General features: G+C 36.6%; 2 long non-coding RNA genes across 2 annotated transcripts; one reads left to right on the top strand and one right to left on the bottom strand.

Annotated features, from left to right (window-relative positions):
* Positions 1–41,065: 41,065 nt before the first annotated feature.
* LOC112447543 (uncharacterized) lies at positions 41,066–87,540 on the top strand. The gene is made up of 4 exons (XR_003035744.2): positions 41,066–41,197; positions 45,427–45,564; positions 62,169–62,233; positions 87,400–87,540. It is a non-coding gene; the product is annotated as an uncharacterized lncRNA (long non-coding RNA).
* On the bottom strand, positions 44,660–140,625 carry LOC132345726 (uncharacterized). The gene is made up of 5 exons (XR_009495225.1): positions 139,986–140,625; positions 127,760–127,921; positions 51,625–51,711; positions 47,691–47,763; positions 44,660–44,984 (listed from the first exon to the last, which is right to left on the bottom strand). It is a non-coding gene; the product is annotated as an uncharacterized lncRNA (long non-coding RNA).
* Between the last annotated feature and the right edge of the window lie 3,554 nt (positions 140,626–144,179).

Below are 144,179 nucleotides of genomic sequence, written 5' to 3'. Positions count from 1 at the left end.
TAACCTCCTTCAGCCCTGCTAGCAATTCTGAGGCTTTCTTCAGTTCAGTTCAGTCATTCAGTCATGTCCGACTCTTTCCCACCCCATTTCAGTTTCAGTTCAGTCTCTCAGTCATGTCCGACTCCATGGACTGCAGCATACCAGGCTTCCCTGTCCATCACCAACTTCCAGAACTTACTCAAAGTCATGTCCCTTGAATTGGTAATGCCATCCAACCATCTCATCCCTTGTCATCCCCCTTCTCCTCCCACCTTCAATCTTTCCCAGCATCAGAGTCTTTTCCAGTGAGTTAGTTCTTTGCATAAGGTGGCCAAAGTATTGCAATTTCAGCTTCAGCATCAGTCCTTCCAATGAATATTCAAGACTGATTTCCTTTAGGATTGACTGGTTGGATCTCCTTGCAGTCCAAAGGAATCTTCAAGAGTCTTCTCCAACACCACAGTTCAAAAGCACCAATTCCTCAGCTTTCAGCTTTCTTTATAGTTCAACTCTCAGATGTATACATGACTACTGGAAAAATCATAGCTTTGACTAGACAGACTTTTTTAGACCTTCTACAGATACAACTGCTCCACACCTCTTGCTTTTTCTTGTTTCAAGATTCATAAGCTCATATCCTGCAATATACCAGGCTGAGGGCTGACAGCCTCTCTTCTTGTTTTCCCAAAACTCAAGTTTGTGATCTCTCCTTAGCCTGCAGATTTGGCCAGCTTTTTACATGCATTCACTAGCTGTCTTCCAAAGTTTACTGTTACAACTGCCATCTGAAGCAAACACAGGGAGCTAGCTATAGGGTGGGATGTGAGTAGGTGAGGAACTTGGAGCACTGGTGGTACTCATAAGCCAGTTGAGGGGATTAATGGGTAAGGCATTCTCAGTGCCTCATGAACAGGTTTATTCTTGATAGAATCAGTGACAAAAAGTATCTACATTCTTTTAATATTCCCTGAGAATTCTATCTTCTCTTCCCCCTTTTATTTCTTGCACACTACTCATTTAGCTCATGATCAGTGCTCTGAATGGGACTAGAGAGAAATAAGCCCATTTGGCAATCTGCAATGCAGCTAGGGAAGCTGGGCACTTACTTGCTCTTTCTCCTTTCCACCTGTAGGATAAACCATGAGCCAAAGATAATTTCTCCTGGTACTAAACTGTGCAACCTTGGGGGAGATATGATCTAGCAAAGTCAGACTCTCCCTTACCTACTCCAACACATGCAATTTTATTTATTTATTTATTTTTGACCCAAGAGAGTGCTGATACTTCTCCTCCAGAAATATGGACTCCCTCAAAAGCTGTGTTACCTGTGGGTAATTAAATTAGTTGTCTCCAGAGATTCCTAGACCACAGCTTGCAGTAACTGAAGTTGGCTCATGGGCTACTACAAGATCCATAGCCAGGACCAAATCCTGTCTGCTTATTTCCCAATGCACTGTTGGGCAAGATTTCTGCTGGGTCCCTTGGCAAATGGTGCTGGATCCCCCTGTCCCCTCAAAGGCACTTTTGTTTTTAGATAGATGCTGAATTTTTGTTTTTGAGATAAGGGATATATTTTGCTACGTGATGCTCTTGTCACTCTGAAAAGCTTTTTCTGAGTGTTAAAAACTTCATTGGTTATGAAAGTAATTATTAAAGTGTTATAAAAGATGTTATAAAAGCAAACATATTCTTTGTTCATTCAACAGCAGTAATTGTTGTAACATTTGAGTCAACAGCAGAACTCGGAATGCTTAGACACCAGTTTATAAGATTTATTCCCTAGAGCTCCTAAAGTCTCAGTTTGATTTTAATTCTTGAATTCTCTAATCATCATCTTGTAAATCCCTTAAGTAGTTAATACTCTAATAGTCACAATCCCTTGTTTTCCTGTCTTATATGAAAGGGATTACTTAGAATACTGTACTTTCTCACATAATTTACATACTCAGATGCCTTCTAATTGAATCTTTAAAACTGCTTCTTTAAAGCTTAATTATATTCCATAATATAGTATATCTGAATTGTTTTTAAATTGTTCTGGGTCAATTTTAAGGTACTAAAGTTTGTAATGGAACACAACTAAGCTATATTCTTGACTTAAAAGCATAATTTCAACTATTTCAATTTGTCGGTTATACACATCCAAAATCTTTAACTGTGTTCATGTTTGTTTAGCCTATCATCATGGATTTAATTGTACGTTAAATTTGTAGATCTCTGTTGTTTAATTAAGGGCTACCATTAAGTGCACTGTTTTCATTTAAATTGTAAGAATAATATTTATCTTTACATTGCCTTGAGCTATCCCTCCATTTGCTTGTTTTTTATTAATAGGCATTATGTTTTAGAATACTTTAATATTTATAGGGCTTCCCTGGTAGCTCAGCTGGTAAAGAATATACCTGCAATGTGGGAGACTTGAGTTTGAATCCTGGGTTGGGAAGATCCCCTGGAGAAGGGAAAGGCTACCCACTCCAGTATTATGACCTGGATATTCCATTACATGCATTGTTTTCATTTAAATTGTAAGAAAAATATTTATCTTTACATTGCCTTGAGCTATTCCTCATTCATTTATTTATTAATAGACATTATTTTTTAGAATAGTCTAATATTTAGAGAGAAATTAAGTAATGATAAAATTCCCATATATTACCCTCTTACAGTCTTCACTTCTATTGTCTTACATTGGTAAAATTATAACAGTTAAAAAATATTGATACATTATTGCTAGCTGAAGTCTGTAGATGATTCAGTCCTTAATTTTTACCTAATACCCATTTGTATTCCAGAATTCTATCCATGATATCACACTGCAGTTAATGATAATCTTCCCTTAGATTCCTTTTGGGTATAACAGCTTTTCAGATTTCCTTGTTTTTGAAAACCTTGACAATTTTGAGGAGTATCAATCAAGTATGTTGTAGGATATCCTTTCATTGGAATCTGTTTGATACTTTTTCACATTAGACTGAGATTATGGATTTTGGGAAGCAAAGTCACCAGGGTAAAGTGCCATTTTCAGCATATATCAACATAATTTATGACCTTTGACATTGACTTTGATCACATGGCTAAAGTATTGATGGTTTTGTCAGGTTTATGCACTATAGAGTTACACTTTTATTTTCTCCTTTTTATACTGCACTCTTTAGAAAGAAGTCACTTTTAGAGTGAAATATCTATATAATTTACTTGAAATTCTTCTACACAGAAAACTTTTTCTTCTCATTTGTTATTATTTCTATATATCAGCATGGATGTGTAACATTTTTTTATATATAGGATTATAATGCCTAAGTGAGTGAAGTCACTCAGTCGTGTCCAACTCTTTGCGACCCCATGGACTGTAGCCTACCAGGCTCCTCCCACCATGGGATTCTCCAGGCAAGAGTACTGGAATGGGTTGCCATTTCCTTCTCTAGGGGATCTTCCCAACCCAGGGATCCAACCCAGATCTCCCGCATTCCAGGCAGACGCTTTAACCTCTGAGCCACCAGGGAAGCCCCCAATATATAATGCCTACTTTATTAATACTATTGCTCAATGTTTCCCATCTGGGCTATTGGGAATCTTTCAGTTGTCTCTTATTCCCCTTTGACATACTTCACTTTTTTGTGTATGGGTGCATATTTGATTACTTCATTGTTTTATGACATTATTGGCTTTATAAAATGCTCCAGGCTCTTGAATATTTTTAGGCCTAGTTCTAGAATCAGACAGTTCTCAAGGATCTCTTATTTTGTTATTTATAAGGATTTATTAAAATTAGAGAATGGTATCAGGCACCAAGATCTGGATACTACATATGTTTGTTACTATTGGGTGTCATTTCTTCTAAACTCTTTCAGCTCAGCAGATAGAGCAAAGAAAGATGTTTGTGTGTTAACCCATGTATATATTTACATATATCAGTGAATATTTCTACATGTAAAGCCATTCTTAACTATATTAAGATAAATATGAAGTTTGCTGGGGCTTCCCTGGTGGTCAAGTGGTTAAGACTCTGCATTTCCACTATAGGAAGTGCAGGGTTGATCCCTGGATGAGGAACTAAGATCCCACATGCCACACGATGTGGCCAAAATAAAAATAAACACTAAAACAATCTAAAATAAAATATCTTCAACAAATGGATATGAAGTCTGCTGATATTCCCAATTCTAGTATGTTACCATATTGTTATTATGGCCTCATTTCTTGCTTATCTGTAAATTCCCACTCCAACAATGAGAAACTTGGATCCTGTTATCTGTCATCTATTTTCTTAATTGTTCAATTCCAGTGTTTATGAATAACAATATCAGAATTTTTCATCTGTACTTCTGTAGTAAACAACCTTTTGAAAAGAGTACAGTGCTTATACACAGTTCCTTTTGCCTTTGGTCTTATATACTCTACACATTTCCAAATTTACTCAGGTTACCACCTTTCCTATATTGCCTTCAGTGAGATTGTACTAGTATATTGATTCTTTTGTTGCATTCTGCATGCTTTGCTAGTATTTATCAAACATCCCAAGTGGCTTTTTAATATTTGCATAAGCTAAGGTTCATTCTGCTATTAAAGTTCCATGTGTTTCGACAAATGCATAAGGTCTGTGTTCACTACAAAACACACAGAACAGTTTCATTGCCCTAAAAATAACTGTGCTTTGCCTGTTCTCCCTCTCTCTTCTCTCTGAACCCATGACAATCACTGATCTTTGCACTATCTTTATGGTTTTATCTTTTCCACAATATTATGTAATTTGAATCATAAATAAGGTAGCTTTTCAGAGATTTCTTTCATTTTGTTGTTCAGTCACAACTGAATTTTTTGCGATCTTGTGGGCTGCAGCATGACAGGCTTCCCTGTCCTTCAACATCTGCTAGAGCTTGCTCAACCTTGTGTCTGTTGAGTCGGTGAAGCCATCCAACCATCTTGTTCTCTGTCATCCCCTTCTAATCCTGCCTTCAATCTTTCCCAGCATCAGGGTGTTTTCTAATGAGTCAGCTCTTCACATCAGGTAGCCAAAGTATTGGAGCTTCAGCATCAGTCCTTCCTATTCAGGACTATTGACTGGTTGGATCTCCCTGCAGTCTAAGGGACTCTTCAAGAATCTTCTCCAACACAACAGGTCAAATGCAACAATTCTTCAGTGCTCAGCTTTCTTTATGGTCCAGCTCTCACATCCATACATGATTATGGGAAAAATCATAGCTTTGACTAGACAAACTTTGGTGGAAAAGTAATGTCTCTGCTTTTCAATATTCTGTCTAGGTTGGTCATAGCTTTTCTTCCAAGGAGCAAGTGTCCTTTTTTTTTTTTTTTTTTAGCTTCCATTAAGTATGTTTTTTCTTCTTTTTTTGAGCAAGTGTCTTTTAATTTCATGGCTGCAGTCACCATCTGCAGTGATTTTGGAGCCCAAGAAAACAAAATCTGTCACTATTCCAACTGTTTCCCCATCTATTTGCCATGAAGTGATGGGACTGGATGCCATGATCTTTGTTTTTTTGAATGTTGGGTTTTAAGCCAGATTTTTTTCTCTCCTCTTTCACTTTCATCAAGAGGCTCTTTAGTTTCTCTTCACTTTCTGCCATCAGGGTGGTGTCATCTGCATATCTGAGGTTACTAATATTTCTCTTGCAATCTTGATTCCAGCTTGTGCTTCATCTAACCTGTAATTTCATATGATGTACCCTGCATATAAGTTAAATAAGCAGGGTGCAAAATATACAGCCTTGACATGCTCCATTTCCAACTTGGAACCAGTCCATTGTTTCATGTCTAGTTCTAACACTTGCTTCTTGACCTGCATACAGATTTCTCAGGAGGCAGGTCAGGTGGTCTGGTATTCCCATCTCTTTAAGAATTTTCCACAGTTTGTTCTGATCCACACAGTCAAAGGCTTTAGCGTGGTCAATGAAGCAGAAGTAGAGGATTTTCTGGAACTTTCTTGCTTTTTCTATGATCCAACGGATGTTAGCATTTTGATCTCTGGTTTCTCTGGCTTGTCTAAATCCAGCTTCAACAATGCAAGTTCTCCATTTACATAATGTTGAAGCCTGGTTTAGAGAATTTTGAGCATTACTTTGAAAGTGGACATTTTGAGTGTAGCACTTTCACAGCATCATCTTTTAGGATTTGAAATAGTTCAACTGGAATTCCATCACCTCTACTAGCTTTGTTCCTAGTGCTGCTTCCTAAGGCCCACTGACTTCACATTCCAGGATGTCTGGCTCTAGGTGAGTGTGAGTGGTCACACCTTTGTGATTATCTGGGTTGTGAAGATCTTTTTTGTACAGTTCTTCTGTGTATTCTTGCCACCTCTTTGATTAATATCTTCTGCTTCTGTTAAGTCCATACCATTTCTGTCCTTTATTGAGCTGATCTTTACATGAAATGTTCCCTTGGTATCTCTAATTTTCTTGAAGAGATCTCTAGTCTTTCCCATTATGTTGTTTTCCTCTATTTCTTTGCAATGATCTCTGAGGAATGCTTTCTTATCTCTCCTTGCTATTCTTTGGAACTCTGCATTCAAATGGGTATATCTTTCTTTTTCTCTTTTGCCTTTTGCCTCTCTTCTTTTCACAGCTATATGTAAAGGCCTCCTCAGACAGCCATTTTTCCTTTTTGCATGTCTTTTTCTTGGGGATTGTGTTGCTACCTGTCACCTGTACAATGTCACGAACCTGCGGCTATAGTTCATCAGGCACTCTATCAGATCTAGTCCCTTAAATCTATTTATCACTTCCACTGTATAGTCATAAGGGATTTGATTTAAGTCATACCTGAATGGTATAGTGGTTTTCTCCACTTTCTTCAATTTAAGTCTGAATTTGCCAATAAAGAGTTCATGATCTGAGCCACAGTCAACTCCCAGTCTTGTTTTTGCTGAGCATCTAGAGCATCTCCATCTTTGGCTGCAAAGGATATAATCAATCTGATTTTGGTGTTGACTATCTGGTGATGCCCAAGTGTGGAGTCTTCTCTTGTGTTATTGGAAGAGGGTGTTTGCTATGACCAGTGCGTTCTCTTGGCAGAACTCTATTAGCCTTTGCCCTGCTTCATTCTGTACTTCAAGGCCAAATTTGCCTGTTACTCCAGGTGTTTCTTGACTTCCTACTTTTGCATTCCAGTTCCCTATAATGAAAAGGACATCTTTTGGGGTGTTAGTTCTAGAAGATCTTGTAGGTCTTCAAAGAACCATCAAATTTCAGCTTCTTCAGCATTACTAGTTGGGGCATTGACTTGGATTACCGTGACATTGAATGGTTTGCCATGGAAACGAACAGAGATCATTCTCTCATTTTTGAGATTGCATCCAAGTACTGTATTTCGGACTCTTTTGTTGACTATGATGGCTACTCCTTTTCTTCTAAGGGATTCCTGCCCACAGTAGTAGATATAATGGTTATCTGAGTTAAATTCACCCATTCCAGTTCATCTTAGTTCGCTGTTTCCTAGAATGTCGATGCTCACTCTTGCCATCTCCTGTTTGACCACTTCCAATTTGCTTTGATTCATGGACCTAACGTTCCAGGTTCCAATGCAATATGGCTCTTTACAGCATTGAATCATGCTTCTATCATGAGTCCCATCCACAACTGGATGTTGTTTTTGCTTTGACTCTATCCCTTCATTCTTTCTGGAGTTATTTCTCCACTGGTCTCCAGTAGCATATTCGGCACCTACCAAACTGGGGAGTTCACCTTTCAGTGTTCTATTTTTTGCCTTTTCATGCTCTTCATGGGGTTCTCGAGGCAAGAATACTGATGTGGTTTGCCATTCCCTTCTCCAGTGGACCACATTCTGTCAGACCTCTCCACCATCACCTGTCTGTCTTGGGTGGCCCCACAGGGCATGGCTTAGTTTCACTGAGTTAGACAAGGCTGTGGTCTGTGTGATCAGATTGGCTGGTTGTCTGTGATTGTGATTTCAGTATAAGATTCATACTATAATACATACAGATAAGTTCACATATATATATACATACAGATAAGTATCATACTAGATCAAAATTAGAAAAGGTCAGTTTCCAGAAAAAACCTGGAAAAGGTCAATTTTCATTCCAATCCCAAAGAAAGGCAATGCCAAAGAATGCTCAAACTACTGCACAATTGCACTCATCTCACACGCTAGTGAAGTAATGCTCAAAATTCTCCAAGCCAGGCTTCAGAAATATGTGTACCGTGAACTTCCAGATATTCAAGCTGGTTTTAGAAAAGGCAGAGGAACCAGAGAGCAAATTGCCAACATCCGCTGGATCATGGAAAAAGCAAGAGTGTTCCAGATAAACATCTATTTCTGCTTTATTGACTATGCCAAAGTCTTTGACTATGTGGATCACAATAAACTGTGGAAAATTCTGAAAGAGATGGGAATACCAGACCTTCTAACCTGCCTCTTGAGAAACCTGTATGCAAGTCAGGAAGCAATAGTTAGAACTGGACATGGATTAATAGATTCATTCCAAATAGGAAAAGGAGTATGTCAAGGCTGTATATTGTTACCATGCTTATTTAATTTATATGCAGAGTACATCATGAGAAATACTGGGCTGCAGGAAGCACAAGCTGGAATCAAGATTGCCGGGAGAAATATCAGTAACCTCAGATATGCAGATGACACCTTATGGCAGAAAGTGAAAAACTAAAAAGCCTCTTGATGAAAGTGAAAGACGAGACTGAAAAGTTGGCTTAAAGCTCAACATTCAGAAAACGAAGATCATGGCATCTGGTCCCATCACTTCATGTCAAATATATGGGGAAACAGTAGAAACAGTGTCAGACTTTATTTTTTTGGGTTCCAAAATCACTGCAGATGGTGACTGCAGCCATGAAATTAAAAGACGCTTACTCCTTGGAAGGAAAGTTATGACCAACCTAGACAGCATATTAAAGAGCAGAGACATTACTTTGCCAACAAAGGTCTGTCTCATTAAGGCTATGTTAGTCATCTATGGATGTGAGAGTTTGACTATAAAGAAAGCTGAATGCTGAAGATTTGATGCTTTTGAACTGTGGTGTTGGAGAAGACTCTTGAGAGTCCCTTGGACTGCAAGGAGATCTAACCAGTCCATTCTAAATGAGATAAGTCCTGGGTATTGATTGGAAGGACTGATGTTGAAGCTGAAATGCCAATACTTTGGCCACCTGATGCGAAGAGCTGACTCATTTGAAAAGACCCTGATGCTGGGAAAGATTGAGGGCAGCAGGAGAAGAGGCCAACGAAGGATGAAATGGTTGGATGGCATCACTGACACAATGGACATGGCTTTGGGTGGACTCCGGGAGTTGGTGATGGACAGGGAGGCATGACGTGCTGCGGTTCATGGGGTTACAAAGAGTCAGATAAGACTGAGCGACTGAACTGATCTGAACTTTGCTAGCATGCTGTCATCTTCATATCTGAGGTTATTAACATTTCTCCCAGCAATCTTGATTACAACTTGTGTTTCGTCCAGCTCAGCATTTCTCATGATATAGTCTGCATAGAAATTAAATAAGCAAAGTGACAATACACAGCCTTGACATATTCCTTTCCCTATTTGGAACCAGTCTTTTGTTCCATGTCCACTTCTAATTGTTGCTTCCTGACCTGCATACAGATTTCTCAAGAAGAAGGTCAGGTGGAATGGTATTCCCATCCCTTTAAGAATTTTCCAGTTTTTTTCTGACCCACACAGTCAAAGGCTTTGGCATAGTCAATAATGCTGAAGTAGATGTTCTTCTGGAACTCTCTTGCATTTTTGATGATTCAATGGATGTTGCCAATTTCATTTCTGGTTCCTCTGCCTTTTCTAAATCCATCTTGGACATCTGGAAATTCACAGTTCATGTACTGTTGAAGCCTGGCTTGGAGAATTTTGATCATTATTTTACTAGTGTGTGAGATGAGTGTGACTGTGCGGTAGTTTGAGCATTCTTTGGCATTGCCTTTCTTTGGGATTGGAATGAAAGATGACCTTTTCCAGCCCTGTGGCCACTGCTGAGTTTTCCAAATTTGCTGACATATTGAGTGCAGTACTTTCATAGCATCATCTTTCAGGATCTGAAATAGCTCCACTGGAATTCCATCACCTCCACTAGCTTTGTTCATAGAGATGCTTCCTAAGGCCCAGTTGATTTCGCATTCCAGGATGTCTGTCTATAGGTGAGTGATCACACCATAGTGATTATCTGGGTTGTGAAGATCTTTTTTGGATAGTTCTTCTGTGTGTTCTTGCCACCTCTTCTTAATATCTTCTGTTAGGTCCATACCATTTCTGTCCTTTATTGTGCCCATCTTTCCATGAAATGTTCCTTTGGTATCTCTAACTTTCTTGAAGAGATCTCTAGTCTTTGCCATTTCTATTGTTTTCTCTATTTCTTTGCACTGATCACTGAGGTAGGGTTTCTTACCTCTCTTATTCTTTGGAACTATGCATTCAAATGGGTATATCTTTCCACTTCTCCTTTGCCTTTTGCTTCTCTTCTCTTCACAGCTATTTGAAGACCTCCTCAGACAACCATTTTGCCTTGTTGCATTTCTTTTTCTTGGGGATGGTCTTGATCCCAGCCTCCTGTGCAATGTCATGAACCTCCATCTGTAGTTCTTCAGGCACTCTCTATCAGATCTAATCCCCTGAATCTATTTCTCACTTCCACTGTATAATCATAAGGGATTTGATTTAGGTCATAACTAAATGGTCTAATGGTTTTCCTTACTTGCCTCAGTTTAAGTCTGAATTTGGCAATAAGGCATTCATGATCTGACCCTTATGGCAGAAAGTGAAGAACTAAAGAGTCTCTTGATGAAAGTGAAAGAGGAGAGTGAAAAAGTTGGCTTAAACTCAACATTCAGAAAACTGAGATCATGGCATCTGGTCCCATCACTTCATGGCAAATAGATGGGGAAACAATGGAAACCATGACAGACTTTATTTTCTTGGGCTCCAAAATCACTGCAGATGGTGACTGCAGCCATGAAATTAAAAGACACTTGCTCCTTGGAAGAAAAGCTACGACCAACCTAGACAGCATGTTAAAAAGCAGAGACATTACTTTGCCAACAAGGTCCATCTAGTCAAAGCTATGGTTTTTCCAGTAGTCATGTATGAGATGTGAGTGTTGGACTATAAAGAAAGCTGAGCTGAAGAATTGATGGTCTTTTGAACTGTGGTGTTGGAGAAGAGTCTTGAGAGTCCCTTGGACTTCAAGGAGATCCAACCAGTCCATCTTAAAGGAAATCAGTCCTGAATATTCATTAGAAGGACTGATGATGAAGTTGAAATTCCAATACTTAGGCCACCTGATTCGAAGAAGTGACTCATTGGAAAAGACCCTGATGCTGGGAAAGATTGAAGCCAGGCTGAGAAGGGGATCACAGATGCAATGGTTGGATGGCATCACTGACTCAATGGACATGATTTTGAGTAAACCCTGGGAGTTGGTGATAGGGAAGCCTGGCATGCTGTAGTGCATGGGGTTGCAGAGAGTCAGATACAACTGAGCGACTGAAATGAACTTGCTAGCATGTGAGATGAGTGCAATTGTGTGATAGTTTGGACATTCTTTGACATTGCCTTTCTTTGGGATTGGAATGAAAACTGACTTTTGCAGTCCTGTGGCCACTGCTGAGTTTTCCAAATTTGCTGGCATATTGAGTGCAGCACTTTCACTGAATCATCTTTTAGGATTTGGAATAGCTCAGCTGGAATTCCATCACCTCCTTCTTTTACTTAGATATGTTTAAGTTTCTATTATTATCATTTTTTTTGTAATCTGATAGATCGTTTCTTTATTTACAGTGTAATATTTCATTTTCCAGATGTATTGCACGTTGTTTATCCATTCACCTATTGAAAGATATCTTGGTTCCTTCTGCTTTTTGGCCATATGAATAAAGCTGATATAAGTATTCTTGTACAGGTTATTGTATGTACATGAGTTTTAAACTCAGTTGGGTAAAAACATTGGGTCATGATTACTGAATTGTGTGGATGACTATGTTTAGTTTTCTAAGATGTTGCTAAACTATTTTGATACTTTTAGTTCAAATATAGCCTTACTGATTTTCTTTCTACTGGATCTGCTAATAACTGAAAGAGGAGTGTTAAAGTCTCTAATTATAACAGTGGAGGCCTATCCTTGTATATATTTGATATATGTTTTAAATAGGCAAGATACAATTGCATATTGGTTTTGTTTTTTTATGCGTTCTGGCAGTCTCTGACTTTTAATTGGTATATTTAGACTATTGACATTTAAAGTGATTGTTTTATGTTAATATCAACAACATTTGTGACTAATTTCTATTCACAGCATTTGTTCTCTTTATTTTTTATGTTACATTCTTTTTCTGCTTTCTCCAGTTTGATTTGAGCATTTTATGATTCTGTTTTCTCTCCTCTCTCAGCTTATCAATTAAGCTTCATTTTGGTTGTTGTAATGATGGCTTTTAGAGCTTTTAGTGTACCTTTATAACTAGCGTAATTCAGTTTCAACCAACACTATACTGTTTCACTGATAGTGCAGGTTTTTTCTAACTGAGTGTTTCCAGCTTCTCCTCCCTGTCCCTTATAATACTACAGTCAGACACTAAACCATATAACCACCCATTACTTTGGTACTATTATTCGTTTGGACAAATTGTTGTATATTAGATCAATTAATAAGAATACAAAAAAGTTTGATTTTGCCTCATTGAGCTGTTCTCTGACACTTTTCCTTTCTTTATGTAGATCTGAGTTTTGACCTATGCCATTTTCCTACTCTCTGAAAAATGTCTTCTTAACATTTATTGCAAGCTTGTTTGCTAGAGACACAACCCCTCTGTTATTTTTTATCTTAGAACATCTTTATTTCTCCTTTATTGCACTTTTGAAGTATATTTTTAGTAGGTATAGAATTCTGGGTTGGTGCATTTTTTTTCTTTCAAAAGTTTAAATATTTCACTCTCTACTTGTTTTCATGCTCTGAAATGGGAATTTTGATGTAGCTATTATTTTTGTCCCTCTATAGGTAAAGTGTTTCTCACCCCTTGGAATTCTTTCGAGATTTGCTCTTTGTCTTTGGATTGGTTTTCTGTAATTCAAATATGGTTTGATGTAAATTTTTTCAATATCCATTTGTCTGAATGTTCTCTAAGCTTCCTTGATATGTGTTTTGTATGTCATTAATTTTAGAAAATTTTCAGTTATTACTACTTCCAGTATTTCTTCTACCTCTTCCTTTATTTATCATATTATTTCTGTCACTTTGAATTTTAGTTTGAGAATTTTCTATTGACATATCTTAAAACTTAATGATTATTTCTTCAGTCATGTCCAACTTACTGATGTACCCATCCAATATGCATTCTTTAGTGCTGATTCTAACATTTAATTTTGTTTGTTTTTACTTTTTTTTTCCCTCTCCTTATACTGCCCATCTACTCTTGCATGTTGTCTAATTTTTCCATTAGAAACTTTAACATATTTAAATAACATAATCATAGTTATTTTACAATCCCTATTTGATAATTCCAAAATTGTCAGCTTCTAACACTTCCTTTGTCTCTTTACACTGTCTTTTTTTTTTAAAAAAAAAACATTTAGCCTGCTTATTATTTTGTTGCAAGCCCGGTGTTCTATCAGGTAATGAAACCTGAGACACATGGGCAATTCATGTGAGGTTTACATTAACCTCGTTTGGAATTTGCTTGTGTTTAATGTTTGCTGTAGCTGAAGGTACCAGAGGCTTCGGATTCCTCCAGCGTCCTTGTTATCCCTCTTGACTTCAGACCCACTAAGATCTAAATCTAAATAGGTTATGTTTTACATTTATTTCAGATATAAACCACTGTTGTTGCATGGATCCTGTTATGTCATGATGGTAAAGTGTGGGAGAAGGGAAAAAGTCTTTAGGTATCTTTTAGTGGGCTTGAATTACTGTGTTGTGACTTTCACAAGTGTTTCTCAGCATTTTCCACCACCTAGGTGAAGCATGAAATTAGAGGGGGCTTGAGTTGGCTAGTTGCTCATCCTCCACAGTGGATGAGGTTCTGATAAAGTCTTTTCCTTTGAAGAGTAGGCTTTTGTTTTGGAGAACATTCTGGGCATCTTTCACAATGGCTGTTTTTGCCCTCTCTTTGCCAGAAGGGCAAAGCAATTTTTCTTGACTCTTTAACATTAAGAATTTGTGAGATTTATAGAGGTAAAAACCCATGAAAGTGAGGGTTGTATGATTCTGACATGGCACAGAAGCTGCTGAATTTTTATACTGTAAAAACACTTGATGAATTACAAAGGCTGAATATGTAGTAGCTTGAGAGAGTGCAACTCCTCAACCTAATTTCTGCTTTTTAAGACTGAAGTGAAGGGAACCATAGTGTGAATTGATTTACCATCCTAGCTCAAAGAATATATCAGAGTGCTAGGAACATTGAAGATGCTTGTTAATACATGTATCTGCACATACTGTGCTTCCAATCACTGAGCACCAAGATTTAAATATTTAAAGTAATTTGTTGATCTGCATAATCTAGAGATAGATATATACCGTAGAATGGCTCTACTGGGATTTCACAGTGGGAAAAACAGTTAGATTGAGAAAACTTGTTTCCAGTAGTCTCAATGCATTTCTCTTTGAGAAGAAATGAAGTATTGGTGGTCATACAGACACCTGGTGTTTTGGGTCAAGGCAACTGACAGATGTATTCGGGAATCTCAGTCAAACATATAACAGGAAGGTGGCACTAGATGTCAGAGTCCATGTCAATAGAGTGGGAGAATTTCAAGGAGAAAGTTCATAAGGAGAGTATTATAGATTGAGAAACCCTGAAGCAGTTATATACTATGAGAAGTTGGAGATTAGAGACAGGGGATTTTTATTCTGGGGGTCTTTGAATATATCAACACATGCAGTCTGGTCCACATGAGCATCTGGCCTATATTTGGCTTACAAAAAGAAGTAGAAGGATCAAAAAATTTTGCCTGCATGTGGCATAGTAGAATAAATAAGCACAAATAAAAATATATCCTATGAAATATTTTAAATCAAAAAGTATGAAAAAATACATTTTAAGAACACCTGGAGCTGTTATCAAGATATTAAAATACCAAAATTTTAATGTTAAAAATAGATTTCAAAATGTTTATAATAATATAGTTGCCCCTAGAGTTTCTATAATCATCCATCAGATGAGCAATCACTTGCAGAAACATCATTATCTATCATTATCATGGAAAATTATGTTAAGTTGTATTATAACCAGCTCTTTGGTCAAATATACTGATTTCTAGGTTTGGAAAATTGAAAAAAATTAAATAACTGTGCAAAGAGTAATATTCATAGTTTGTAGATATACATATTCAGATAATCTTTAGACATCACTTCATTAGTTTATTCTATCTTGAGCTTTAAAAAAATTTCTGTGTAAAGAATAAGACCAACTTTTCAAGAATATCACAATGTTTGTCAATAGACTCTAGGGTCTGAAAGAGAAAATATTTACTCTCTGACTTTTTAGAGACCTAAATGCCAATCTTCAAAATTTGGTGTTGTGATGTGGTACCACAGTTTATTGGATCTTAATATTTTTATTACATGTTTGAAAAGCTTACATTTTAAAAGTTATCAGCAATTTTTGCCTTTAAAGTAGAAAATTAAATAGTAAATTCCTTTAGGGGCATACTCTGTTTCTTAGTGTAGAAAGGAATTTCAATTTTGAAGTGATAGACTTCTTAGGTTTGTCTATCAACAAATTGGTCTTAATAGGATAAGAGAATTGTCACTGGGGTCAAAAGCAATGTGGGCCTCTAGTTCTAGGGATTCTGAAGCTGAGTGTACTAAACTCTGAATAACTGTTTCTAATAATATTTGGTGAATCTATCCATCTCTCAGGTAAGAGAATTGACAGAAACCATCCTGAAAGGACAGCTCCATATAACAGAACAGAGAGCCAATAACTAAGACAGTGGCCGAGTAGCAGATGATGCCATACAATCTTAGACAAAGAGTCATCTGCTCATGAATCAAGGTACCTGATGAACTGTAGTATAAAGGAGTTTCTTACTGTTATTCATAAAATATTTACCAGTGACCAGCTTCACAATCCTCATCATCTCTGGCTGTCATCCACAGCTCACAGCAGTGCATCATACACCCAAAGGCTAGAGAAACCTCTAAAGTCGTGATTGTTTCATGTAGACATTTGAGGTTGACATTTTTTTCTATATTTGGCCCTCTCTTCATTCAGTGATACAGCAACAGTTTTCATTATAATTACAGAACATTATTATCATAGGTAAAAACACCTTGCAATCTACTGTCATACTTACATATCAATCCAAGCTCCCATTTTTCTACCTCCTCTCCATGTATGCCAGTTCAGAGTATGGGACCTCAGCAAAATTGCTTAAATTCAGTTGTACCTACCACATGGGATTCTTATGAGTATCGTAAGAAACATCATTTCCTTTCATCCTGCTAGGTCCACCAAGTCAAGTACTATCATCTCCATTTAAATTCTACCAAATTCTTTGCCTCTGGGTAGAATTTATGCTTCATATTTGAATTCCCTAGTACTTTTGGAAACCACCATAGCTTATCATACATAATTACTTACTTCCTCATCTTGTTCAATTAACTATGATTTAATTACTTGCCAACGTGCCTTGGATCATAGAAAAGGCAAGAGAATTCCAGAAAAACACCTACTTCCGCTTCATTAGCTACACTAAAGCCTTTGACTGTGTGGATCACAACAAACTGGAAAATTTTAAGGAGGTGGGAATATGAGGCCACCTTTCCTGCCTCTTGAGAAACCTGTATGCAGGTCAAGAAGCAACTGTTAGAACCAGACATGGAACAATGGACTGGTTCCCAATTAGGAAAGGAGAACATCAAGGGTGTATATTGTCATCCTGCTTATTTAACTTATATGCAGAGTACATCATGCAAAATGTCAGGCTGGATGAAGCATAAGCTGGAATCAAGATTGCCAGGAGAAATATCATAACCACATATATGCAGATTACACTACCCTTATGGCAGAAAGTGAAGAGGAAGTAAAGAGCCTCTAGATGAAAGTGAATAAATAGGCTTAAAACTCAACATTCAAAAACAAAGATCATGGCATCCGGTCCCATCACTTCATGGCAAATAGATGGCGAAACAATGAAAACAGTGACAGACTTGATTTTCTTGGGCTCCAAAATCACTGCAGATGATGACTAAAGCCATGAAATTAAAAGATGCTTGTACCTTGGAAGAAAAGCTATGACCAACCTAGACAGCATATTAAAAAGCAAAGACATTACTTTGCCCACAAAGCTCTGTCTAGTCAAAATTATAGTTTTTCCAGTAGTCATGTATGGATATGAGAGTTGGACTATAAAGAAAGCTGAGCACTGAAGAACTGATGCTTTTGAACTGTGGTGTTGGAGAAGACTCTTGAGAGTCCCTTGGACTGCAAGGAGAACCAACCAGTCCATCCTAAAGGAGATCAGTCCTGAGTGTTCATTGGAAGGACTGATGCTGAAGCTGAAGCTCCAATATTGTGGCCATCCGATACAAAGAGCTGACTCATTGGAAAAGACCCTGATGCTGGGAAAGATTGAAGGCAGGAGGAGAAGGGGATGACAGAGACTGAGATGGTTGGATGGCAACACCAACTCAATGGACATGAGTTTGAGTAAACTCTGGGAGATGGTAAAGAATAGGGAAGCCTGGTGTGCTGCAGTCCATGGGGTCGCAAAGAGTCGGACATGTCTGAACAACTGAACAACAACGGTATGACTTCCTTAAAGAGAGCAATCATAACTTTTTCATGTTTATGTGCCTAATATCTAGCACAATACATGGCATATAGGAGATTTTCTTTAACTATTTGTACCTTGAATGAATTATAATATTGGAATAGTGTTTTTCAATTTAAAGAAGCTATTTTCCTTTCATTGCCATAGCTGCTATTTCCTGATTGAAGTTCTTAATATAAAAGAAAGTTGTGGGAAATAAAGAAGTAGATGTTTTACACAAGGGATAAAATATTAACAACAGGTGATGGAGTGATGATCAGAATGTAGGTTTATGGTGTTAAAGAAAAGTGTATTAAATTTAGTTATTAAGTACATACAGTATTTCTTAAAAATACTATATATTTGGAAAAGTATATGTTAGCAGAAATAATAGATTCTAGGTTGATATAAAATGCTATAACTTGGCCCATTTAAGAAATGAAGATTATGGTGATTTGAATCAAGGAAATAGTAGGTTGTATCCATTTAAGTATCCATAAAGTCAAGGTAAATAAAAGACAAATGGTGATCAATAGATTTAGCTGGGGTTCCAGTTGAGCCTCACCCTTTTAGTCAGCATTCCTGAGATTCCATGTTATGAGTTCTCCCATCATGTTACTGTAATTTAGTAGGTACAGATCAGATCAGATCAGATCAATCATTAAGTCGTGTCCAACTCTTTGCGACCCCTCCCTGTCCATCACGAACTCCCGGAGTTCACTCAGACTCACGTCCATGGAGTCAGTGATGCCATCCAGCCATCTCATCCTCTGTTGTCCCCTTCTCCTCTTGCCCTCAATCCCTCCCAGCATCAGGGTCTTTTCCAATGTGTCAACTCTTTGCGTGAGGTGGCCAAAGTACTGGAGTTTCAGCTTTAGCATCATTCCTCCCAAAGAAATCCCAGGGCTGATCTCCTTCAGAATGGACTGGTTGGATCTCCTTGCAGTCCAAGGGACTCTCAAGAGTCTTCTCCAACACCACAGTACAAAAGCATCAATTCTTTGGCACTCAGCCTTCTTCACAGTCCAACTGTCACATCCATACATGACCACAGGAAAAACCATAGCCTTGACTAGATGAACCTTTGTTGGCAAAGTAATGTCTCTGCTTTTGAATATGCTATCTAGGTTGGTCATAACTTTCCTTCCAAGGAGTAAGCATCTTTTAATTTCATGGCTGCAGTCACCATCTGTAGTGATTTTTGAGCCCAGAAAAATAAAGTCTGGCACTGTTTCCACTGTTTCCCCATCTATTTGCCATGAAGTGATGGGACCAGATGCCATGATCTTCGTTTTCTGAATGTTGAGCTTTAAGCCAACTTTTTCACTCTCCACTTTCACTTTCATCAAGAGGCTTTTGAGTTCCTCTTCACTTTCTGCCATAAGGGTGGTGTCATCTGCATATCTGAGGTTATTGATATTTCTCCCGACAATCTTGATTCCAGCTTGTGTTTCTTCCAGTCTAGGGTTTCTCATGATGTACTCTGCATATAAGTTAAATAAACAGGGTGACAATATACAGCCTTGACGAACTCCTTTTCCTATTTAGAACCAGTCTGTTTTTCCATGTCCAGTTCTAACTGTTGCTTCCTGACCTGCATACAAATTTCTCAAGAGGCAGATCAGGTGGTCTGGTATTCCAGGTATCACATGGAATCGTAGGACTCTCATATTGGAGGAATGAGGTTCAGTTCAGTTCAGTCACTCAGTCATGTCCGACCCTTTGTGACTCCATGGACTGCAGCACACCAGGCTTCCCTCTCCATCACCAACTCCCAGAATTTACTCAAACCATGTCCATTGAGAAGGTGATGCCATCCAACCATCTCATCCTCTGTTGTCTGTTTTCCTTCCTGCCTTCAATCTTTTCCAGCATAAGGGTCTTTTCAAATGTGCCCGTTCTTCACATCAGGTGGTCAAAGTATTGGAGTTTCAGCTTCAGCATCAGTCCTTCCAATGAATATTCAGGATTGATTTCCTTTAGGATTGACTTTTTGGATCTCCTTGCAGCCTAAGGAATACTCAAGAACTTATCCATCACCACAGTTCAGAAGAGTCAATTCTTTGGTGCTCAGCTTCCTTATAGTCCAACTCTCACATTCATACATGACTACTGGAAAAACCATAGCTTTGACTAGACTGACCTTTGTTGAAAAAGTACTGTCTCTGCTTTTTAATATGCTCTCTAGGTTGGTCATAACTTTTATTCCAAGGAACAAGCATCTTTTAATTTCATGGCTGCAGTCACCATCTGCAGTGATTTCGGAGCTCTCCACCCAAAAAATGTCTGATACTTTTTCCACTGTTTCCCCATTATTTACCATGAAGTGATGGGACCAGATGCCATAATTTTAGTTTACTGAATATTGAGTTTTAAGCCAACTTTTTCACTCTCCTCTTTCACTTTCATCAAGAGGCTTTTTAGTTCTTCTTCACCTTCAGCCATATGGGTGGTGTCATCTACATATCTTAGGTTATTAATATTTCTCCCAGCAATCTTGATTCCAGCTTGTGCCTCATCCAGTCCAGCATTTCTCATGATGTATTCTGCATATAAGTTAAATAAGCATGGTGACAATATACAGACTTGACGTATGTCAACTCCTTTCCCAATTTGGTACCAGTCTATTGTTCCATGTCTGGTTCTAAGTGTTGCTTCTTTACCTGCATACAGATTTCTCAGGAGGCAGGTCGGGTGGTCTGGTATTCCCATCTCTTTCAGAATTTTCCACACTTTATTGTTTTCCACACAGTCAAAGACTTTGGCATAGTCAATAAAGCTGAAGTAGATGTTTTTCTGGAACTCTGTCACTTTTTTGATGATCCAACAGATGTTGGCAATTTGATCTCTGGTTCCTCTTCCTTTTCCAAAACCAGCTTGAACATCTGGAAGTTCATGGTTCATGTACTGTTGAAACCTGGCTTGGAGAATTTTGAGCATTACTTTGCTAGCGTGTGAGATGAGTGTAATTGTGCAGTAGTTTGAGCATTCTTTTGCATTGCCTTTCTATAGGATTAGAATGAAAACTGACCTTTTCCAGTCCTGTGGAGGAATGACATAGCACCCTCATATTTTAGGAGGGATGGAATGACTGGCAAGTTGTTCCAATAAAGTGAGAAAAAGTGAAACATCATACAGAGAGGCACTTGGATGGTTATAGGAATAAAAAGGAAGGAAATACTTGCAGGCCTTAAAACATCCTGAATATAGTTATTTGTTACGTCCAATGACATAGTTAGACAGTGGAAAGAAATCATGATTCCACATACCTTTCCCTGTCCAGCTTTACACCATCACTACTTGGAGGAAGGCCCTCAGAAGAGTGGGATAGAGAACTAAATGGACACCTATATGACCCCACACCATATTATTAACTAGTTCACAATTTTTCTTCCTACTTCTCCCCAGCTATCAGCCTCCCATAATCTACTAGTCTTTCTGAAGACTACTCTGCTTTTTAACATTTATTATTCAGATCATACACTATGCATTTGAATTATAGTCAACCTCACAAATATTTAAAAATTTTTACTACCATTTTTCAGATAGTAAAATTGAGGATGAGATATCAAGTAACTTGTCCCTTGTTAAACAGTATGTAAGTTGAGAAGTCACAATTTACAGGTCTAGGAAACTCAGCAAGCTCTGCTTCTTATAGTACTGAGTGCTATATCCCAATAAAGCACTCTCTGGTTCATTTCTCTAAATTCTTCAAATATCTAGTGTAGTATTTCAATATAATATGTTTTAAATTACTTTTTAAAATGAGACAGCAAAATGTTCTACGTTCTTTGTAAAATAACAATTGTTTGATTGGGCTTCTTTGGTGGCTCAGTGGTAAAGAATCCACTGGCCAATGCAGGAAATGCAGGTTTGATCCCTGGGTCTGGAAGATCCCTTGGAGAAGGTGATCACAACCTACTCCAGTATTCTTTCCTGGGAGATCCCATGGACAGAGAAGCTGGTGGGCTCACAAAGAATCAGACATAACTTAGTGACTGCAGTAACAATTGTTCAATCAAAATAACTCTTCTGATTTTTTAAAGGATACTATTTGTTCACTGTGCTATAATCATACTCTAATTTTTTTAACTAGTGTAAAATACAGAAGTCAGAATTGTGCTAAATTACTATTTCTGAATGTTAACATGGAAAAATTTTTGAAGTCATTAATTTAAAGGCAATTCTTTTTGGGGCCAAAACTTTCAAGGAGATTTCTGTGATTGGCATAAGAAAATATATCAATGAGATGACATATTTCTTGTCCAAATAATAGTATACTTTCATTGTCAAAAAATTAGTCACTCTGAGATCACCAGTCTATACATTGTGAAGAATGACGAAGTCTTGAGTACCATGTGGCAAACAATCCTGATATATTTGATCATCTGCACGAATATGTGTCCAAAGAGGCAATACAAACAGTAGTTGGACCTGCAAGTACCGCTGGCTTATGACCATTTAAGTGACTGATTTAACTGCTGTCTGGTTTATCACACTACTACCACTGTGCAATGGCACCCCACTCCAGTACTCTTGCCTGGAGAACCCCATGGATGGAGGAGCCTGGTAGGCTGCAGTCCATGGGGTCGCTAGAGTTGGACACGACTGAGCGACTTCACTTTCACTTTTCACTTTCACGCATTGGAGAAGGAAATGGCAACCCACTCCAGTGTTCTTGCCTGGAGAATCCCAGGGACAGGGGAGCCTGGTGGGCTGCCGTCTATAGGGTCGCACAGAGTCAGACACGACTGAAGCGACTTAGCAGCAGTAGCAGCAGAACCACTGTGTGAACTAACAATAGTTCAAATAGAAACTGGATATTTCAACCTCGACATGTATAGAAAGCCTTTCAGTACTTTATAAGTGAGTAAATGGCAAATTTGTTTTTCTTCTGCCACTATATTGATTAAGTAATTAGGAAGTTTCCTCATATATTTTTGGATATTGGCTGTTACCATGATTTGAAATAACAACATTTATGTAAATAGCATAATCTCGGAGGCTTATTTTCAATTAAGTAGGATCTAAGCTATGGGAAAATAAAGACTATTGTGGGAACTACTGATCTATTCATCACAATGTGGCATTTAAAAATGCAATCTTGTTGAAAGGATAACCTGGGGGAGCTATTTTGTGTATTTAGAGATTTGTTTGGAAATAATAAATTTCCAAAATTTACTACCTTAATTGTTCTTTTTTCTAAATTAATATTGTTTTACTTATTAAAATGACTCTGTTGCAGCTAAATACCAAAACCTTAATAATGACTCCTGTTTACAGTTTATAATACTGTGAAGTGATCATAGGGTTGCTTAAAAAGTGAAATGATACTAATTATATGATCATATCTGATATATTGCCATATCTAAACTTCTTTAGCTCAAAATGGATTTATCACTTTTATAGAAACTATAAAAGTGAGGGACAGTGTAAAGAAAAAAAGATCAGTTTTACTTCCACTAATCATTAGAATAATTAACTATAAGTGTGTTAAAATAGGGGAATTAAACACAGTTCTGCCAAAACTGGAGACAATAATGTTTTTGCATGGTTGTGTAAGGTTAATTATCTTTCAACTGTAAATACAGTAGAATTTTTTCTACATAGGACAAATTACTTTTGGGAAAGTTACTGCATTCTAAGGGGCCAATATTTTTTATGTTTAACTATAACAATTTATAATTGATTCAGATGCTTGAATAATTCATTAGAATACATGGGACAGTATGGATATTTCAAAGATTAACTTTCAGGACCCAGAATCTTATATGACTAAAGGAAAATAGATAATTTCCATTTCTGAGCCATAACAGCAATAAAATCTTTTTTAATAACTAAAGTGTAATAATGGTGGCCCATTAATGAAAATAAAATTAGATTTCATATGATTATTGGGTCCGACACAAAATGTTTCAAACGTAGATAAAAGTATTTATGGAAAAAACATTGATAATGATTGAAAGTAGATTTAAAATTAACTTAAAAATTTAAATGAGTACAGTAATTTTAGTACAAGGTTTTAAATTAAATTTTTACTAGTTTATTTTATAATTACCATGTTCATTGTAGACAGAGAAGAAAATAGGAAAAAAAATCATCATTTATTATCAGATCTCTGCCATCTTGTCCTTCCATCTCTTCCACTGCCTCCTTTAAATTGACCAACAATGGCCAATCTAGACACCCAAATTCTGCTCTCAGAATCCCAATTCTGTATATTTACCTGCTTATTGAAGAGAACTAGAACATATCCCAAATTTGCGCAGAGAATGTCAGTAAGACATACACTGGAAAGGGACAGTTTTTAAAGAAATTCAGACACGACTCCATCAACATGGAATGTACCCTATAATGTAACCAACAACTTAGATTTTTTAAAGGTACCTAACAGATTAAAAAATTTCATAAAGATTAAAAAATTTCATAAAGGTATGCAAACTTTCTTCCACTGAATTTTACCTTCTCTTATCTAGAATCAAGGTATTTCCCATTTTGAAATAAGTGACAAGATGGCAAAAGTGAAGCTAGTAAATACTTCCTGTGTGTACATGCTCTGTCGCTCAATTGCGTGTCTGACTCCTTACAACCCCATGGACTGTGCCCTCTGGGCACAACTGTCCATGGAATTTTCCAGGCAAGTATACTAGAGTAGGTTGCCATTTCCTTCTCCAGGGAAATATTTCCCAAGGAGATAGATTTGTTTCATTTTTTAATTTTTAAAGACACTGGCTTAAGGATCTCTCTCTTGGTTTATATTTAGTTACCAAATATAACTAAAAGGTAGAACTCAGATATTTTCTTTAAAAACCTGTATAGCTTAGTTTATTTCTATCAAGGACATTTTTGCTTATAGAACTTCTTATCAGATCAGATCAGATGAGTCGCTCAGTCATGTCTGACTCTTTGCGACCCCATGAATCGCAGCACGCCAGGCCTCCCTGTCCATCACCAACTCCCGGAGTTCACTCAGACTCACGTCCATCGAGTCAGTGATGCCATCCCGCCATCTCATCCTCTGTCGTCCCCTTCTCCTCCTGCCCCCAATCCCTCCCAGCATCAGAGTCTTTTCCAATGAGTCAACTCTTCGCATGAGGTGACCAAAGTACTGGAGTTTCAGCTTTAGCATCATTCCCTCAAAAGAAATCCCAGGGCTGATCTCCTTCAGAATGGACTGGTTGGATCTCCTTGCAGTCCAAGGGACTCTCAAGAGTCTTCTCCGACACCACAGTTCAAAAGCATCAATTCTTCCGCGCTCAGACTTCTTCACAGTCCAACTCTCACATCCATCCATGACCACTGGAAAAACGATAGCCTTGACTAGACGGACCTTTGTTGGCAAAGTAATGTCTCTGCTTCTGAATATGCTACCTAGGTTGGTCATAACTTTCCTTCCAAGGAGTAAGCGTCTTTTAATTTCATGGCTGCAATCACCATATGAACTTCTTATGGGTGTACTCAAAATTTTCTATCAAGTAGAAAAACTATTTTGCCCTCAGTTTTCAAGCAGTGTGATCTCCAGAGTAGAGTTTGTCAACTAGTCAAGTCCTTGAAGTACCAAAACTTATTTATTTTTATCTCATTTATAATTTTGTTTTACAATGTAGATATTACAGAAAAGTGTTAATGCCACACTGGTTAACACTTTAAAAATATATGCCTGTGATAAATTGAATATATTTTAAATAGTAGAGATAAGCATTACCAAAATTGAGTTTGATAACAGAAAAATATAGACAGAGACTATTGCATAGTGATGTCCCTGAATATGGTGGCTGCATTTTTTTTCAAGGTGTATGTTTTTAAATTTGTTTTTGTTGCTTAGAATGTTTTTTTAGAGAGGTAGTGAGACCACATACTTTCATCAGCTGTAGTGCTGAACTGCTGGTAATGTAATGGCTGCTGAGCAAGTAGGAGGAGGCACTGAATAGCTACTCAAATTAGGGTCTGAGAGAAAATACAGATTTACAAATACTGCTTCTTATTAGAATATGCTGCCAATCTGGTAATACAGATTTAAAATTTTGCTTGCTGTGCTTAATTAGTTAATTTCAATAATGAGTAATAGTGTTTATCTTCTCCAATGAGTGGCCTACAGCTTTATTCAGCTGAGGACTGAGTACAGCACAGAGCAATAGTAACATATTTTTATCTACCCAGAACAGACTAATAAGTCAGTTGGCATCATGGGATGATGAATATTACCTCCTACCATCATCAAAGCAAGTTTCCCCCCCCCTGCCCCGAGGTTTAGAGAGTAAATTTTTAAAATTTATTTATTTTTTAATTGAAGGATAATTGCTTTACAGAATTTTGTTTTTTTTTTTTTTTTCTGTCAAATCTCAGCAAGAATCAGCCATAGGTATACATATATCCCCCTCCCTTTTGAAACTCCCTCCTATCTCCCTCCCCATCCCACGCCTCTAATCCAATACAGAGCCCCTGTTTGAGTTTCCTGAGCCATAGAGCAAATTCCCTTTGGCTATCTATTTTACATATGGTAATATAAGTTTCCATGTTCCTCTTTCCATACATCTCACCCTCTCCTCCCACCTCCCCATGCCCATAAGTCTATTCTCTATGTCTGTTTTTCCACTGCTGCCCTGTAAATAAATTCTCCAGTACCATTTTTATAGATTCTGTATATATTCATTAGAATATGATATTTATCTTCCTCTTTCTGACTTACTTCACTCTGTATAATAGGTTCTATGTTCATCCACCTTGTTAGAACTGACTCATATACATTCCTTTTGTGGCTGAGTAATATTTGTGTATATATACCACAATTTCTTTAGCCATTCATCTGTCGATGTACATCTAGGTTGCTTCCAGGTCCTAGCTATTGTAAATAGTGCTGCAATAAACAATGGAATACATGTGTCTTTTTCATTTTGGTTTCCTCAGAGTATATGCCTAGGAGTGGGATTTCTGGGTCAAATGGTGGTTTTCTTCTTAGTTTTTTAAGGAATCACCATACTGTCTTCCATAGTGACTGAATCAATTTACATTCCCATTAACAGTGCAAAAGCATTCCCTTTTTTCCACACCCTCTCCAGCATTTATTGTTTGTAGACTTTTTGATGATGGCCATTCTGACTGGTGTGAGGTGATATCTCATTGTAGTTTTGATTTGCATTTCTCTAAAAATGAGCAATATTGAGTATCTTTTCATGTGTTTGTTGCCCATCTGTATGTCTTCTTTGAAGAAATGTCTGTTTGAGTCTTTTTCCAACCTTTTTATTGAGTTGTTTATTTTTCTGGTATTGAGTTGTATGAACTGCTTGTACATCTTGGAAATCGATCCTTTGTCAGTTGTTTCATTTGATATTATTTTCTCCCATTCTGAGGGCTGTCTTTTCACCTTGCTTATAGTTTCCTTTGCTGTGCAAAAGCTTTTAAATTTAATTAGGTCCTACTTGCTTACTTTTGTTTTTATTTCCATTACTCTAGGAGGTGGGTCATAGAGGATCTTGCTTTGATTTATGTCGAGTGTTCTACCTATGTTTCTACCTAAGAGTTTTATGTTCTGCCTAAGAGTTTTATAGTTTCTGGTCTTACATTTAGGTCTTTAATCCATTTTGAGTTTATCTTTGTGTATGGTGTTAGGAAGCGTTCTAATTTCATTCTTTTACATGTAGCTGTCCAGTTTTCCCAGCATCATTTATTGAAGAGGTTGTCTTTGCCCCATTGTATATTCTTGCCTCCTTTGTAAAAAAATAAGGTACCCATAGGTACATGGGTTTATCTCTGGGCTTTCTATCTTGTTTCATTGGTCTATGTTTCTGTTTTTGTGCCAGTACCATACTGTCTTGATGACTATAGCTTTGTAGTATAATCTGAAGTCGGGAAGGTTGATTCCTCCAGCTCCATTCTTTTATCAAGACAGCTTTGGCTATTTGGGGTCTTTTGCATTTCCATATGGATTGTGAAATTTTTTCTAGTTCTGTGAAAAATGCCATTGGTAATTTGATAGGGATTGCATTGAATGTAGTTTGCATTTTGTAGTATAGTCATTTTCACAATAGTGATTCTTCCTACTCAGGAAGATGGACTATCTTCCATCTGTTTATGTCATCTTCAGTTTCTTTCATCGGAGTCTTATAATTTTCTGTGTACATTTCTTTAGTCTCCTTAGGTAAGTTTTGTTAGATATTTAATTCTTTTTGTTGCAATGGTGAATGGGATTGATACCTTAATTTCTCTCTCTGATTTTTCATTGTAAGTATATAGAAATGGAAGTGATTTCTGTGTATTGATTTTGTATCCTGCAACAAGGCTAAATTCACTGGTTAGCTGTAGTTATTTTCTGACACTATCTTTAGTGTTTTCTACGTACAGTATCATGTCATCTGCAAACAGTGAGAGCTTTAATTCTTTTCCAATCTGGATTCCTTTTATTTCTTTTTCTTCTCTGATTGCTGTAGCTAGGACTTCCAAAACTATGTTGAATAATAGTGGTGAAAGTGAACACCCTTGTCTTGTTCCTGATCTTAGGGGGAATGCTTTAAGTTTTTCACCACTGAGAATAATGTTTGCTGTAGGCTTATCATATGTGGTCTTTACTATGTTGAGGTAGGTTCCTTCTATACCTATTTTTGGGAGAGTTTTAATCATAAATGGGTGCTGAATTTTGTCAAAGGCTTTTTCTGCATGTGTTGAGATGATCATATAGTTTTTATCTTTCAATTTATTAATATGGTATATCACATTGATTTGTGTATATTGAAGAATCCTTGCCTCCTTGGAATAAACTCAACTTGATCATGGTGTATGAGCTTTTTGATGTGTTGCTGAATTCTGTTTGCTACAATTGTGTTGAGGATTTTTGCATCTGTGTTCATTAGTGATATTGGCCTGTAGTTTTTTGTGTTGTCTTTGTCTGGTTTTGGTGTCAGGGTGATGGTGGCCTCGTAGAATGAGTTTGGAAGTGTTCCTTCCTCTGTAATTTTTGGAAAGAGTTTTAGAAGGATAGGCATTAGCTCTTCTCTAATTGTTAGACAGATTTCTCCTATGAACCCATGGTCCTGGGCTTTTTTGGGGGGAGATTTTTGATCACAGCTTCAATTTCAGTGCTTATGATTGGGTTGTTCATAATTTCTATTTCTTTCTGGTTCACTCTTGGAAGATTGAACTTTTCTAAGAATCTGTCCATTTTTTCCAGGTTATACATTTTATTGCCATATAGTTGTTCATAATAGTCTCTTATAATCCTTTGTATTTCTACATTGTCTGTTGTAACCTCTCCTTTTTCATTTCTAATTTTGTTGATTTGATTCTTCTTTTTTTCTTGATGAGTCTGGCTAAAGGTTTATCAATTTTGTTTATCTTCTCAAAGAACCAACTTTTAGCTTTATTAAAATTTACTGAATGGATACAAAAACAAGACCCATATATATGCTGTCTACAAGAATCCCACTTCAGACCTAAAGACACGTATAGACTGAAAGTGAGAGGATGAAAAAATAAATTTGCTTCCATGCAAATGGGAAGCAAAAGAAAGCTGAAGTAGCAATCTTCATAACAGACAAAATAGACTTTAAAGTAAAGAAGATTATAAGAGATAAGGAAGGACACTACTTAATCAAGGGATCAATCCAAGAGGGAGACATAACAACTGTAAATATCTATGCACCCAGCACAGGAGCACCTCAATACATAAGACAAACACTAACAAATATAAAAGGAGAAATTGACAGTAAGACAATAATAGTAGGAGACTTTAACACCCCACTTCCACCAATGGACAGATTATCAAGACATAATATTAATAATGAAGCACAAGTCTTAAATGATCCATTAGATGAAATGGATCTCATTGATACCTTCAGGGCATTCCATCCAAATCCAGAAGAATACACCTTTTTCTCAAGTACACATGGAACATTTTCCAAAATAGACCACATCTTGGGTCACAAATCAAACCTCAATAAATTTAAGAAAATTGAAATCATATCAGGCATCTTCCCTGACCACAATGCTATGAAACTAGATATCAATTACAAGAAAAAAAAACTGTAAGAAACACAAACACGTGGAGATTAAACAGAATGTTTCTGAATAATCAACAGATGCCTGAAGAAATCAAAAGGGAAATAAAAAAATTTCTAGAAACAAATGACAATGAAAAGACAACTCAAAACCTATGGGACATAGCAAAAGCAGTTCTAAGAGGGAATTTTATAGCAATACAATCCTACCTCAAGAAACAAGAAAAACATTGAATAGACAACCTAACTTTACACCTAAAACAACTGGAAAAAGAGGAACAAAAATCCCCCAAATTACTTAAGAAATCATAAAGATTAGAGCAGAAATAAATGAAAAAGGAAGAATCAAAACAAGTTCTTTTAAAATAAATCAAGCTAGATTTGGAGTAACAATTGAGTGGCTCCTTAATCTCACATAAACACAAGTAAAACACATGTACAAGAATTATGGCCTGAGTATTTCCGATTGCCACTTTTTGCATTTCACTGTACACTTGGGTAGGATTTCTCTTGAAGAGCTACAGCTGTGGGCTCTACCTGGAATCCTGGGGGTTGTGGCTTTTACATTTGCAGTTATACTGGATACTATCTGTTTACAGGATAGACTGCTAACTGACTCTGCATTCTCAAACCAAAGCTATTGGGTAGTATGCCACCATCATTCTTCTCTTAAAAGCTCTGAGAAACTTAACAGAAAGGACCAGCAATTTTATGTTAATTAATCTATTCAAATTTTCCATTGGGGGGGATTTTCAATTTGGTAACATATTTTTATAAGGAAATCTCATTTTTTAGAACTTTTCAAATGCATTGCCATAGAGTTGCAAGTATTACTTTAATCATCTTTTCTCTATCTCTTTTCTCTTAATGTTATGTGTTACTTTCTGTCTCTCTTCCCTTCTTTCCTCCCTTTTAACTCCTTTTCATTAACAAGAAGTTTAACGATTTTATTCTTTATTACCAAACAATTCAGGTTTTAAATTTATTCTTTCTAATTTGGGTTATGAATTGCTTCATTAATTTCAGCTTTTATCTTCATTAATGTCATTTCTTTCAATGTATTACTTGTTTTGCTTATATGTAAATTAATTTGTTTTCATTTATAGTCTTTCTTCTTTAATATTGAAAGAATTAAATGTACATTTTCCAGCATAGTTTTTACTGTGTCTCATGGGTTTTCAGTATGAAGAATTCTATTTTCAATGACTTTGAGATGATCTGCAATTTTCTATTGATTTCCTCTTTGATCTGTGGGTTATCTAAGGGTCTGTTTCTTAATTTTTGATAGATTAAGATGATTTGTCACTTTATTCTTTAGTCCTAAATTTATTAGATTCTGATCAGATTATCTAGTGTATGATTTCACCTTTTCAATTTGTATAGTTTCTATATGCCAAGGAAAACGATTTCATGTTCTGTGTTTTATGAATGTAACAAAAAAATCTTTATTCTCCATTTGAGGGATTTAAAGTTTTATATTTGCATGTGTGTGCATGTTCAAGATTATAGGTTTTTAAAATTAATTTCTTACATACTCTTCTCTTCCTCTATCCCAGCTGTTATAACAAAATACTATGGACTCAGTCGCTTATTAACAGTAAAAATTTATTTCTCACATTTCTTGAGTTTGGAAGTCCTACGTCAAGGTGTCAGCATGGTCAAGTGAGGGTAATAGAGTGCAGATTGCTCTCTTCTCTCTGTATTCTTATAAAGTGGAAGAGGAGAGGGAGATCTCTTGGCCTCTTTTATAAAAACATTAATCTTATTAATACGGGCTTTGCCTTCATGACCTAATCCCACTTCAAAGCCTCCACCTCCTAGTACTACCACATTAGACGTAGGATTTCAACGTGTGATTTTCAGAGAGACATAAACACTTAGATCATAGCAATCTTTACTGATTTTTGCCTTCTAGATATGTACAAGAAAAGAAGAGGGTTATTCTAGTTTCATACTCAAATTTTAATCGAGGTTTATGTTTTTTTGTTTTTAGTTTTGTTAGCGTTTGCCTCACATATGATCTGCTATTTTGTGTGGCACAGAGTTTTGGATTGGGTTTTTTCATAAATTGTAAATTTTATTATTAAATATTTTGCAATTTCATCATCAATTCTCTGAACCTTAACTTTCACCTTGTCTGATGCTGTTTTATTACTGTTTGCATTTTCTCTTTATCTCCTTATTTTTAATGTTTCTTTCAAGCATCAAATAGCTGTGTGTTTATTTTTTTAACATAATCTGATGATCTCTATATTTTAATGAGGAATTCAAATGCTTCACTTTCAAGATAATGATTAATATGCCTTATATCCTCTTCCTTACTGTAAGTCTGCTATTTATTTTACATTGTAGTTTTTTGTTCATTTTTCTTACTATTGTTAATTTTATTATGTATTTAATTTCTTTTGTTAATTTCAAGGTTCTCCATATTTTTTAATGCAATATTTACTTTCCTTCCATTGTTCTCTAGATCTTCTGGACTTAGTCTCTCAACTATTTATCTTTTCCCTGTTGTTCATTATATCATGTGTTTTTCTCTTTGCTATAAATTATTATTTTTTACACTTGGTTATTCAAATTTTTCATTGTTATTATGCTGCTTTTTCTTAAAATTTATTGAATCATTTGGAAACCCAAGTTCTTTTAAGATCCAGAAAAATTTTCCCCCATGTTTGATATAGTATACTTGAACTTCCTTAAATGTGCTCTTCCCCAGTCTTAAATAGTAAAATTTTTGTCTGGATTGTCCAATAGCTCTATTTTGTGGTCTGATTTATCTTCCTCAAAAAGCTCCTGGGAGCCTAGATATAAAACGCTATTTTTCTTAGTTGCCTTCTTGGGACTCTGATTCACTTGTGTGAGTAGCTTAAGAGGTGGCAACCTAACCAGTGGTGAAAGATAATTTTGTCATGACCAGCTATAACTGTAGAAGCAGATAGGTTCCCAGGTGTTTGCTGAGGCACTTAGTGGAGACTTTCCTGCTTTTCCATCTATTTACATTCTTTCTGTATATAGAGAAGTCATCTTTCACTTCATTCTTGGCACCTTCTGAATAACAGAAGATCAGAAATACTGGAGGGAGAGGAGGCAGTGTTGACTTTCATTAAAGAATATCACAGATTTCTTCAGGCCACTGCTTTCTACTCCTCAGCCTAGGGCTCCCCAAAGCTGGTCTTCAGACACTCATCCAGCCACTGGGGTGGAACCACTCCTAAATCTTCTCAGCTTGAACACTGAACTTCTTTTGAACCAAAAAGTTATAGGGGAATGGTAGGGAATTTGTTCCCTTTCAGTCTCCCCACCAAAAATGATTAGATTTATTGCTAGCTTTAGGGTCTTGAACTTGGGTGAAATGTGCAGAAACATTTGTTTCATCCAGCTTTTATATGTGCAGTGAGCTGATTTTGTTTTTCCCACTAGCTTGGTGATTACCTATGCTCCAATTCTGAAGCAGAATCTGTCTGTGTTTGGCTTTATAAATGCTCAGTATTTCACAAACTCATTCTAACAGTATCAGTCACTTTATAGCAAAACCTTTACAAGTTATATATTAAGTTTGATTTTTTAAGTGAAAATATAATTTTTATACAATTTTATAGGTCATAAAGACCATCCAAAGTTTAGATCTAATTAGCTAAACTTACCTTTCATAGTGTTATAGAAAAAATTAATTTTTCTCATTAGTATTCATGATTTATAATAAATAAAAGGAGAGAAGTGGCTGCATGAAAATATAATCTCTGTCAGCTCAGTGGCTGGACTTTTAATTATGAAACATCCTCCTCTGTGTCAAAGAATATTGTCCTCCTTCACATTGTTAGACTGTTAATTATTATTATTATTATTAGATTCTCTTCATAATTTTCTTTTGACTTTCTCCCTCTAATCAAAGTTTGTCATTGTGAGAATAAGAATATGCTTTGGAATATTTATGATGATATTAAAAAAATCATCTAACTAATTTAGAACTTTGAATAGCAAGAAAGTTTAGTTATATCATTGAGAAAATAAAAGTCCACTGGAAAAAATAATATCTCAGAAACATTAATGATGTTTTTATATAGTACTTGATGTTTCTTTCCAGTACAGTATTGATATTTTAAAAATCCACCACACCCAGAATCAAAGAGAAGAAATAATCCCCTTTGTTCTTTTAACTCAAGTTTTGCTATATTTATTTCTTTAGTAAAAATGTCCTTAACCCTTTCTTCTGGAATATTCCTAGTTATTCCAAAGGGTAAACTCTGGGAGTTGTTGATGGATAGGGAGGACTGGCATGCTGCAGTCCATGGGGTCGCAAAGAGTTGGACACAACTGAGCAACTGAACTGAACTGATTCCAAAGGTACTCTCCTATTTTCAAACCTCCATCTGATTTTTCTTATGTTATTTTGTACAAGATTAATCTAAAAATAACCCTTTAATCAACTTCCCATAGAGCTCCCCTAACTTCAAGAGACAGCAATTTTAAAAAAAATTATATGAAGAAATAAAAGCATATTTAGGAGAATCTTAGAGTTTGTGGAAGCCTAAGTTTGAGTTAGGGTGGGCTACATCATGACTTGATATATGTGCTGTTGATAGAAGTATTAAAATAATTATAATAACAATAATTTGTTAATAGCTATATTATATAAAATATATAAATTATGACATCAAAAACCAAAATATCTATAGGAGTGTAAAAATATTGAGCATTTACATGTGTTCAAAGTTAAGTTGTTATAAGCTTAAAATAGATTGTTATAACTATAAGTGGTTTTACATAAGTTTTTGGATTGGCCAAAAAGTTAGTTCATTTCTTTCTATAACATCTTGTGAAGGAACCTAACCTAGTATGAGGTAACCACAAAATAAAAAATTATAGTAGATACACAAAAGATAAAGAAAATGGAATCAAAACATATTACTACAGAGAATCAAGAAAGAGATCAAGAGATGAAGACAGGAACAAAGGAACTACAAAGCAGCCAGAAAACAATTAACAAAATGACAATAATAAGTTCATACCTATCAGTAAGAGATATAGAGTGGCTTAATGAATTACAAATAAGACCCCAGTTATATACATACAACAGACTTACTCCAACCTTAAGGACACATTATGCTAAAACTGAAAAGATGGAAAAAGATATTCCAAGCAAATAGAAAACAAAAGAAAGCAGAGGTAGCTATTCTATCAGACAACAGGGATTTTAAGCCAGTTACTGTAACAAGAGACAAAGAAAGTCATTATATAATATAAAGACATCATCAATTCATCAGGAAGAATATCACTAGTATTTATGACTTCCACATAGAAACACCTACATATAATATATAAAGCAAATATTAATATACTGAAAGGGGGAAATACTGTAATAGAGTAATAGCAGAAAATTTCAATACCCCACTTTCAACAGTGGATAGATTATCCAGATAGAAAATCAATAAGAAAATATTGACAAACCATTAGGTTTGATGGACATTGGCTCAGATGGACTTAACAGACAATTACATAACATTTCATCCAACAGTAGCAGAATATATATTCTTATCAAGCACATATGGAGCATTTTCCAAGATAATTAACATGCTAGATGACAAAACAATTCTTAGCAAATATAAGAAGATTGAAATTGTATCAACTATCTTTCCAACCACTGTAGTATGAACCTAGGAATCAGTAATAGAAAAAAGAAAACCTAGAAATTGACTACTCTGTGGAAAATAACATACTCCTAAAAAACCAATGACTCAAAGAAGAAATTTAAAAAATCTTGAAACAAATGAAAATGGAGACACAACATACCCAAACTTATCGAACAGAGAAGAATCAGGATTAAGAGGGAATTTTATAGCTATAAATGTCTATAGACATTAGATTAAGAAAGAAAGAGTGAGGATTCAAATACAATTAGAAATGAAAGAAGAGACATTACTATTAATACCACAGAAATACAAAAATGCATGAGAGATTATTATGAAAAAGTTGTATACCACAGAATTGGATAATCTAGAAGGAAGAGATGTATTGTAGATACATAAAACCTACCAATACTGAATGATGAAGAAATTGAATATCGGAACAGATAAATTATAAGTAAGGAGACTGAATCAGTAATCAAATATATCCCAACAAACAAAAGCCCAGGACAAGATGGTTTCCCTGTGAACTCTAATGAACTTTTATAGAATTTATGCCAATTCTTCTCAAACTCTTCCAGAAAATTGCAAAGGAGGGAAGATTCTCAAACTCATTTTATGAGACCAGTATTACTGTAATATCAAAGCTAGATAAAGACTTCAAGAAAGAAAATGATAGGCCAATATTCCAGATAACTATAGATGCAAATTTTTTTAAGACAATAGTAACAAATCACATTTGACAGTATATTAAAAAATATCATGCACCATCATCAAGTGGCATTTATCCCTGGGTTGCCAGGGTGGTTCAGCATACACAAATCAATAAGTGTTATACATCATGTTAATAGAATGAAAGATAAAAATCACATGATCCATTTTGAGTTTATGGATTAAAGATCTCAACGTAAGACCAGAAACTATAAAACTCCTAGAGGAGAACATAGGCAAAACACTCTCTGACATACATCACAGCAGGATCCTCTATGACCCACCTCCCAGAATATTGGAAATAAAAGCAAAAATAAACAAATGGGACCTAATTAAACTTAAAAGCTTCTGCACATCAAAGGAAACTATTAGCAAGGTGAAAAGACAGCCTTCAGAATGGGAGAAAATAATAGCAAATGAAGCAACCAACAAACAACTAATCTCAAAAATATACAAGCAACTCCTACAGCTCAACTCCAGAAAAATAAATGACCCAATCAAAAAATGGGCCAAAGATCTAAATAGACATTTCTCCAAAGAAGACATACAGATGGCTAACAAACACATGAAAAGATGCTCAACATCACTCATTATCAGAGAAATGCAAATCAAAACCACTATGAGATACCATTTCACACCAGTCAGAATGGCTGCAATCCAAAAGTCTACAAATAATAAATGCTGGAGAGGGTGTGGAGAAAAGGGAACCCTCTTACACTGTTGGTGGGAATGCAAACTAGTACAGCCACTATGGAGAACAGTGTGGAGATTCCTTAAAAAACTGGAAATAGAACTGCCTTATGATCCAGCAATCCCACTGCTGGGCATACACACTGAGGAAACCAGAAGGGAAAGAGACACGTGTACCCCAATGTTCATCGCAGCACTGTTTATAATAGCCAGGACATGGAAGCAACCTAGATGTCCATCAGCAGATGAATGGATAAGAAAGCAGTGGTACATATACACAATGGAGTATTACTCAGCCATTAAAAAGAATACATTTGAATCAGTTCTAATGAGGTGGATGAAACTGGAGCCTATTATACAGAGTGAAGTAAGCCAGAAGGAAAAACACCAATACAGTATACTAACGCATATATATGGAATTTAGAAAGATGGTAACGATAACCCTGTATACAAGACAGCAAAAGAGACACTGATGTATAGAACAGGCTTATGGACTCTGTGGGAGAGGGAGAGGGTGGGAAGATTTGGGAGAATGGCATTGAAACATGTGAAATGTCATGTATGAAACGAGATGCCAGTCCAGGTTCAATGCACGATGCTGGATGCTTGGGGCTGGTGCACTGGGACGACCCAGAGGGATGGTATGGGGAGGGAGGAGGGAGGAGGGTTCAGGATGGGGAACACATGAGAAATAAAGGAATAAAAAATTAAAAAAAGAAAAAAATAATAAATTTATTTTCTGAGCAAAAAAAAAAAAAAAAGAATTCATCTAAGATTGTAAAAAAAAAAAAAAATCACATGATCATCTCATTGAAAGTGAAAGTGGAAATCGCTCTGCCGTGTCCTACTCTTTGCAGCTTTATGAACTGTAGCCTGCCAGGTTTCTTTGTCCATGGAATTCTCCAGGCAGCTCTACTGGAGTGGGTAGCCATTGCCTTCTCCAGGGGATCTTCCCAAACCAGGGATTGAACCCAGGTCTCCGGTATTGCAGGTGGATTCTTTGCCATCTGGGCCATCAGGGAAGCCCAAGAATACTGGAGGCTCTAACCTATCCCTTCTCCGGGGGATCTTCCGAACCCAGGAATTGAACCAGGGTCTCTTACATTGCAGAAAGATTATTTACCAGCTGAGCTATGAGGAAAACTTGATCTTCTCATTAGATGCAGAAATATGTATCTGAAAAAATTCAACATCCTTCCAAAATAAAAATTATCAACAAATTGGGTATTGAAGGAATGTACCTCAACATATTAAATTTATATCTTACAAGCCCATATTAAAATCATAGTAGTTAAAGGGTGAAAGCTTTCCTGCTAAAATTAGAAACAAGAAAATGAGGCCCATTGCCAGCACTCATTTTTACTAGGTACTAGAAGTTTTAGCCTGAGTAAGTAGACAAGAAAGAGAAATAAAAGGCATTGAATACAAAAAAATTAAAGCTATTAGTATTTGCAAGTGCTATGATCTTATGTAGAGAGAACCCCAGTCTCCCGCATTGGAGGCAGATGCTTTAATCTCTGAGCCACCAGGGAAGCCCTAGAGAACCTTGCTGCTGCTGCTGCTATAAGTCGCTTCAGTCGTGTCTGACTCTGTGATATCCCATAGATGGCAGCCCACCATTGCCTGGGATTCTCCAGGCAAGGACACTGGAGTGGGTTGCCATTTCCTTAGATTCCATTAAAAAAAAAAAAAAAAAACAACTCTTAGAACTAATAAATAAATTCAGTGCAGTTGCAAGATCAAAATTGAACATGCATAAGTTTGTTCTGTAAGTCTGTCAAACTGTTTCTGTTTTGTAAGTTCATTTGTATCATTTCTTTTTAGATTACACATATAAAGGATGTCACATGATATTTTTTTTTTCCTACTCTGACTTATTTCAGATTGTCAGTATGACAATATCTAGGTTCATGCATGTTGATGTAAATAGCATTATTTCATTCTTTTTAATGACTGAGTAATATTCCATTATATGTATGTTCCATATCTTCTTTATCCATTTTTCTGCTACTGGATATTTAACTTATTTCGGTGTCTTGTCTATTGTAAACAGTGTTGTGATGAACAGTGGGGTGCCTGTATCCTTTTAGATCTATGCCCAGGAGTGGGATTGCAGGGTCATTTGATAACTTTATTTCTAGTTTTTAAAGGAACTTTCATTCTGTGCTCCATAGTGACATTGTACAGGAGACAGGGATCAAGATCATCCCTATGGGAAAGAAATGCAAAAAAGCAAAATGGCTATCTGGAGAGGCCATATAAATAGCTGTGAAAAGAAGAGAAGCAAAAAGCAAAGGAGAAAAGGAAAGATATAAACATCTGAATGCAGAGTTCCAAAGAATAGCAAGAAGAGATAAGAAAGCCTTCTTTAGCGATCAATGCAAAGAAATAGACGAAAACAACAGAATGGGAAAGAGTAGGGATCTCTTCAAGAAAATCAGAGATACCAAAGGAACATTTCATGCAAAAATGGGCTCGAAAAAGGACAGAAATGATATGGACCTAACAGAAGCAGAAGATATTAAGAAGAGATGGCAAGAATACACAGAAGAACTGTACAAAAAAGATCTTCAAGACACAGATAATCACGATGATGTGATCACTGACCTAGAGCCAGACATCCTGGAATGTGAAGTCAAGTGGGCCTTAGAAAGCATCACTACAAACAACGCTAGTGGAGGTGATGGAATTCCAGTGGAGCTGTTCCAAATCCTGAAAGATGATACTGTGAAAGTGCTGCACTCAATATGCCAGCACATTTGGAAACCTCAGCAGTGGCCACAGGACTGGAAAAGGTCAGTTTTCATTCCAATCCCAAAGAAAGGCAATGCCAAAGAATGCTCAAACTACTGCACAATTGCACTCATCTCACACACTAGTAAAGTAGTGTTCAAAATTCTCCAAGCCAGGCTTCAGCGATATGTGAACCATGAACTTCCAGATGTTCAAGCTGGTTTTAGAAAAGGCAGAGGAACCAAAGATCAAATTGCCAACATCCGCTGGATCATGGAAAAAGCAAGAGAGTTCCAGATAAACATCTATTTCTGCTTTATTGACTATGCCAAAGCCTTTGACCGTGTGGATCACAATAAACTGTGGAGAATTCTTAAGGAGATGGAAATACCAGACCACCTGATCTGCCTCTTGAGAAATTTGTATGCAGGTCAGGAAGCAACAGTTAAAACTGGACATGGAACAACAGACTGGTTCCAAATAGGAAAATGAGTATGTCAAGGCTGTATATTGTCACCCTGTTTGTTTAACTTATATGCAGAGTACATCATGAGAAACGCTGGACTGGAAGAAGCACAAGCTGGAATCAAGGTTGCCGGGAGAAATATCAATAACCTCAGATATGCAGATGACACCACCCTTATGGCAGAAAGTGAAGAAGATCTAAAAAGCCTCTTGATGAAAGTGAAAGTGGAGAGTGAAAAAGCTGGCTTAAAGCTCAACATTCAGAAAATGAAGATCATGGCATCTGGTCCCATCACTTCATGGCAAATAGATGGGGAAACAGTGTCAGACTTTATTTTTTTGGGCTCCAAAATCACTACAGATGGTGACTGCAGCCATGAAATTAAAAGATGCTTACTCCTTGGAAGGAAAGTTATGACCAACCTAGATAGCATATTCAAAAGCAGAGACATTACTTTGCCAACAAAGGTTCATCTAGTCAAGGCTATGGTTTTTCCTGTGGTCATGTATGGATGTGAGAGTTGGACTGTGAAGAAGGCTGAGCACTGAAGAATTGATGCTTTTGAACTGTGGTGTTGGAGAAGACTCTTGAGAGTCCCTTGGACTGCAAGGAGATCCAACCAGTCCATTCTGAAGGAGATCAACCCTGGGACTTCTTTGGAAGGAATGATGCTAAAGCTGAAACTCCAGTACTTTGGCCACCTCATGCGAAGAGTTGACTCATTGGAGAAGACCCTGATTCCGGGAGAGATAGGGGGCAGGAGGAGAAGGGGACGATAGAGGATGAGATAGCTGGATGGCATCACTGACTCGATGGATGTGAGTCTGAGTGAACTCCGGGAGTTGGTGATGGACTGGGAGGCCTGGCATGCTGCAATTCATGGGGTCACAAAGAGTTGGACAGGACTGAGCGACTGATCTGATCTGATCTGATCTGATTGTTCATATGAATACAGACAGTCTTTGGTGCCTCAGAAAAGCCTCAAATACCTGAAAGCGAAAGTGTTAGTCTCTGAGTGGTGTCCAGATCTTTGTGACCTCATGGACTGTAGCCGGGCTCCTCTGTCCATGGAATTTACCAGGCTCAAGAATACTGAAATGGGTAGCCATTCTTGTCTCCAGGGAATCTTCCCAACCCAGGGATGGAATTCAGGTCTTCCTGCATTGTGAGCAGATTCCTCACCATGGAGATAGCAGGGTACCTAATTAATAGTTAAACCTTTTAAGCATGTCAGTCTTTTCTCTTCTCTTTATAATAATCTGTAAGTAATTAGTTTCTGTGATTAAATTATTGATTAAATTAACTAATTAAATTATTACTGACAAAGAGGAGCAATTTAGAAATTTCAGATAAACATGTTTCTATGACAAATAAAATGAGAGGTACAATTAGCCCTCATTGTTCTGACAGGTAAACTCTCTTACGTAGCTTTTTTTTTTTTAATTAACTTATTTCTTTTTTATAATATAAACCAAAATAATATCACATGCAATCTTTATAAATGTCTGTACATTACATTTTATCACTAAGATCATTGCATTTGTCTTTTAACTTTGTCTAGATTTCTCAATATATTCCAGATAAATTACTCCTTAATTTAAGATTAAATTCCTTAATAAATCCTCATTAAATGCTAGTGCTTAACTGGAATTCCTGATTTTGTGCTTGTCAAAAACTTCAGAAAAGTATATTTCTATTCTAAAGGAATTAAGTTACAGTGAGGAATGTATATTCATTTAAGAATTTTAATTCTGTGATGCAAAAATAACATTTCAATCTCTATATAATACAGGCCAAAGAATCTGAACACATTCCCTGGTAATGCAGCCACCTTGATGAATAAATTCATGGGATTGTTCTTCTGCCCTTTTGAGTAGTTCTCTAGCTCAATAAAACCCTAATCATACCATACACTCTCTATAGGCCAATCCAGAGCCCTGCTGAACTTACTATAAGCAGTTATCTGAGCTTTTGTTATCAGTAGGATCAGATAGGTGATGCATGAAAAGAACAGTGACTAGCGATGTCCATGACCTTGAGGTTTAGATTAGCTATCGATTGCCATATAAGTTTAGTCTATGCTTTGTTTTTTAGATGTTGCACCAACTGCATTGCTTCACTCATTAAAATTTATCATTTATTATAGTACATTTATCCCAAGATGACTAGGTTTATGTGAAACTTAAACACTCTCCCACAAACTTTCTATCATTTTTATGAGTACTGATTAAATTTGAATTTTTAATGTTATGCTATTTTCTAAGCATTAAATAATCTAAAATATATTGCTTCACTTCATGTTATGAGAATATCATGCAGAACAATGTGTTCTTGACTGATTAGTACTTTTTCACAGGAGCATTGTGACTTAACTAATATTTGGGGGGTTTTGCCTAATGAAATGGAAAAAAAGATTATAGTCGCAAATATAAGCAGTTATTTAACTACTTGGTACAGATTCTAAGGGGGTTTCCCTAGGGGCTCAAATGGTAAACAGTGCCCCTGCAGTTCAGGAGACCTGGGTTCTATCCCTGGTTCACAAAGATCCTCTGGAAAACAAACGGCTACCCACTCCAGTATTTTTGCCTGGGATCCTCTGTACATGCCATGACCAAAGTGACTAAGCATGCATAGATGCTAAACAGGCTTAGTACAGTCTCTTTTTAGCAAGTGATAGACAATTATAGTATTTTTCCAATAGATAAGTTCAACAAGATGAGGCAGATTTATATAAAAAACAAAATCTTTTAAGCAGTCAGAATTTTAGGAATCCCACTTTATCATACTAAAAGAACATAAATCCCCCAGATAAAGCTTGTGTTTTGATTGTCCTATTTAGAGAGAGAGAGAGAAGAGACGGGGGAGAGGAGGGAGGGATAAGGAAAGGAAGAAAGGAAAGAAGGGTGAAAGAGGAACAGAAGGAATTATAAATCAAGCGGGAAAGCTGGGGAAAATGGACTAGTTAAGAGTAGACAGTTTTTAAGGCACAGTTAATAATTGAGAATTCTGATTTTCCAATTTCACTGTAAGTTCATTGGAATACTACCATCTGAGAGATTTGAATCAAAAGGCTTCTAATATCACAATGTGACATTTTTAGACACAAAAAAATTGGAAACAAAGCAGAATTCTTACAGAGTCAAACAGTTTCACATTCTGTTGTTCCTTTTAGTTTTGCCTATTTTTGTATGGAAATTAACTCCAACAAACTAAAGCTATGTCTAGAAGGGGTCTGGGAACATCATATCAGAACCTGATAAATTCACCCAAAGTTCAGCTTTACAGTGAGGCTGTGTTTAATCAGTGCTTCCTAACTAGTCAAGGAGCTATTTCATTCCAATGTATTCCATTTTGGTAAGAAGTATATATAAAAGGAAAACCATTGTTTATTATGATGATGCATTCACATTTTAAAAAATGTTACTTTCTAGTTTATTTTTCTCTTAATGAATTGCTGTTGAATTTTGTGTCTAGGAAGGTGTAACTGCATTTAAGTGGGAAATCTATTATCTACATGGAATAACTCTTCTCTGCAAACACTGTATTTTTTACACCTTCTACATAAGAAACATCTGAAAGTTTTATACAGACACACACATATCTTATAGATTTATATGCATATGCACATATACATATATATTTATAGATGATGAAACACATCTTATGAGTTAGAGTGAATAAAATGATTAAGATTTTATAGGTAAAATATTTTCTTCACTTCTTCACTATTTGGAGTCTGAGGCAGATGTTCCATGGAAGCAGATTTTAAGCAGAATATAAGGCAGAACTTTCTAACAATAGAGGGGTGAAATTCTATTTAAACCATGCCTGGGGATAAAAAGTGTGGAGGGAAATAGAATGAAGGTGAATAGAATAATTTAGTAAAATTTACTGTTTTAACCTTAGTGAGATTTCCTCAGTTTTCACTATGGATTATGACCCTCTTTTATTTTGCCATTGGGTAAGTAATTCAGGCTATAGATGCAGACATAGCCTTTTTAATATAACTACTTGGTTTGCCTTTGAGGAAAGTGGTAATTCTCCCTGACCTGATAACCCCCTACTAAATGCTGTTTTAAATAGCCCACGTCCATGAACAAGAGAATTAGCTTCATTGGGTCAAAACACATTTAAATTCATTGAAATAGAATATCCTTTCAAGTTTATAAATGAGAAATGTTTAACTAATTAAGGGATATCATTGCCATGTCATCCTTCACTGTTTGAAAATGACAACTAGCGAAGTTAATCATAATGCAATCAGTGATGGTTGGTTTCATCTTCTATTAGTGAGATATAATGAAAATCAGTGAGGATCCAGGAGTTAATGAAAGGATTCCACTTAACAAGGAAAAGAAATGAAAGACGGCTTCTTATATTCATTCTAAAATAACTAAGCTGAAAACTACTCTTGCTACTTTAGCTCAAAATATCCATAATAATTACTATTTATTCTCAACTTCTTATGTGTTAGACAGGTGTGTGTTAGTTGCTCAGTCATGTCCAACTCTTTGCAACCCCATGGACTGTAGCCCATCAGGCTCCTCTATCCATGGAATTCTCCAGGCAAGTATACTAGAGTGGGTTGCCATTCCCTTCTCCAGGCAATCTCCCTGACTCAGGGCTCAGACTCTGGTTTCCTGCATTGTGGTCAGATTCTTTAACATCTGAACTACCAGGGAAGCCCCTTATGTTAGGCAAAGTGCAAGGCAGTGATGATGTTATTACATTTAATCCTCACAGCAATCATATAAGTTTAATATTATTATCACTATTTTCAGATGAGGAAAATAAGTCTTGAGGAGCTGAATTACTTGACCAAGATCACCAAATATAAAGTGGCAGAGAAAGAAGTGAGAATCAGATCTCTGACATTCAACAGATACCCTGTGACCTTATTGTATACTGCTCCTGTTGGTCATCTTCCTTTTGTTCTTATTCTCTCATCTCTGGCTCATTTTCCAGTTGTAGGTCCAAATATCAACAGTGTGGAAGACTTGTCCAACATGGTATTTTCTGCTAATGGCTATTACCTACAGAATTTATTTCTTAAAATACAAAGAGAGTTATAGCAATTCATTAATTTATGCAAGAATCATATGTCAGACATCTCATATGTGCTGAGTTTAAGTTCTAGTGATTAAATGATGGATAAGTTACTATAGAATAAGAAATAACAATGTTAATTCAAAAACATGTTTATATTATAAAAATAATGTTCTTGTATGCTTTTCTCTAAGTATTATTATCATGGAAATATTTGTATTTAAATATTTTAGCAGCTCTTTGAACTAAAAGATATTTCTTCAAAGTATTTTCATTCCAGTGATCTTATGTTTTAGCTATAAGATATTGTCAGATCATTTTCATTCAATGTCACCCTGTATTAATTACTTGAATTAATCACTATCCTGATCCATTAGTATTTCTCCTAAGACTGAACTTGCTAGAAATAATTACAAATGTTATTTGTCAAACTTGTGTTCTCAGATCCTTGACTTTAAGAGAAAAAAGAAAGAAATGACTGTTAGTCATTGCTCTGGTATATACTCCTGAATTGCTCTGAGAGAAAAGCACAAGACAAAGAGTGGGAAAAAAAATGCATACTCATCCAACCAGTATGCAGAGGTTAGTATACTGGTAGGATCTTAAAAATAATGATCAAATTAAAGCCTGTTAAAGAATATCATCCTTACATCATTTTCTAATTTAAAATCATTATCTAAGTGAATGGACCTTCTTTTTCAAAGTAATTCCACATTGATGGGCTATGTTCTTGCCTCTTGCCAATTTGTACTTTTCACAAACATTTTTAATGATGGATTCAGGCATATTGAACATACTTCTGATAAGAACACAATAAGATGTCTTTAGGCTATCATCAAATATGAGATATCATTGCATTAGAAGTGTGTATTCTAAATTATGTTTTCTAAGTCTGTAAAGAGGTGGGAAAAAATGTTTTGCAGCTTCTTGAGTTGAATGATACAGTTATTCAATGATAGGATGCAATGACATTTGGAAAATTTTATCACACGTTGGGTCTGTTAATCAAATAACATACTCATATATTCATCATATTATGAGCAGTTATTTTATTTGCTTTACAATCTCAGAATAATTCTTCTACATCTTAAGAATTACAAATTGGAAAATAAATTAGTTATAGTGTCTGCTTATTTTAATTATCTCCTTTTAAATTTTGTATCAAAGAAATTTTTACTTTCTACATTTTATCTATATTTCATTCATTGAAGCAAAAACATAGTCTTTCACTTACTAGTTTAGATGGTCAGAAGTATGTAATCAGCAGCAAGAGATCATTGAATAATTTTCATAATTTTAGAAAAAATTAAGAAATATCAAGAATATTCTAATTTCAAGTTTCTAGTGTTAATCTAGCCTCTAAATTAAAACTTTACAATTGATATTATCTTTTTATTTAAAAACTTGGGAAGTTTTACTCTACTATAATATTTGTTCTAGATCATCTGTGATTTTATAAAATTAGGTAGTTCTAAATCTGATGAACTTTAGATTTTAAAATTCAGTGGTCTGCCTGAATTTATACACCTTATTTTGTTGTTTTAAATTATATTAGTTTTCAATTGCTGCTGTTACTGATTATTACAAACTTAGTGATTTAAAGCAACACACATTTATTTTCTCTCAATTCTGTAGGTCAGGACTCTGGAGGGGTTTAGGCATTGTCTTTGATCTAGGACTTACATGGCCAGTCAAGGCAGTTGCTAGCCTGGACTCTTATCTAGATGCTGTGGGAGACACAGATTGTTGGACGACTTCAGATGTATGCATTTAGAAAACTGCAATCCTTAGTTCCTTGTGGGCTGTCAGCTGGAATGGATCCCTTCCCTCCCAGAGGTCTCTCTCTTATTATTGCACATAGGCTCAGTATGCCACTAATGGCACAGCAAATTTGTCTCACTGCTGTACTCTTTCCAACCTCCTTACTGCCACATATTATTATTCCCAACAAGAAAATTTCTTTTTTGCTTTTAAGGGTTAATATGATTAATTTAGGCCTGTGTTTTAAGTTCAGTAGTCTTAATTATATGTGCAAAATCCCTTTTTCCTGGTAACATAACATATTTGCAATTTCTAGGGTAAGAACCTGGTCATCTTTGAAGGTTGTCTAGCACAACAAGCACAGGTTTTCTGTTTGTTTTGCACAATTTAACATCTCTGATGAATTTTAAATTCAATTGAGTGTTATAATTTAATTATTTCTGCTATTCATATTATACATAATACAGTGTATACACTGTGATGTTGTGCTTAGTCACTCAGTCATGTATGACTCTTTGAGACCCCATGGACTGTAGCCCATCAGGCTTCTCTGTCCATGGGGATTCTCCAGGCAAGAATGCTAGAGTGGGTTTCCATGCTCTCCTCCAGGGTATATTCCAACCCAGGGATCAAACCAGAGTCTCCTGTACTGCAGGCAGATTCTTTACCAACTGAGCAAGCAGGGGATCCCATAATGTATACATTACTGCTTGTTATATATAGTATAATGATATGTGTTACCATGATATATTAGAATCTGTGAAAAAATAATTTTATGTTACCCTTAAATAACATGTAAACATATGAAGAACTGTCAGAAATTGTAAAAGACAAATGTTCCAGTAGAAAATTAGACAGCTGAAATTAACAAACAACTCACAAGAAAAATAAAAAAGAAAATATTCTGTGCAAAAACTTCATCTATACTAGAAATCAGGGAAGCATACCTTAAAAGAAGTCCAAATTTTCATCCATCAAATTGTCAAAACTTTCAGGAGATAATACCTATTGTTCATGAGACTAGAAGGTAATAAGTTGGAAACAATTTTGCAGGTCAGTTTTGCAATATGTATCATGACTTCAAAGTCTTTAAGAACATCAACTGTAGTTTTTTTCCATTGAGATATTCTAAAACTTGCATAAAGATTTATATATTTATTCCATATATATATACATATATATATTTATATATATATATAAAAAGGTGCTCAGCTTTCTTCACAGTCCAACTCTCACATCCATACATGACCACTGGAAAAACCATAGCCTTGACTAGATGAACCTTTGTTGGCAAAGTAATGTCTCTGCTTTTGAATATGCTATCTAGGGTGGTCATAACTTTCCTTCCAAGGAGTAAGTGTCTTTTAATTTCATGGCTGCAGTCACCATCTGCAGTGATTTTGGAGCCCCCAAAAATAAAGTCTGACACTGTTTCCACTGTTTCCCCATCTATTTCCCATGAAGTGATGGGACCGGATGCCATGATCTTCATTTTCTGAATGTTGAGCTTTAAGCCAACTTTTTCACCCTCCGCTTTCACTTTCATTCTTTTTAATGTCTGAGTAATACTCCATTGAGTATAGGTACCATAGCTTTCTTATCCATTCATCTGCTGATGGATATCTAGGTTTCTTCTATGTCCTGGCTATTATAAACAGTGCTGCGATGAACATTGGGGTACATGTGTCTCTTTCAATTCTGGTTTCCTCTGTGTGTATGCCCAGCAGTGGGATTGCTTGGTTGTATGGCAACCAATTTCCTTAAGAAATTCCAGTTTCTTAAGGAATCTCCACACTGTTCTCCATAGTGGCTATACTAGTTTGCATTCCCACCAACAGTGTAAGAGGGTTCGCTTTTCTCTACACCCTCTCCAGCATTTATTGCTTGTAGACTTTTGGATCGCAGCCATTCTGACTGGTGTGAAATGGTACCTCATAGTGGTTTTGATTTGCATTTCTCTGATAATGAGTGATGTTGAGTATCTTTTCATGTGTTTGTTAGCCATCTGTATGTCTTCTTTGGAGAAATGTCTATTTAGTTCTTTGGCCCATTTTTTGATTGGGTCATTTATTTTTCTGGAATTGAGCTGTAGGAGTTGCTTGTATATTTTTTGAGATTAGTTGTTTGTCAGTTGCTTCATTTGCTATTATTTTCTCCCATTCTGAAGGCTGTCTTTTCACTTTGCTTATAGTTTTTTTTGTTGTTGTTGTACAGAAGCTTTTAATTTTAATTAGATCCCATTTGTTTATTTTTGCTTTTATTTCCAATATTCTGGGAGGTGGGTCATAGAGGATCCTGCTGTGATGTATGTCGAAGAGTGTTTTGCCTATGTTCTCCTCTAAAAGTTTTATAGTTTCTGGCCTTGCGTTTAGATCTTTAATCCATTTTGAGTTTATTTTTGTGTATGGTGTTAGAAAGTGTTCTAGTTTCATTCTTTTACAAGTGGTTGACAAGTTTTCCCAGCACCACTTGTTAAAGAGATTGTCTTTTCTCCATTGTATATTCTTGCCTCCTTTGTCAAAGATAAGGTGTCCATAGGTGTGTGGATTTATCTCTGGGCTTTCTATTTTGTTCCATTGATCTATATTTCTGTCTTTGTGCGAGTACCATACTGTCTTGTCACTGAGATTTATAAAGGACAAGTTGAGTGAAATACACTGACGTGGAGGGAGAGTAGTAGAAGAGATCATCAGAGATCAAACTGTGTAGGACTTCCAGGGTATTAGGGGTAGGAGTGCTATTTTACATAGGGAAATATATACTGTGATTGCCTTAATCTTATCACATCACAAATCTGTTTATTTGTGATGTGAAAATGAATAGCAATGTGGATAAGAGTGGAGGCAGGAGACTGCTAGGAATCTTTTGTAGGATGTGGTGGTTACTGTAGTGGTATAAAAGGAAGAAATGCTGAGTTGAATCAACATAGGGCTTCCCTGGTAGCTCAGCTGGTAGATAAAGAATCCACCTGTAATGTAGGAAACCCTGGTTTGATTCCAGGGTCAGGAAGTTCCCCTGGAGAAAGGATAGGCTACCCATATAGGACATGTTCAAGAGGCAGAATTGCCTTTGTATTGACGGGAAACAGAAGTGATGGTAGGGTTGAGGAAAGGAGATAATGTGGAACACCTGGGAGGTAATAAATAGTCTTTTTGAGATGAATCTGAGTTTCTCTTTACGTTTTTGGAAATGGTTGTGATAAGGCTACTAATGCACTTTTTAATTTTAAATCCAATTAAGAATTCGCAATCCTTTTCTCCCTGGGCCCCTATGTAGCTTTTGGCACATAAAATCAATTTATTCTTTGGTTTTGTTTCTCTACTGTTTATCTCATTTTCCTTTATGGGTCTTCTGATGCTACTTGTCCCTTAAATGTTGTGCTTCTTTACCCCAGAGTCTCTTCATTATTCACTCCACAATGTCTTCTAAATATCAGTGCTGACAACTCCCAGTTTGTGTTCCCAACACAGATATAATTCTCCCAGCAGCCATATATATATATATATATATATATATATATATATACACACACACACACACACATATATATATACACACACACACACACACCAAACTGCCTGCTAAACATCAGTGATTTGAAGTGCTAGAGGCATTGCAATATGTCCAAACTCAAATTCCGTTTTTTTTTTTTTTTTCCTATGTTCAAATAATGTTCTTTCTCTTTAGTTCTTTATCATAGGAGTTACCCACCACCCACATGGGACTGGGTGGTAAATTGAATCACTGGCCTCAGTTCTTCATTTTCTTGGATTGGTGTCGTATATACACACACCCTTGCTGTGACTCCATGGTGGATACAGTTGTTTTACCACTTCTTGACTTCACACTCCACTACATGACTTTGTTTGGCCAATGCAATGTTGGTATATGTGACCTAAAGGCTTAAAAGTCCATTGGGCTGACTTTCTGCTTTTTGTGATAAGAAAATGATTTAGGTAGGTGTTAGTCTAAGGAAGATGAGAGACATGTGAAGTAGATTGGATGATTGGACCCAACCTAACATTTAGAGTCAAGTCCAGTTGCGCTCAAGCTACAGCTGCAGGTGTATAAGCAAGAAATAACTGTGTACTGTTATCCACCAGAGAGATTTAGTGGTTGTTACTTGTCAATCGTTGACTCATACAAGGCCCAAATGAGAGGCTGGCAGCCATCCTTGACTCTCCTTTCTCTGTTGACACTCACATGGAATAGTATCTACATCTTCCTGTTTTGTTTTCTCAGTATCTCTTATAATTCACTGCCTTCTATGATCTCATATCCCTTGACATCCCTTGATTGGGCTACTCCATATATTTTATTACTGATTTCCTTGGCTTTAGTTCAGTCCTTTTCCAGTTTATCGTCCTCATGCTTGGTAGAATGATCTTTCTTGAAAGGCAAACTGATCAAGTCAGTCTGGTATTTATAATCCTTCAAAGACCTCCCATAAATAAGCCGTTCATATAAAATCTGAATTATTTAGCACACACTGATCCTCAAAATCCAGCCTTCCCCTAACTGTCCACCCTTATTTTTGGCATTTATCTTCCATCCTTACCTTGAACTCCAGCATTACCATGCTCATTTTCAGTTTAAAACTATTCCAGATCTCCCTCACGTCTTTTTCACACCTACTCTCACTTCTATGCTTACTTTATCCCTACCATTCCTTCAATATTAAGTAATGCTCTCTCCACAAAGTTTCTCCTGAGTTCCTCCATGACTCTGCCCTTGCCTCTGTTTAGGAACCCTGTGGTGTGTGTGCGTCCATGGTAACCGGTGGTCACTTTTATTGGAGCACACAGAATAACTGATTAATTTCTCTTCTTAAAACTTCAAATGAACCTTTTCTGTACTTTGTTAATGTGTTTACTTGCTTACCTTCTATGCAGCAAATAATTTTAAGGCCATGACTGATTCTTTTATCTCTTGTATTTCCACATGTTACCTGAAACTTCATAAACATAACTGGGAGAAAAAGAAAGAAAAGAGAGACATATTAATTAATTTTAGGAGAGAATTCGGGGGCCCAGAAAATTTAATTTATAGTCTCATTGTTGTTCAATCAATAACTGATGAGAAGAAAGATCATCTTCTCCTTTAGTAGTACTTTTTCTTCTCTACCATGTTGACTTCTCAATAAACATTTCTAAAAGGGGACTATGTAAATTATTAGGCCTCTGTTTTAAGAAAAAGTTATTTGCAAGAGCACATTTTTTATTTAAAAAAAAAATAGAACTTATCCTGAAAGGCTATCTATTGTCGTCTCTGTGGGAGACGAGTCAATAAACTTTGAAAAACATCAGTAAAAACAAGTCATGGTTAAATAAAGAGTAAGTTGGTACTAGGAGAATCCTCTTGTAATACAAAAAACACATCCTCACTACCTTTACATATTGATAAAATTAAGTGATCAAACCTAAGTAACTTCAAAACTCCATCTCTAATTTATCCCTTTTAAGTCCTCTTTCCATTAGATAAGCTTTTGACAGTACATTCTACTCATTCGTTCACTTTTATTAATATTTTGTTGGTGTAAAACAGTTTTATGTTCATAGCAAAATTGAGAGGATGGTACAGAGATTTTCCAGAAAGCCCTGGCCCCCACACATGCATAGCCTCATGCGTTACCAATATCGCCTGCCCAAGTGGTACATTTATTGCAGCTGACGAACATTTGTTGACATATCATAATTACCCAAAGCCCATGATTTACATTATTCATTCTACTTTTTAAAATAAATTGACACATGTATACCTGTGATGGATTCATTTTGATATTTGGCAAAACTAATACAATTATGTAAAGTTTAAAAATAAAATAAACTTATGTTTTTCCTTCTGGCTTACTTCACTCTGTATAATAGGCTCCAGTTTCATCCACCTCATTAGAACTGATTCAAATGTATTCTTTTTAATGGCTGAGTAATACTCCATTGTGTATATGTACCACAGCTTTCTTATCCATTCATCTGCTGATGGACATCTAGGTTGCTTCCATGTCCTGGCTGTTATAAACAGTGCTGCGATGAACATTGGGGTACACGTGTCTCTTTCCCTTCTGGTTTCCTCAGTGTGTATGCCCAGCAGTGGGATTGCTGGATCATAAGGCAGTTCTATTTCCAGTTTTTTAAGGAATCTCCACACTGTTCTCCATACTAACGCATATATATGGAATTTAGAAAGATGGTAACAATAACCCGGTGTACGAGACAGCAAAAGAGACACTGATGTATAGAACAGTCTCATGGACTCTGTGGGAGAGGGAGAGGGTGGGAAGATTTGGGAGAATGGCATTGAAACATGTAAAATATCATGTAAGAAACGAGTTGCCAGTCCAGGTTCGATGCACGATATTGGATGCTTGGGGCTAGTGCACTGGGACGACCCAGAGGGATGGTATGGGGAGGGAGGAGGGAGGAGGGTTCAGGATGGGGAACACATGTATACCTGTGGCAGATTCATTTTGATATTTGGCAAAACTAATACAATTATGTAAAGTTTAAAAACAAAATAAAATAAAATAAAAAATAAATAAAATAAACTTAAAAATAAATAAAATAAATTGAGCCAAACTCTCCAACTTCTGCATTCCTGATTCTCTGGCATTTGTATTATACTTTCATGGATGAAAAAATGTCATCTGCCATCTTTAATCAAAGGATGTAATGACATTCAGAGCATCAGTCACTGCAGCCACACCCAACTGTATACCCTGAGGGGATTCAACATGGAAAAAAGAAAAAGACAGGATACTGGCCCTAGACAGCTAGGAAGCCCAGACTCTTGTATCTTCCCAAACATAGAAAAGTGCTAAATTTATTATCTTGAGACGTTTGTTTTTTCTTTAATAATCTTTTGATGTTTTGACTACCTAGTTTGTCACAAAAACTGTATATCCAAGCTCCTCCCTTACTTCTTTGGAACGGTGCCTCAGAGCTATCTGAGAAACTGTCTTTTGGATTTAAGCCTTCAGTTGCTGCTGCTGCTGCTGCTGCTGCTGCGTCGCTTCAGTCATGTCCGACTCTGTGCGACCCCGTAGATGGCAGCCCACTAGGCTCCTCCATCCCTGGGATTCTCCAGGCAAGAACACTGGAGTGGGTTGCCATTGCCTTCTCCAATGCACGAAAGTGAAAAGTGAAAGTGAAGTCACTCAGTCGTGCCAGACTCTTAGTGACCCCATGGACTGCAGCCTATGAGGTTCCTCCATCCATGGGATTTTCCAGGCAAGAGTACTGGAGTGGGGTGCCATTGCCTTCTCCAAAATAAAACAGAATTCTCAACTTTTAGACTGTGCAATTTTTTGAGCCAATACCTTCCCTGAGATATCATCAGTCAATAATGTTCCTAAAGCATCTTATCTGTGCTTGTACTTGAGTTTGTTTGGAGGCATATGTTTATGTGTATTTACATGTTTGTTGGATCTGTGTCCTCTTTATTCTCAGGTTCCTGGAAAGTAGAAATTATGTGTTCCTCTTTCTTTCCAGTGTTTCCACATCAGGCTTCATACATATAGATTCCTTTTCAATTAGCCATTAACTGAGAACCTTAGGCATGTTAAATACTGAAAATGATGTAAAGAAGAATGAACTGAAGGATTGAGGGAGTAAAATCCAGAAACCTTATACTGTATTAGTTAATAATCTGAAACTAAAATTTTGAGCTGCTCCCTCATGGTTCAATTCTGATTTGACTGTAAAACAGTCCCCTCTATTAATTAGTTTGAGAAATAGCTGCTATACTCTGTGAAATAGCCTAGAACTGTAAAATTGCATTAGTCTGAAACTATAAGCATTTCCCTTGAAGTTACTTTAAGGAAATCCCTCTACTGTACCTCATAATAGGAGATACATGTAGGAAATGATTAAATAGCAGTGTCTCTTGACAGTCAAATGACATTTCAGTAATAATTAATTCTTTACACTTCACTTGTCAGAGCAACTTGGTTTCTTCTGTAATATATCTGGGATTCTGATTCAGTGGTGTGGTGATGATGATGCTAATGCAACCACGATACTGTGTTCTTTAGACCCTTATGTACTTACCACTATCTTGGTCATTATCACCTTACCTCCTGATCTTTAACATGCTGTGAAAGACAAAGTGTATATTATTAATTTGTCAAATCAGAGCTTTACTTTTTTCCAGAATTTGGTTTGCTTCTACGAAATTCTATTTTTTTTTTTTTTGGCAATTTTTACATATTGGAGTGGCCACTGGGTAATAAAGATAAATTGACATTATCTTAGATTTTCAGAAATTGGTGATATAGCCAAAGAGATGGCCCAGAATAAGAAACCTAACTGTGATGAGAGATTATTTCAGAGTGAAGAGAGGAGGGAAAACTTCATAGAAAGGGCAGCTTTGGAACTGGACTCTGAAAGTCTACATGTGGCCTAGATGTGGCATGAAGATAGAAGGCTGACAACATGGAGCCCCGTTGTTGTCAACTCATCTTCTCTTGTTATTTTGCCCAGGGTAGTCCAATAAATACAATTTCTATCCAGTTATTAAAAAAAGTCTCATGTTGTCATTTTGCCTTACAAAAAAATGTTGGTGTTTTTTCCTTGGGAAGATTATTTTACAATATTGATCATAGTTTCTTTAAAACAGAACTGACCTCAGAATCTAGAATCAAACTTATAAGATTTGATAAATCAACATAAAATGGGGCTTATACTATTCCACGTTTATTTCTTTTCTGAAATATAGTGTTGGGATATGGAAAGGAAATAGATCAACATTTCCTCCTGTTTCCATTTTATAGTGACTCTCAATTTACTGATTACCTTGAAGCACCAGACTCGTATCAAAACCCCTTGTCATCTTCACCTGACCCTAAGTCACTAAACTGATCATTGCTTTTCAGAATAAGCAGGGACTTTTCAGCATCAATAACCCTCTATACCTGAAGATATTTACTCACTAAATACAGTGAGTAAAAAGATAGTGAGTGAAGTGTATACTCACTATCTTTACACTCACTTGACTGTAGCTTCAATGCATGTGAGTGTTGGTGAGCGCTTGGTGTGTTCATCTTTTTGGTTTGGTTAGTTGAGCTGTTTCTCCATAGATCTTTCCATGTAAGGATTCTGAAGTTTCAATAGGAAATACATTCAATATTATTCAATAAGCAGGTTAGCAATGAGCCAATAATTTGTATCTTTTATTCTTAAATTACTTTTTAATACTCTGCCAGCATGTAATGATACTATGAGTCAGGGAAAAATTTAGTTCCCCTATGGAAATGGTTTCTTCTTCATATAATATATCCAGGAAATAGTGAATAATCTGCTTATTTTTTTCAAAAGGATGATAGCATGGTAAACAAACAGAAAACAGAAAAACCAAACCTTGGCATTTCAACTGCAGAATTTCATTTAGAAAATGCAACTCCTAACTAGGCTAATCCAATCTTCACATTATCTGAAAAATGAGTATTTTACACTGGGCTGTTTAAGGCAAATATTTCCATGGGGTCTATTTATTGCCCTTCATTGACTTTCTGTCTTGCCAAGTCAATTTGTAGTCTAACTATCCAGAAGATGATTCTCTTCACAAGAGAAAATATGTATATTATATCACATTCTTCCTTTCATAACAATTGGCTTGTTTATAATTAGCAAGAGCAAGCTAATGACCTAAATGGGCACTGAAGTTACAATATAAAGTTTTGTTTTTAATAAATGTAGAACATAAAAATTAAACTGTTATTTCAAATGTGGAGTTTCAACGTTCTTTAAAACAGTTAGTATAGGTTCTGAAATTCCATTTTGAAAAACAAATAAAATAAGATGAATCAGCTATGATTTGTTTCCATAGTCTGAAATAATTATCTTAGCTAGAAAAATCATTATTTCTATTTAGCCAATTCAAAAGCTAATTTTTCAGTATGTTATTGTAAAGGAAACCTATAGTCTACTGATAATGAAAACTCATCTTAGAGTCATAGAATTTGGGCTCAACTCTTGGCTCAACTAATATAATCTCTGCAATCTTAAGAGTATTTAAACCATTTGAGTCTTGGTTTCTTCCATCTTAAAAAAAGTAGTGCTTCCTAATTTACAAAGGTTTCTCCTATGGCTTCAAATTTAGAGCTTTGCAACATTTATTTTCTGATTTCCTAACTGTAATTAAAAGTGTAATATTTTGCATACTCCAGGGTAAATTCCCATTGGGATATTTTTATCCATGTTTGTTGACTGAAAAACTAGGCACAGCTTAAAATTTGAGATATATTTTATTAGGCATAAATTTTTAGAACTTCAAACCTGGCAAACAGCATTTCAAGTAACCCCTGGAGAACTGCTCTGAGGAGGTGAGGAGAGAAGTCAGGTTTTACAGAAGTTTTGCAACAAAGGGCAGGTAGTCTATACATTAAGAGATTATTGTTAATTAAAGAAAACCAGACAACCCGAGTTGAGGAATTTAGTGCTTTTTTGTGTGTGGAAAGATGCAAAAGTCTGGTCTCACTAAACCATCCCTTTAATATAGACCTCAGCTATCTGGGGCCAGTATCCCGGATTTTTCACATCCTGTTTGCTTGGGGGCTCACCTTAGGAAGTGGCTGTAGTCTGATGATTGCTAGATGGCAGGTATTCTTTTCCTTCCTGTGTTCCTTCAGGGATCACCTTATCATGTTGGAGGATTGCAATCGCTGATGCCTTTGACATCCTTGTTTACTAATACGGCAGGAAATATTCCACTTCTCACGTATCAGAGGAAGATGTAAGATGAACTTATTTTTGTCAGCGAACTGTTTCCAACTATGACTTCTTGAGAGTCCATTATCTCTGCCCTGCTCAAATCCCTACAGTCAGTGTACTCATCCCCCAGGTGCCGTGGGTACTGTGGGTACTACTAATTGCTCATTGTCCTTCTTCCCTCCAAAACCCCCAGTTAAAGACCACTAACACAAGAATACAGTGTCAGTCCCCTTGCCTCAAGGTGGAACCAACTCTGACTTCATTAAAATGCTCCAAACCTGTCCAGGGGATTAGGCTGCAGGTAGAGTTCAGTTGAGAATAGAGTTCAGTTTTTTCTCCTCTCCCTGAGCCTGCTCTATGTAAATTGGGCTAGCCAGGAAGGCTGTTTGCTTCACTCAAGGTTCTCACTCCAGTCCTCAGACCTTCCTTTGTTCTATTTTCGAGGGCTTTTCTGGCCACCGCCATTCTGGACTCCTTTTTTGCTATTCTGCTGCTGCTGCTGCTAAGTCGCTTCAGTCGTGTCCAACTCTGTGCAACCCCATGGACTGCAGCCTACCAGGCTTCTCTGTCCATGGGATTCTCCAGGCAAGAACACTGGAGTGGGTTGCCATTTTACTATTCTAACTACCTAAAATTACAATGCCAGTCCTAGGGCAAGGAGCATGCTGAGGTCAGTAGTTTCTCTAAAGACTCTCAGAAGAAGGTATGGTGAATTGGAAATATCAACAGTTTTTAAAATTGTTTAATTTTATTTTGTTTTGTGTGACAAGTTCTAAAGACCCCAGTAACTTCTTCAAGTGGCCATGACTTTAGCTTTTTAATATTTTTTCTCTCAAAACCCTAATAGATAACATTAATGAAAGTTGAGAGCAAACTCTCTGCCTCTCTGCTCATTTCGGCCCTTTGCAGCTTACCTGTCTCAGTGCTGTGAGAAGCACAGAAGGCACAGATACATACACAAAGGCACAAATGGAGTATATATTGAAAAATGCAATAAATTTCCTTATGTAGTCTAGGTACTGTGTTCTGAGATTGGTGTTCATTTTCTTAGCAAGTGCTTATGTGAAATGAAATATTTCCTGCCATATTGGTGGGCAAGAAATGTCACAGCCATCAGCAGTTTCGGGCTTCCAGATGTGAATGAAGGCTCCCCAAAGAGAACACAACTCCTGCGATCCAGCAGATGCTGCCACCAGATGATAGCTGAGGAGCTCAGAAGATGGCAAGAAGCATCCGTTCACCAAATTTGCCTTAAGATGAACAAGGAATAAACAAGGAATAAACAATCAAGAAATAGGATTTGGCCCCAAAAAGCTGAGTTGCATATGAAAGGAATGAATTTAGTGAGCTCAGAAGCTTGCATCTTCCTATACATAGAAGAACACTAAATTCCTTAACTTGGTATCTGGTTTTCCTTACTAGATCATAATCTTTAATGTTCAGATTGCCTACCCGCTTTGTTGCAGACTTGTATATAGTCTGACTCCCTCTCCTGCCTCCTCAGAGCAGTTTTCTCTGGGCTACTGAGATGCTGCCTCCCAGGGTTGGCGTCCTTAACATTTCCACCAAATAAAATAGTTCTCTACTTTCAGATTGTGACTAGTTTTTTAGTCTAATTTTTTAGTCAACACTTACAAAAAAAAAAATATATATATATATATATATTAGTTTAGATTTTTCTCTAGTATTACTTATGAAGCAGTTGTGACTCAAAGTTTTGTTTAATTTTTCCAATAATATAAAATTAACAGTTGATTATGTTTCACATCGTAATGTAACTCCAAATTCTGTGTCATGGTGTGCCAAGTAAGTGGTTTGAGCATCTTTTTAACAACCCCAAAATATCTCCCTGTGCAAAGATAGGTGAATTGAGATTTTCTTAATCATCCTATCCAAAATATAAATAAAAGCAGTCTCATAAATGTTGCTATTTTTATGGATCTCTACCATACAATCTAATTAAAATATTAGTCTCCCTTCTAATTATGTGGGCTATCACCTCTAAGTTCTACTCATTCAAAAATATGACAGCTGCTGTTCAACCATTGTTTTTAGACAAACACATTTGGGGTAAACAAAGAGAATTCTATCCCTATGGAAAAACTTGAAAATTTATTATTATTGTCCTTCATTGGCTCATTTTATTTCAGAACAATATTCCTTAGGAGGAATGTCTTAAGAGGAAGGTCTCTTCTGGATTAGACATAGTCACAGTGTCTTCTAGGCTGACCTCTGGATTTTCCTGTTTTATACAAGAATGTCAATTTCAGTGTTCCTAAGTGTCATGTATTTAAATTATTGGTATTTAAAAAAGGATTAGTGAATTTTCAAACTAGGTCAGTTTTAGAACCAGTTTGAAATAATTGGTAAAAAAAAAATTTACAGTTACAAACCAAATTAGAAAATTCTTAATTTCTCTTCCACCCTAAGGGGTGGTAGTGCAGCTTATGAATATTTTAAGAGCCAGGGTCTGCAGTATCAGCTGCCTAGAGGGGCCGGAAGGTATAAATGAGTGAACTGGGATATGTGTAGAAACAAACAAACAAAAAATGTAGAATCCTAAGCTTGTCTAAAGGAAATATAAATTGTTACTCAGCATCATTTGATTACTGCCTTGAAAAATCAAGGCTACACTCTTATTTAGGACAAGCCAGAAATTCAGATTTCCTTCTGTAATGTTATGATTTGTAAACATTTCTAACTAATTTTAAAAAGTGTAAAATACAGTGTGGACTAAACAAAATAGTTCTTTCAGCCAAATTTGGCCTAAATGATACCAGTTTTCAGCTTGTTTTATTAAATGAGTAACTTCAATAGTAGGCTCTAGATTGGTGCTAATTATCTATTGCTTCTTGCTCTCACCTAATCTAATGTGTAACTACCATACATCTAGGACAAGACAATGGAAACTTTTCCTACGAAAGGCCACTAAGTGATCAGCTCTCCTATTAAGGAAAAATAAGAAACTGAATTAAGTACCTAATAGGTTTTTAAAGACTGCATAGTACAATATGGACCCACAAAATCACTTAATTTGGGGGCTAAATGCATTTGTTTTATTGTTTAATTTACTAAGTCCTGTTTGACTCTTTTGTGACCTCGTGGACTGCTGCCTGCCAGTTTCCTCTGTCCATGGGATTTCCCAGGCAAGAATACTGGAGTGGGTTGCCATTTCCTTCTTCAGGGGATCTTCTGGACTCAGGGGTGATTGAACCCATGTCTTCTGCATTGCAGGCAAATTCTTTTTACTACTGAGCCACTGGAGAAGCCTAAAATGCATTTTAGTTCCTGGTAATCACTTATAAAAGATGGAGAAGAAAGCTGGAAAGTCATCAGGATAAAAGAGTTAGAGGGATAAAGGAGAAGGCAATGGCACCCCACTCCAGTACTCTTGCCTGGAAAATCCCATGAATGGAGGAGCCTGGTAGGCTGTAGTCCACGGGGTCGCTGAGTTGGACATGACTGAGTGACTTCACTTTCACTTTTCACTTTCATGCATTGGAGAAGGAAATGGCAACCCACTCCAGTGTTCTTGCCTGGAGAATCCCAGGGACGGGGGAGCCTAGTGGGCTGCCGTCTATGGGGTCGCACAGAGTCGGACACGACTGAAGCAACTTAGCAGCAGCAGCAGCAGCGGAGGAGGAAATGGGGAGAATAAGAAAGAATGCCAAGACAATGAAAGGGTTAGATGTTCATAGACTGAGTGTAGAATGTCCTGGCTAACAGTGTTAGGAGAAAACATTTTTGCTCCCTGGTGCATCAGAGAAAATTTTCATAGTCCTGGTAGTGGTATTGAGGGAGGAAAGGAATAGGCTGAGCTGACTCCATCTTGAAAAAGAAGGAAACTCCACTGAAACTCTTGCACTTTCACTGAACTTTGGACCATGTGCCTGGTAGCCATGGGGATAATATACCTATGGCCGAGCTGGTCTCCTGGACTGATAAACACCAGATTCCATACCAAGGTTTCCCATCACCAAAAACAATGTAATAATCCCCTATGTAGTCAATCGCCTTTGTAATCTTTATGGTACCCATTGGTGTAGGCTGCAATATATAACCAGCTGACCCTTCTGATTATGAATCATGGCTGTAATCTCTTTGTATCTCCCTTTAACACTTTCCAGGCTAGGTTTAAGGAATTTGGGGATATGGATTTGAGCAGTACACTTAAGGTATATAAGGTTTTCACAAAAGTTGGTCGGGGTACTTGGCTAAGAGAAAATTCTGCCTTGGGCCTGCCGGTGTAATAAACTGCACTCCACCATCTGCATTGTTCTTCTGAGTGAGTTTGTTTTCCTGAATGTGTGGCTACAACAGTAAAAGAGTAAGCTCTAGAACTCAGTCCCTGAGTCTGACAGTTACCTACCCTGGGACCATGGGCATGTTAATTAACCTCTAAACACCTCAGTTTCCTTATCTATAAAACTGACATACAAAGAATTTCTACATTTGATGCTTTTTAAGGAATATTTATTTGTAAAGTACCTAGAATAATGTCTGACATAAATGATCAATACATATCATTCATTAATATATTGTTTTAAAATTAAGCTGTAACTATCAAATGAAGTTTTTTCTTTTTAACCTTGGTAAGTTTTTACCATGCTTCAAATTTTATTTCAATTTTTTTTCCAAATTTTATTTATCTTTTTAAATGTAAGGTTTTAGTATTATTACAATTCTTTTATTTATTCCAAATTTTATTTTTAAATACAGCTCCCTCCCTCTTATGACTCTTTGAAGATTCCTAAAGTTGACAAAGGAGTAATATATGTGCACAGGTATGTGTTTTAAGTGTGTGTGTGTGTGTGTTTTTTTTTAAATCAGATATATACCAAATAAGATCTTCATTAGTTTGCGTCTGCTTTGGACTTTGTTCTTTCTGCAGAATTACTTTATGTATTTAATTCATAATAGGAACCAAAGCATTGTAATATTACATCTTTGTCTGATAATGTTTACTTTTTCCTACCATCTCCTGTGTTGTGTAGTTTTTGCACAGCTTTCAATTCAGAATGATTAGTTCAATGGATAATTACAACTCAGCCCTGAGTGGACCATTTTATTTCCGCTGTTTACTGATCCTTACAAAGTGTAGATCACTGCTGGATGGCAACAGAGATTGAGTCTCTAAGTGGGATATATTATTAAAGAGGATTACTTGACTGAATTTGTCCACTTGATGCATTAATTAAATTTCTTGATTAATTAATTTCTCTTTAGAGAATCTATGTAAACTCACTAGAAAAACATGACCCCTAACTAATTCCTGATGAAATAATTTAATTTCCTAGGGCAAGCATGTCTTTATTTGGAAGCACTCAATTTTATTATTCTTTCATTTTTTTTTAATTAAAAGTATTTTTAGAGACTTTTAAAGAGCAGTCTTAAGTTCACAGAAAAACTGAGTGGAAGGTTCCAGAGATTTCCTGTTATACCTTTGCCCCCCCAAATAGCATCGCCTCCTTCATTATCAGCATCCCCCACCAGTGTGGTACATTCATTACAGTTTATGAATCTACATTGATACATCATAATTACCCAAAGTTCGTAGTTTACATTATGATTCACTCCTGATGTCTTACATTCTATGAAAGTGAAAGTGAAGTCGCTCAGTCGTGTCCAACTCTTTGCGACCCCATGGACTGTAACCCATCAGGCTCCTCCGTCCATGGGATTTTCCAGGCAAGAGTGCTGGAGTGGATTGCCATTTCCTTCTCCAGGGGATCTTCCCGACCCAGGACACGAACTCAGGTCTCCCGCATTGCAGGCAGATGCTTTGCCGTCTGAGCCACCAGGGAAGCCCCAGGTTTAAATAAATATATAGCGACATACACATCATTATGGTATCATATGAAGTGTTTTACTAATGTAAAAATCCTCTGTGCTTGGCCCATTTATACCTCTCCCCCAACCAACCTTGGCAATCACCAATTTTTTTTTTTGCTTTATTCATATTTTTGCCTTTTCCAGAATGTAATATGGTTGGAATCATACAATACATAGCCTTTCAGGTTGGCATCTTTCATCTAACAATATGCATTTAAATTTAAGTTTCTTCTATGTCTTTGTGACTTGATAGTTAATTTCTTCTTAGCACTGAGTTATATTCCATCATCAAGATGAACCACTGTTTGTTTATACGCTCACCTACTGAAGGACATCTTGGTTGCTTCCTAATTTACTCAATTATGAGTAATTCCTATAAACATCCATGAAGATTTTTGTGTAGACATATGTTTTCAAATCCTTTGGGTAAATTGCAAGAAACATAATTGCAAGATTGGTAAAAGTATGTTTAGTTTTGTAAAAAATTGCCAAAGCTCCTTCCAAAGATTTTTTTTTTTCATTTTTAATATGACTTCATAGAATCATTATATTTTTCTAAATAATTTTGAAGTTAATGTGCAGTGGTGAAGTAAGTGATACCTCTCTTCTTTGCTTCCATACTTTTTTCTCACTATACTGCTAAAAGGATTCACTTCTACCACCTACGCAAATCAAAGACTAGGTCAAGTCTTTGTATTTCATCATTAAACCATCCCTTTTACTTCACCATCTACATTATGAACTGATTTGGGTTTGTTTTTTTTTAGTCCTTGCCTTATGATTTATTAAGACTCACAACTCTGGTCCAGCTTCTAAAATTACCATCTTGAGTTAGAAATATGTGTCATAACAATCTATCCAAAGTATTGAAAAAGTAGAAATTCAGTGGCATAAGAACTTAAAATTGACAAAGACTGACAATGGTTGGATAGGTTCTTGGCAGTGCTAGAGATAAAAATATGTGTTATTATTATCATTTCCACTTATTTCCATTCGTGGAGGTAAAGAGAAATTTTGGAGGTAATTTTAATTTCATATGCTTTGCCATTACAGTTTGTCCATTTCTCTTAAACCAGTTATATATGTAAGTAAATTGAAAGCAAGACTTATTTAATTCATCAATAACAGAATTTTAAAGGGACAGTACTTCTGCTTATTTTATTTGTATGCCAACTTTCAAATACACCTTTTATTCCTTCTCTCTCAGAATTCAAAGACACACACGCACAAGTTCAGTTGTGTCCAACTCTTTTTGATCCTATGGACTGTAGCTGGCTAGGCTCCTCTATCCATGGGATTCTCCAGGCAAGAATCTGGGGGTGGGGTAGCCATTTCCTTCTCTAGGGGATCTTCCTGACCCAGGAGTGAAACTGCATTGCAGACAAATTCTTTACCATCTGAGCCACCAGGGAAGCCCCCTCCCTCAACCTCCACTGCCTCCACACAAACATATCATTATTTGTAGATTTTATTTTGTGAAATCACTTACTCAGTAAAGGTTATTCGTAAGCCCCAATTCAATATTCATGATGCACTTATGATCATTCATGGACATCCATCTGCACAGGGTGGAGAAAAATTTGGCATTCCCAGCTGAGACCAAACAAGGCATAACTTTGCTTTCTTCTTTTGGTTCTCATGTTGTAAATGTATTCATGTCACAGATTACATAATGACATCTTTTTCACCTTTTTTTTTTGTTTGTTTAGTTTTGTGATTTTGCTTTTTAAAATGGGTTCCAAATATAATGTTGTAGCTCTGTCTAGTATTCCCAAGTATAAGAAAACTGTGATGAGCCTTATGAAGGAAATATATGTATCAGATAAGATTCATTTAGGTATGAGCTGCAGTGCTGCTGAACTTGAGTTCAAGGTTAAAGAACCAACAATACATATGAAATAAGATGTCTTTAGACAGAAACATGGTCTTCCCTAGTGACTCAGTGGGAAAGAATCTGACTGCAGATGCAGAAGATGCAAGAAACACAGTTAGATCCCTGGTTTTGGAAAATCCCCTGTAGGAGGAAATGGCAACCCACTCGAGTATTCTTGCCTGGAAAATCCCATGGACAGAGGAGCCTGGCAGGCCATCCATGGGGTCAAAAAGAGTTGTACATAAGTGAGTGACTGAGCATGCACAAACAGAAACTCACATAAAACAAGGTTATGTATTATCAGCTCAGGAAAACATGACTGGAAGCCTACAGGAGCCAAATTCTGCATTTCCCTAGGAGTAATAATTCTATATTCGCTAATTTAGTGTTTGCTGTGCCTTTATAGAACGTGACTATCAGAAATAATGAGAATTGACTGTACATAACTTATTGTGATTTAAATTATTTTACTATCTATCTTAACTGTATAGTTACTCTATATATACCTATTCATATGCATAAGCACACACATATTCACATACATGTGTATTAATTTTTCACAAGCTCCTTTTTATGCTACCAAAATTTAAGGACCACTGGTTCCCTGGGACATGGAGTTTAAGGAAATGAGACTAAGCAGTTTAGATTCAGTTAGATAATAAAAGTTGTCTAGCATTGTATATGCTTCCCTTGTGGAATAGCAATTCTGGTAGTGGTATCACTTTATTATTTTAATAATAAATCCTTTTCTGGGAGCTAAACAGCCTCCAAAACCTTTCCCTTATATACCCAGGATCCCTTATTCTCAGTTACTGTTGTCATCTTCTTTGCCAGTTCACCTCCCATTGGTTTGCCTCAGCTGGACTTTATTTAGCAATACCAGCTCATATATGTCTTAAGCTAGGAAGTAATGATACCAGCAGGTAAAATGAAGAGTACCGTGCCACAGCATGCCACATCTAGGGCTTTCTGCCATCCTAGAAAGTAGTTAGCACTGCAGTGTGTCATGTTTAGAGGCTATTTATCTTCCTTGATGCAGTAAATGTAGCCCTTCAGTCTACCTATCCCTCATTACAGGACCACCTTTCATTCACCACGTCTAAGAGATTGCCTTCTCCATCATTTATTTTTATTATTTTCTATTTCCTAATTTGCCCCGAGTAGACTACATAAGTAGATATTCATTCAATTATTCATCCATCCAATAGCTAATGACTGCCACCTACATGTCAGATACTCCTAAGTGCAAGAATAGAATACATGGCAATCTTTTCAAAGGGCTTTCAGTTTAGAGTGGAATAAAAAGAAATTAAATAAGGAAACAAATTAAATGATTTGGATTGATAGGACTATGAGAGAAATAAGGTATGGGCATGGAATAGAAAGTAACCAGGATTGAGGTGGGAGGAGGATTGCTTTCTTAATTATGTTGGTCAGGGAAGAGGGAGAGAGATCCCCTAAGAGAGGCTTTGACCTTGCAGTATACTTGAAATAGTATTGAAAAGGCTCATCAGCACACAAAACACTTACACTTAAACTGTGCTCTAACAATAACCCTGGATATTCTGATGATACATGGTAACTGGTGATGGCAGAAATTAACCTCTCTAAAGACTCTCACAGACTACTAGAGGAAATAATGTAGTTTTAAAATTGTAATTACAGTAGAAGGGAAGATGTGCCGTAAGAGAAAAAAAAAAGGTCTTTTGAGGAGATATTACTTTCCAGTGTTGTTATTCATTCATTCATTCATGCAAACATTCATTGTGAGAAAGTTTCCTAGAAAAGGTAATATTAATTAAACAGATTTTGAACGAATGGCTGGGGGGTGACTTTCTAGACAGAGGAATTAACAGTGTTTAGAGACAGAACTCATACCTAGATTGTATAAAGACATAGATAGCAGGCAAACAGTCTGACTTTTATTCCTATTTTATGGGAGTTTTTAAGACAGGAAGTGGCATGATTGGCATTGTGCAGTAAAGCATTTTTACACTGATATTGAAAGAATCATTGGAGGAGGCAAGGAGCTGAGGAAGACCTCCAAGTAGGCATTGGAAAAGTTTTGAGAAGGCTGAACATCACAGAAGAAATGAGAATGGGAAAAGGCAATGCAAGCAGTGACATTTGGAGATAGAAGAAAAAGACCGCTGACTTTAGGAAGACTGAGTGACTTTGTTAATGTGCTTCATGAAGTGTTGAAGCAGGAAAATGAGGGGAGATTTGAAGAGTGCTTGGTTTTGAGACTCTGAGACTAAGAAGATGGCAATGCTGTCCTCAGAATGAGTTAAGAAGAATTCCCTTTGCATCTATCTTCAGGTAGAGATTGTAGAGAATTTATGTAATCTCTCCTCAAAATGTTAGCTAGAATTCATCAGAAATCCAAAACTTATCCAACACTCAAAAATGCATTAATTAAAAAATAATGTAACCCATCACCTCAGTAGACAAAAAAAGATAAGTTGTATGATAGCACTTAATAGGTACAGAAAAACATTGGCCAAAATTCAACATGATAAAGAGCATTTCAATTACAAAAACAGTACAAAGAAAAAACTTCAGCTAACATTATACTTAATGATGAGAAACAATGTGAATGTGCTTTTTCCCTAAGACTGGGACCAAGACAAGGATTTTTCCTCTCACCAAACCCATTCAGCATCATATTGAATGATCTAATTAATGCAGTAAGACAATAAAAGAAATAAAGGTTATAAAGATTGAATTACATGAAATAAAACTTTTCACAGGTGACATGATTGTCAATGTAGAAAATACAAAAGTTATTAACAAAAAAAACTCCTGAATAAGTGGATACAGCATGGTTGTAGTATGTAAGATTAATGTAAAAAAGACAATTGCTTTTTTCTATGTACCAGCAATGAAGTTAGAATTTGAAAATGGACAGTTAGAATTTGAAAATAAAGATACAATACCATTTACACTGGCATTAAATGTTTAGATATTTGTCTAACAAAATATGTTCAAGTTATATTTGTGAAAAGCTGCAAATCTCTGATGAAAGTCAAAGAAAATCTAAATAAGTGGAGAGATATTCCAAGTTTATGTTTTGGAAGACTCAATACTGTATTGTTAAAACTTCATTTTTTTCCAGTTTGATAGACTGATACATTGCCATCCCAATTAAGCTCACAGCAGTTGATTTTGTGAACAGTGATCAACGGAGTCTAAAGATTTTATGGAAAGGCAAAAGTCAAAGGAGTGAGATGTTCTGTCTTCAAGACTTACTATTAAGCTACTGTAATCAAGAGACTGTGATATAGGTTGAAAAGTAGATAGATCAATGGAAAACAATAGAGAGCCTAGAGAGAAAACCACCAAATACAGTCAGCTGTTCTTTGACAAAGAAGTGGTGGCAATTTGATGGAGAATTAATAGTCTTAAACAAGAGATGCTAGAGTAACTGAACACCCACTATCTGCATTCAAAAACACCGCTAAACACAGATCTTACATCTTTGACCAACATGTAGCTCAAAATGTATCATACACCTAAATGTGAATGTGAAACTCTAAAATTATTAGAAGAAATCTTAAATGCATGTGAAAGTTAAAGAATTCAACGTGAAAAGTCTACATACTGTACAATTCCAACTATATAGCTATCTGGAAAGGCAAAATTACAGAGAGAGACTATATAAGAACATCAGGAATTCGTATAAGGGGAAGCATGAATATGTAGGATTTATAGAGCAGAACTACTATTCTGTGTGATACCATAATGGTGGATGCACAAGACTATACATTTGTCAAAATCTGTAGTACTATGTATATAACATAATACAAGAATCCTACAGTAACTCTGGACTTTATATATTTAAAATAATATATCAACATTAATAATATTCATGCATATGAACATTATTAATATTATATTATTGTATGTAATATTATGTGACATATATATAATGTAATGTGTAACTATAATTATATAATATATAATATATACATTACATATATAATATATAAATATATAATATTATATATTATGTATATATTGTAATATATAACATATTTATGTTTAATAATATATTTATTAAATAAATATATAATAAACACAATGTATTATATTTAATAATATATATAATTATATAATATTACATATTTATATACTATATATTAACATATAATATAATTTATAATATATATTATATAATATATATCATGTATAATGTAATTAATAACAATTAATATATTAATATAATATTATTAAAAATATATAATAGTATTAATAATATATGTTGGTTCCTCATTTGTAGCAATTGTACTTCACTAATGCAAGATATTAACAATAGAAAAAACTGAAAGGTGAAGAGGTGGTTTATGAGAACTCTATGTACCATCTGCTTACTTTTCTGTAAACCTAAAATTACTCTAAGAAAGTAAATTCTATGACTTTTTAAAAACTTACATTGAGTACAGAATAAAAAATAATTTTTTCCATCTTTTCCATTTGGTATTAGATAATTAAATCTAAGTGTTGAAAAAAATTACCTCCAGGCACTGTGTAGAAATACTGACATTGTGAATTTGTAGAAAATAATTGGGATAAAGGTTCCCTGCAGTGGTCTTTGAGCAGCTAGAAGGTACTTTTAGTAGTGCAGAGGAAAAGGGAGGTTCATGATTCAAGAAGGGAAAATTATATATGCTGAATCGTGAAGATAGTAGTAACTGTGTTGTGAGACAATTCCACTGAATGCAGTGGCTAGAGGTAAAAAGCTTGTAAAGTAATTTAAGTCAGGATTATGGAGAACTTTCAGAGGAGCCCTTTACCCAGTTGGGTGGGCTCAGCAGTTATCTAAAAATGTAGTGTTTAGGGATTGAATAATAGCTATGGGAATGCTCATAGTCCAGTGTCTGCAAAATCTAGGGACTCTATAAATCTTTAATTTCCTTTCACATAACTATTATCATGGTTTAATTCACTCTCACTCAAGATTTGTTATGAACTCTGGGTTAAGTTAGTGAATAACTCATAAGGGCCAACCATTATGGATTAAAATATATTTAGTACTCTTAAGTAAAATTCTTTAAAAAACAATTTTCCCTTCTTAGTTATAATGCTAATTTATCAATGCATATGACTTTTTTATTTGAATTACAAGCTTCTAATGGGCATACTATTGTGATTTTATCATTTAAGACAAGCCTATTTATGTACTTAGTGGTTATTGGTTAAATAGTGATTATATATTGATTGAATCATTATGTATTAATTGAACTGAGATGCAACTGAGAAGATATAATTAGAACCCAAACTCATAAACTAAAATGCTCTGTAAATTGGATGTTCTATGCTGTCTTTCACTTTTTGGTCACATAATAACTAAATTATTTTATTTTTCTTAGAGGGTGAGGGTATGGTTATTCTTTAGAAGCTATCTATCACTTGAAATAAATATTTAGCAGTCATATATATATATATACACACACACACATACACACAGGATTTTCTTCTATAAAACAAAATCTACACGGTCCTTTTAAAAAATACAATTTAATTTTCACATATCCTTGTGACATTCAAACATTATTTGAATGTTTAATGAATATTGGTAGAGATTCATCTAAAACACTAGCCTAAATGATTTACAATGATGCAGAGCCCAGAGAAAAGAAAATGAAGAGGTCTCATCTAATGTGGCAAGGCCACTACTGTGACTGTTTAGTTGCAAGATCGGGAAAATGTAATTAATGAAGAACAAAGTTTCTGTGGGTGCTAGATTGCTAATTAATCTAATCACAGTTAAATCAAGAAGAAACAAAACTTTGGAGGAAAAGAGGCTTTCCTATATTCAAAGGAACTTTTAAGATGGCCATTTCTATTTTTCCTTTCTGTGAGATTTCATTGCATAGCATAATCTGAAATGAGTACTTTCAATGTCTAAAATTCAGTATTCAAACTTTGAATTTCTGAACTTTTTCAAGATTCTTCCAAGTTAATTTCAGCATGGTATTTGTTTTTCAGTATATTAATGGCTTTGTTTTTGCCAAAACAATAATTTCAGAGTACACTACTCACCATCCCTCCAGAGCCTTCACTATTATGATGAGATTTAATTAACTACTTAGATTTAACTCATTAGATGCTTAATGTTTAATTCTAAAGTTCAATGAAACTACAGCACAATCAGTTATCTATTAATATATTTGTTTTATGCAAGTTATAAATGTATGTTAAAAATTAGCTCAGATTCTGCACCTTCACTAAACTTTTGACTGTACAATCTTGATACTCTATTCTTGATTCTCTCAGTCACCAGTGTCGTCAGTGTGGCGGTAGTCCTGCCATCATATCTATGACTCATCCTAGATTGTACAGGACAAAAGGGAATATAACTTCAAATAGTTCACTTGACTCAAAGCACTGAAATAGTTTTAACCCAATCTCCCTGACTCAGACTATAGAAGAGTTAGGGAAAGCAAGAATACACTACTAAGTCCTGATTTTCCTTCATAAAATTACATACACAATCATTAAAATCTAAAAAAAAAAAAGCTACAATTCCCACCTTGCCATTATTTCCCATCACATCGCATTGCCCAAGAGATGTGAAAGGAGTTATTATGTTAACAAATCCTCTCACAAAAAAATGCAATGTCTCACAAAATAAACAGATAATTGGCAAAACTAATACAATTATGTAAAGTTTAAAAATAAAATAAGAAAAAAAGAATTCCAATAAAGTATTGCTTGACTTGAACATTATATTTCACTGACACAGCATTGGGTTTCATTGTACGGAATGGGTAATTGACAGAAATTGAAAAGCAAGGTTGTGCAATACAATTCTAATATTGCAAAACTCAAACAGGTTGTGTCACATTCCCCCAAAATATATCCCTGCGTGTCTTACTAAATTTTTGTATCTTCTTAACCACTCCCTCCCCCATCAAACTTGGAGGGTGTGTGTGTTAAAGAGCTTAAAATTAGCAAGCCTACCTTTAAGATCTTGATTATATTGTGGAAAATAGAACAAAAAGTGAGTAAATCAATTTTCCAGGAAACCTGAATAGCAAGGTGAATATGTAGTTGATGGAATCATAAGACCTTATGGGGATTCAGAATTGGTCTGAGGTATTTTTTCAGATTGATGTGAATCAATTTAGAGATTTCTGAGGAAGTTGTTTCTTCAAGAGATTTTTTGTGTGCCTAAAATTAGCTGCAGGCTTCCCTGGTGGCTCAGCAGTTAAAAAAAAAATGAGTCTCCTGCAATTCAGGAGACTCGGGTTTGTTCCCCGGGTTGGGAAGATCCCATGGAGAAGGAAACAACAACTCCGGTATTCTTGCCTGGCAAATCCCATGGACAGATGAGCCTGGCCGGCTACTGTCCATGGGGTTCAAAAGAGTTGGATAGGACTTAGTGACTAAACAAGAACAAAAATTAGTTTTAGTCCACAGCCTGTTGTAGAGCAGTTCTCAAATTTAAGTATTCATTAGTTAGTGAAGTCACTCAATCGTGTCTGTCTCTGTGACCCCATGGACTGGGGGTCCATGGCTTCTCCATCCATGGAATTTTCCAGGCAAGAGTACTGGAGTGGGTTGTCATTTCCTTTTCCAGGGGATCTTCCCAACCCAGGGATAGAACCCAGGTCTCTAGCATTGCAGGCAGACACTTTACCTTTTGAGCCACCAGGGAAGCCCACCAAATTTAAGTATGTATTTAAGTATATATCAGCATCAATTTGAGGGTTTGTGACAACACAGATTGCTGGGCCTCAATCTTTCAGAGTTGTAGATTCATTGGTTCTAGAATTGGGCCTAAGAATTTGTGTTTCTAACAAGTCCCCAGGTGATGCTAATATTTCTGGTCTGGGGCCCTCACCTGAGGAGCATTAACTGCTCTCAAGAAAGTTCAGTCATTGCACAGACACAGAATTGATCAAATAATTTGGAAATCAACAGAGTTACAGCTCTCAAATGCCTTTTTTATCAACACCTTTCTGAGAATTTCTTGAATTTTAAATCAGCTATCTGGCTTCTGTCTATATCCCTTTGGAGTACAAACCCAAATAACAAGGTTGCTAAATTTCATTCCTTTATCATGTCCTATTCCCCCATCTTCCTGTCTCCTCAGCCCTCAGTTGTTAAACTTTTGAAATTGTTCAGACATATTCACTGACTCAGTTTGGTGCTCTTAGGACAGACAGAAATAGAATATTATTAGGAATTACAGTTTTTAAAGTCAGAAACAAGGAGAATATTTTTCTTTTTTTTTATTTTTTAATTTTATTTTATTTTTAAACTTTACAAATTGTATTAGTTTTGCCAAATATCAAAATGAATCCGCCACAGGTATATTTTAGATAATTATTACTTCTGTACTTCAAATTAATACTTCATACTATTAAAATATATTCCAAATATATTTGGAAAAAATGTTTATTCCAATATTTATTCCAAATATATTTGGAATAAAAGTAAAAAATATATTCCAAATAAAAACCTCTTCTTTGTATCTGTGCTCATTTCATATACAAAGTTTCTTTTAAAACTTAAGAATCAAGCTATAGATTATGTTAACATTTTTTGAAAAATAACAGCAATTTACTTCCTCCAAAAAACTGATGAAATGGAGCAAAAATGCTGATGTTTCTCCTAATACTTACTCAAAACCTTTATAAAAGTTTACTTTATTCAAATGAAAGACAGTGATGCATGGACTGATTATTTAAGATATACAATACTGTTGTATACATAGATTGGCTTTAGGATTTTATCTCTACTTGCATTACTATCCCTTTCCATTTCCCAAATGTGTTTACAAGGTATACACACAACATTTTTCATTTACCTGTCCTCTTTTTCATTATCCTACTTCTAGCCTTTTAATCTTTGCAAACTAAGAAGATATTTGAGTATGTTTTTTATGAACCTATATATGCATATTTTGTTATCTTTCATGTAGCTTTGGAAGGTAAAAATTTCGGATAGTAATAGTACTGTCTGTCAATGCAACATGTACCAGGTAACCCCTAGAACACTTTGGGCTCTTAATAACCTTTGTAATACCATTAATGACATCATTATCATCAATCATGGGAGCTGTTCTCAGCTCTGATTCAATTAGTCCTAGCTTAAAAAGGATCTTCTCTTATGCCACTGGTTACTGTTCAAGCCTGATAGCTTCTCGTTTTCAAATACATCTGCTCTCTTTCAAGTAATTTTTGAGTGCCTTCCATACCTTTAATGGCGAAACCTACAGATTAGTGACAAAGAAGTTAATTGAAATGAGCTATCATTTACTAATGAGAGGGTGTTGGGTTCAGCCTGAGAATACTAACCTGCTTCCACATGACTAACCAGGATTTCACAAAAGTAAATCATCACTGAAATATAGTATTTCTCCTAATCACCTAATGATTCTATTTCTTGTATATAGACAAATGCACACAGGGTTCTCCATTATCTTTAGGAAGGTCACTCAGCAGTTATTAGAGTCAAGTAAATGAGCATTAAGCTGTCCTTCTCCAACACCATAAACTTACCTGCTTATATCCATTCTATAATTATGGAGCAGAAATGTACCATACAAAAAATGAGTTTTAGTGACAAATAATCTACAATGGTGTATAACCAGAAATAATCATTTATCCCTTTGAAAACCTAAAATGTGTCAGAACCAGAAAAATCTATTGAATCCATTTTCATCTATGGCATGCTTTGTTCAAATGAAAACTTATGTGGCAACATTTTATCTAAAAGAGATAAAAGTAAGTGATGTGAATGAAGCCAGATTGGGGAGGTTGGCTCTTTGAACTGCCTTTCCCTCCAGTGGTTCCAAAAGGAGTCCCACAGTCAACCCAGAGGTTTCAAGCAGCATGAAAACTGCTGTATTTGAAGGTTAATCCATGGGCTATTTTTCCTCCAGAGCATGTATCACCATACAACATACTATATATAATATCTTATTTTCTTACAATTAATCAAATGATTAGTGTACATTGAGATTTAAGCTGTATAAAGGGAGAGACCTTTTTATCTGCTTGATTCATAGTGTGTACTCAGTGAATATTTTTGTTGAATGAATGAATTAGTATATCCATGAATGAATATGTTTCCTAATTATTAGTTAATTAAAGTGATATGTCCCCAGGATTAAAAAAAAGGAAAGATAACAATCACTGATTCAAAAGAACAAATGAAGTAGTTGAAGCAGATAAAATGTCTGTAACAAAACATTTAATAAATGAAGCCATTACATAATGGATACCTTTCCAGTAGTACAGGAATGATGTAATCATGTGATAGGGCAGGGAAACTGGACCAAGTAGATCAGAAGATTCACTGGGGAGATGACTAGCTATGGGGCCTTAAATAATTGTCTTAACCTTTCTGGGCCTCAGTTTCCTCATATAAAGTCATGTCTTATAGCTAAGTGACCACTGATATCCCTTGGAGTTGTAGGCAGCAAAGAGATTTTGGACAGATGGAAAAAAATGGAGAGAGTAGCATAGAAACATTTACAGTACTATATATAAAATAAATAACCTGTGGGAATTTGCTGTATGAGTCAGGGAACTTAAACCAGGGCTCTGTAACCAGATGGGTAGGAAGGGGTGGGAGATGGGAGGGAGTTTAAGAGGGAGGGGACATATGTACACCTAAATGGATGATTCATGTTATGTCAGAAACCAATAAAATATGGTAAAGCAATTATATTAAAAAAATAAATACATGTATATATAATTGAACTAGCTAGGAGACAATCTCTGTGCAAATATGCCTTGAGAATTCAATCAGAAGATAAGCTCTTTTGAGTTCTATGTTACACAACACAGTGACATGGCTGAAGTTTAAATTTGATCAAGTAAAACTGAAGTTTAAAGAAAATATAACAAGAAGAAATTAATTTTCTAAGTATTTTTTTCCAATCCCACGTGCATAGAAATTCCTAAGTGGTGTATTGAAGAAATACCTCAAGTGGCATAACTTTGTCCTACACAGAGATACAGGTACGGGCAAGTTTTAGATCAGTTCAGTTCAGTCACTTGTGTCTGACTGTGACTCCGTGGACTACAGCACGCCAGGCCTCCCAGTCCATCATCAGCTTCCGGAGTTCACCTAAACTCATGTCATTGAGTCTGTGATGCCTTCCAACCATCTTATCCTCTGTTGTCCCATTCTCCTCCTGCCCTCAACTTTCCCAGTATCAGGGTCTTTTGAAATGAGTCAGCTCTTCGCATCATGTGGCCACAGTATTGGAGTTTTGGCTTCAAAATCAGTCCTTCTCATGAACACCTAGGAATGATCTCTTTTAGGATGGACTGATTGGATCTCTTTGCAGTCAAAGGGACTCTCAAGGGTCTTCACCAACACCACAGTTCAAAAGCATTAATTCTTCGGTGCTCAGCTTTCTTTATAGTCAAATTCTCACATCCATACATGACTACTAGAAAAACCACAGCCTTGACTAGACAGTTGACAAGCCAGACATCTAGGATGTCTGGCTCTAGGTGAGTGATCACACCATCATGAGTATCTGGGTCATGAAGACCTTTTTTTGTACAGTTCTTCTGTGTATTCTTGCCACCTCTTCTTTTGTTGACAAAGAAATGTCTCTGCTTTTTAACATGTTATCTAGGTTGGTCATAACTTTCCTTCCAAGGAGTAAGCATCTTTAATTTCATGCCTACAATCACCATCTGCAGTAACTTTGAGGCAAAAAAAAATTAAATAAAGTCAGCCACTGTTTCCCCATTTATTTGCCATAAAATGATGAGACCAGATGCCGTGATCTTAGTTTTCTGAATGCGTGAGCTTTAAGCCAACTTTTTCACTCTCCTCTTTCACTTTCATCGAGAGGTTCTTTAGTCCTTCTTCACTTTCTGCCATAAGGGTGGTGTCATCTATATCTGAGGTTACTGATATTTCTTCTGGCAATCTTGATTCCAGCTTGTGCTTCATCCAGCCCAGCATTTCTCATGATGTACTTTGCATATAAATTAAATAAGCAGAATGACAATATACAGCTTTGACATACTCCTTTTCCTATTTGGAACCAGTCTGTTGTTCTATGTCTAGTTCTAACTGTTGCTTCCTGACCAGCATATAGGTTTCTCAAGAGGCAGGTCAGGTGGTCTGGTATTCCTATTTCTTTCAGAATTTTCCACAGTTTATTATGATCCACATAGTTAAAGGCTTTGGCATAATCAATAAAGCAGAAATATACATTTTTCTGGAATACTCTTGCTTTTTCAATGATCCAGCAGAGGTTGGCAATTTGATCTCTGATTCCTCTGCCTTTTCTAAAAGCTTGAACATCTGGAAGTTCACGGTTCACATATTGCTGAAGCCTGGCTTGGAGAATTTTGAGCATTACTTTGCTAGCATGTGAGATGAGTACAATTGTTCAGTATGAGCATTCTCTGGCATTGCCTTTCTTTGGGATTGGAATGAAACAGACCTTTTCCAGTCCCGTGGCCACTGCTGAATTTTCCAAATTTGCTAGCATATTGAGTGAGCACTTTTTCCAGCATCATCTTTTAGGATTTGGAATAGCTCAACTGGAATTCCATGACCTCCACTACCTTTGTTCGTAGTGACACTTTTTAAGGCCCGCTTGACTTCACATTCTAGGATGTCTGGCTCTAGGTGAGTGATCACACCATCATGAGTATCTGGGTCATGAAGATCTTTTTTTGTACAGTTCTTCTGTGTATTCTTGCCACCTCTTCTTAATATCTTCTGCTTCTGGTAGGTCCTTACAATATCTTTCCTTTATTGAGCCCATCTTTGCATGAAATGTTCCCTTGGTATCTCTAATTTTCTTGAAGAGACCTCTAGTCTTTCCCATTCAATTATTTTCCTTATATCTTTGCAGTGAAGAAGGCTTTCTTATCTCTCCTTGCTACTCTTTGGAACTCTGCATTCAAATGGGTATATTTTTTCCTTTTCTCCTTTGCTTTTCACTTCTCTTCCTTTCACAGCTATTTGTAAGTCCTTGTCAGACAGTCATTTTGCTTTTTTGCATTTCTTTTTCTTGGGGATGGTCTTGCTCCTGTACAATGTCATGAACCTCTGTCCTTAATTCATCAGGCACTCTATCACTCTCTCTCTGTTTTTTTTTTTTTTTAATTTTATTTTATTTTTAAACTACAATATTGTATTAGTTTTGCCAAATATCGAAATGAATCCGCCACAGGTATACCTGTGTTCCCCATCCTGAGCCCTCCTCCCTCCTCCCTCCCCATACCCTCCCTCTGAGTCGTCCCAGTGCACCAGCCCCAAGCATCCAGTATCGTGCATTGAACCTGGACTGGCAACTCGTTTCATACATGATATTATACATGTTTCAATGCTATTCTCCCAAATCTCCCCACCCTTTTCCTCTCCCACAGAGTCCATAAGACTGATCTATACATCAGTGTCTCTTTTGCTGTCTCATATACAGGGTTATTGTTACTATCTTTCTAAATTCCATATATATGCGTTAGTATACTGTATTGGTGTTTTTCTTTCTGGCTTACTTCACTCTGCATAATAGGTTCCAGTTTCATCCATCTCATTAGAACTGATTCAAATGTATTCTTTTTAATGGCTGAGTAATACTCCATTGTGTATATGTACCATAGCTTTCTTATCCATTCACCTGCTGGTGGATATCTAGGTTTCTTCCATGTCCTGGCTATTATAAACAGTGCTGCAATGAACATTGGGGTACACGTGTCTCTTTCCCTTGATTGCTGGATCATAAGGCAGTTCTATTTCCAGTTTTTTAAGGAATCTCCACACTGTTCTCCATAGTGGCTGTACTAGTTTGCATTCCCACCAACAGTGTAAGAGAGTTCCCTTTTCTCCACATCCTCTCCAGCATTTATTGCTTGTAGACTTTTGGATTGCAGCCATTCTGACTGGCGTGAAATGGTACCTCATAGTGGTTTTGATTTGCATTTCTCTGATAATGAGTGATGTTGAGCATCTTTTCATGTGTTTGTTAGCCACCTGTATGTCTTCTTTGGAGAAATGTCTATTTAGTTCTTTGGCCCATTTTTTGATTGGGTCATTTATTTTTCTGGAGTTGAGCTGTAGGAGTTGCTTGTATATTTTTGAGATTAGTTGTTTGTCAGTTGCTTCATTTGCTATTATTTTCTCCCATTCTGAAGGCTGTCTTTTCACCTTGCTAATAGTTTCCTTTGTTGTGCAGAAGCTTTTAAGTTTAATTAGGTCCCATTTGTTTATTTTTGCTTTTATTTCCAATATTCTGGGAGGTGGGTCATAGAGGATCCTGCTGTGATGTATGTCAGAGAGTGTTTTGCCTATGTTTCCTCTAGGAGTTTTATAGTTTCTGGTCTTACATTGAGATCTTTAATCCATTTTGAGTTTATTTTTGTGTATGGTGTTAGAAAGTGGTCTAGTTCCATTCTTTTACAAGTGGTTGACCAGTTTTCCCAGCACCACTTGTTAAAGAGATTGTCTTTAATCCATTGTATATTCTTGCCTCCTTTGTCAAAGATAAGGTGTCCATAGGTGTGTGGATTTATCTCTGGGCTTTCTATTTTGTTCCATTGATCTATATTTCTGTCTTTGTGCCAGGACCATACTGTCTTGTTGACTGTGGCTTTGTAGTAGAGCCTGAAGTCAGGCAGGTTGATTCCTCCAGTTCCATTCTTCTTTCTCAAGATTGCTTTGGCTATTCGAGGTTTTTTGTATTTCCATAAAAATTGTGAAATTATTTGTTCTAGCTCTGTGAAGAATACCTTTGGTAGCTTGATATCAGATCTAGTCTCTTAAATCTTTTCTCACTTCCACTATATAATCATAAGGGATTTGATTTATGTCATACCTGAATGGTCTAGATTTTTCCACTTTCTTCAATTTAAGTCTGAATTTGGCAATAAGGAGTTCATGATCTGAGCTACAGTCAGCTCCAAGTCTTGTTTTTGCTAATTGTATAGAGCTTCTCCATCTTTGACTGCAAAGAATATAATCAACCTGATTTTGGTACTGGCCATCTGGTGATGTCCTTGTGTAGAATCTCCTCTTGTGTTGTTTGAAGAGGGTATTTGCTATGACCAGTGCATTCTCTTGGCAAAACTCTATTAGCCTTTGCCCTGCTTCATTCTGTACTCCAAGGCCAAATCTGCCTGTTATTCCAGGTGTTTGTTGATTTCCTACTTTTGCATTCCAGTCCCCTATAATGAAAAGGACATCTTTTTGGGGTGTTAGTTCTAGAAGGTCTTGTAGGTCTTCATAGAACCATTCAACTTCAGCTTCTTCAGCATTACTGGTTGGGGCATAGACTTGGATTACTGTGATATTGAATGGTTTGCCTTGGAAATTCATTCTGTCGTTTTTGAGATTGCATCCAAGTACTGCATTTTGGACTCTTTTGTTGATTATGATGGCAACTCCATTTCTTCTAAGGGATTCCTGCCCACAGTAGTAGATATAATGGTCATCTGAGTTAAATTCACCCATTCCAGTCCATTTTAGTTCGCTGATTCCTAGAATGTCAATGTTCAGTCTTGCCATCTCTTGTTTGACCACTTTCAATTTGTCTTGATTTTTGGACCTACCGTTCCAGGTTCCTGTGCAATATTGCTCTTTATAGCATCGGACCTTACTTCTGTCAGCAATCCCATCCACAACTGGTATTGGTTTTTCTTTGGCTCCATCCCTTCTTTCTTTCTGAACTTATTTCTCCACTGGTCTCCAGTAGCATTTTGGGCACCTACCGTCTGGTGAGTTCACCTTTCAGTGTCCTATCTTTTTGCCTTTTCATACTGCTCATGGGCTTCTCAAGGCAAGAATACTGAAGTGGTTTGCCATTCCCTTCTCTAGTGGACCACATTTTGTCAGTCTCCACCATGACCTGTCTGTCTTGGGTGACCCTACAAGGGCATGGCTTAGTTTTATTGAGTTAGACAAGGCTGTTGTCCATGTGATCAGATTGGCTAGTTGTCTGTGATTGTGGTTTCAGTCTGTCTGCCCTCTGATACCCTCTCTCAGCTCCTACAGTTTTACTGGGGTTTCTCTTACCTTGGAGGTGGGGTATCTCTTCACATCTGCTCCAGCAAAGTGCAGCCATTGCTCCTTACCTTGGACATAGAATATCTCCTCTTGGCTGCCACTCCTGACCTTGGATGTGGGATATCTCCTCTCTGCCACTCGCCAGTCCAGTGCCGAGCAGCCACCAGTAAACCAAATAAGAATTACTGTCTATTTTCTTTAAATCAACTATTTTATGTACAAATAATAAAGATACAGAAAAGTGTATAGAACAAAGTGTGTAGTTTATTGAAATTTTACACAGTGTACATGCGTACATAAACCACCACTAGGAAAAAACAAAAACCACCACTAGGAATAAGGAAATTGAATATGACAAGCACTGTAGATATTCAATACTGCTAATTATTACACACCTCAAAGGCAATAGTTATTCTAAATTCCACACAATAGATTCTTTGTTTTTTATTTCCATAAGTGGAATCATACTTTAGGTACTGCTTTTTTTCTTTCACTTAAGCATAAGTTTATGGGCTATAAAACTTCTACTGTAATGACCAATATATTTAGGTTTAAAGAATCTTACTATTTTCTATAAAACATTTGTTCTTTTTTTCCTTATTTTTGCCTTCTCATTGAGTGATCAGTATTTTAAAACTTATCGTTATTCCTTTTAATTATTGTTAATTATTTTTATTTTAGGTACATTTAGTGATTTAACCCTAAATCTTAGTCATGAATGTAATTCAGGATCCCTGTACATTCGTAAAAATTATTTAGAATACCAAAGATCTTTTGATAAGGTGAGCTATATATTTTGATTTTTACCATATTACTAGTTAAAATTTAGACAGTTTTAAACAACAGAATACATAAACATGTATACATTCATCCTAAGGCCAAGAATGCTGTCACATGTCATGTCACCTTGGAAAAGTAATGCTCAAAATTCTCCAAGCCAGGCTTTAGCAATATGTGAACCGTGAACTTCCAGATGTTCAAGCTGGTTTTAGAAGAGGCAGAGGAACCAGAGATCAAATTGCTAACATCCACTGGATCATGGAAAAAGCAGGAGAGTTCCAGAAAAACATCTATTTCTGCTTTATTGACTATGCCAAAGCCTTTGACTGTGTGGATCACAATAAACTGTGGAAAATTCTCAGAGAGATGGGAATACTAGACAACCTGACCTGCCTCTTGAGAAACCTATATGTAAGTTGGGAAGCAACAGTTAGAACTGGACATGGAACAACAGACTGGTTCCAAATAGGAAAAGGAGTACGTCAAGGCTGTATATTGCCACCCTGCTTATTTAACTTATATGCAGAGTACATCTTAGAAACGCTGGGCTGGAAGAAGCACAAGCTGGAATCAAGACTGCTGGAAGAAATATCAATAACCTCAGATATGCAGATGACACCACCCTTATGGCAGAAAGTGAAGAGGAACTAAAAAGCCTCTTGATGAAAGTGAAAGAGGAGAGTGAAAAAGTTGGCTTAAAGCTCAACATTCAGAAAACGAAGATCATGACATCTGGTCCCATCACTTCATGAGAAATAGATGGGGAAACAGTGGAAACAGTGTCAGACTTTATTTTTCTGGGCTCCAAAATCACTGCAGATGGTGACTGCAGCCATGAAATTAAAAGACGCTTACTCCTTGGAAGGAACGTTATGACCACCCTAGATAGCATAATCAAAAGCAGAGACATTACTATGCCAACAAAGGTCCGTATAGTCAAGGGTATGGTTTTTCCAGTGTTCATGTATGGATGTGAGAGTTGGACTGTGAAGAAACCTGAGCATCAAAGAATTGATGCTTTTGAACTGTGGTGTTGGGGAAGACTCTTGAGAGTCCCTTGGACTGCAAGGAGATCCAACCAGTCCATCCTAAAGGAGATCAGTCCTGGGTGTTCATTGGAAGGTGCTGAAGGTGAAACTCCAATACTTTGGCCACCTCATGTGAAGAGTGGACTCATTGGAAAAGACCCTGATGCTAGGAGGGATTGGGGGCAGGAGGAGAAGGGGATGATAGAGAATGAGATGGCTGAATGGCATCACTGACTTGATGGACATGAGTTTGGGTGAACTCCAGGAGTTGGTGTTGGACAGGGAGGCCTGGCGTGCTGTGATTCATGGGGTCGCAAAGAGTTGGACACGACTGAACTGAAAAATGAGAGCAAAAAATCAAATTACATGCTAAGTGTTTGAAAATAATTGTCACTGCATGGACCTTGGAAAGGCTCTCCTTTGAGAACTGCTACTTAGAGACCCAGCATACTTACATATCTTCTACTTACAGTGGAGTTTCATCATGAAAAATCCTCCTACAATGAAAATATCATAAATGAAAATGCATTTCATCTAGCTTACCAAACACTAGAGTTTAGCCTATATGATTTAAATATGCTAAGAGCACTTACGTTTAGCTTACAGTTGAGCAAAATCATCTAACAAAGCCTATATAGACAAAGCCTATATTTTCAAAAAAGTTTTAACTATCTCATGTAGTTTTTGGAATGCTGTACTGAAAGTGGAAAGCAGAATGGTTCTGTGGGTATAGGATAGCTGTAAGTGGCTTTGTTGTTTATCTTCGTGATTGCATAGCCACTTGCCTCATCTCACAAGTCTAATTTCTTCAGTGTATTCTGGAAATTGTATATGAAAGAATGGTAGAGGTTTCAGATGATGAAATTTTCCATTGGAGAGAGATGATTTTCTCCTCCACTAAAAATATAGAGGTGTGATGTTGTGATGTTCAGTGGAGTCTGAGAGAGATCACCTCAATCTAGCAGGAACTGAATTAAATAAAGCTGGTTTCAGTTTTAATAAGACTCAATTTATTTTTGATTCACACTAGATTGAATTCACCTAGATTGTTTTATACACAATCCCAGAAGACTTAGCAACCATTCTTGTCCTTCAGAAGATTTTGGATCATCTATCTAGCTTCTTGCTTTGTGAAATTTTGAAATTTGTCTCTGTGAAGAAAGGAAGTGTTCAGTGCACTGTGCAGCCAGAGGTGGAGAAGCTTTATACAGTCAGCAAAAACAAGAGCGGGACCTGACTGTAGCTCAGATCATGAACTCCTTATTGCCAAATTCAGACTTAAATTGAAGAAAGTAGGGAAAACCACTAGACCATTCAGGTATGACCTAAATAAAATCACTTACAATTATACAGTGAAACTGAGAAATAGATTTAAGGGACTAGATCTGATAGGCAGAGTGCCTGAAGAGCTATGGATGGAAGTTCATGACATTGCACAGGAGACAGGGATCAAGACCATCCCCAAGAAAAAGAAACACAAAAAGCAAAATGCATTCTGAGGAGGCCTTACAAATAGCTATGAAAAGAAGACAAGGGAAAAGCAAAGGAGAAAAATAAAGATATACCCATTTGAGTGCAGAGTTCCAAAGAATAGCAAGGAAAGATAAGAAAGCCTTCTTCGGGGATCAGTGCAAAGAAATAGAGGAAAATAATCTAATGGGAAAGACTTGAATCTCTTTAAGAAAATTAGAGATACCAAGGGAACATTTCATACAAAGATGGGCTCAATTAAGGAGAGAAATGGTATGGACCTAACAGAAGCAGAAGATATTAAGAAGAGGTGGCAAGAATACACAGAAGAACTATCAAAAAGATCTTCATGACTCAGATAATCATGATGGTGTGATCACTCACCTAGAGCCAGACATCCTAGAATGTGAAGTCAAGTGGGCCTTAGCAAGCATCACTGCAAAGTTAGGGGAGGTGATGGAATTCAGTTGAGCTATTTCAAATCCTAAAAGATGATGCTGTGAAAGTGCTGCACTCAATATACCAGCATATTTGGAAAACTCAGCAGTGGCCACGGGACTGAAAAAGGTCCGTTTTCACTGCAATCCCCAAAAAAGGCAATGCCAGAGAATGCTCAAAGTACCGCACAATTGCACTCATCTCACATGCTAGTAAAGTAATGCTCAAAATTCTCCAAGCCAGGCTTCAACAATACATGAACTCTGAACCTCCAGATGTTCAAGCCAGTTTTAGAAAAGGCAGAGGAACCAGAGATCAAAATGCCAACATCCGCTGGATTATCAAAAAAGCAAGAGAGTTCCAGAAAAACATCTATTTCTACTTTCTTGACTTTGCCAAAGCCTTTGACTGTGTGGATCACAATAAACCATGGAAAATTCTGAAAGAGATAGGAATACCAGACCACCTGACCTACCTCTTCAGAAATCTACCTGCCGATCCAGAAGCAACAGTTAGAATTGTACATGGAACAACAGACTGTTTCCAAATAGGAAAAGGAGTACATCAAGGTTGTATATCATCACCCTGCTTATTTAATTTATATGCAGAGTACATCATGAGAAATGCTGGGCTGGATGAAGCACAAGGTGGAATCAAGATTGCTGGGAGAAATATCAATAACCTAAAATACGCAGATGACACTACTCTTATGGCAGAAAGTGAAGAACTGAAGAGCCTCTTGATGAAAGTGAATGAGGAGCATGAAATAGCTGGCTTAAAGCTCAACATTCAGAAAACTAAGATCATGGCATCTGGTCCCATCACTGCATGGCAAATAGACAGGGAAACAGTAGAACCAGTGGCAGACTTTATTTATTTGTTTATTTATTTTGACTCCAAAATCACTGCAGATGGTAACTGCAGCCATGAAATTAAATGACACTTACTCCTTGGAAAAAACTTTATGACCAACCTAGATAGCATATTAAAAAGCAGAGACATTACTTTGCCAATAAAGGTCCGTCTAGTCAAGGCTATGGTTTTTCCATCGGTCAGGTATGGATGTGAGAGTTGGACTGAGAAATCTGAGTGCTGAAGAATTGATGCTTTTGAACTGTGGTGTTGGAGAAGACTCTTGGGAGTCCCTTGTACTGCAGGGAGTTCCAAACTCTCCATCCTAAAGGAAATCAGTTCTGAATATTCATTGGAAGGACTGATGCTGAAGGTGAAACTCCAATACTTTGCCCACCTGATTCGACAAACTGACTGAATGGAAAAGACCCTGATGCTGGGAAAGATTGACGGCAGGAGGAGAAGGGGCCAACAGAAGATGAGATGGTTTGATGGCATCACCGACTTGATGGACATGAGTTTGAGTACACTCCCGGAGTTGGTGATAGACAGGGAGGTCTGGCTTGCTGCAGTCCATGGTGTCACAAAAAGTCGGACACGACTGAGCAACTGAACTGAAGTGAACTGAGAGAGGTAGGTAGGTTACATGTTTGAGGACCCTCTCACTTTCAATTTGGTCACTCCAGCCCCATGCAGCTATTAAAATCTTCTATTATTTGCCTTTTCCTTGTCTAGTATTCTGTCCTCAGACCTCTGCCTGTGACAACCATTAGTAAATGTCTCTAGTAGAAGAGAACACTTGTTCCACAGCCTACTTCTAAGTGTTCCTCAACTCTGAAATTTCAATCATTTTAGTCCTTATTGTTTCAAGTTTTTAAGATCTTGAGTTGTTTATAAGAATTACAGGTGTTGCATTGATTACATTCTACCAATAGAAGCCACCAATACCTCTTCAAAGTTTGATTCTGTTCATTCTCTATCTTTTCCTCCGTTTCCAAGACTCCAATAAAAGATATTTCTGAATTTCTCCCTGTGTGCCCTGCATGTACTGTACCTTCTTCTCTTGTGTTTTCTTTCTCCTCTTCTCTCTGATTTTTAGTCTGGTTTATGTGATATACTGATAAATTTTAATTCACCTCTCTTCTTTGTTTATTTAGTGTTAAATTTTAGCATGTATTGTTTTTATTTCAGTTGTTATTATTAGAAATTGAGAGGAAGGGGTAAAGCATCTGGCTTATGATTCTTTCCCTCCTTTTACTGGGGTAATACCTCTGAAAAAGGAAAAAAGAAGCAGGTAAGGTAATATATTTTAACCTTGTAAACTAGGTCTGTAGGTAAAATGACTAATGGTATTTAGTAGATAGAAGTGACTTTCTCTCTAAAATGCCCTACCTAGCTCTCTTCAGCTAAGAATAATCTGTGCCAAATGGAATCCAAAAAATGAAAAATGGCACCCTGGAGGATGACACATAAGTTATATAACTCTCTGGGGGTTCTAAATGAAAGTAGTCTGATTTGATATGCTCTCTATTGTGTGATGGCGCCTATGAACAGTATTTAGAGGCACCATGAAATGGAGGCTCATGTCTGATAAAGGAATAAAGGATCTGTGAAAGTCATTATTGATGTTCCAGAATCTTCTTTATCTTTTTTTTTTCTTTCTTTTTTTTTGGCTGTCTGGCAGAAGATCTTGCTTCCCAGGCCAGTAATTGAATCTGTGCCCCTTCAGTGGATATGAAGTCTTAACCACTGGACCACCAAGTCTCTCTTATGCTTTTTGATGGTATCCTTGGCATCATTTAATAAAGCTTGATACTGGGTAAGATTGCTGATTCACATGATTCCTAATTAATAATCTGATTCTGTGTATTATAGTTCTAGGTTTCTATTTGCTGATTTTTGGTGAATTACCTAATTCATCATATATTTCATGGTCATATTAATCATAATAATTTTAAAGCAATATTTACATCATCTAACAGGTGTTTTCTATTATTTGTACTCTTTGAATTTTGGTAAGCTTTTTATCCCTGGCATGTGTGGTACTTGAGGTTCTATGGTAGATGTTATTTATAAAAAAGTTGAAGAGGCTGTGGATGACGTTATATTCTAAATTTGCTTCCAAAAAGAAGTTTTAGTAGGACCGATGACCTTGTTCCATTCAGAGATTGAGTTGACTTCTGGCGAAGGCTAAGTTTTAGCGTTTGTGAATACTGAGGTTTGCCCTTATCCCATAGCATGGCCTTTCATGAGTCTCAACAGAAAGTCTAGGGCTTTTCTGAGGTCATTTCTCCTTGAAATCATGCTATAGTTTTTAGCCCATAACAATGTGATACTGCCATAAGATTTGTTTTGTTTTTTAGCCTTGATCTTTTTATTCAGCTCATGTGGAAAATCAATAAATTCCTTGAGGGAAAAATCAATAGAAATGATGGCCTTGCCTCAGTGCATTTCCCTCTTTCGAGGACCTTGCCCTCATGAGTTTTGAGTTGATTGTTTCCTGATGTCCCTAAAGAATAGATATTAAAAGTATAGTTTGTATTAATAGTTGTTCCAAGATGGATAATTTTTCTGTTACTGACCATTCAGTCATAGCTACAAATAGTAGTCTAGATGGTTTCTTTTGAATAAGGGTTGAGTCTCTGTGTGTTAAGACAGTTTACTTAACACAAGAAATGGAGGTTAAAAAGTTTTGTCTTTCTACATATTAGAAAAAATATTAGTTGCAGTCTTTTCATAATTTAGCATACTTTCCTTGTGGTTGAACAGTAAAATTGCCTTTGAAAACATTTTTACTACACTTTTTAACTTGCAGTATAATTGCTTTACAATGTTGTATTAGTTTCTGCTGTACAACAAAGTGAATCAGCTATATGTATACATATACCCCTTCCCTATTGTATCTCCCTCCCACCCCACCCCCCTATCCCACCCTCTCAGTCATCAAGAGCACAGAGCGAAGCTCCCTGTGCTATACAGGGAGTTCCCACTAGCTATCTGTCTAGCTAGGTAGTGAATGTATGTCAGTGCTAGTTTTTCAAACTTGTTCCTCCCTCCACTTCCCCACCATGTCCACATGTCCATTCTCTATGTCTGCATCTCTATTCCTGCCCTGCAAATAGGTTCATCGGTACCATTTTTCTAAATTTCATATACATTTGTTTGTTTCTTCCTGACTTCCTTCACTCTGTATGACAGACTTTCAGTCCATCCACATTCCTATAAAATGACACAATTTCATTCCTTTTTATGCTTAAGTAATATTCCACTGTGTATATGTTATATGTACCACATCTTCTTTTTCCATTCATCTGTCAATTTAGGTTTCTCCCTGGATTTTGTAAATAGGGCTGCAATGAGCATTGGGGTGCATGTATCTTTGTGAATTATGATTTTCTCAGGGTATATGCCCAGTAGTCAAAGATGTTTAAGGACTATCAGGGAGACCCCTTGTACTCTGGAGTTGCCATATAGAATATATCAAGCTGGAGTAGAATGCGAGGTAGAGTTGAGGCTAGGATGTTGATGTGAAGTTGATGTGAATTTGTACAGTTATTGACTATTCTTCCAAGTAGTTAGGATTTTATTCCACATGAAATGAAGAGTTATATGAGTCATACAGGGGCTTCCCTGGTGGCTCAGATGGTAAAGCATCTGCCTGCAATGCTGGAGACCTGGGTTCGATCCCTGGGTTGGGAAGATCCTCTGAAGAAGGAAATGGCACCCCACTCTAGTACTCTTGCCTGGAAAATTCCATGGATGGGAGGAGTCTAGTAGGCTACAGTCCATGGGATTGCAAAGAGTTGGACATGACTGAGCAACTTTACTTCTTCACTTCTATGAGTCATATAACTTATATTGAGATCACAAACCAAAATCATATTGTAGTTTAGAAAATAAAAATTAAGAAAGGGTGGTATTACAATTAAAAGAATTATTGAAGAAACCAATGAAAGAGTGGAGGTGAGTGAAATTTGACACAGACCTGAGCAAAAGCAGCATCATTAGGAACAGAAAAGATGAAATGGGTTTACATGATATTTCAGGACAATAGGCATTTGCACTCGATTATGTATTGAATTTGGAAAGGAAAGATGACTAAGACACTAACATTAAACTATTTAATAAGATCTTTTAATTTGTATGTTTTTAGAAATTCATCTATATCGAAGAAGGTTGTGGTCAATGCTACCATTGTGAGATCTCTTAGCCTTTCTGAAACTACAGAATCACTCTTAAATAGGACTGAATTCCTTATATGAAGTTAGAGAAGGGGTGGTAGTTCTTTTGTAGAAGAAACATATTTGAATAAAAGACCAAGGGTCTTTGTACTGGTAGCACAGGAGATGTAGAGATGCACGACCAGCACAGTGAAAACCTGAAGTGCTTGGTGAGTGAACCCTGATGAAAGCTGTTCATCACCTCTCTCACTGCTTAGTGATTCAGACCCAGATACAAAGCCAGCTAGCACTGGGGATTTATCAGCTTACAATTATGGCCAAAGAAAAAGACAGATATAGACTAAGAAAAGAGAAGTGATAAAAGCTATGCACTTTCAGCTGAATTCACTATGATGTCTATTTAATGTGCTAATCCTGACAAAGCAGTTAAGATATCAAACTTGACCTGAGGTATTAGAGTGGCACTGTTTAATTGCTTCATGTTTTATGGAGAAATATAATAATTGCTCAGGAGTTCTAAAAACTTAACAGTTTATGGGCAAATACTTAAAAATATTTTTGTTAGCATTAAAAGTAATATGCTGCTATTCGAGAAAATTTAGAAAATACCAAAATAAAGGAAAAGAAAGAAATTATACATGATCTTGATTATGTTATTAGAGATAATAACATAATATTTTGTATATAATTTTCCAAATATTTTCTAAAATTATCCAAAGAGGCTTAGATTTATTTAGCATTAAAAACATAATCTCTGGTACAATATTCAATTTTTTATAAATTGAGTGAATAGTTATTTATTTAGTCATTAACATGAATGTGGCATAAATGTGTGTAATTAAAAATACCTTCTTTTTGCTACCTTAAGTAAAAAAAAAATGCATCCTTCTAATTTAAAAACATAACAAAAGTGTTGCTCTTTGAAATTTGGAGGCATACATTCCTTACTCTAAGGGGAAAAATCTACTGAAACTTGTTAATATATTGTTAACTCTATACTGAATTTAAAGAAACTGTTTTCCTCATAAAAAATACAGCAATCATTTCAATGATCTATAATCTCAATAGTCCAGGTATAAATTAGAAAATTTTATAAAACTGAGTAGATAGGGTTTAAAATGATAAACAGTGCAAGCTGCGCTTTGACATGAATTCATGGCAAACCACTAGATGTTACAGAATTTAAAAAAAAAAAATTTGTACCTCTATAGCTGCATTAAACACTAAGAGGAGATTCCTTGGGTGATTGGCAAAAGCTACACAATCAGAAGCCACATTGCTTAGAAGAGGAGCACTCTTCCTGGAGTCATTTCCATACTGTCCCACAATCACAAGACACCTCTACAATTCACAGATCACTGATAGGTCATCTCATATGAAAAGGCAAATAGACAATCAAGATTCATGTAAAATTTGAATAATGCTATCAGCATAGCTCAGCAAGAAGGAGAACTCAAACCCAAAGACAGCAATTTAACAGACCAGGAAAAACATAATTAAAATAAATAAAAATTATTTTTTCAGATACTAAGTGTTTCAGCATTCAGAATAAGGAATCTACAAAAATGTGATTTTTGAACTACAATCTCAGTCAGTTGGCTGAATAATAAAATGACCACAGATAAAGATAGAATTTGTAAATTAAAAGATTAAGAGCATCTCAGAATATAACTGAAAAAACAAAAGGAAAGATAAACAAGAAATTCTGATCTTTCAATTTTCACATAGCAATGATCAAGAGGGAAATAACTGATTGGCAAGTGAAAAATGCATACAAAATAGTAGAAAATCCAGACCTAAACTAAATTTTATTCTCATACTGAAAAAATAATTTGTTCAACAGATAAGGACTACAACCAGATACATGTGATGAAATATTAGCATTTGTTGATTAAAAAAATCATAAATGGTTCTAGACAAGGAAAAATAAACAGAAAATAAACAAGAATTCATGTCATACTTTCATTTGCTTAAAAAAGGTACACCATACTAAAATTTGTAAAGGTGAAAGGAAAATAATTTTTATCTTAGAATTATTTGTAGAATTATACACTCATAAATAACAGTGAAATATTTGCATTCATTTACATTTGCAAAGTCTCAGAAATTTTATTACCCGTAAATTCAACTGAAATGAATTACAGAAGTATACAATTTAGCAAAATATAAGCAAACAAAACTGTGGAACCTAAGAAACAATAACAAGCTACAAAACCAGTAAATCCTTGATTGTAACTGTTTATACAATTTATTTAAATATTTAAAATGTATTTAAATATATTTAAATGTATTCTACAATGTATTTTAAAAGTGTGTGTGTGCATAATAAAACAACAGAATCAAAATAATACTGGTAATACTGGTTGAGATCAGCATGCGAGGAAATATAACTATAAAACTGTAGCTGGTAGGACATTGGTACTGGGCAGGACATAAACATTCTGACCATAATACTTGTCCTAAGTAACAATAATTTGAAAATGTTTCCATCATCTTCACTGTGAAATGATTAAACCCACAACTTTGACCCTTTACCCTTTCTTTTCTCAAATTCAATATAGGTTTACCTGCTAAAATGTGAATATTTACTGAAGCTGTAGACACTAATAAATATTTTAGCCAATAAAATGAAAGAGAAATCCATAGAGTAAAATAAGTTTTTATTAGTAAATAAATTCTCCAAGATCACCATTTTACTAGAAACACAATGTCTATTTTAGGTATGTCACAACTCAAGATAAGCTATGGGTTGTCATAATATGACCTGATTTTTAAAAATCATGTATTTTTCCTTTGTTCTGGTATATTTTTGCTTTGGGAAATAAAACCAGATTTTATAGTTTAAAAGGAATATATATTTTAATGCATATTTTTAAAAATCTCTGCTTCTGATTTTAGCCAATTCTAAGAAGTAAGGTTCCAATCACTAAAACCCAGTGAAGAGTTGAAGAATAGATCCGTGTAATTGTGCTTGTTGCTGTTGTTCAGTCACTAAATTGAGTCTGACTGTTTGTGACCCCATGGACTGCAGCATGCAAGACTTCCCTGTCTTTCACTATCTCCTAGAGTCTGCTCAAACTCATGTCCATTGAGTTGGTGCTGCCATCCAACCATCTCATCCTCTGTCGTCCCCTTCTCTTCCTGCCTTCAATCTTTCCCAGCATCAGGGTCTTTTCCAATGAGTTGGCTTTTCTCATCAGGTGGCCAAAATATTGGAGCTTCAGCTTCAGCATCAGTCCTTCCAATGAATATTCAGGGTTGATTTCCTTTAGGATTGACTGGTTTGATCTCCTTGCTGTCCAAAAAACTTTCAAGAGGCTTCTCTAGCACCATAATGTGAAAGCATTAATTCTTTGGTGCTCAGCCTTCTTTATGATCCAACTCGCACATCCATACATGACTACTGGAAAAAACATTGCTCTAACTGTACAGACCTTTGTTGGCAGTGATGTCTCTGCTTTTTAATATGATGTCGAGATGGGTCATAGCTTTTCCTCCAAGGGGCAAGTGTCGTTTAATTTTGTGGCTGCAATTATTGTCCACAGTGATTTGGAGTCCAAGAAAATGCAATCACAGTTTCCATTGTTTCCCCATCTATTTGCCATGAAGTGATGGGACTGGATGCCACGATCTTAGTTTTTTGAATGTTGAGTTTTAAGCCAGTTTTTTCACTCTCCTCTTTCACCTTCATCAAAAGGCTGTTTAGTTCCTCTTCTCTTTCTGCCATTAGAGTGGTGTCATCTGCATACCAGGTTGTTGATGTTTGTCCGAGCAATCTTGATTCCAGCTTGTGAGTCAACCAGCCCAACATTTCGAATGATGTACTCTGCATATAAGTTAAATAAACAAGGTAACAATATACAGCCTTGACGTACTCCTTCCCAATTTTGAACCAGTCCATCATTCAATGTCCATTTCTAACTGTTGCTTCTTGACCTGCATACAAGTTTCTCAGGAGACAGGCAAGGTGGTCTTATATTCCCATCTCTTTAAGAATTTTCCATAGTGTGTTGTGATCCACATAGTCAGAGCCTTTAGCATAGTCAATTAAGCAGAATTAGATGTTTTTCTGAATTCCCCTGCTTTTTCTGTGATCCAATGAATGTTGGCAATTAATGGTAGCTTTAATGTGATAACTAACACAAGTCAAGATTCTGTTTATTTTCTAAGTCCTCATAATGTCTCATGTACTTAGGTGGTTTATTAAGGCATTATAGCAGTAAACAAACAGAACAACTATTATCCATCTCAAGGACATGGTGTACAGGTATGAGTCACCATGTAAATGGATTAGAAATTGTACCTATCCAAGCAGTTGTTGAATTCCTATTTTTCTTGCACACTCACCTGTAACCTCCATGAGAGCAGGAAACAAGTCTTACTTTGCTTTCTACTATCTTCCTAGTGCCTGACACTGATGGGCTAGGCTTTCAGTATTTACTGAATTAATGAATAAAGTATATGCTGAATTAGTGAAGTGAATTTTAGTTTAAAATTGTAAAATTATTTGGTGATCATTAAGATGACAAATATTAATATTCTGGCCAAACCCCAGTATGCTATATCCCTCACATTTTCCTTTATTTCCATGAGTATTTAACACATTGTATATTATCTGTTTATAGTCTGTTTTCCCATTCAGAGTTATGATTGTTAGGGACAGCCTTATGAAGATAAATGTTATGAAACCAGAGACTTTTCCTTTCTACTCTGTACTGCATCCATGCTACTACATTCTGACATGAAAAAAATATTGTGGATGAATACATGAGGAGTTGGAGATAGCATCAGCCACAGTATGATGAGTATTAATACCTCTGACATGTATAAATATTTCTTCATCTCTAGGTCATTTGTTTATTAATAAAAAGCTTACAGCTAGATATAATTGAAAAGGATAATTAATTGTTCCATGTCAATAGGTAGATAGATAGGCTGATTGCATATTCATTCATTTAACTGAGACTTTGGCAATAAAATAACAAATATTTTGGACATGGCTCCTGATGTCCTACAAGTGGTTTGTTAAACATTTATGTTTCAGAAACAGGTTTTTTAGAAATTGGCACCATTGAATAAATCAAAATATTTAAGCTGCCAAATAAATTAACCAAGCGGATTCATAGTTTAATATTTTTCTCTCTGGAACAAAAGAACATTTTGACTACAGTTTGAATTTGGACCAACTAGATACTCAAGAGTAATATGATAAAAATAAATCATATTTCATTTCCCTTATTCATTTTACTGCATGTAAAGCTGCAACTGATCAGTTATGGTTCAGACCACTCAGTGATGGGTTTTGCTGTCAATATGTTCCTGAGAAATGATATATATGCACAAATATACAATTTCTTTAGGAAATAGATCCATCATGTAGGCTACTGTAAACTGGACTGTGTGGGTTTTTTCTTTTTGCATTTTTTCCTGATATCAAAGAGACATAAATAAAATTTTTAGCTATTAATAAAATTGTAAGTATATAAAAACTTGATATTGTCTCCATTTTGACAACGGATTTCTTTTGAACCAACTAAATACCTCTAATATGATAAGAATGAATGATACTTACTTTTTCTTCCATTTATGCAACCTCATATAGAACCAACATTTTACCAAGAGCAGTGCCACTTAAGCAGTATTATATAAAGATTTGAAAGTATAGTTTTAAAAGATTTTTCTTTAATGATTTTAAGAAATGGACCAAGGCACATGAAAGTAAAACACCTGTAAATCACTGTGAAAGAAACAAAATAAACAAAATGAAAAAGGTATTTGAGGACTGGATGTTACAACTTAAGAGAATGCTGGGGAAGACATTTCCTTTTTCGCTAGAATTTGACTAGCACCCCAATTTGAGGACAAAGCATCAAGTAGCTTCTTCTAGAGAGAAATGAATGCAATTGGGTGCCAGGCTGGCACTGCTGCCATCCTGCCCAGCATCGCTCTTTACTGTCTATGGGTGCCATCTGTATAACAGATGAGGGAGTAGGAAAGGAGAGACATATAGGTTATCAGTCATTAGAGTTGGATTTGGAGATTCTATAGCTTTGTGCTTTTTCATGTTCTCCAAGGTAAAATGGGTGCTCCCCACTCCAGGAAATTACACAGAGTTCAGTCACAGCACTGGTTTTTTATTATGCATTTATACATTTGCTTCTGCATAGAATTTCTGAGCAGCTCTCCATGCCTACTGGAGAAGAATGGAAGAGTCAGTCAAAATTGGCAGGTGAAGAGAAAATATCAGTAGAAATGCCTATATTCCTACATTCAACATGACATAACAAATCAGTTTCCTCCAAGTTACATGGTCACCAAAAAGGTGGCTGGGCTTGTGCCATACCTAAGTGAATGGAGCTTTAACAGGAACATCACAGCAGCAAAAGTTGTAAGCTGTACCAACTAGCTTATGAGCTGAAAGTTACTGGAAGTGCCAAGCAGAAGCCAGAAGAAAATCTTGCACACCACCTAGGTAGGGACCCACAGAGCACACATCTGCAAACTTTATCTCAAGGAGCAAAAGTTAAAGGGGGATGTTGAAGAGCTTGCAGGTCTCCTACATCAAAGATTTGTAGGGTGAAACATCCCCCGACCAGGCCCTTAAATGAATCACACATGTGCCCAAATAGTAAAATTTTGGATACTGGTCTCACAAAAGACAACAGAACCACTCAGTTTAACCAGGTGAGGAGCTACAGAAGCAGCTACTTAAATCAGAGACTTGCTTATTCCTCTTCCCTCCATGGTGACTGAAAGCACCAGAGGAGGGAGGAAAGAAAGAGGTTGAGAGCAGAAATCCTGCACTGCTTTTCCCAGCCAAGGTTTAAGCTTGATATGCGAGACATGAAATGATGCAGTTGGAGTTTTTCATTAGACTAGATAAGACTTTTTAATAAGACTGATTTAATAAGACTAATAAGACTGATCTGATCTCCATAGTATCTTCCTGTTTTAAGGGATGAGAAAGAAAGAAGTTGGGGACAGTAATAGGAGAAAAATAAAATGAAGCCTTTCCACTGTTGTATTCCCACTGATCCAAAACTATCTCTGTGTCTATCAATAATTCACCGTAATATCTTTCTAAGTCTAGGCTGCTGCTGCTGCTGCTGCTAAGTCACTTCAGTCGTGTCCAACTCTGTGTGACCCCATAGATGGCAGCCACCAGGCTCCCCCATCCCTGGGATTCTCCAGGCAAGAACACTGGAGTGGGTTGCCATTTCCTTCTCCAATGCAGGAAAGTGAAAAGTGAAAGTGAAGTTGCTCAGTTGTGTCTGACCCTCAGTGACCCTATGAACTGCAGCCCACCAGGCTCCTCCATCCATGGGATTTTCCAGGCAAGAGTACTGGAGTTGGGTGCCATTGCCTTCTCCGAAGTCTAGGCAGACCTGAGTTATTCATGCATTCAATCAGGAAACGCAATTACAAACTATGATCCCAAAACAAAAACCTACTTTATTTCAAATATATTCCCCTCACCCCCAATATGTACTTCTCATCTCTCTACTTCAAGATCAAGTTTTAATCCATTTATCTACCTCATGATGCTTTTTTTTTTTTCCTGCTCCCTCCCACATTGGTCTGATTTTACCTGGAACTCTTATAGTTCTCAGCGTTTATTTAAATTATTCAAAACTAGAAGGTCAGTGTTACTCAGCTATTGCATAAATATGTGAACTGTCTCTTCACAAGAGACAGTAAACTCTTGGACAGTTGGACTCTATCATGTATTTCTTCTCTATTTCCTTTTTATCAATAGCACTGAAAATGCAACAGACACTGATCTAATGCATTATATTTTTAGCACTTTGACGCCCATTTTAAGAAGACAGGAAGGCTCAGGAATTTTTTCTACTCATCTAAAAGTCTTTGTTCTTTACATTTCAGTGCTGTGTTATCTACACATAAAAGTGTAAAGTTTTATTTTATTTTGTACCATCTTCTTTAAAAAATGCCTGTTTGCCATACAATGCTTTCTGCCACATATTTAGATATTTTTTAATATATTTATCATTATCTGTCTGAAATACCATGGTTAATCTTATTAAAAAATTTCTGTATCACTTGGCATTAGTATTTCATAAAAGTATGTAGTCCAGTATGATTTGTTTGTTAATCCAGTCCGAAAAACTCTTTATATGAAGGATTTAAATGTGTTATTATTATATGTTTTTCCCTCTTCCTTCTATAAATTAATTACTTTTAATATTAGCTTTTATCCCTGTTTTATGTTTACACACTCCATTTTCTTTTCTAGAAACTTGAAAAGTTTATGACTTAGGTATATACTCAGGAAGAATAGGATATGGGTTTGATAATGAATTTTTATGCATGGACAAGGAAAGAATTCCCTGAAAAAGAAATGTATAAAGGAACAATGATATATAAAAATTAGGTTGTACTATGATTATACCCAATGAGTCTTATTTCTTCCATGTGTTGGATACATGCATGTGTATGCACATATAATGCTTATAATTGCTAACACTTATGTAATACACTTTCTGAGGTCACTTGCTAGTTATTTAGGAACTGATTTTAGACCATTTAGCTCCCAGGCATGTGCTTTAATCTAAGCTCTATTTATAAATATTTCTGGAAGTCTAATGCCTTATACAGAAAATGGCTTTCCTGAATTTCAAGGGAAAGTGTTATTTACTGGAGCATCAAATCAGACTGAAATAAACCTGGCAAGGATATTATTCCTCAAAATATCTGTCTATTTTACCTCATCTAGATGCCAAACACACTTGATTCTGTTAATACATGGAGTCTACCCAGTCTTAGAAATAACATAGAAATTTCTAAAAAAAAATTCTTTAATTCCAGACTTTTGTAAAAATATGGTTTTAATTATTTAATGTTGTGCTCAATTCACACCCAGTACATAATAGCTTAAAACAATACATTACTATTTCTCAGAATTCTTACTGGTTCTTCTGCAGATTTTTCCTGGGCTCATTCATAGAACTGCATTTGGCTAAAGTGTGGGCTGTGCTGTGTTGGACGGTAAGATGGTATCACTCACATATCTGGCAGATGTACCTGGCAAGCTGTCAGAAAGGGCTCTTTCTTTTCTTTCACATGGTCTAATCTCCTAGTAGGCTAGTTTGGCTTCTTTTCATGGTAGTCTCAGCACATCATCTCAACACAGAAAAAGCAGAGCACTGCAAATCTTCTTAAGATCTAGCATTCAGTTCAGTTCAGTCGTTCAGTCATGTCCAACTCTTTGTGACCCCATGGACTGCAGCACGCCAGCCTTCCCTGTCCTTCACCAAATCCCAGAGCTTGCTCAAATTCATGTCCATCAAGTCAGTGATGCCATCCAACCGTCTCATTCTCTCTTGCCCCCTTCTCCTCCTGCCTTCAATCTTTCCCAGCATCAGGGTCCTTTCCAATGAGTCAGTACCTTGCATCAGGTGGCCAAAGTATTAGAGTTTCAGCTTCAGCATCAGTCCTTCCAATGAATATTCAGGACTGATTTCTTTCAGGATGGACTGGTTGGATCTCCTTGCAGTCCAAGGGACTTTCAAGAGTCTTCTCCAACACCACAATTCAAAAGCATCAATTCTTCACACTCAGCTTTCCTTATAGTCCAACTCTTACATCCATACATGACTACTAGAAAAACCATAGCTTTGGCTAGATGGACCTATGTTGGCAAAGTAATGTCTGCTTTTAAATATGCTGTCTAGGTTGGTCAGAGCTTTTCTAACAAGGAGCAATTGTCTTTTAATTTCATGGCTGCAGTCACCATCTGCAGTGATTTTGGTGTCCAAAAAAATAGTGTCTCACTATTTCCATTGTTTCCCCATCTATTTGCCATGAAGTGTTGGGCCTGGATGCCATGAACTTAGTTTTCTGAATGCTGAGGTTTAAGCAAACTTTTTCACTCTCCTCTTCACTTTCATCAAGAGGCTTTTTAGTTCCTCTTCACTTTCTGCCATAAGGGTGATGTCATCGGTATATCTGAGGTCATTGATATTTCTCCCAGAAATCTTGATTCCAGCTTGTGCTTCATCAAGCCTGGCATTTCACATGATGTACTCTGCATATAAGTTAAGTAAGCAGGGTGTAAATATACAGCCTTGATGCACTCCTTTTCCTCTTTGGAACCAGTCTGTTGTTCCATGTCCAATCCTAACTGGTGCTTCTTGACCTGCAAACAGATTTCTCAGGAGGCAGGTCAGGTGGTGCTCAACTGTGAAGTCAAGCAGGCCATAAGAAGCATCACTATGAATAAAGCTAGTGGAGGTGATGGAATTCCAGTTGAGCTATTTCAAATCCTAAAAGATGATGCTGTGAAAGTGCTGCACTCAATATGCCAGCAAATTTGGAAAACTCAGCAGTGGCCACAGGACTGGAAAAGTCAGTTTTCATTCCAATCCCAAAGAAATGCAATGCCAAAGTATGCTCAAACTACTGCATAATTGCACTCATCTCACATACTAATAAAGTAATGCTCAAAATTCTCCAAGCCAGATTTCAGTAATATGTGAACCGTGAACTTCCAGATGTTCAAGCTGGATTTAGAAAAGGCAGAGGAACCAGCAATCAAATTGCCAAAATCTGCTCGACCATCGAAAAATCAACAGAGTTCCAAAAAACATCTATTTCTGCTTTATTGACTATGCCAAAGCCTTTGACTCTGTGGATCACAATAAACTGTGGAAAATTCTTAAAGAGATTGGAATACCAGACCACCTGACCTGCCTCCTGAGAAATCTGTATGCAGGTCAGAAAGCAACAGTTAGAACTGGCCATGGAACAACAGACTGGTTCCAAATAGAAAAAGTACATCAGGCTGTATATTGTCACCCTGCTTATTTAACTTATATTCAGAGTACATCATGAGAAATGCTGGGCTGGATGAAGCACGAGCTGGAATCAAGATTTCTAGGAGAAATATCAATGACCTTAGATATGCGGATGACACCACCCTTATGGCAGAAAGCGAAGAGGAACTAAAAAGCCTCTTGATGAAAGTGAAGAGGAGAGTGAAAAAGTTGGCTTAAACCTCAACATTCAGAAAACTAAGATCATGGCATCCAGTCCCATCACTTCATAGCAAATGAATGGGGAAACAGTGGAAAGAGTGGCTGACTTTATTTTTGGGGGCTCCAAAAATCACTGCAGATGGTGACTGCAGCCATGAAATTAAAAGATGCTCCTTGGAAGAAAAGCTCTGACCAACCTAGACAGCATACTGAAAAGCAGAGACATTACTTTGCCAATAAAGATCTGTCTAGTCAAGGCTATAGTTTTTCCAGTAGTCATGTATGGATGTGAGAGTTGGACACTAAAGAAAGCTGAGTGCCAAAGAATTGATGCTTTTGAACTACGGTATTGGAGTCTCTTGAGAGCTCCTTGGGCTGCATAGAGATCCAACAATCTATCCTAAAGGAGATCAGTCCTGGGTGTTCACTGGAAGGACTGATGTTGGAGCTGATACTCCAGTACTTTGGCCACCTGATGCGCAGAGCTGACTCATTTGAAAAGACCCTGATGCTGGGAAAGATTGAGGGCAGAAGGAGAAGGGGCAACAGAGGATGGGATGATTGGAATGCATCACTGACTTAATGGACATGAGTTTGGTTAAACTCCAGGAGTTGGTGATGGACAGGGAGGCCTGGCGTGCTACACATCATGGCGTAGCAAAGAGTCAGACACAACTGAACGACTGAACTGAACTGAACTGACTTCACATTCCAGGATGTCTGGCTCTAGTTGATTGATCACACCATCATCGTTATCTGCATCATGAAGATCCTTTTAGTGTAGTTCTTCTGTGTATTTTGCCACCTCTTCTTAGACCTAGCATTGTAAATATTATTCCTCACTTCTGCTTCAATCTGTCAGACAAATACCAACCTAGATTCCAATGGTGGTAAAATAGACAGCCTTTCTAATGGGATATGCAAAAATCACATAGCATAGTGATGCGTACTAAACTGGGAAATATGTGTGACACATATTTTGGAATCACTTTAGATGACAAAAATTAGTTGAAACAGCAAACATGGACAAACTTTTAATCAAGACTGAAAGAGCTACAAAAGAGAATATTAATTTCCAGTTGTTTCTCTCTATCAGACTGATAAAAATCTCTTGACACAGTATGATAAGGAAAACATCTTTCTGATAATGATGAGGGTTATATTTCTCTTCTTGCACTGTCTGGGTTCTGCTTATTCTCTGATACAGAAATAAGTTCAGTAGGCAACCTTTATTCAATCCTGAGTAAATACAATATATATCAAATATAAATCTGTAAATGATTTACATTTAATCCTTATAATAACCCAAACAGATAGGTGTTATGACAATGGCACCCCACTCCAGTACTGTTGCCCAGAAAACCCCATGGATGGAGGAGCCTGGTAGGCTGCAGTCCATGGGGTCGCTAAGAGTCAGACATGACTGAGCGACTTCACTTTCACTTTCCACTTTCATGCATTGGAGAAGGAAATGGCAACCCGCTCCAGTGTTCTTGCCTGGAGAATCCCATGGATGGAGAAGCCTGGTGGGCTGCCATCTATGGGGTCACACAGAGTCGGACACGACTGAAGCGACTTAGAGGCAGTAGCAGCATGACCTCCCAATTATAGGTGAGAATCAAATAGTCAAGTCAAAGTAACTTGTGAACCTACAGCTAGTGGAATTTGAACCCAGGCAATCTGGCTCCAAGTCCATGCTCTCAACCTTCATGACTATTGCTTCTGTGATCATTCCTGTGGTTTTGTTTTCACCCTTCTCAGTAATTGGATACAGCTTGCTTATATCAGGGCTCTTATTTTCAGCCTACGCTAATGCACTTGTTCAAAATACATACTTGAAATCACATCTTAATCATTGTGAAGCAGCCAGCACCTAGGATAACTAGTCTGCTTGGCCCTTGAGTGTTGTGAGTCTGGTCTGTGTTATACAGACGGGTTATTGAGTTTCTAGACCAATCAGTCTTCCAGGGCCATCAGTGGGTTGAGGCTAGTCAGGCAATGAAGGCAGCATTGAAAGGTGGTTAAAAATACAGGTTAGAATTCTTGCCCTGCCAGTTAGTAGCTCAGAAACTTTGGGGGTGCTACTTAATATTGGGGATAACAGTTTCTCCTTGATAGGATGATTACAAAAATTAAAATAAATGAGTTTATTTTATAGAAGTCCTTGAGACTCTATCTGGAATGTATTTATTAAATCATTGAAAAATTGTATTCACTTCAGGCCACCCAGCCATGGATAAATGACAGGTCTGAACACTCTACCTCTGGAGTTTCTGATGTGATCAGGTGTTCTTCCAGGTATAGGTTTTATTTGTTCCACCTCTACTTCAGTGTATTGGAAATACTGATCTTCCAGTTGAGAGTTGTCTTTGGCATGGCTCAGCCAGACATGGGGTCAGGAGTAGTTTTAGCCTCCATTTTACTACCCACAGAGCTGTTAATTGCCTTGTGGAGAAGGGACTCTTTGTGTTCATTCCCAACCAGTATTACCCACAGAAGGTTTCAGGAAAGAGGAGAGCTTCTTTGACCTGGCCCCAGCCTCGGCTCTGAATGAATGACCTCAGAGCTTTAACCCTTATTAAATCATCCCAGCTTCTCATTATCTACAGAGTTCTACCGTGGATGACAGATCATCAACTCAACAGGCATAGTAGTTCAATCAGTCACTCTTTTCTGCCCTACCTGGGTCTTTTCATAGTGAGCACCAGACTGGTGTAAATCTTATAATCTGAACTCCAAAATTAGAAAATGTCATTCTCTGACATTTACTGACTTTTGAAATTCAAAGTTACTTAACCAAACTGAATTTCTCTCTCCTCAACTGTAAAATAGAAATGATAAGACAGTACCTATTTAGAATTTTTTTTATCATATCATACTACCTAATATATAGTTAACTTTTTTTAAATGATAGCTATTGTGATCTGTTGGATATGGGAATTGATTCAGTATTTCTCTAAAATTCAGAGGGACCAGTTTTCACAGGATGTATGCCTGTTTACTGGAAGGAATAACTTTATAGAAACCATATTGTGTTACACTTTAGGGAAAGTGTGTGGAGAAAGAGAAATGTATGCCCATTTGAATTTTGGAAAAACACACTTCAGTATTTCATATGGAAAGAATTTCAGATCTTTGAAAGGGTGACTTAATTTTGAATTTCTTATTTCAAAGCTCAGATATTAACCAAGCATAAAATGTATAGCATACTGTAAGTTAAATGGACTCTTCTAAAGCCTCTATTTTAATTCATGGTCAGAGTTGGTATTTTTATTGCCACTCTTTAACTTATTACAGGGGTGGTTGCTTTCTTTACCAGTAGTAGGTCTCAGATAACTTCCTAAGCTTCAGCCTCCAAATCTGTTTTTAAAAAAATTTTTCTCTCTGACTTACAGATTGTTAACATAGTCCATTAAAAAAATAAAGAGCCTTAGATCTGAGCTACTTGGAAATAAATATTATAATGCTACAGTATTATCATCACATTGTGAATCCAATACAGAACTATCAATTCCACAGCATTTAAGTGGGCTGTTTAATGTCAAAAGCAGAATTCATGACACTGACAATTTATCTCACTCTCTCCCTGTTTCTTTCATTTTACATAGATCAAAACCAAGAGCAGGAGCCTGAGAGAAATGTGTTGTTTATATACCCCCAGAGTCTAATACACGTAGAATTTAATTCTTAAAATTATGAATTAAAACATTTTTTTAGAAATGACAGTTCTAGAATCTGAGATAAACCCTTCATAATAACTTTGAATTTGACTCTATAGTGAGGATATATACCCATTAGAATTCTGAATTGATTAGAGAAATTTCAAATATTTGAGGATAGGATTAGATAATCCATCATTTTTAGGTTGGCTTAAGTACTTGTGAACATCATAGCAAAAATGTTCATGGCTTTAAATTGTATTAGTTTTCTCTTAGTTAACATTACCTTCAGATATATAATTAGCATTGATTGTGCATATTTATTACAAGCAGAAGTTATAGAAAAATGTAATTTATGCATGTCATCACATTTGACCAGTTAAAAATAGAAAACAGAATATGAAATAAAGAATCTATCAATAGTCAATCTAGTTTATAACACCATATTTAGCTTTGATTTTTTTCATGAAATGAATATTTCTTGAGAATCTACTTTGTGAAACGGGAGAATTTTTGAAATCTTCCCATTTTGTTTTTCTTGAGTTTTGTTAGATAGAATACCACTACTGTCATAATAAAATGTGTTAAAAAAAAAAAAAAAACAAAACCAAGATCAAGAATTAAAATGTTTGGTAAATCCTAGATTAAAGAAAGCAAAAAGATTGTTTTTTTTTTTTTTTAGCTGCAGAATTTTTGATTCTTTTATAGAACTCCCTAAGAAGGGATTCTGGATGTTAAAATTTTTTCCAGATATAAATGGACTTAGACTCTTAGACTCTACTGCAGGAATATTTATTAACATATTAAAGAACCTTAGAACCTTTTTACAGCACTGTAAAAAGCTGTTTCTGAAAAGTTGTCTCTTCTTGTCTGCACTTGTCATGGAATAGGTGACTGCACATCCACAAGTCTGAGTTTTTCTCAAAGACAGTATTGGATTTATTTTGGAATGTAATAGATTTTTTTCACTTCAAACACTTTTTTTTTTTTCTGAAATACAATTTTTCCTCCCATGTATTTTTATCTAGGATCCTGTCTTCTAGGGATTAGATACCTTGATATGTAATTATATTGTTTGATATTGCTTAAGATATGGTATATTATCTGTAACTATCAAAGGGCAAGAGATGCTCCTTCAATAAAACCTTAATAATTCCCTCAAGTGAAAATCCTTTAAGATATTTCATGAGTAATTAAAATAATATGTATATGTACTCTTTGCTCTTCCTCAAATGGTTAAGAAATCTTTTGTATTTGTATGCTTGTAGTTTGTGGTTTCAAAAATTTACATGAAAGTATGCCAACTCTTGTTCTTGTTTTTGTTTTTATTGCTGTTTTACTGAGACCACACCATAACATGCTTAATGTTAAGTATTTTGTTATTAATTCATATACTCAATCATGGAACTAAAATTAACTGTTAAGTATAGGAAGTTGGGAAAATAAATATTTTCTTCTTGGCTGTAGAATGGCATTTCAGGATTACCTTATTAACAAATACCCCAGGATTCCTTCCTTTGTAAAGGATGAACAATGAGAAATTCCAGAAAATGAAATACATAGGAAGAACTTCTTTCTTTGCAGTTCATCTCATTTGTATATAGTAAAAGTTTTGTTTGAATATGATTTAAAATATCACTAAATATGAGACAAACTGTTAATCTTGAAATATAGGTTCATCATCTACACACTTTTACCCCACATTTTAAAATTGCTATTTTTATTTAAATCAGCAAATATGTGAATTCTGAAGGTATTTTGATATGAGATAGGGTTTTTCTTTTAATTAAAAAAAAGAAACTGGTGGTAAGAAATGTTTTCCTGTGAAACAGGAAGAAACTTGGATTGATAATATTTACCTTGAAATGGGCACTTTATAAAAGAGAAGTCCTTCCTGATCCTGCCTAGATTATTTAAATTGACTGGACCTTTGCCACAAAAGTAGACTTCACTGTAGTCAAACCTAACAAAGACTTCATAAGTTAAAGCAAAATGAAACTCTGGTACTATCTCTGTATTAACAGGTGTTGGTGGTGGTGGTGGTTTAGTTGCTAAGTTGTGTCCGACTCTTGCGACCCCATGGACTGTAGCCTGCCAACAGGAGAGGATCCAAATTTTGTGTAAACTATACCTCTGTAATAAAATTTTGCAGATTCACTAATTTAAAATTGTTAGGGTTCTCTCAAGTTTTTTGAGGGAGGTCTATTCCAGTGAGGTCCACCTAGTCAAAGCTATGGTTTTTCCAGTAGTCATGTATGGACGTGAGAGTTGTACTGTAAAGAAAGCTGAGTACTGAGGAATTGATGCTTTTGAACTGTGGTGTTGGAGGAGACTCTTGAGAGTCCCTTGGACTATGAGGAGACCCAACCAGTCCATCCTAAAGGAACCGAGTCCTGAGTATTCATTGGAAGGACTGATGCTGAAGCTGAAACTCCAATGCTTTGCCCAGCTGGTGTGAATAACTCACTTATTTGAAAAGACTCTGATGCTGGGAAAGATTGAAGGCAGAGGGGAGAAGGGGATGACAGAGGATGAGATGGTTAGATGGCATCACCGACTCAATGGATATGAGTTTGAGTGAACTCTGGGAGTTGATGATGGAGAGGGAGGCCTGGGGTGGTGCAGTCTATAGGGTCTCAAAGATTTGGACGTGACTTAGTGACAGAACTGAACTATTCCACAGAAGGAAATTGCAGCTTGAGTGTCAGTATGTCTATGGTAAACATCCCTTCATATATTATAGTCAAATATCATGAATGATGTCTACTAGGAAAGCATCACAATAGAGGCCAGGAGAGCTTTGCCAGCGGAGATTAATCTGCCTGGATTACAGTTTCCTCATACAACGCAGGCAAGTGTGCACTGGATAAAATTATCTCTGAGGTTCCTTCCCGCTGAACAGTTTCTATTTTTTCACTGAAGAAGTCATCACTTCTGGAATGAGGAGAACTCCATGTTAATGTGGAAGAAGCAAATAAACTGGGTAAACTAATCTGGGTACCCTACTTTACATGATTAGTTCCTGGCATCCAGGTCTATATATTTTTTCCCACGACTATAGAGTTGTTGATTATTTTCAGAGGTCTCAATTGGAAAAGGTCTGGTTTTGTCTTGCAGTAATATTCTCAATATTCTTACAAATAGCTGTGAAGAGAAGCGAAAAGCAAAGGAGAAAAGGAAAGATATAAGCATCTAAATGCAGAATTACAAAGAATAGCAAGGAGAGATAAAAAAGCCGTTCTCAGTGATCAATGCAAAGATAGAGGAAAACAACAGAATGGGAAAGACTAAAGATCTCTTCAAGAAAATTAGAGATACCAAGGGAATATTTCATGCAAAGATGGGCACCATAAAGGACCAGACCACCTGATCTGCCTCTTGAGAAATTTGTACGCAGGTCAGGAAGCAACAGTTAGAACTGGACATGGAACAACAGACTGGTTCCAGATAGGAAAAGGAGTTCGTCAAGGCTGTATATTGTCACCCTGTTTATTTAACTTATATACAGAGTACATCATGAGAAATGCTGGACTGGAAGAAACACAAGCTGGAATCAAGATTGCCGGGAGAAATATCAATAACCTCACATATGCAGATGACATCACCCTTATGGCAGAAAGTGAAGAGGAACTAAAAAGCCTCTTGATGAAAGTGAAAGTGGAGAGTGAAAAAGCTGGCTTAAAGCTCAACATTCAGAAAACAAAGATCATGGCATCTGGTCCCACCACTTCATGGGAAATAGATGGGGAAACAGTGGAAACAGTGTCAGACTTTCTTTTCTGGGGCTCCAAAATCACTACAGATGGTGACTGCAGCCATGAAATTAAAAGACGCTTACTCCTTAGAAGGAAAGTTATGACCCAACCTAGATAGCATATTCAAAAGCAGAGACATTACTGTGCCAACAAAGGTCCATCTAGTCAAGGCTATGGTTTTTCCTGTGGTCATGTATAGATGTGAGAGTTGGACTGTGAAGAAGGCTGAGCGCCAAAGAATTGATGGTTTTGAACTGTGGTGTTGGAGAAGACTCTTGAGAGTCCCTTGGACTGCAAGGAGATCCAACCAGTCCATTCTGAAGGAGATCAGCCCTGGGATTTCTTTGGAAGGAATGATGCTAAAGCTGAAACTCCAGTACTTTGGCCACCTCATGCGAAGAGTTGACTCACTGGAAAAGACTCTGATGCTGGGAGGGATTGGGGGCAGGAGGAGAAGGGGACAACAGAGGATGAGATGGCTGGATGGCATCACTGACTTGATGGACGTGAGTCTGAGTGAACTGCGGGAGTTGGTGATGGACAGGGAGGCCTGGCGTGCTGCGATTCATGGGGTCACAAAGAGTCGGACACGACTGAGTGACTCATCTGATCTGATCTGAACAGAAGCAGAAGATATTAAGAATAGGTGGCAAGAATACACAGAAGAACTGTACAAAAAAGATCTTCACAACCCAGATAATCATGATGGTCTGATTACTCACATAGAGCCAGATATCCTGGAATGTGAAGTCAAGTGGGCTTTAGAAAGCATCACTATGAACAAAGCTAGTGGAGGTAATGGAATTCCAGTTGAGCTATTTCAAAACCTGAAAGATGATGCTGTGAAAGTGCTGCACTCAATATGCCAGCAAATTTGGAAAACTCAGCAGTGGCCATAGGACTGGAAAAGGTCAGTTTTCATTCCAATCCCAAAGAAAGGCAATGCCAAAGAATGCTCAAACTACTGCACAATTGCACTCATCTCACATGCTACTAAAGTAATGCTCAAAATTCTCCAAGCCAGGCTTCAGCAATACGTGAACCATGAACTTCCAGATGTTCAAGCTGGTTTTAGAAAAGGCAGAAGAACCAGAGATCAAATTACCAACATCAGCTGGATCATCAAAAAAGCAAGAGAGTTCCAGAAAAACATCTATTTCTGCTTTATTGACTTTGCCAAAGCCTTTGACTTTGTGGATCACAATAAACTGTGGAAAATTCTGAAAGAGATGTAAATACCAGACCACCTGACCTGCCTCATGAGAAACCTATATGCAGGTCAGGAAGCAACAGTTAGAACTGGACATGGAACAACAGACTGGTTCCAAATAGGAAAAGGAATACGTCAAGGCTGTATATTGTCACCCTGCTTATTTAACTTCTAGGCAGAGTACATCATGAGAAACGCTGGACTGGAAGAAGCACAAGCTGGAATAAAGATTGCTGGGAGAAATATCAATAACCTCAGATATGCAGATGACACCACCCTTATGGCAGAAGTGAAGAGGAACTAAAAAGCCTCTTGATGAAGGTTAAAGAGGAGAGTGAAAAAGTTGTCTTAAAGCTCAACATTCAGAAAACGAAGATCATGGCATCTGGTCCCAACACTTCATGGCAAATAGATGGGGGAAACAGTGGAAACAGTGTCAGACTTATTTTGGGGGGCTCCAAAATCACTGCAGATGGTGACTGCAGCCATGAAATTAAAAGACGCTTACTCCTTGGAAGGAAAGTTATGACCAACCTAGATAGCATATTCAAAAGCAGAGACATTACTTTGCCAACAAAGGTGCATATAGTCAAGGCTATGGTTTTTCCAGTGGTCATCTAAGGATGTGAGAATTGGACTGTTAAGAAGGCTGAGCACCGAAGAATTGATGCTTTTGAACTTTGGTGCTGGAGAAGACTGTTGAGAGTCCCTTGGACTGCAAGGAGATCTAACCAGTCCATTCTGAAGGAGATCAGCCCGGGGATTTCTTTGGAGGGAATGATCCTGAAGCTGAAACTCCAGCACTTTGGCCACCTCATGCGAAGAGTTGACTCATTGGAAAAGACTCTGATGCTGGGAGGGATTGTGGGCAGGAGGAGAAGGGGACAACAGAGGATGAGATGGCTGGATGGCATCACTGACTCAATGGACGTGAGTCTGAGTGAACTCCAGGAGTTGGTGATGGATAGGGAGGCTGGCGTGCTGGGATTCATGGGGTTGCAAAGAGTCGGACATGACTGAGCGACTGAACTGAACTGAACTGAATATTCTCAAATAATTTCTAAGACAAGAATATGACTACTAGTGCCAGATCATGGATGAAGGGGTAGGAGTCTTATAAAAGATCTTGGAGAAGAAAAATAAGAAAGAACAGGAAACCATCCCATTATTTGCTTCCTCTTTTATAATTCCTGGAATTGAAAACTTTACCTACTCACTGAGTCTTATGAACATGGTATCTTTGAAAGTAGAATAAGTAAATTGTCTACCTTAGCAGGGGTTTTCCCTTGTAATGCTAGATCAGTAGGTCTAAAAGTTATATGAATATTGTTGGTATGTTATGAAGCTCTTTGGGGGGTATTTTCCCCCCACAATCAGTATAAAGATCAAGTTCTTTGTATCATCTGTTCACATATGTGAATGTATATAAAAAAAATTCTTCAGAGGTATGCTAAATCTTTACCTTTGTTTGATACCAAGTTCTATTTTTTTAATGACTTTTAAAGCCTGTAAGACAGCGTTTATATATAGTTTTCCTCAAAAAAAAAAAAAAAAAAAAAAGTTATGCTAATCCTACTAGATTAAGAGTTTAATGGAGGTAGAAAGTACATCTTATTTCTCACCCTGCTCTCAAAACCCATTTAAGCAGCTGATATCAAGGAGCCAGATTAATTAAATTTTGATTGAAAAAATAATTTCTAATAAATAATTTCAAACTGTAGAGCATTTCCCTTGTTCAAAATGTACTTTGGTGGCTAGAAATCTTATCTTCTTCAATAACATAAAAATAAAGTCAATGTGATACTGAATATGATTCATAAGTAGAGCAGTGGAAATATTATTTATAATTCTGTCTCCTGTCAAAATAATAACTTTTAACATTTGTGTGTGCATGCTAAGTTGCTTCAGTTGTGTCTGACTCTTTGCAATCCTATGGACTGTAGCTCTCAGGCTTCTCTGTCACGGGATTCTCCAGGCAAGACTACTGGAGTGGGTTTCCATACCCTCCTCCAGGGGAATCTTTCCAACCCAGGGATTGAACCCACGTATCTTATGTCTCCTGCATTGGCAGGAGGGTTCTTTACTACTAGTACCACCTGGGAAGCCATTTAACAATTGAGGTTTTATGAATTTTTCAAAAGTAGTTCACTCCATAAACAACTGTGTCTTTGTGTTTCAATTTTATATAATATATATGAATGCATCTTTTTACAATCATTGAAAAAATTAAAGTATCTTTAATCTTCAATAGCTCTCCATTTTTTTAAGAGAAGTGTTAATTTCCATGATTGGCAATAACAAAACATTAAAAACTGTCTCGTGTAGTTTTCAATAAAGCAAATATATACTGCAGAATAATAGTCTCGAAGGAAGGAAAAACAAGTATCTGATTGAAATAGCCTTTCAATATCAGTATGATGCATTTTTGTTGGATAGATTGGACTGTTGCACATAGATTAAATTTGACAGGATACCAGACTGTTGCCATACTTTTAGTTTTTAATTCAGTACCTGTTTTTGATAAATGTAGAGCAGAAAATTTTATTTTTTATTTTTCCTTATGGAGAAAACCAATTGAATAATATTTCAAAACTCTGCCATGACTGTGTACCTGGATTACATTATTTTATAGATAGCTGGGGTTATTTTAGCCTTGACATTTCACTTGTCCTGAAAATAGTGATGATACATGGACTGGTACGGCATAGAGCTCCCATTTTTCTTTCCAAAAGTGTAACTTGATTAGCCTTTTTATCCACCCAAGACTACTGCCCAGGAAGCCTTCTGTGTCAAGGCCAATGCAGCTTTGATGAAACAGCATCTCAAGGTATTATGGTTTAAATTCTGGGCAGCAGTGGGAGGCAGATGGTTTCCTGGTCTTGCCATTCATCCATATTTGTCCTTTCCTTAGATAGGGATGGAGAAGGATGTTTTAACTGGGTTCTAGGTACTTTGTGTGCCCTTTGGGGACAGAAGAAATCCAAAGAAGATACATGCACATATGGTTGAGCAGGGACAATAAGAAGAGCTGGAAGTGACACGAAGCTTTATTTCTACCCTGGCATCACCAGAACTCCAGGGCACATATGCTACTGTGTCAAGTAACAAATATAACTTCTAACAAAAATCAAGAAAGGTTTTTAGAATAAAACTTCAAGTTATGCAAAACTCTGAGAGGACAGAGCCAACAAAATAGGTCTAAGAATAAGCGGAATGTTAGTTAAGCACAATTTTTCTGTGAATAACAGCTAAAGTAGTTGATGGAAAAGTTGAGGGATCAGTGATCTTTAGTGTTTACATCTGAATATACTTATTCATTTATAACTTAGTCCGTCTGAGTCCTAACACCTGCCTTGACTTTGGTAACCTGGGCTTTATTATTTTTCTCAGTTTTTATTAGAGTATAGGTTGCTTTATAATGTGTTATTTTCTGCTGTTCAACAAAGTAAATCAGTTACACATCTACTTATACCCCCTGTTTTGGGGGGTTTCCTTCCTATTTACACCACTACAGAGTGCTGAGTAGAGTCCCCTGTGCTCTATGGTAGGTTCTCATTGGTTGTCTATTTTGTACACAGTAATGTATGCATGTCAACCCCCATCCCCCAGTTTATCCCACCTCCCACCCCCTCTTGTCCCTTGGTGTCCATATGTTTACTCTTTACATCTGTGTCTCTACTTCTGCTTTGTAAACAGTTTCATCTGTACCATTTTTCTATATTCCACATATATGTGTTAACCTACAATATTTATTTTTCTCTTTCTGAATTACTTTAGTCTGTATGATAGTATCTAGGTCCATCCATGTCTTTGCAAATGGCACAATTTTGTTCCTTTTTATAACTAAGTAATATTGCATTGTACATATGTGTCACATCTTCTTTATTATTAAGCACTGTGTGGGGTGGAGCAGCTCACCCTAACTCCTGGCAGGATGGCACATTCACCTTTGCAGAGCAATCTCCCAAATCAACACTTAGGGTAACAGAAGAGATCACTCACTTTACATGATGGAAGACTCTATCAGGAGTAGGATTCTGGGACAGGCAGGCAACAAATAACCATGCAAGTCAATCTGAAGTATGCAAAAAGCTCTACCGGTCCCAATAATAATACAGAAAACTGTTTTGTTATATAAACAAGAGATTAACTCATCTCTTTTTTTTCATTTGTATTATATCTCAGGAAATTTAAATGGTTCACACTTAATTTTTAAAATATCAGATCAAAATGGATCTGAGCCACCTTACAGAATCAACAAAGAATCAGTCAAAGAATCAGGAATGGCTTGAAGGATTTTGGCTTTTCCATAATACCTGTTAACACTCCTCTTCTCCTTCCCGCAACTCCAAAAGAGAACAAGTGAATTTATCATCTAGGTAAAGCAGTGGTTGCCATGCATGGTTCTGAAACATGTATTGTAGCCTCTTCTGTTGACACTAGATTGACACCAAAAAGCCTCTCCTCTCAATAAAAATGAAGACACCAGGGGGGATAACAGGAGACTCGGAAAAAGACATAGGACTCCACTTGCCCTAGTGGCCACTGTATCCAATCCCTTTGACTCCTTCTTTCTCCTCCTTTTTTTGAAGACATTTATAGACTTGAGCTTCCCTGGTGGCTCAGACTGTAAAGCGTCTGCCTATAATGCAGGAGAACCGGGTTTCATCCCTGGCTTGGGAAGATCCCCTGGAGAAGGAAATGCCAACCCACTCCAGTACTCTTGCCTGTAAAATTCCATGGACAGAGGGGCCTGGTAGGCTATAGTCCATGGGGTCGCAAAGAGTTGGACACGACTGAGTGACTTTACTTACATCTTTTATAGACTAGGACATGTACAAGACATTTGCTATGAATACCTCAGGATTTTGTATATCATCATGAAATCACCTTTCAGATATCCAAGAACTGATCTAGCTTGCCTATTTATCATTGTTATATAACTATACAATACATAGTAAAATAATTTTTTAAAATTTGCTTATAACAAAAATATCACTTATTCTATAGGTAACACCTCTTTTCATTGACATTACAGAACAAATATTTTAATAGGGAAGTACATTTTACCACCATACTCATGCAAGCTTTCCCCTCCAATCAATGGCCAGTTGCAAACTGAAGGCTAAAATTTCTGCAAGCAGCTATGATTCTTAATACTATGAAATCAATTATGGGATCGAGTGTCAAATATGGAAAAGCACAGAGAAGGAGGGAGGGCTTCTCTGCCTGACTGAGACTTGTCATGTATTTAAGGGAGGAAAATCCACAAACAGAACATATCTATACATTGGATGTAGTTTTATTGGCTGAGTTTAGGTTAAGACAATCTATGGCGCATATTGATTATTATGTTCCTTTCCTTTTCTCTCTTTAATTGAAAAATCATTACTGTGGTAGATAATTCCTTTCTTTATAGAATTTTGAAAACTGCAGCATGAATAGTTTATATTGTGTATAGCTATGGAGGAATGTTTAAATTGTCAGTGGGTTGTGTCACATTTCAGGAAAAAAGCAAATCACACCTCTGGGGAAAAAAAACTTGCCATTATCAAGGATGTTGTTCCCATGGTACCATTGATTTTGTCCAATGGTAGCAGCCTGAAATTTCCATAGAAACTGGATCTGACAATGACTGTTAAAAGTGCAGTTCCCCATAGCAATAACATTTGAATTAAAAAGGAAGTGTAAATTGCCTTGTTATAATATTTTCCCAAAGAGTCCATATTCTCACAATAATTGCATTTCCTTGTCATAAGCAATTTTATTACACTGTGACCTGCTGCTCAAGAGAGTAACTTTACAAGAAGGCTTGAGATCACCATCAGCATCATCCAGGGGATTCATCCATAAAATTAAAAAATTATAATGCTTACTTCGTTTGATTGTTAGGGATGAATGTCTGTAAATATTCCAACAGAAACATTTCAAAAACATTTAGTTTTTCCTTTCTTCCTTTTCTGCTTCATTTCTTCCTCCTTCTATCCTTCCCCTCATTCCTTAATTCTTTTTTCTTCCTTCTCTCTTTCCTTCACTTACTTTTTCCCTTTCTTCCCTCTTTTACATCTTTCTTTGCCCTCTTTCATCCTCAGGCACCTGAGGAGGAAGAACATCCAGAATTGGATCTTGTAGTCAAAGAGGAATCAGAGTATCTCTCCTTTCCTCTCACTTTCTGATAGAGTCTAACATATCTAGTCATTGGTAGTCTGTGGCTACAAGAAAAATAACTGAACCAAATTCCTTCTAAGGTAACTAAGAATTTACTGTATGCAACCTATGAAGCTACAGCCCTTCTGCAGTGCACTCCAGCCTTACTCCACTGGCCAGAGCAACTCAGGAAGAGCAGAAGAGCAGGAAGAAAGCCAAGCTCTTTCCTTCCCCTTATAGTAATATGTTGGTTATCTCTTTCCTTTAATGGTGTAAGGCAGGGATAACAGAATCTGGTGAAAAAAACTCTGTGCAGACTTGACTAGTAACTTGAACCAGGAATAAGAAGAAAAATTAGTTTGTTGCTTCCATTTGTCTGACTTCATTCATTCATTTTATCATTCACTCTCACAGCAGATGCTTCCTGATTCCTTATTATTTGCTTATACCTCTAAGCAGTACCATTTACCTATTCCCTTCCATTCTCCATGTAATAACTCTTACTGGACTTCTCCAAAAGTTTCTTGTTTGTTCTTTTTTTTTTTTCTTATTGTCCTTTTTTCCCTATGATCAACTCTTTCCTCCAGCCGATCCTACAAGCCTGTTGCCAGGTCAGACTTGCTAAGGAACTGTGTGCATACTGTCATTCCCATTCTCCTGAACTTGCACAACCCTCCCAGCTCATAATACAAAAGCCTTGAATTTGGGGTCCTATAATCTGGGTTTAATGATTCTACCTTTCAAATACCATATTCTTACAGGTGGCGATAGTGGTAAAGAACCCACCTGCCAGTGCAGGAGACATAAGAGACAAGGGTTCAATCCGTGGACTGGCAAGATCCCCTGGAGGAGGGAATGGCAACCCATTCCAGTATTCTGGCCTGAGAATCTCATGGACAGGGGAGCCTGGTGGGCTACAGTCGACAGGGTCGCAAAGAGTCGGATATGAATGAGGCGATTTAGCACTCACAAAGACAGCAGCACACAGAAACCAGATTGAACCATTTGTTCTTCTCACTCCCCGTCGTCCTGGCTCATTTTGTCCTCTCCACCTGGAGTGCCCTTTGGCTCACAGATCCCACTGGAAGATCTTCCTAGTTCACCTCATTGCCAGATCGCCCTTGATCTTCCCCTTCTCATTCTCCAGCTGCAGGTCATCTCTGTCTCTTCTAAATCCTACCACACTTTATTTCTCTCATAACCTTTTACCCTTTCTATCTAACTTTGTAGTTTTATATATTTATATACATGACTTATCTGGCCATGTAGAATATAAATTCCTTGAAAGCAGAGGGCATCACGGAGTTGCCTTTATAATACCAACAATGTGCTTTATACATAGTCTTCAGGTGAGAAAATGGATGCCTGCACTGCAATTTCATTGGTCATTTTAAGAAGACATGTTAAATAATGACCCTGTTGTTAATTTCAGCAATAAGGAGTAATATTGTGGTCCAGTAAGAGCCTTGCTTTTCAAGCTTTTGACGTCTTTTCTTGACAGTACACATTGACAGGTCCATCAATTCTAGCAAGATTAGATCCTCTGCAGAACCATAACCTTTCCTCGGTACACAAACTATTGTGCATCAGCAACTTTAGTGACTGTAATGACTATTACCAATCAGAATAAAGAATGTTTTCATCACCCAGAGCAAGGACATCTTTTTCTCTTCATTATATAACAGTCTTCTTGAAATGCTTTATGTTTCAAATAAAATTCACAAGTTTAAAACATCAGAGGATAAAAAAAACAAAAAAACAAAAAAAACAGTAATACAAAATGTCCCTCCTACCCTATTTCTCTTTGCCCAGCTGATAGTACACCCGTAAACAGATATTTCTATGTTAGATTCTTGGGTATCTTTCCAGACAGGTTTTTATGTATATAAAAGCAAATGTGATTATATTATTTTCCTGTTTTACACCAATGATGCCATACTATACATACTCTGGGAGAAGGCAATGGCACCCCACTCCAGTACTCTTGCCTGGAGAATCCCATGGACGGAGGAGCCTGGTAGGCTGCTGTCTATGGGGTCGCTAAGAGTCGGACACGACTGATCGACTTAACTTTCACTTTTCACTTTCCTGCATTGGAGAAGGAAATGGCAACCCACTCCAGTGTTCTTGCCTGGGGAATCCCAGGGGCAGGGAAGCCTGGTGGGCTGCCGTCTATGGGGTCGCACAGAGTCGGACACGACTGAAGCGACTTAGCATGCATGCATGCATATGTACTCTTGTACATTTGTGCTTTTTACTTAAAAAATTTGTCTTGAATATTTTCCTAGACCAACATGTACAGTGTACCTTATTACATTGTGTGATCATACTATAATATATTTGTGTCAACAATTTATAAATAATTAGCTTCTTTATAAACTTTGCTACTATAATCTGTGCCACAATTAATAACTTTGTGTATACATTGGTTTATGTGTATGTGAAAATATGTATAAGAAACAATCCTAAAAGTGGAATTGGTTGCTCATAAGGTGATTACCTAAATAATTTTTGATAGATACTTCAAAATTGTACTCCATAAAAATCTGTACCAATTTGTACTTTCATGAACAATAAGTGAGTGTTTAAAACATTTTAAAACAAGTTTGTTTTAAAAATCTTGCAGTTTTGTCAAGCTGATATTTACAGATGACATCTCTGTTTTATTTTATTTTTTTTTAATTTTATTTTATTTTTAAACTTTACATAATTGTATTAGTTTTGCCAAATATCAAAATGAATCCGCCACAGGTATACATGTGTTCCCCATCCTGAACCCTCCTCCCTCCTCCCTCCCCATATCATCCCTCTGGGTCGTCCCAGTGCACTAGCCCCAAGCATCCAGTATCGTGCATCGAACCTGGACTGGCAACTCGTTTCTTGGGCCAAAGAACTAAATAGACGTTTCTCCAAAGAAGACATACAGATGGCTAACAAACACATGAAAAGATGCTCAACATCACTCATTATCAGAGAAATGCAAATCAAAACCACTATGAGGTACCATTTCACACCAGTCAGAATGGCTGCGATCCAAAAGTCTACAAATAATAAATGCTGGAGAGGGTGTGGAGAAAAGGGAACCCTCTTACACTGTTGGTGGGAATGCAAACTAGTACAGCCACTATGGAGAACAGTGTGGAGATTCCTTAAAAAACTAGAAATAGACATCTCTGTTTTAGTACAGAAAGAATCTTCATGAACTGGCATGTCATTCTTGTGCAGAAACTATGATAATTTTCCTGTATCACTCTAATTCTCGGTATATGTGCCACAGAAGTGAGCACTCTGATGGCTTGTATTTTCCTTTCTGTTATTGAGTGAAATCAATGTATTTCCTTAACACATGTGTTTAAGAGCCATTTGTGAATTTTAACTTTTCTCATTAAAAACTCTGTCTCCTTTGTCTATATTTCTCTTTTTCTCATTCTTTTTTTTCCATTGTTTGAAATTCTTTATAACTTAGGGATGTGTGACTAATTGGCCTTTTTTGTTGGTGATAATTTCTTTTATGGATTCTGAATTTTGAGTCACAGAAAGATTTTTTTCTCCACTGAGATTGTAAAGTAATTCTCCCTCTTCCTCCTTTTTTTTTCCCTCCTGGTAGCTTTTATAGAATCACTTCTTTACATTTCAATGTTTTAACTATTTGAAATTGACCTTGGTGTGTATCTATTGAAACTATTTTTATACCAAAACCATTTGTACCTAGTTCTAGGTATATATCATTCTTTTGATTTTTAATAGACTAATACAATTAAATATTATCTAAAACTTGATTCTCTTCCATCACAATCAATGTCACTAGCATCTACACTTTTTTTTCACACCCCAGAGTCCCAAAAGGCATCCCGAGAGCAAAGCATCTCTTACTCTTTATACTTATTAAAGCAATGCATCTTTTTTACTACTCTTTCATAAGTATCTCCTTTATCTCTCTTCTCTCCTTGCTGTCATGACCCTGATCTGAGTTACCATTGTTTCTTGCCTAACCACAGCAATAATCTCTTAACCAGTCCCTCTATATTCATTTTTGTTCCTTCTTGATTCTTTCTTCATACTGAAGCTGGACTTATTCCATAACATTTCTCTCTTGAATCTGCTCAATATCTTGCCATTGTTCAGAAAAAATTTAGAATTCTTCACATGGTCTTGAAGATTCTGAACGATATGGTTGCTGCACAGCATTCTCAACTTGAGCCACTGTCCTCTTTGTTTTCTCTATTGCAGCTGACCCAGTAGTTTTTACATTCCTCAAACACACCATTCTTCTTTAATCATCTTATGAAATTTGCACATATTTGTTACCTTTGCTTGAAAAATGTACTACTACCATTTCTTTCATTAATAATTCTTTCCTATCCTTTGGAGTTTGTATTTAAAATCTATCTCAAGTAAGCTTTTTCATAGTCACCATTTATAGATCCTTTTGGTAGCTCTCTTTGCTCCATATAATAGTTGAGTTTATAATTCAATAATTAATTGGGCAATTAATTTGGTGATTGTTTTTCATATTAAAATGCAGCCTCAGTGTGGATATCTGGCTCACTACTTAATCCTCAGTACCTAGTGAGCTGACTGTCCATGCAACAGTTCAAAATACTGAAAGAAAAACATATTTTCAAGAAAAATATAATAATTGTTGGATCATATCAGATGCCTCATCACTGCTATTAGGCATTAACTCAATAGGGTGTGAGATGACAATGCTTTTGATACATTTTTCAAAGTAAAATACTTAAAGTGGCTGTGACATGCCAATCTGAAACGTTATGCAAAAAGCATGTTTGACTTGATTTATAGAAATTATAATTTCTGGGATGAATTAACAAATATTAGTTTACAAAGGTAAAAAAAGTACTCCACAAACAAAATTTAATACGAAATTAATGTTATGCAAATTTTATGCAAAACACTGTATGTAGTGTTTCAGTTTTGCCCTGCTGCTGCCGCTGCTAAGTCGCTTCGGTCATGTCTGACTCTGTGTGACCCCACAGACGGCACCCCACCAGGTTACCCCGTCCCTGGGATTCTCCAGGCAAGAACACTGGAGTGGGTTGCCATTTCCTTCTCCAATGCAGGAAAGTGAAAAGTGAAAGTGAAGTCGCTCAGTCGTGTCCGACTCTTCGTGACCCCATGGACTGCAGCCTACCAGACTCGTTTGTCCATGGGATTCTCCAGGCAAGAACACTGGAGTGGGTTGCCATTTCCTTCTCCAATGCAGGAAAGTGAAAAGTGAAAGTGAAGTCGCTCAGTCGTGTCCGACTCTTCGTGACCCCATGGACTGCAGCCTACCAGACTCGTTTGTCCATGGGATTCTCCAGGCAAGAACACTGGAGTGGGTTGCCATTTCCTTCTCCAATGCATGAAAGTGAAAAGTGAAAGTGAAGTCATTCAGTCGTGTCCGACTCTGTGCGACCTCATAGACAACAGCCCACCAGGCTCCTCCGTCCATGGGATTTTCCAGGCAAGAGTACTGGAGTTGGGTGCCATTGCCTTCTCCAGTTTTGCCCTAGGTTAGGTTTTAAATAGATATGATGTTTCATTACTTTGCTTTGAAAAGTGATTTACTACTTTATCTATAAAGCATATAGTTTGGTAATTGAGCACACATTTTTCAGAAGGAAAATATTGTAGATACATGTAATTGAAAATTAAAACCAAAGCTATTACTGCTGCATAGTTTCAAAAAGGTTTGTTCACTAGAACAAACCTGGGGATTTTTCTATAAATGAAAAAAAATATATTCTAATGTCCTGCATCCAAATCACCAATAGGTGACAAAAATTTCAAGTTAAAGGATATTTTTACATCCTCTTGAGATTTTTCATACCTTAGTTTTGAGTATTTTTTAGAATAATTAAAAAAAAGATTATTGGTTGTGACTTTCTTGGTCAAAATTTGACAATTTTAAATTCAATCTAAAATTTGACAAACTAATTCTAAAATTCACATATTACAGGACTAAGAACAGCTAACTAAGGCAATTGTAAAGAAGAATAAAAAATGGGAACTTTATTATGAAACTTTAATAACTAAAAGTTTGTTACTAGTTCTGGGAAAGACCATAGGTAAACCAATAGGCAGAAGGGAGCACAGAGAGTCCCAACCAAAATGGGATATATGTCAGTTGCAAGATAAGGAGGGAATACTCAGTGTCAATGAGGAAAGTGATTATATTCACAAGCAGGGGACCTGGGGGTGGGGGTGGAGAGATACTAGATTTCTGTTGCACTCTACAGAAAAAGAAGCCCCCAAAAGACTCAAGATCTAAATGTACAAAGTAAAAAAAAAAGCCCTTAGAAAAAAGGACCATGTATTTAGAACCTTAGGATTTGTAAGGATTTCTTGTGCAAGACAAATTTATAGATTTTATAACAAGAAAATTAATACATTAAACAACTTGTACACACCAAAGATACCATAAAGAAAAGTTAAGTGAAAAAACTAACACCAAATTAGAAATTATTACTAACCAAAGACCTGGCTGAATCTAGAATCTACAAGAAATGTTAAGAATTACTAAATAAGACTAACAATCTAATGGGTAAAATTATCGAAGAATGTGAACAGATAAAGGCTAACAAACATAGAAATATCCTCATTTGCAAAGTAAGAGTTGCAAAGTAAAAAATTCATAGAAATAAAAGTAATGAGATGTTCTCATAATTGTCATATTTTCATTGTATTGTATGGTCACACATTTTAAAACATAGCAATTCTAAGTCCTTTTTGAGGATGTAGTACTCCTCATATATTTCTGGTGGTAATGAAAACAGGTACTACTTTATATAGCAAAAATGGGGATGTTTAGTAACATTAAAGATATACACACACACACACTCACACACAAACATTCTACAACCCATGATTTCCACTTCTAGATAGACTCTTCTCTATAGACTAGAGGAATTATAACACATATTTGTAAGAGAATGGAAACAATGAAGTTTACTGAAGCTTTCTGTATGACAGTAGAATATTGAAATTAACTTTATTGCCTATAAACAGCAGATTGATTGCAAATTTAAAGTAGACTCATGCCATGGAAAGCTAATTAGTAGTTAAAATTAATTATAAATAGAGCCACATGAATATACGTAGATAAATCTTTCTATTTTTAAAATGTATATTGAAGTATAGTTGATTTATAATGATTCAAATGTATAGCAAGGTGAGTCAGTTAAAGAGAGAGGGGCTTTCCCTGGTGGCTCTCTGGTAAAGAATCTACTTGCCAGTGCCGGAGACATGGGTTCAATCTCTGGGTGGGGAAGATCCCCTGGAGAAGGAAATGGCAACCCATTCCAGTATCCTTGCCTGGGAAATCCCATGGACAGAGGAGCTTGAAGGGCTACAATCTATGGAGTTTCAGAGTTGAGCATGACTTAGCGACTAAGCAACAGAGAGAAATGGAGAGAAAGCGGGCTGCCTTGCTTTTATGTTTTGTTATGGTAAGCATAATTTGCCTAGTGATGGTAAACACTGCAAACATCCAAATCAATACTATAAATTGATAGAAACACAGAGGTGTAGTGAATGTGTAAAATCATGGGTAGAAGAAGAACCTAAACACCTTAAGTACAGTTGTTAACTCTTGAAAGGGAAATAGGGAATTAAATCATTAAAGGTGCAAATATTGTTAAAACTATATAATTAGTTTTAAAATTAAAAGATCTGAAACAAATATGTCAAAACATGGGGATTTTTTAAATCTGACATAAATCTTTAATTTTTAAGTGTGTTTAAAACATTTCACAAGTAAAATGGATTTAAATAGAAAGATGTTTTATCTTTAAAAACTGCAAATGTTTAGTAAATGATAAATTATAATTTTTCTCAAGGCAACATTTCTGATAAAGGTACTCAAAATACAATTTTAAAGTTTTTTTAATTAGACAGCATTTCTTTTAACAAATTTTGATAGTTACACTTGACTTATGTTTACTCTCTATCAAAAATCTGCTTTTGGAAAGGAGCTGATCACATAATTCACTGATTTTAAAAATGTAGTTTAAAAAGATTAAATATAATCTGTTATCTCTCCCACAATTATTTGCATCTTGCAACAGAAATCACAAATGTTTATTTCCATCAAAGGAATGGCAAGCATAAGTACAGACCAGTAAGATTTTTCTGTAGTATCATTAGTATTGTTAAACCATTTCACATTTGAAATGTTCCACTGTAGCTACAAATTAGATACAATTAACTTCAGTATTTTACTGTCATACAGAGAGCTACAAAACTTTCTCCCTACAATGCAGGGAGAAAAAGGCAGTACCTGAAATACCTTAGCAATGCAACCAAAATGCATGAATCATGTTTTACTTCGTTAAGAATTCCAGGCACATGTTCAAAAAAATATATTGATATTTGATGGTTGCAGTTCACAGACAAATCAGTTTACATTCAAACAAAGTAACTCACTACTGAACATATTGGCACATGGTTGGGTAGGCTTAGAAGAGATCTGCTCAGAATAGAATCTATAGGATTAAACCCATTTGATTAACAATAGAAATACCTGTTCTTTCTATGGTGAGTCATCAAATTAGTTTCTTTCAAGCATGTTCTTAAGCTGTTTAGGACCACAACGTCAACTTTAGAACCATATGTGAAAGAGTGTTAATTGCTCAGTCATGTCCGACTCTTTGAGACCCTATGGAGTGTAGATCGCCAGGCTCCTCTGTCCATGGGATTTCCCAGGCAAGAATACTGGAGGGGGTAGCCAGGAATGCTCTCATAAGTAAATTAAATCTTGAATTGTACATTTTTATGAGAATATATATATATATGTATATGCGTTGCTCTTCATCCTGTTCCTGATGCCAGTTGTCTCACTGTATCTCACTGTGGGCACTGTTCATTGAACCCATGGTAGACAAGGTGCAAGCTAATAGGCTGGAAGAAGACTCGAGGAGCCATAGGAACTGCAGACACATTTCTCATCTCAGGGCAACAGCCATAGCATAACCTAACACAACACAACCTGTCTCCTGGCTGACACAGCAGTCATAGCATTAGACACACTATATCATCTCCACTCATGGCTGACCCAACGCACACAGCTGTGATGCAGCTGTAATGCCAATGCTTTTTTTTTTAGGTGGCGCTCACATACCCCTACAGCACAAAGTAGCCCGTGACCAAGCAAGTACCTCGTGAAGTGCATGTGCAGTGCTATAAATGATCTCAGTTGTAACACAGTCATTACTTACAAAACATTGGGCCAGAGAACCTAAAAAGGCCGTCATGGCTAATTTCCTGTCTCCCCACAGTGTATGTGTGTATATACATATATATATATTTTTTTTTAATTAAGTTCAAGACTTAATTTTCTTATTTTGAGTGCATTCTTAATTTTCATTCCCGCCTTTGTGATTAAGTTTATGATTTTCCTTTTTTTTCTAAGTTTAAATTTGCACCTTTTTAAATGTAAGAAAAAAAATTAAAGAAAGGAATTCATACTTGATAATATTTTCACTAAATATTTGCTTTTTTTCTCTCACTTTTTTGTTTTCTCTCCACTCCTGCTGTTTCATATTTTGTTTAACCATTTGATGTGACACTAACCTGAAAAATGTTCACATTCACCTCATGAGAATAAGTATATAATCATACCTAGAAATATTTTATATTCAGACTTTGGAGTTATAAGCCTAAAGTAATTTTTCTTATTGTGTAATTTAATACACACAATATATTCCCAAATATTACTGAGAATATGAATTTAATATTTTTTACTTTTTCTGCTCTTTGTTAAGGTAAATCTAGTTTACAGAGGCACATTTGCTCAAATTTCTTGGAATAATCTCCTTTCTAACTACAGAATGCTGTCCTTATTCAAGTGATTTTTACTGTGACTGGCTCCTAGTTTAGAAAGTTCTCAGTTGTCTAATATTGAGGATTCAGATTTCTTCTGTCAAAAAGTATGTGGTCTCTGATCAAAACGCTTTCAGTCCAAAAGAGAAAGAGATTTTCTCCAGCTTTCTCTCTGCTTCTTTGTCTCACACAGGTCCTCTTTCTCTCTCTCTATCTCCCTGTCTGTAGTTTGGTATTAATTCTGATTCTAGTTAGCCAGGAGAAGTAGAAGGCAGGTCACTTGAAAGGCAGTCTCTCAGTGGAAATGTTCACAGCTTAGTCAAGCACTTTCTTTTAGTTACTTTGTGTGAGACAGTTTCCTGCCTATACTTTGCTGAAGCAGCTGGGAGAGGCCTTCTTCAGAACAGAGCTAAAAGTATTTTTCATCAGTAAGAAAGACAGTCCTGTGGGCCCTAGGTCAATTAGAGGGCTATCATATGGACACGGAATTTTGCCATTGTGGAAAACTTTATGTCTTTCCTAGGCTTTACCTCTAGCAGAAATCTGAAATCAATGAGGGCATTGCATTCCTGCCCTAAATCTGTTTCCATACTAGCAACTTCTTGTAGCAATGGTCCCACTTTTACTTAAAGAAGTATTGATATTCAGGCAGGATGACCTAGGATATCTTTATCAGTTACTAAAATATTTAAATACTTTCACATTGATCGCTCCACCACTTACCTTCACACAAACCATCAAATAAAAGGGTGAGGCATAGTAACAGTCTTCTAGAGGAAAATGTTTTGATTGGCATCTGAGTTTTCAAATTCTTAAACATTTTATTAATGCCTCAGTTGACCCCACAGGAAGCTCTGGAAATCAAACAATCCATCATGTTTCTCACTGGAACAAGATGGCCAGGCATATGTATAACTCTCGCTGTCAGTCACTAGAGTGTGATGACTCAGGAAGGGCATGATCTTGAAGTCTGCTTTCTGCCGCTGAGGCAGCTTCCAAGCTAGCTTGTAGCTGAAGGGTTTCTGCTAGTGAGACTCCCATTCACAGTGGCAAGAAGTCCTTCTCTGAAGGGAGATATGGATAGCACGTTCCATGTCCATCACAGATCAATACTATCGTTTATTACACGACTGAGTAAAGATTAATGGGCTTTAGAATGGTCCTGTTTTTAAAAGATAATCTCAAATCAAATTTTTAGTAGATGCATGACGTGTTTAACTTGGGCTTCCAAAGAAATTAGGGCTAAAGGTATGTGGGATTAATATCTTCCTCTCGTTTAATAATTGTAGTTGTTTTTCCATTTCTCAAATGACTTCCTTTTTTGCCTATTTCTTTTTCATTTTCTCTACTCTCCTTGTAAAATACCCCTCCTCTAAATAAATAACAAATAATAAAATCTAGAAAGAGTAATAATATCAGGGTAAGGTTAATGTAGAATATAATAAAAGTGTAACCTTTTGGAGTCACAGATTTTGGAAACAACTTGGAGATTCCTTGATTACTGTTCGAATCTTTGCTACCCACGGACCATACCCTGTCAGGCTCCTCTGTCCACGGAATTCTCCAGGCAAGAATGCTGGAGTGGATTGCCATGCCTTCCTCCGGGGATCTTCCCAGCCAGGGATCAAACCCGTATCCCCGGAATTGGCAGGCCAGTTCTATACCACTAGCACTACCTGGGAAATCAGGTTCATAGTTGGAATTAAGCATTGTTGCTCAGTTTTCTCTGCTTGCTCTGCTCGCTATCATTTTTCTCAGGTGTCCCTGTAGACTAGAAGCAAATACCTAGGAAGATCTTAGACATTACCATCTCTATGAGCCTCTCGTCAATTAGAATACAAACCCTGAAGTAAAGTTTACTTTCTATACTGTACTGGATGTTGCAGCTCCAGGACAGCCAGAGGGAAGAGAAAAGGGCCATGAGCACAGAGAAGGGAGTATGGATAAAACGTGGCAACTGAGGCTACTTAACAAGAAAAGAAAACTGATTTCTGTCACTTTGAATATTGCCTGAGAAGCTGACTAAGGCGAGGAAGGACAAGAAGTTTATCTTCTTCCTTCTGGTCCCCTGTTGCTTGCTGTTCACCATTTGTCCCAGGTCACTAGTCTCCATATTTGCAAGGAACTGCTTTATGTAGCCCCAGCTGGATGTCACGGAAAAAGCCAAGCCCCTTTCACCACAGCAGGATGGTTCATTCACATTTGGAAATTGTAAGTAGAGCCAGACTCCCCACAGCACCAGTGGCATTGTAATGGAAGCTGTGTGCAGTGCTTACCTTCATCTTTGGAAAGGCTGAGGCAACCATAGTTGTCAGGAGATAGGGCCAAAAGCCTAACTTGGGGCTACATGCCCGGGCAAGTCATTCTGGCCTAGGTTGAACCTGGTTGAGGGGTTGCTGTTGGTGATCCAGAAGAGCAGCTCACTCAGCTAAACAAACCTGGGAATTCACACAAATTGGGTTCACTGTAAACTACTTGATAAAATTCCAAACGGTATCATATGCACATAAATGAAAACCAAGGGTCTTATGAGTCCTGGGTTATTAACTCCTTATAAAAATTCAGGGGAGGAAATCAGCTTAGAAATAATGGAGGCGAGTTTCATCATATTATTGTGAAAAGAACTATAAAGTTACTTACTCAAAGTTACAGAGAACTCTTGAAATCGCAAAGCAGAACTCAGGTCTATGGATTCATAAGTAAACAATTTTTATTCACTGAACTGTACTGCCTCTCATTTCATATACTCAAATCTTTAGAAAGATATACTTAGCACAGAATATTTGTCAAAATGATATACATCTGACCAGCTTTATGAAAAAAATATACATTCAAGGAAATAGGCATAGGAAAAGGTAAATTATTAACATTGTGGAAACATTTTCTGATAGCACAAATTGAAATACTTCTAGTTACTTTAGAATAATATGTTAAATATCTGACAATGACCTTAAATTATCCAGTTCATGGAATTGTTAATTTGGTGTTGATGTGCTTTTCCCTTTCCCAATTTGGAACCAGTCTGTTGTTCCATGTCCAGTTCTGTTGCTTCTTGGCCTGCATACAGATTTCTCAGGAGGCAGGTCAGGTGGTCTGGTATTCCAATCTCTTTAAGAATTTTCCACAGTGGGATGTGATCCACACAGTCAAAGACCTTGGCATAGTCAATAATGCAGAAGTAGATGTTTTTCTGGAACTCTCTTGCTTTTTTGATGATCAAACAGAAGTTGGCAATTTGATCTCTGGTTCTGCTGCCTTTTCTAAATCCAGCTTGAACATCTGGAAGCTCACAGTTCACATACAGTTGAAACCTGGCTTGGAGAATTTTGAGCATTTCTTTGCTAGTGTGTGAGATGAGTGCAATTGTGTGGTAGTTTGAACATTCTTTGGCATTGCATTTCTTTGGGATTGGAATGAAAACTGACCTTTTCCAGTCCTGTAGCCACTGCTGAGTTTATCAGATTTGCTGGCATATTGAGTACAGCACTTTCACAGCATCATCTTTTAGGATTTGAAATAGCTCAACTGGAATTCCATCACCTCCACTAGCTTTGTTTGCAGTGATGCTTCTATGGCCCACTTTACTTCACATTCCAGGATGTCTGGCTCTAGGTGAGTGATCACACCATTGTGGCCATCTGGGTCATGAAGATCTTTTTGGTATAGTTCTGTGTATTCTTGCCACGTATTCTTAATATCTTCTGCTTCTGTTAGGTCCATACAATTTCTGTCCTTTATTGTGCCCATCTTTGCATGAAATGTTCCCTTGGTAGCTCTAATTTTCTTGAAGAGATCTCTAGTCTTTCCCATTCTATTGTTTTCCTCTATTTCTTTGCACTGATCACTGAGGAAGGCTTTCTTATTTCTCCTTGCTATTCTTTGAAACTCTGCATTCAAATGGGTATATCTTTCCTTTTCTCCTTTGCCTTTAGCTTCCCTCCTTTTCTAAGCTATTTGTAAAGCCTCCTCAAACAACTATTTTGCCTTTTTCATTTCTTTTTCTTGAGGATGGTCTTGATCACTGCCTCCTGTACAATGTCACCAACCTCCATCCATAGTTCTTCAGGCAGTCTGTTTATCAAATCTAAACCCTTGAATATATTTGTCACTTCTACTGTATAGTTGCAAGATTTGATTTAGGTCATATCTGGATGGTCTAGTGGTTTTCCCTACTTTCTCAATTTAAGTCCAAATTTTGCAATAAGGAGCTCTTGATGGAGGTGAAAGAGAGTGAAAAAGTTGGCTTAAAACTCATCATTCAGAAAACTAAGATCATGGCATCTGGTTCCATCACTTCATGGCAAATAGATGAGGAAACAGTGAAAGACTTTACTTTTTTGGGCTCCAAAATCACTGCAGATGGTGACTGCAGCCATGACATTAAAAGATGCTTGCTTCTCGGAAGAAAAGCTATGACCAACCTAGACAGCATATTAAAAAGCAGAGACATTACTTTGCTAAGAAAGGTCCATCTAGTCAAAGCTATAGTTTTTCCAGTAGTCATGTATGGATGTGAGAGTTGGACTATAAAGAAAGCTGAGAGCCAAAGAATCGATGCTTTTGAACTGTGGTGTTGGAGAAGACTCTTGAGAGTCCCTTGGACTGCAAGGAGATCCATCCAGCCCACCCTAAAAGAAATCAGCCCTGAGTATTCACTGGAAGGTGAGTATTCAAGAAGCTGAAACTCCAATACTTTGGCCACCTGATGTAAAGAACTGACTCATTGGAAAAGACCCTGATGCTGGGAAAGATTGAAGGTAGGAGGATAAGGGTATGAGAGAGCTTGAGATGATTGGATGGTATCACCAACTGGATGGACATGAGTTTGAGCAAGCTCTGAGAGTTGGTGATGGACAGGGAAACCTGCTGTGCTCCATTCATAGGGTCACAGAGTCGCACACTACTGAGTGAGTGAACTGACTAACTGGGCTTTTCCCTAAAGAGACCCACTGAAAGTATGTGCAAAGCATTGTACATGTGTGCATTTTCAAGAACCTCAATGTCTGTTAAAGGTTAAAAGGTTAAATAAGAAGAAGAGGAGGAGGAGCAAGAGGGAAAAAAAAGAAAGCCTTTATTTTACTGCCTTCTTTTATCTAGTAAGTCTTAGAAACCCAGAGAAGTGACAACATTGTCAACATCATAAGATGAGTGTGGGGTAGAACTGGGACTAAATTACTGGCTCTGTGACTCTAAAACCAGGGTGATTCCCACTAATGAAAACCTTCCTTAGGGCATTTTGGACCATTAACTTCCCCCCGCCCCCAGCATATCTAAGACTGAGAGACTTGGGTTCTACTCCTGGGTCTGGAAGATCTCCTGGAGAAGGAAATGGCAACCTACTCCAGTATTCTTGCCCAGAAAAATCCCATGGACAGAAGAGCCTGGCAGGCTAGAGTTCACGGGGTTGCAAAGAGTCTTACACAACTGAAGCAACTCAGCACACATGTAAGTGTTAGAAGAACTAAGAAAAGAGATGGAATTTTTATTATTTTCTTTAAGACAGCTTACAGGTCAAATGTCTGTAATTTTGTAAGACAAAAGTGAAAACCTAGGAGCCTTTCTCAAGATGGCAATCTATTAATGACAACTCTGAACCAGACTCTATGATTCTAACTTCCTTCTGCTCATGTTACCATGTATTATTATTGTATCTAAAAGGAATAATAAGCAGAAATTATTGGAAAGCATTTATATGTCAGTTGTATATTCACAAAATCAACATTTATGAACTTGTTTTAGTTGTAAATTGCCCTTTGTGAGACAAGACAAAGTAAGAAGAATAATTTTTATATAATTGAAACTGATTTTTTACTTTTTTAAATTATTTTTTAATTGAAGGATAATTGCTTCACAGAATTTTGTTGTTTTCTGTCAAACCTCAATATAAATAAGCCATAGGTACACATAATGTCCCCTCCCTCTTGAACCTCTTTCCCATCTCCCTCCCGATTCCACCCTTCTAGGGTAATACAGAGCTCCTGTTTGAATTCTCTGAGACATATAGCAAATTCCTGTTGGCTCTCTATTTTGCATATGGTAATGTAAGTTTCCATATCTTATCTCATCCTCTCCTCCCCTTTCCCCATGTCCATAGGTCTGTTTTCTATGTCTATTTCTCCACTGCTGCAATGCAAATAAATTCTTTGGTACCATCTTTCTAGATTCTGTACATATGTGTTCATATATGATATTTCTCCTCTTTCTGACTTGCTTTACTCTGTATAACTGGCTCTAGGTTCATCCACCTCATTAGAATTGATTCAAATGCATTCCTTTTCATGACTGAGTAATATTCCATTGTGTATATGTACCACAACTTCTTCATCCATTCATCTGTCAATGGAGATCTAGGTTGCTTCCAGGTCCTAGCTATTGTAAATAGTGCTGCAATAAACAATGGGATACATGTGTCTTTTTTCAGTTTTGGTTTCCTCAGGGTATATGCCTACGGGTGGGATTGCGGGGGCATATGGTGGTTTTATTCCTAGTTTTTCAAGGAATCTCCATACCATCTTCCATGGTGGCTGTATCAATTTACATTCCCACCAACAATGCAAGAGGGTTCCCTATTCTCCACACCATCTCCAGGTTTATTTATTGTTTATAGATGTTTTGATGATGGAAAGATGCTTACTCCTTGGAAGGAAAGTTATGACCAACCTAGATAGCATATTCAAAAGCAGAGACATTGCCAACAAAGGTCCGTCTCATCAAGGCTATGCTTTTTCCTGTGGTCATGTATAGATGTGAGAGTTGGACTGTAAAGAAGGCTGAGTGTTGAAGAATTGATGCTTTTGAACTGTGGTGTTGGAGAAGACTCTTGAGAGTCCCTTGGACTGCAAGGAGATCTAACCAGTCCATTCTGAAAGAGATCAGCCCTGGGATTACTTTGAAAGGAATGATGCTAAAGCTGAAACTCCAGTACTTTGGCCACCTCATGCGAAGAGTTGACTCATTGGAAAAGACTCTGATGCTGGGAGGGATTGGGGGCAGGAGGAGAAGGGGAAGACAGAGGATGAGATGGCTGGATGGCATCACTGACTCAATGGACGTGAGTCTGAGTGAACCCCGGGAGTTGGTGATGGACAGGGAGGTCTGGCGTGCTGCGATTCATGGGGTCACAAAGAGTCAGACACAACTGAGCGACTGAACTGAACTGAAGTGATTCTGACCTGTGTGAGGTGATATTTCCTTTTAGTTTTGATTTGAATTTCTCTAATAGTGATATTGAATATCTTTTCATGTGTTTGTTAGCCATCTGTATGTCTTCTTCAGAGAAATGTCTGTTTAGATCTTTTTCTCAGTTTTTGATTGGGTTGTTTATTTTTCTGGTATTGAGTTGTATGAACTGCTTGTATATTTTGGAAATCAACCCTTTGTCAGTTGTTTCATTTGCTATTATTTTCTCCCACTCTCAGGGTTTTCCTTTCACCTTGCTTATAGTTTTCTTTGCTGTGAAAAAGCTTTTAAGTTTAATTAGATCCCACTTGCTTACTGTCAGGAAGCATTTAACAGGAGGCTTCCTGTGTGCTGTTTTGGATCTGTCATGAATTCTCTGTTCCTTATTAATTCCTGAATATTCAGGAATTAAGAGGAGTGGCAAACTGCTCCAGGGGCTGAGGAATGCATGCATTTCCTTCGTTAGTTTTTCCGTATGTTGATAAGTAACTATTTACGACAACCCTCTATCTTTGATATGGATTGCCTTATGTTTCCTTGATAATTTGTAAGTCTGGACTTTTGATCTTTATCTTTGCTGAACAAAGCTACCTTTTAAGACAGTATATATACCCACACTGTGTTGAATGAACACTTTTGTTCCATCAGAGCTTGGGTCCCCGTGTCTCTCTCTCTCTCTCTCTCTCTCTCTCTCTCTGGCTAATTCTCTGGAGCGTAGAAACCCATCGTGCTCACTCTCTTGCCCGGGCTTCTAAGACCCTCTCAAGAGGGTGCATTGTGCCTTCACCCCCTCGAGAGGGCGCCCGGTGCCTTCGTGAGCAACACAAGCCCTTGTCAAGGGCTTTTTTGGTTTTCTGCATAAACCAAAGAATATCAGCCTCTTTCTGTCTCTCTTTTACTTTCTTATCATTGACTCCAGACCACCAGGTTCTGGTCCATTAAAGGACCTCAAAAGCTTATTTTTGTTTTTATTTCCATGACTCTAGGAGATAGGTCATAGAGGATCTTGCTTTGTTTTATGTCATCAAGTGTTCTGCCTATATTTTCTTCTAAGAATTTTATAGTTTCTGGTATTACATTTAGGTCTTTAATCCATTTTGAGTTTATCTTTGTGTATGGTGTTTGGAAGTGTTCTAATTTCATCATTTTGCATGTAGCTGTCCAGTTTCCCCACCACTTATTGAAGAGGTTATCTTTGTCCCATTGCATATTCTTGCCTCCTTTGTCAAAAATAAAGGTACCCATAGGTACATGGGTTTATTTCTGGGCTTCTTATCTTGTTCCATTGGTCTATATTTCTGTTTTTGTGCCAGTACCATACTGTCTTGATTACTGTAGCTTTGCAGTATAATCTGAAGCCAGGAAGGTTGATTGCTTCAGCTCCATTCTTCTTTCTCAAGACTGCTTTGGATATTCAGGATCTTTTGTGTTTCCATATGAATTGTGAAATTTTTTGTTCTAGTTCTGTGAAAAATGTCATTGGTAATTTGATAGGGATTACGCTGAATATGTAGCTTGCATTTGGTAATATAGTTATTTTCACGATATTGATTCTTCCTACCCAGGAAGATGGAATATCTCTCCATCTGTTTATGTTGTCTTTGATTTCTTTCATTGGCGCCTTATAATTTTCTGTATACAGTTCTTTTGTCTCCTTAGATAGGTTTATTCCTAGATATTTAATTCTTTTTGTGCAAGAGTGAATGGAATTGATTCCTTAATTTCTCTTTCTGATTTTTCATTGTTAGTGTATAGAAATGCAAGTGATTTCTGTGTATTGATTTTGTATCCTACAACTTTGCTAAATTCACTGATTAGCTCTAGTAATTTTCTGATAGTAACTTTAGGGTTTTCCATGTAAAGTATCATGTCATCTGCAAACAGTGAGAGCTTTAATTCTTATTTTTCCATCTGAATTCCTTTCATTTCTTTTTCTTCTCTGATTGCTATAGCTTGGGCTTCCAAAATTATATTTGATAGTAGTGGTGAGAGTGGACACCCTTGTCTTGTTTCTGATCTTAGGGGGAATGCTTTCAGTTTCTCACCATTGAGAATAATGTTTGCTGTGGGCTTATCATATATGGCCTTTAGTATGTTGAGACAGCTTCCTTCTATGCCCATTTTTTGAAAAGTTTTAATCATAAATGGGTACTGAATTTTGTCAAAGGCTTTTTCTGCATCTACTGATATTATATATGGTTTTTATCTCTTAATTTATTAATATTGTATATCACATTGATTGATTTGTGTATATTGAAGAACCCTTGCATCCCTGGAATAAAATCAACTTGATCATGGTTTATGAGCTTTTTGATGTGTTGCTGAATTCTGTTTGCTAAAATTTTGGTTGAGGATTTTTGCATCTATGTTCATCATTGATATTGGCCTGTAGTTTTCTTTTTTGTGTGTGTTGTCTTTTTCTGGTTTCGATATCAGGGTGATGGTGGCCTTGTAAAATGAGTTTCTAAGTGTTTCTTCCTCTGCAATTTTTTGAAAGAGTTTTAGAAGGATAGACATTAGCTCTTTTCTAAATGTTTGAAGAATTCTCCTGTGAAGCTATCTGGTCGTGGCTTTTGTTTTTTGGGAGATTTTTTTATCACAGCTTCAATTTCAGTGCTTGTAATTGGGTTGTTCATAATTTCTATTTCTTCCTGGTTCAGTCTTGGAAGACTGACGTTTTCTAAGAACCTGTCCATTTCTTCCAGGTTATCCATTTTATTACCATATAGTTATTCATAATAGTCTCTTATAATTTTTTGCATTTCTGCATTGTCTGTTGTAACCACTCCTTTTTCATTTCTAATTTTGTTAATTTGATTCTTCTTTCTTTTTTTCTTGATGAGTTGCCTAAAAGTTTGTCAGTTTTGTTATATTCTCAAAGAACCAGCTTTTAGTTTCATTAGTTTTAAATTATTTTTAATAACTAATTATTAATACTTATTTTATTAGTTGTTTCTTTCATTTCTCTTTTTATTTCCTCTCTGATCTTTATGATTTCCTTCTTCTGCTAATTTTGGGATTTTTTAGTTTTTCTTTTTCCAGGTGTTTTAGATGTAAAGTTAGGTTGTCTATATGAAGTTTTTCTTGTTTCTTCAGGTAGGATTGTACTCCTATAAAATTCCCACTTAGGACTGCTTTTGCTACACCCCAAAGTTTTGAGTTGTGTTTTCATTGTCATTTGTTTCTAGGAATTTTTTTATTTCCCTTTTGACTTCAGTAACCTGTTCATTATTTAGAAATGTATGGTTTAATCTCCATATGTTTGTGTTTTTTCATTTTTTTCTTGTAATTGATGCCTAGTCTCGTAGTGTTGTGGGCAGAAAAGATGCTTGATATGATTTCAGTTTTCTTAAATTTACTGAGGTTTCATTTGTGACCCAAGATGTGGTCTATCATAGAGAATTTTCCGTGTGCACTTTGAAGAAGATGTATTCTTCTGCATTTGGATGGAATGTCCTGAAGGGATCAATGAGATCCATTTCATCTAATGTATCATTTAAGACTTGTGTTTCCTTATTAATTTTCTGTTTTAATGATCTATCCATTGGTGTAAGTGGGGTATTAAGGTCTCCTACTATTTGTTACTATCAATTTCTCCTTTTATGTCTGTTAGTGTTTGTCTTATGTATTGGGGTGTTCCTATGTTGGGTGCATAGATATTTACAATTGTTATGTCTTTCTCTTGGATTGATCCCCTGATCATTATATAGTGTCCTTTCTTATCTCTTATAATATTCTTTATTTTAAGGTCTGTTTTGTCTGATATGATGATCACTATCCCTGCTTTCTTTTGATTTCTATTTGCATGGAATATATTTTTCCATCCTCTCACTTTGAGTTTATATGTGTCTTTAGATAGACTACCAGAGAACTCCTATCTCTAGGGAGTAGCAAATAGTGAGAACTCCCACAAAGGGAACACTTGAATACAAGACCCAGCATCACCCAACTACTAGTAGAATTCTCTGTGGAACACCTCATCCAAACCACAAACAGCACAAAAATGCAAACAAAAATCATCAGCAGACAGGATTATCACCTCACTCAGCCATGTCCATTAAAGGAAAAAAAAGCTCAGCACAAATCTTACCATTTATTTATGCAGCTTACACAAACCACTGGACCAACCTTAGGAGGGCAGAAATCAAAAAGAAGAAATAATTCAACCATGAAGCCTGGAAAAAGGAGACCTCAAATACAATAAGTTTAAAAACAAATAATGAAAGGCAGGGATATACTATGCAAATGTACAAACAAACTAGAAACACAGAAGTCCAAATAAATGAAGAGGAAATAGGCAAACTACCTGAAAAGCATTCAGAATAATGATAGTAAAGTTGACCAAAACCTTGAAAATAGAATGGAGAAAATGCAAGAGTCAATTAACAAAGATGTGGAAAAATAAAAGAACAAACATACAAACAAACAACACAATTACTGAAGTTAAAAATATTCCAAATGGACTCAATAGCAAAATATCTGAAGTAGATCAGTGAGCTGGAAAATAAAATGGTGGAAATAACTGCTGAAGAGCAAAATAAAGTAAAAAGAATTTTAAAAACAGGATAGTCTCAGAGACCTCTGCTGCTGCTGCTGCTAAGTCAGTTCAGTCATGTCCAACTCTGTGCGACCCCATAGATGGCAGCCCACCAGGCTCCCCCATCCCTGGGATTCTCCAGACAAGAACACTGGAGTGGGTTGCCATTTCCTTCTCCACAGAGACCTCTTAAACACACCAACATTCAAATTATAGAGGTCCCAGAGGAAGAAGAGAAAAAGAAAGGGATGAGAAAATTTTTGAAGAGATTATAGTTGAAAATTTCCCCAACATGGAAACGGAAATATCAATCAAGCCCAAGAGGCACAAAGAGTCCCATACAGGACAAACCCAAGGAGAAACATTCCAAGACACATACTAACCAAACTAACAAAGACTAAGCACAAAGAAAGAATACTGAAAGCAGCAAAGGAAAAACAACAAGTAACATACAAGGGAAACCCCATACATTTAACAACTGATCTTTCAGCAGAAACTCTGCAGGGAAGAAGGGAATGCCAGGATATATTTAAAGTACTGAAAGGGAAAAATCTACCAAGATGACTGTACCCAGCAAGGATCTCATTCAAAATTGATGAAGAAATCAAAAGCTTTTCAGACAAGCAAAAGTTAAGAGAATTCAGCACCACAAAACCAGCTTTACAACAAATGTTTACAACAATTCAAGGGACCTTATATAGTCAGGAAATAAAAGAGAAGAAAATGATCTACAAAAACAAACCCCAAACAATTTAAAAAATGGCAAAAGGAACATGTATATCAATAATTACTTTAAATGTAAATGGATTAAATGCTCCAACCAAAAGACACAGACTGGATGAATGCTGTCTACAAGAAACTGATTTTTTAAACTGAAAAATATTAGTTAGCTATGGTGACTCTATTTTTTCAAAGATGTAGTGAGAAACAGGCTATTAATCCTAAGTTCAGTCACTCAGTCGTGTCTGACTCTTTGTGACTGCATGGACTGCTACACACATGCTTCCGTGTCCATTAACTCCTGGAGCTTACTCAAGCTCATGTCCATCAAATCTTATCCTTTGTCATCCCCTTCTTCTTTGCCTTCAATCTTTCCCAGCCTCAAGGTCTTTTCCAAGGAGTCAGTTCTTCGCATTAGGTTGCCAAAGTATTGTTCCTAGACTACATATAAATAAGTTTATTTGGTATAAATTACCTGATTATCTAGCAAAGCTCAATTAATTTTGCTTCTACATCTGTCACTTACAAAAAAAAATTTTTTTTGAAGTAGTTTACTTTTATCCTTTAATATAGATTTAATTTTTTACCCCTAATAACAATTCTGATTTCAAACTGTATTTCAGCATTCTCTCTTAAGGTACAAACCTAGTATTTTAAGAGTTGGTGTCTTATTAGGGACTGTTTGTGGACCAGTAAGGTTTTTGAGTTTTTCTAAATTCTTGGGTTCTGTTTTCTTTCAAGGCAAATTCACTTCTAGTCATTACATTCCATGGTCCTTGTATTTCCTTTATGTTTTTGCTGCAGTAATGCTGCCTAAATGCTGCCTTTTTTTCTTCATCTTCTTCTTACCTAACTTGGTGATGTGACAATTACCCTTTATTTGTACTAAAACTGCAGAGTAAGTTCTACTTGATTCATCCCTTATCTGAAAACTGTCTTCCCTTTGAGATCCATGTCGATAATTGAATTTCTGTAGCACATGGACTGGGGGTAGAGAAGGCTGCAGAGCCCCAGATGGGTTCAACAGGAATCTGTGGTCTCTGCATTTGATTGCATCCAAGCTTTGTTACATGTCCCGGACCTGTACTCATTTCACAGTGCCTGGGAGGCATCCATGTCCAGTTTGGGAATAGCTCCTGACTTCAGATAATTTCCCTAACTCAACTCAAAGAAGTTGACCCATTCACCCTGGCCAGTTGTTCTCTCAATACAGTCATTTCTATTTGCCAACAATAGAGGAGAGAAATACATGCATTACATGTGTTTTGCCAATTGAATTAAAAGTCTGGGGGGTGGGTTTGAGGAGATAGGAGGGAAGGATCTCTGTCAGCAATGCCTGTTTCCAATTTGCTCTCCAATTCTGGCTTATGTATTTCATCTTACAACTTCTGTTTGATTAAATTGTGGTTAGTTAGCTCTGAGTATTTTGTGGGCATGTTTAGATTTCCCCTAAAAGTTTGATATCTGTTAGGGAATCATCAAAATGGTAATGTACAGTGGTTTTCCTTGTCCTTTGCAGGGACTCAGGAGAGGGCAAGTGGAAATATCCACCTCCTCCCTCTTCCAGAATCCCTAATCTCATGCTGTGTTTTCTATTAGTCTCCTGAGTGAAATGATTAGTGATATTTGGGGAAGGGGAAGTACTGTTTTCTTATCTAATCCCCATCACACTTACTAACACAAACTGAGCAGAATTCAGAGCTGCTTAGACTGCCCCAGATCAAGACATAGCAACATTTTGAAACTTCTATTAAGTTCTTTTCTTGCCTTCTAATCATTGTGCTGGTACAATTTTACTAGGCTTAGTTTTCTGTAACTATTTTTTTTTCCCCATCTTTTTTGGGCAGAGATACTTTGTCATCTTGACATCAGTTTACTATCTTCAAGTTAAAGTCTGGAGAAGATAACTTTTTAAATGACTAAAATATGAAAATATTCACAGAGACACTATTATAGTCAGTGCTAATGGACAAAATCTACCAAAAGAGTAAAAGCAATATTAATACTCTCTTAATGTTTTCACCCCATGCATTTTTGTCCTCATATCTCTGGTCTATTTTTCTCACCTGGAATTGAAATAATGAGAAAGAACAAGTTTCCTGGTCTCAAGAGATATCCCTCAATATGTCATATTGTTCTGATCATGTGAAGGGAAGAGAAAGCAGAGACCATGTAACTGAGAAGGTCCCATCAAGTAAGATTATGTTTTCTCTTTCACTGTGTCCCCTGGGTAGTCACAGCATATACTATGAAGGTTCTTAGAATGTTCTGGAATCCTAGTGTCTTGTTTTCCATCAATGAAAGGACTTGTTAATCACTAAGAAGGGAATGGTTAGCATGATCAGCATTCTGACAAAAGACTTGCTTTGGCTTCCACTCTTCATTCCAATACACACACATTTGGTCATCATGGACTACAGTTACCCTCCAGACGTGTAACTGGAGAAATAGTGTTTAGAGTTTCCTTTTATAGTTTGGCTTCCCTCGCTGAGATCCCTTCCGTGCCTATATTAAAATCTTTCTCTGGAAAAGACAATGGGCACAGTCAAGGAAGTTGATCTGTTTCACTGAAGGCAATACCTACTGTTACTAAAGAGTAAAACTGGAAGGCAGATGGCTTTCTAGTTCAGGAATTCAACCAAGTCTCCTAGGCTGGCTTTGCTGCCAAGACTCTCCAATATTCTTCACAGCATACAGTTACATCAATTTAATAGGTGCCTCACACAAGAGCCAGTTAGGAATGTAATCTTTTTTTTTTTTTCCCATCAATGAGTTTCCCTGATTTCATCAAAGTGCCAAGCAGATAGTTGAATTAAACTGCTGCAATAATATCACATTGTCAGAACTGCAAGGTGCAACTTCACAGAGGAATTGGTACCTTTAAAATACTTAACAAGGCTGCACACATGCACACCTGTAGGTGTGTGCATGTGAAATTCCCTCCATTCTACTAAATAAAGAAGTTGTGTAATAATTGTAAGGGTGACATTCAATTCCTAAGAAAGTGGTCATTATTAAGATTTATCCCATGTTTGGTGAATGCAGTAAAAGATAATGCGATCTAGAAATTATTGGGACAAAATAAAATATATTAAATATTATATTTAAATATATATATATATTAAAAATAATTTATATAACAGAACTGGGCCAGAGTCACTGTTTAATAAATGGCAATTATTATTATAATAAGAATTCTAAAGGCTTTTCTTTTTTAGCTGTTGTCTTTATATAATGCTAATTTCCAAAAAAGTACTTAAAGGCAGTATTCAATAGAAAATACTTTTAAAAACCATATAGCCATTTAATAAAAGCTGAAAAAGAGAGGGAGAAAGTTATATTATAAGGTATTTAGGGGTAAATAGGCTACAGAATCATCCAGAAAATAATGAACTAAGGAACTCTTTGGCTATTGAGCATAAAACTTACCTCTGAGTTTCCTGGAAGTCAAGGAAAGAAGAAAAACATAATGAGTTATAGCTTTGATGGATAAATAACAATGACTCATACCAGTTTCTCAGAATAGACCAGTGTTACCATATCTACGCAATCCATCAGAAATTTTTCCTGTGGATATTTATTTAAGTAGTATGACCCACTTCTGTCTTTGGGGAGGTCTTTTGCATTGTTTATGTAAAATTTCCATTCTCAAGTATCTTTGTTGGGAAAATAATTACATAGTCATCCTCTTTAGCAACAGAAAAGGCTACTGAAACACAGGAACTCAAAAAGGAGGTTTTTTTTGATGCCTGAAACATATTATCTCCAATTGAATAAAACAGGATATGCAATTACAAGTACATAATTAGGAAGAAAAGAAAACATTTCTTTAGAGTTAAAAATAAATCACAAAGAAATTAAAACTTTTAAAGGTACAACAGACATTAACTACTTGCTATATTTTTTTCCTATATTTGTTGTCCGTGTACTCTAGAAATAAGCATCTAGAACATTTTTATTGAGGTATAATTTTACACATTATATGAGTTTCAGTTGTACATAATAGTTTTATTATATCATTATCTGTAGAGAAAATAACATGATTGGACATTTTCATTATTAGTGGTAGTTTTAAGAAATTTACTTGAACTTTACAACTTGTTTGTAACATCATTCCTTTTTAGAATTGTTGTCAAATTTGGGAAATCCCTATCAAGGTTCTTTCATATAAGAGCTGTAAAATTTCAGGAAATTTATATTTCACATTTTCTTGGCAAACTAATCTTAAATATTTCTTAAACTGACAGCATACATTGGTTGGGTCTTCTGAGTGGCACTAGTGGTAAATAACCTGCCTGCCAGTGCAGGAGGCATGAGACGCTGGTTCAATGCCTGAATCGGGAGAAGGGCATGGCAACCCACTCCAGTATTCTTGTTTGGAGAACCCCATGGACAGAGGAACCCACCGGGCTACAGTCCGGGGGGTCACAAAGAGTTAGACGTGACTGAAGCAGCTTAGCACTAGTAAATACAGTGGTCAGCATGTCAGCAATGCTTTGGTAACAGTGTCAGGTGGATTTTACTATCTTTGTTAATGTCAGTTATTGATGTTAAATCATTGGGGGTATCAGGATGTTAAATCATTTAAGTCTAAATATTTTCCCAGTGTATTTGGGAATACGTTCATTAACTGGATTATTGAATGATCCAAGAATCCATTATTTCTCTGAAAGGTTTATCTCTTCCACTTCAGGACTTACTGCTTTGGATATAATCTACATGCTATTTTGTCTAAAATTTCCAGAGTTAGCAAAAGAAGAGGTGTTAGATATACAAAATAATATCTGAAACATTGAGACATGAAACATGCAACTTCACATGCCAACTCAGTAACCATTTATAGTCGTGCTGTGAGTCTGTCTCCTGCAGAGACGGAAATTCTCACAAATCTATTTCCCTCCATTCTCATGAAACGGGAAAACATAAAGTATGGTGGTTGCTTACATTGTTTATGCTGTTTGGTTGAATCTTTTCTTGGCAGGTAGAAACATTATATTCACTTGGCACCCATGAGAACAAAATTCTCTGGTAACAATTTTACCTGACTTATGTTTGGAAGAATTTCTGAAAAATTAGCTATGACTCTATACGTTTCAAACTGCGATTCCTCTCCATGACTCTTGTTCTTTGAATGCCAGTCCTTTTATGACCTCAGGCCTTGCAGATTTGTATCTTGACACCAGAAGAGTTGGCAAAGTATATGCCAGGATGGCTTGGAATAGCACGATTTCCCACCAAAGTCACTTCAGTTCAGTTCAGTTGCTCAGTCATGTCCGACTCTTTGCGACCCCATGAATTACAGCACGCCAGGCCTCCCTGTCCATCACCAACTCCCAGAGTCCACCCAAACCCATGTCCATTGAGTTGGTGATGCCATCCAACCATCTCATCCTCTGTTGTCCCCTTCTCCTCCTGCTCTCAATCTTTCCCAGCATCAGGGTCTTTTCAAATGAGTCAGCTCTTCACATCAGGTGGCCAAAGTATTGAAGTTTCAGCTTCAACATCAGTCCTTCCAATGAACACCCAGGGCTAATCTCCTTTAGGATGTACTGGTTGGATCTCCTTGCAGTCCAATGGACTCTCAAGAGTCTTCTTCAACACCACAGTTCAAAAGCATCAATTCTTTGGTGCTCAGCTTTCTTCAAACTCCAACGCATACATCCATACATGACCACTGGAAAAAACCATAGCCTTGACTAGACAGACCTTTGTCAGAAAAGTAATGTCTCTGCTTTTTAATATGCTGTCTAGGTTGGTCATAACTTTCCTTCCAAGGAGTAAGCATCTTTTAATTTCATGGCTGCAGTCACCATCTGCAGTAATTTTGGAGCCCCCAAAATAAAGTCTGACACTGTTTCCACAAAGTCACTACCACTACCTAATGCAGCCCACTAAATCCCTTCATTTTGGTGACCAGTAATAATATTGTAAATGTAGTTGATTTTTCGAAGCTAACAGAGTATTAATATACTGGAGCACTATGTGAATTTAAAGAAATCGTGAATAGCATTTATTAGCTTTGTTAAAAAACAAACTTATCAACCCACATTTCTCTTCATTATGAGTGTTTTGGGTGCCACACTAATACCACCAGATAAGAGGTGAAGTATGTCAGAGGAAAAGATAGAATGGCCCCAGGAAGTGCTTTTAACAGGTTGTTGATAAAATATTTTACTTTTGCAAATTTTGCCAAATTTTTCAACTTTATGAATCTAGTGTTAGTGCCCCTCCCAGGTCCTTGGAAGTTGCCAAGGAAGCGA

This window comes from Bos taurus, chromosome 7, assembly GCF_002263795.3.
Source record: "Bos taurus isolate L1 Dominette 01449 registration number 42190680 breed Hereford chromosome 7, ARS-UCD2.0, whole genome shotgun sequence".
Lineage (NCBI taxonomy): Eukaryota > Metazoa > Chordata > Mammalia > Artiodactyla > Bovidae > Bos > Bos taurus.
The sequence above is the reverse complement of the archived record's forward strand: the minus strand, read 5'-3'. Positions and strand labels throughout refer to the sequence as shown.